Raw genomic sequence first — 144,179 nt, forward strand, 5'->3', positions numbered from 1 at the left:
ATAAATTGCTTCAAATTCTACCGCTCATCCTATGGTTCTTGGTCACGAATCACTATAGATTATTTAACATAACGGACAAAGTCTCTTCAAAAACTGACCACTTGACATACTCTGCAGAGGGAAGTAAAATGAGCCAACTCTACGGACGGCACGTGTCAATACTGATCACGTTTACAAATGCATTTCCCCTGTGATCCAGCAATCTCATCTGACAGAGTCACACTGAAGCTGTCTGCTCGCCGGGCAGCAGCCCCACCTCCACCCCAAGGTGCAGGTCTGCAGCGGGGCGCGGGTGCTGGGGCCGAATTCTTTCACCTCAGAGTCTGGAAAACTGGCAGCGAAGAGCCTCGAAGCAGCCCCTGCAGTCTCCTGAGGAAACCCGGCTGCTTCCCGCCTCAGGCAGGCAGCCACGTGCCCGCGGGGAAGCCGGTCCCGCGCACCGTTGCCAGCGATCGCCCGCAGTTGGCTGTGCTGTTTTTGCATATTACGGCTTTCCTGTACTAAGACATGAAAAATTTCTTTAAAAACGACAAAATGAGGTGAGTAGGGGCCTCTGTAAGTTCCATTTAAGATTTTCCGAACTCAGCGTGCTTCACAGACACGCTACTGAGGCTTCAAATGAAAAGTACGATGTGCTTTAAGTCCCCAGGGCTCGCCACAAGAAATGAAGGAAAGTACCTCGCTGGTAGGTAGCTACAGGTCCCATATATCGCGGAGCACATTCAGTGGAAAACCCTATAACGAATCACATCAGATGACAAAATGAGAAGCAGCATGATGTAGGGCCAGAAGAATGGGGCTGAGTCTTAGGTCTTGGGAAGGGAGAGTTGACTCCCTACTAAACAGAAAACGCAGACGCCGCGGGCACCGCAGTCGCACTCCCGGAGACACGTGGCTTTCCCGCGCGCCCACCTTGGGGGCGGGGAAGAACCCGGATGGAACCGCCTATGCAGCCGGGACCCCCCACCGCCTTGGAATGGCAGCGCGGGGCGGAGTTGCCCTGCTCTTCGTGATCTGATTGGTTTGTCTCCGCGGTCTCCTCCTCACGATTAGACACTCCCGGTGCCAGTCACAGAGCGTTGCTGGCCTCTGAGGTTGCTGCAGAAGGAGAAGGCGTAGACGTCTGACTGGAGCCGCGGCGTCTTACCTTTCAGCGGTGTGGTCCTGCGCTCCGAACCTGTCGCGGGCTTCTGGGCTGCGGGGCCTGGAAGGAGGCGTGTCGAGGCAGCTCGAGAGCGACCCGGGGGCGCCTCGGCGTTCCCCTTGTCATCCCACTCTGCGCCATGTCGTGGATGTACAGGAGGTGAAGGGGGCGAAGGGGGTGGGGCTCCGGGGCTAACGGCCTCGAGGCGTCCCCGGACGAACCTGACCTTCCCCGCGTTCCCTCCGCGTTCCCCGTGCGATCTGTGCAGCTCGTATTCGTTCGGCCGGTCGCTCCTGTGGCCGCCGGAGAAATCAATGCGTTGTCTTGGGTGGCGAGTCGAGGCTGCTCAGTCAGTTCCGAGCCAGAGCCTTGGGAAATCTCTGTCACGGACTGTGGGGGCTCTGGGGCTCAAAGCTTCTGGGGCCGTGCTTTATTCAACAAAACATCCATTAGATGCCCACTGTGCGCTCGGCATTGTGCTCGGAATAGAGCGCCCAGTAAGACAGCCCCTGTCCCCAGTTAGCTGTTTACGCGTATTTAGAGGAACTGAGAGAGAGACGCGCGACTTGCAAGAAAAACGCAGGGCAAATAGCGACTGTCTGTTCTTAAGAGAATGGAAACTTCCTAGAATCCCCCAACAGACTTCCCCTCACTTTTCCTTGTCCAAATTGGTTTTCTTATCCATTCGTGAAACAGTTACCTATAAGGGTGTTGGAGTTACCTTGAAACCAACGAGGGGGATGGGTAAGGGAGGCTTGAGGTCAGTTTCCCATGATGGCATGGTTTGGATACCTGAATAAAATAAGTATGCTGTTCGAAGGGAATTAAAGTAAGGGATGCTGGATGTATTATCTGAAAAGATATAAACATCTTCATGTATAATAATAGTAGTAGTGTTTTTTTTTTTTGAGACAGTCTCACACTGTTGCCCGGGCTAGAGTGAGTGCCGTCGAGTGAGCCTAGCTCACAGCAACCTCAAACTCCTGGGCTCAAGCGATCCTCCTGCCTCAGCCTCCAGAGTAGCTGGGACTACAGGCATGTGCCACCATGTCTGGCTAACTTTTCCTATATATTTTTAGTTGACCAATTAATTTCTTTCTATTTTTAGCAGAGACAGGTCTCGCTCTTGCTTAGGCTGGTTTCGAACTCCTGATCTTGAGCGATACTCCCGCCTCGGCCTCCCAGAGTGCTAGGATTACAGGCGTGAGTAACCAGCATCCGGCTGATAGTTTTATTTTTTGAAGTCTCTTCTAGCTTAATCCCCATTGAAATTTTGGCACATAATTGTAGTTATAGACGTTATACACATTTTAATTTATATAAATGATTTTCACCAAGAAAAAATTATGAACCTTTATTGGGTTTTTCATTTTGAATAACATGTGGGGATAGAAGAGCTAGTATTGAATATTCCTAGAAGCCTTCCCCACTCACACGATATCTTGTTTTAACCAGAGTAACTATTAATCTGTTTACAGTGATTTCTGTGTAAGATTTTATTTTCTGAAATAAAGTGTAAGAAAACTCCTGGCTTATAAATACTGGTATTCTCTTTAGAAATGCTTGGTTAAATATTGTATTTTTTTCTGTCTTTTTTTTTTTTTTTTCATTAGGGAGCCTTTTTGGAAGTACTTGCAGACTGTTCAGTATGCAGCCCATGCAAATTTTCCACGCCACTCATATCCAACTTTTTTCCCACACTTTGAATTCCAAGATATTATTCCTCCAGATGACTTCCTAACTAGTGATGAAGAGCTAGATTCAGTTTTATTTGGAACTTTGAGATGTCGTGTGGTTGGACTGCGCTATTACACAGGAGTAGTGAGTATAACAGTAGATAGATACTAAGTTAAGTTATATTTGTGATATTAATGTAGAAAATAAGAATTAGAAGGTGATATGTACAGTTAATATTTATTTTACTTTAAGTAATTAAAATATATGTAGACAAGAGATAACAAATACCTGAACTACTTTAATATTCTTTTACATTTATTTCATGTTTACAATATGCAAAGCACTTTTGCCTGCACTGTCATTTGCTCCCTACGATAACTCTGAGGTAGGTAGGGCATCTATTCTCTTTCTGTAACTAAGGAACTGAAGGTCTGGAATATTATAAGATTTGCCCAATATGCATGGACACTATATGGTAAATTTTGGAGATGACTTCCAAGTCTACTGCTTTCTGTACTTCTGCCCCTCAGCACATTTTTCACTTTAATATTTTTAATTTAGGAAAATCCTACTAGGTAAGGGAATTGTCTATTTTTAAACTTTTTTTTTTTTTTTTGGTAATAACATTCTCCACCTTTTCTTCCTGTATCTATCGTTGTGTATCTCTCTGTTCTCTGCATTGTGTGTATGGTCACGAAAGAGAGACAGTTTGAGAATATATGTAACTTTCTCTGGTTAATAGTTGTCTTTGTCATAGTCATCTAATGTGCCTCTGTGTTATTTAGAAAAACCTCTAATTTTATTTAATTTATTAAGAAGAATTTCAAACATGCACAATAAACTTCTATATATTCATGGTCCAGATTAAACAGTTAACAAATTTTTCTACATTTGCTTCATCCTTTCTTTTTTCTTGCTGACTAAAGTAAATCCCAAATTTATTATTTTATATTCATGTGATTCAGTATGTATCTATAAAAACATACAGACATTACCTTACATGTCATTTTCATACTTAAAATTAATAATAATTCCTTATAGCATTTAATAACTAATCCATAATTGGATTTTCTTGATTTTTTTAAAAACATTCCTTTACAGTTGATTTTTTGAAATCAGGATCAAAATAAAGTTCATGCCTTATTTTAGTTATTATGGGATATAAAGCCCTTCCCCTCAACACCTTGTTTTATGTTATTGGTTTGTTGTAAAAATCGGGTCTGTTGTTTTTCGAAGTATGTGAATTTGTTAGTTCTTCCATGCCCCCATATTTTTCTTATGTTGAAGCTTGTCAAATCATTTTTTTAATTGTCTGAAGCATACTCAGTAGGAGATTCCTTGGGAAAGAGTTCCATGTTCTGGATTTGTCTAGTCTTTCTCCCATATTTTCTTTATGTTGAAGCATCTCACATTGTTTTGTGATTGTCTAAAATGTGTTATCTAAGTGGGAGATTCCTTATAAAGAAACAATGTATCCTAAGTTTTTGTATGTTCATAATTATAGCATTTTATACTTGATGGGCAGTTTGGCTGAATATAAAATTCTTGTCTCAAATTTTCTCTCCATAGCTTAATGTTTCATAAAATGTTGGTAGAATTCTCATCCCAATATGATTTTCTCTCCCACTTAAGTGAATTGGAATTATTTTTGCCAGATAACTAAAGCCCAATAGTTTCACCATGGTATATCTTAAGTATTGACCATTCTGTAAATTTGTTTTCTTCTAATTCAGACAATTTTCTGGAATTATAGTTTTAAATGTTTGCTTTGTTCCAAAGCTTGTTTTTTTCTTCATAGGCTCCATTTTATCTTCCTCTATATTAGATCTCCTCTGTCTATATGTCTGTTAACTTCTTTTGTAATCCTTTTGATCATATTTTTTACACCATTGATTTTTCTTACCATATTTTTCACAGAGTCTGTTAACTCTTGTGTCTCTTTCTACTTTAGTCTTTAATTTTGAAATGGTTTTTCTTTTTTATTCTGTTTTTTTAATAGATTCCTTAAATCTGCCAGTTCTTATTTTGTATCTATCTGTTCTCTAGGTCTCATATCTGTTTTTGAGCTTTTCTATTTCAGATTTGTGCAATTTTTAAAAAAATTAACATTGTTTTCTAAATTATTTTATGCCACTATGAAATATTAGCTCATGGGAGTTACTGATCTTAGAACAATCTCTATGACATTGGTAAACTAATAAAAATGTGTGCTGATTAGAAGTAATTATCACTTATATTTTTATTTTTCAAAATGTATATTTTATGAGTAATATTCGTTATTTTCAAATAGCTAAAAAGCATTAAATCTTCCTTAAGTCTACCATCCAGAACCATAACTTATTTATCTTCTATACTTTTTTCTGTGAACATATGCATGTAAATCAGAATCATATTATATATCAATAAAAATGAGATAATATTATGCCTATTATGATCACCTTTTTTTATTTTAGCAAAACATTAGGAATATCTTTTCATGTCAGTACAAATCTATGTCATACTTAACAATTTCCTTATTGGTAGACATTTTGGAGTTGATCACTGTTATGAAAAAATACTGTAACAAAAATTGAGATATTATCTTTACATACTTTTCTTATTTTAACTTTTTTCAACTTTATTGAGATCTGGATAAAATGCATATATTTTAAGTGTATGATCTCTAGAGTTTTGACAAAGATATATATCTGATAACCACCCCAATCAAGATACAGATTGTATCCATCACCCTGAAAGTTCTCTTGTATCTTACTATAATCAATTCTCTCTGCTCCTGCCCTGGGCAACCCCCAATGTGATTTCTATCAATTATAGATAAGTTTTGCCTGTTCTAGAACTATATATACGTTGAATCACACAGTAATTTTCGTACAGTAATTTTCATTCTGGCTTCTTTCACTCAGCGTAATTCTGGTACTACTTTGGTCAATTTTGGTTGTTTATATATTTTTAAAACATCCAGTTTATTTAGACTGTCATATTTATTCCCAAAGGTTTGTACATATTAATCCTTTATACTTAAAAATTTTAAACTATGTTTATGGTTATGTTATTGTTTTCATTCTTTGTGTTAATATATTTGTGTCTGTTCTTATATTCTTTTTATTAATTAGGCTTGATAGAGATTTATCTGTCTTATTTCTTTTCAAACAACCTTTCTTGGATTTTTTTATGATTATTTTTCTTCACTTAGTAGTTTTGCTTTTACTCTCTATTCTCAAATTCATTAATGTTCTTTTTTTTGGATTCATGATTTTGAGCACTTAATTTTAATTGTTTAATAATGAAATCTTTTAAATATTCTTATAAGTACTGCATATACTTATATATACTAAGATTTGTTATATAGTAGCATTGCTCATTTTTACTGTGGTTTTTCTTTAAAGTGTGTTTTCAGTAAGGTTATAGTTAAATTTTTTATTTCTTGACCTATCAGATTTTACTCCATCAAAGACTTTATTTTATAATAAGGTGGCTTATTTTTTTTTATTCTAAAATACAGTCGTGCTCAGGTGGGACAAAGATAGTATACATAACCTAAACATTTATACCCCCGTAATATGCCGAAATAAAAAAAAATTTAGGCCGGGCGCGGTGGCTCACGCCTGTAATCCTAGCTCTCTGGGAGGCCGAGGCGGGCGGATTGCTCGAGGTCAGGAGTTCAAAACCAGCCTGAGCAAGAGCGAGACCCCGTCTCTACTATAAATAGAAAGAAATTAATTGGCCAACTGATATGTATATAAAAAAAATTAGCCGGGCATGGTGGCGCATGCCTGTAGTCCCAGCTACTCGGGAGGCTGAGGCAGAAGGATCGCTCGAGCCCAGGAGTGTGAGGTTGCTGTGAGCTAGGCTGACGCCACGGCACTCACTCTAGCCTGGGCAACAAAGCGAGACTCTGTCTCAAAAAAAAAAAAAAAAAAAAAAAATTTAAAAATAAAATAAAATAGTCATATGTCACTTAATGATGGGGATACTTTCTGAGAAATGGCTCATTAGGCAATTTCTTCGTTCTGTGAACATCATAGAGTATACTTGAATATACTTACACAAATCTAGATGATGGTATAGCTTAACTACACACCTAGGCTCTATGGTATGGCATGTTGCTCCTAGTCTACAAACCTATACAGCATGGTACTGTACTGAATACTGTAGGCAATTATAACTGTGATAAGTATCTGTGTATCTAAGCATATCTGAACATAAGATATGCTTGTGTATCTAAGCATATCTAAAACTAACAATGCTGTATAAAAGATAAAAAATGATACACCTGTATAGGGCCGCTCCATTATAGTCTTAGGAGACCACCGATATATATGCGTTCTGTCATTATCAAAATGTTATACAGGGCATGACTATATTGTTATGATTAACTGTAATTCTGTCTTTTTGATATTGTTGTATTGAGCTTTTGTTTTTTATATATTTTGTCTTGTTGCTTGGACCATGTTTTTGTTTTTTTTTGTTAGCCTTCATTATTTTGGGCCATGTATATATTCTATTTAAAATTCCAGTAATTAGCTATCATTTGTAATAAATGACAGTCATCTAATTTTAATTAATGGTACTTTATTGTAATAAATGACAATTATGTAATTATCTTATTTGAGATGAAATGTTTAAAAATTGTTAGTTTTTGCTCTGTTTTTTTTTTGTTGTTGTTATATATTTCTAGGATTTACATAACCTCGTTTAAAAAGATCATGCTGAAGGCAGTGGCCAAGGGGTGGTGGGCTGGCAGAGAACAGAGCTTTGCCACATGAAATATCTCCAAAGGGCTAGAGAGGAATATCTGTTTGATATTCTAATTGGTTCAGGTTGTAGTCTCTTGAGTCAGTAGATAGATGTTATGAGAGGTTTGAAGCAACTTTCCTATATCTTTTCAGAAAATTTAAAAAATTGAGATAATGCATATATCATAAAATCCACCATTTTAAAGCATACAGTTGAATCATTTTTAGAATATTCAGTGCAACCTTCCCTACTATCTAGTTTGAGAAACTTTTCATCATTCCAGAAAGAAACCTCCTACCTGTTGGTAGTCACTCCTTGTTATCCACTCTCCTGAGTCTCTGGCCACCACTAATCAGTCTGTTTTCTATTTGTATGGATTTGCCTGTTCTTCACATTTTATGTAAATGGAATCATACAATATGTAGCCTTTGGATCTGGCCTTCAATACTGTCTTTTTGTGTGTGAAATGGGTATTTTCTGGTGCACCAGTTTAATTTCCTTGTTTCTTTTACTATATATTTTGAGTTATTTTTATATGATTGTCTTAGGGACTGCAATTAACATCTTAATTTATAAGAATCTAGTTTGAATAAGTGCCAACTTAATTTCAGTAGTTGGTCAAAACTTTGCTCCTAGATCACTCCATCCTACAACTTTTCTTTGTGCTATTATATAAATTATGTCTTTATATATGTTGTATGCCCATTAACACAGATTTATAATTACAATTTTATCCAGTTGTCTTTTAAATCAGGTAGGAGAAAAAAATTACAAACAAAAATACATTTATACTGTTTCTTATATTTACTTATATATTATCATTACCTGTGCTCTTAATTTCTTCATGTGGATTCAGGCTGTTGTCTAGTGTCCTTTGATTTCAGTCTGAAGAACTTCCTTTAGTATTTCCTATAGGTTGGGTCTGCTAGTGATGGATTTTTTCAGTTTTGGTTTCTCTGGAAATGTCTTAATTTCTCTTTCATTTTTGAAGGGTAGTTTGGTCATATATAAAATTCTTAGTTTTTTCTTCTGGTACTTGGAAAAGTTATCTTACTGCCTTCTGGCCTCCGTGGTTTCTGATGAGAAATCAGATGTTATTTTTACTGAGGATCTCTTATATGTGATGAGTTGCTCCTTTCTTGGTGCTTTCAAGATTCTTTTGATGGTTTGATTACGATGTTTCCAGGTGTGGATCTCTTTGAGTTCATCTTGGAATTTGTTAAGCTTCTTCTTTATGTAGAAAAAAATGTTTTTTGTCAAATTTGGGAAGTTTTTGGTCATAATTTCTTTAAGTATTTTTCTGCCCCTTCTGGTACGTGTGTGTGTGTGTGTGTGTGTGTGTGTGTTGGTATGCTTGATGTTACAAGTCTCTGAGACTTTATGTTTTTTCATTTCTTTCTTTCTATCCTTAACTTTGCTAATTTTTTCTTCTGCCTGCTTAGATCTGCTCTTAAGCCACTCTAGTGAATTTTTTACTTTAGTTTTTATACTTTTTGGCTGTAGACTTTGGTGAGACTTTGTTGTTATGTTTTTAGACATGCATTCTCATGTCTAAAGAAATACTTTGCTTTAGATATTGGAACATATTTAAAATAGCTGGCTTAAATTCTTTTTCTCATATATCTGACATCTGTACTTTCTTAGGGACTGTTGATATTGATTGCTTTTTTTCTTGTTTATTGACCATACTTTCTCATTTCTTTTCATGCTTTGTACCTTTTTCTTGAAAAGTGGACATTTTAAATAATGTGGCAACTGGAAATCAGATTCTCCTTTCTTCCCAGGGTTGTTGTGGCTGATTTAGGTGATTAGTGTTTGTTTCTTGGTGACTTTTCTGAATTAATTGTATAAAATCTGTTCTGTATTGTATGGTCACTGAAGTCTGTACTTGGTTAGCTTAGTGGTCAGCTAATGATTGTACTGGAACAAATAAATCTCCCAGTCTTTGCGGAGACTCTCTGTGTGCTGGGGCATTCCTTCAGCACTCTAAGGCAGTTGACTGCTTTTAACTTTCATGTTCTACTAGCTAAATGCTACAAGTTTAGCCAGAAATGAGAGCTTAGGACCTTCTTAAGTCTTTCCTGAGAATGTGTACAGCCCTGGTCATGCATACAGCACTGTGTTTGCTTATGGTCTTCTAGATTTACAGAATTATATTGGAGCTTTGCAAAGACCTTAATGACATCTTATTCCTCAGCTTTTCCTAATATCCTTTTTGTTTTTCTGATGTTTGCTCCAAATGTTATTCATTGTCTTATGCAGCCATGAAATTAAAATACTTGCCAGTAAAATTGTTTTTGACAAACATCTGTCCAAGCGAGAAGTATTTTGTACTAGATGAGCTCAGAGGTAAATATAGCCAGTCTTTTAAATGGGGTCTTCTAGGAAACCTCCAGACAGGTCAGCTAATGACAGCTCTTTGGGAATTAATTTTTGAAAGAGCTAGAACTCCGTTCTGTTCTTTCTGGTGACTGCCAGGCTGTATCTAGAATCCCAGCAGGCTATTATTTTTAAAGGTTACTATGTAGCTGGAGAGCTGGGGATGGGACTAGGGTACTAATATTCATCTATCTTTCTTTCTTTTCTTTCTCTGGTCTCACTCTGTTACCAGAGCTAGAGTGCAGTGGTGTCTTCATAGATCATTGCAACCTCAAACTTCTGGGCTCAGGCAATCTTCCTGGTTCAGCCACTGGAGTAGTTGGGACTATAGGTCTGCATCACCATTCCTGGCTAATTTTTCTGTTTTTTTGTAGAGATGGAAGTTTCACTATGTTGCTCAGGTTGGTTTCGAACTCTGGCCTCAAGCAGTCCTCCTGCCTTGGGCTTCCAAAGTTCTAGGATTACTGGCATAAGCCACCATGCCTGATCTCAGCCATTTTTTCTTGAATAAACAGTCTACAAATTTCTGCAAGCCTTGTTTAGTTCCTAGAATTCTAAAAAAGTTGATAATGACTATTTTTGCTAGGTTTTTTACTGCTTTTACTGAGGAGAGAATTTTTGAAAGTTCTTACTCTTCCATCTTTGATTATGTTGCCCTCATATAGAATGGCATGAGTTGAAGGCTGGACATACTTTTTATTATTCCAGTTCCATCATGGGTTATAAATGCCTCCTCCACTCCCATTTTTTAATATTCTGGAAAATTCAGGATCAGGAACCAGCCTGCCTCGAGTCAGTTCCTAGCTTTGCTACCTATTAGCTTTGTGACCTTGGGCAAGTTACTTAACTTCTCTGTGCTTTAGTTTCTTCATTTGTAAAATGGGAATGATGGTAGTGTCTCCCAATAGGGTTATGAGATTTAGAAAGTCAGTCTATGTTAGAAAGTCAGTCTATGTAATGTACTTAGACCCATGCTTAGCACATAGTAAGCACTCAATAAAGGTTAGCTATTTTTCAAAAGTTATAATGTTGAAAATTTTAGATACTATGAATTTGCTAATTTAGATTTGTACTTTTTACATTTCAAGGATTTGTTAACTTCCTAGTGAATACAGATTAGAAAAGTAATATTAAAAATCATTGTAAACTATATATTTCTATAGTTTGATTCCAAGAAATTTTATTATTGTTATATGCAGTGTTTACCAGTAACATTAAAAAATGAATGGAAATTCCAGAAAAAATATGGTAAGGTTGTTGTCTGTTAATTATTTAAAATGTTATTATGTGTTTATCATTTTATTAGGTTAATAATAATGAAATGGTTGCATTACAACGAGAGCCTAATAACTCCTATGATAAAAATGCAATTAAAGTAAACAATGTGAATGGAAATCAAGTTGGCTATTTAAAGAAAGATCATGCAGCTGCTTTGGCCTATATCATGGACAATAAGTTGGCACAAATTGAAGGGTAATGTACTTTCATAGTTTAATATTGTGAATTATAGTCATCTTTGAATTTGTTAGGCCTTCTTGTTAATGCCTATAGAGGTGTTCTGACAACTTTTATCACTTTACCTTTGATGTGTGTTCAATTTAAACATTTTGATTTTCCTCTAATCTGCCTCCACTACCTCAGCCATCAAACAGTTATCCTCTCATTTTCCTATTGAATTGTTACTTTGGAGAATAATAGACTTTGATTCATTTGTTAGGAAGTACACTCCATCTATCTAAGCCTTTTGATACCTAGTTTTAGGAGTTAGGTAGTCTGTGATGAGATGTATGTGAGTTTTATTTTGCCTCCACAGTGTTTTAGAAATTTTTTCCTTCATTTCCAATATTGAAATATCTAGATGTTCTATATTTTACACATATTGTTTCCCTAAATATAAAATTTATTTACTAAGATTTTTCTCTTAACAAATGGAAGATCTGACAATGGTGGACCCTCATTTCCATATGACATCAGTTGAATGAAACTGAGTAGTAGCTGTCTCCATAGGTAGGGCATATGCTCTCCCAGTTCTACCACCTCTTCCTTTCTTTTTTCAAACTCAGGTCTCCTCTCAGTTACCTTTTTCTCTTTTAGGAATTTGTATTTGTGATCTCCATTTAAGTTTTTGAAATGTTTGGGATCTTCATATCCTAATCCCAATGTTTATAATATTCATATCCTAATCCTAGGTGAGTTTGGAATATAAAATAAATGCTCAGTATTGTCTCACTGTGTTTTCTCCTTTTTCAATTCAAGTTTTTCAGATATTGAGAATAAACTTTTAGTGAATCCTGGATTAGAAATAGTTCTTGTAAGTTATTCCCCATCCTCCCAGCAAATGAATTATTATCCTCAGTGATTCTTGTTAGCCAAAGCTCTACCCTCTCAATGTAACTTACTTTTTTTTTCTTATCTTACAATCTTGTTTACAGGCTCTCCTTGTAATTTAAAATTGCTTTATTCCATCTCAGTTTCTTTTGGCATTCTGCTCCTAAAAATGACCCTTTTCTTCTGATTGTTGATAATTCTTATTCCTTATCCTTTTTCTTTCCTTTAAGTCTGCCCAACCAGTTGCTTCTTATTTTACTTCCATGCAAAATTTGAATGGTACCTGTAGAATATTTAACAGAATTTTAATGGGGGTAAAAAATAACACTTCTAATTTCCCATTTTTTTCCTCTCCTAAATATAATAGGGTAGTTCCTTTTGGTGCAAACAATGCTTTTACCATGCCTCTGCATATGACTTTTTGGGGAAAAGAAGAAAATAGAAAAGCGGTTTTAGATCATTTGAAGAAACATGGATTGAAATTGGGTTCTGCACCAAAAAGTAAGTTTAGGGTTTAACTTAAAATAATTTTGATATTATAAGATGCAGGGATTGTAAAACATTTCATCTCTGTTTGAATTTGTTTGGCCACATGAATTTGTACTGAAGACTCCCAAGTTATAACATTTCTTCTAGAGTCTTTTTGAGGAAATGTCTGATTTTTCCTTTTGCCTTTATTTTGAAATAACTATAAATTTACACATACAAAAGTATAAAGGGAGATCACATATACCCTCTCCTAATTTTCCCTAGGGATAACACCAGGAAATCCCTGATTTTAGACATTATTTTTGATAAATTTTAGACAAAAAGTTAATGAGTAAGGATTATTTATTTGGGAAGAGTTTAGAATTCTACATTCTAAAATGTAAAATTATTTTAATAATGTGTTTTTTTGAAATATTTTAGGATTTAGTTTTTAAGAAAACTTAAAATGTATTATAAACTTTTTAATGCAGTGCATTATATAAATTTTAAAAGCTACTTATTAAAAGATAAACCTATTTCACTTGATGATTTTATTCTTTCCATTTTGTAAATTATAACTTTAGGATACAGTTTGGAAAGTGGTTGGGGCTCTGGAAGAGCTGGACCAAGCTATAGTATGCCAGGACATGCGGCAGTACAGATGACAACTGAACAGGTGTACTTCTCTTTTATTTTGTAATCTAAAAGTGAATTTTAAATGTTGAAAGTTTGTGTTTAAAAGAATAGAGTAAATATGTATGTATGTGCTGGTATTAGTGATCTTATATTAAGTTGTAATGAAACATGTTGTAGAATAAATATTTGTAAACATTTATGTCAAAAGCAGTGGTAAGAAATCTATACATTAAAAAAATTTATACATACATAAAAACACATTACTGTATTTGCATGATATATCTTTGTATTTGAAATTTTTAAAATGTTTAAGTTGTAATTTAAAAAAAATTTAAGGAGTACTGTGGCATGTACCTGTAGTCTGGTTACTCAGGCAGCTGAGGTGAGAATAGTTCTAGGCCAGCATGGGCAATATAGCAAGACCCCATCACTAAAATTAAGTAAATTAATTTTTAAAAAATCGAAGCTTAAAACTTATTGTTGCTCCTTTCAGTAAGTTTGCAAATGCCTTGCTAAAAGTTAACTCCAAATCTTTGGAATTATTGTAGTTTTTACTTTGTCATATTTGTAATCTAGGAGCCTTTTAATGCTGAGTTACTTTGAAAAAATGTATATAAAATAAATTAACGAAGATCAATTTAAAAATAACATCAAAACTTTTTTTTTTGATGTCTGTCTATAACCACCGGTGCTAGTTCTTTTATCTACTAATTGTAATTATCATATTTCTTCTGCTTATTGTTAGAAGGACTCGAGCCTGTGTCTGGTGGGTAAACCCCAGGTTAACACTCCTAATTTTTTAGATGTAATTGCTTTCTTCTGGGCTGCTGCTATGTATTCCAGTGTTAATTTACAAAATTGTCTATAATACATATATAGAGATACAGATTTGGACTAGCTCAACTTAAGTAGCCAACTAGATTAGTATAATAATGAAATCATCCTAATATTTTATAGCACATAGCAAGTTCCTTATTGCAGTAATAATAAATGAAATCTCATTGACTTGAAAAAGAGTGAAATACACCTGTAGGACTGACAAAATAGTTTGAATACAACTAATAGAATCACAGAATTTTAATGGCAGAAGGAACCTTAGACATAATCTAAATTTAGTTCATCCCTTTCATTTTACAGGAATAAGATACAGGGCCATAAAGGTTAAGTGTCTTGCTCAAACTTACGTATAGGCTTATTTGTAACAGAACTGTGACTAAAACCCAGGACTTAAAACTCTTTTTTCTGTATTCTTTCAAATATAATACAGTTACCTCTTAAATCTAAAGCATCTACTTTCAATGAGCAGGGTAGTGTCTCAGAGAGTTAATGTATTTCATGTGCCTTTTGGCTTTTGACTCTTTTAGTTAACTGAATGATTTGAAATCTCTGAAGTAGGTACAATTATTATTTTAATTGGTTTGTTTCATGTTTCTTATTGCTGTTTATTGTAGCTTAAAACAGAATTTGACAAATTGTTTGAAGATTTAAAAGAAGATGATAAAACTCATGAAATGGAACCAGCTGAGGTATTGAGCCAATATTTTCTATTTAAAACTATTCAAAATTTTAAAATACGCTAATAATCTATACTTGTTTTTTAAGCACAAAATCAACCTTTTCATATTCTGCATGTGAAAAAGGAAAGGGCTTACTGTATTTCTCTTTGTGACATTTTATTTATAGGCTATTGAAACACCATTGCTTCCACATCAAAAACAAGCTCTAGCTTGGATGGTTTCACGAGAAAACAGTAAAGAACTTCCACCATTCTGGGAACAGCGAAATGACTTATATTATAATACAATAACAAATTTTTCTGAGAAGGACCGACCAGAAAATGTCCATGGAGGGATTTTAGCTGATGATATGGGTTTGGTAATTATTTTTTTCTTTAATAAAATCTTATTTTGTGATTATGATTTTGTAGAGAGTAATTTGAAGTAGAAAGAGATAGGAATATGTTGGTGCCAGTTTGGGATTAGATTTTACTTTCACTGTAGAACACAGTTTTTCCTATAGTTTTCACTTAAAATAATGTTAAACGTTTTGTTTGGTTAAAATGCAATTAAAATAATTAGGAAGCAGTAATGTGAAAAATGTGTTTCTCCATTTTCTTTGCTTTTTGAAATTTAGGGTAAACTGTCTTTCATGGGTTTTCTTTTAAACAGTAAAGATAAAACAGTGTTATGTGGAGTTGTATTCTATCTCAAGTATTATGGTGTACAGAGTATGAAATAGATATTTATGATTTCTTACACTGGTAGATTTTATATTTTTTGGTCTCAGTAACCTTGTTTCCTCTTAAAAATTGTTGAAGATCGGCTGGGCATGGTGGCTCACACCTGTAATCCTACTCTGGGAGGCTGAGGCAGGAGGATCGCTTGAGGTCAGGAATTCGAGGCCAACTGGAGCAAGAGCAAGACCCTTTCTCTACTAAAAATAGAAAAAATTAGCCAAGCCTGGCATGTGCCTGGCCTGTAGTCCTACCTACTCAGGAAGTTGAGGTAGGAGGATCGCTTGAGCCCGGGAGTTTGAGGTTGCAGTGAGTTAGGATGACACCACGGCACTCAACAAGAGCAAGACTCTGTCTCAAAATACAAAAGAAAAATTATTAAAGATGAAGAGCTTTTGTTTTTGTAGGCTGCTTCTATTAATATTTATAGTATTAGGCATTGTTAATTTAAAACAGTTGACAGACTCATTACTTGTTAACGTAAGTAGGATATTTTTAAATGAAAAGTAACTATTCCAAAACAATAGCAATTGGTGAGAAGACTGGCATTGTTTTACTTTTTGCAGATTCTTTTCTTGTTTGGCTGAATAGATGACAGCTGAATTCTTCTGTTTTTTTAATTCAACCTATTGTGATAATGTTGTTTTAATTAAAGTATGTGAAGAAAATTTGTCCTCACGTAGATATGTAGTTGTAAAGTGAGGAGTATTTTAATAGCCTTTCAGATAATTATAGATTTCTTTTTTGATACTATACCAAAATTCAAGTATTTGTCTATTAAAAGATATTGGTTATAATATGGAACTTGAAATCATATCAGTGAATTTTTTATACTGTTTCATTAAAATCCATTTGTTTCTCTTGCCCATTGAATGAATGTTTTACCCATGCATAATTTTATGACATCAAGTATTGCTCATTTAGAAAATACTAGTTCATTGAGTTATACAGATTTGCCAAATGTTGATACATCTCATTATGCAGTATTGAAAATTTACATCAATTGATGTTATTAGGTCATTAAATATGAAATGTCCGATTGTGAATCGAACGTGCAGTTTATCATATCTCAGAAAAGAAGCAGTACAATTAATCAAAGTGTGTGCCTAAACTATCTACATGGTTTTGCCATCTTAATAGTAACTCGTTTATGTCAGCAGTGAAGAAACCTGGAGAGCAAGTGGTGATGAAATCATGAAAGGCGTTTTCCACAGCTTGTTGAGAATTAATATTTATTCTTGCAAGAAGTGGTCCAAAGCCTGGAAGAAGTGGTACTCAGTTGGTGCAAGGTCTGGTAATATGAATATGGTGGATGACAGAGAGTTTGCAAGTCCAGCTTCTGTAGTTTGAGTTGCATTGTTTGTGAGACGTGTGGTCGAGTATTGTCTTACAAGAGGATTGGCCCTTCTCTGTTGACCAGTCTTGGCTGCTTTATCACAAGCATCCTCATCATTTCATCCAGTTGATTACAGTAGACATCCATTGTAGTAGATTGACCAGGTATCTTGAAGCTGTAGTGGATAATACCAGCACTGGATGACCAGACACCATTAGCTTTTTTTGATGAGTATTCAGTTTTGGACTGTATTTCAGCATTTCATCTTTATCCATCCTTTGTGCTGAACACTTGGCAATTGTCAGAATCCATTTTTCATCACATGTAACAATGTAGTGTAGAAATGGTTCACCTTTATGTCATGAAAGTAAAGAAAGGCAAGGTTCGAGACAATTTCTTTTCTGACACTCATTTAATACATGGGGAACCCATCTATTCAGCTTCTTTACCTTGCCAATTTGTTTCAAATCATCCAATGTTATTGGAATATTAACATCAAACTCTGCTTCTAATTCATGCATAGGTTGAGATGGATTCGCTTCCACTATAGCTTTTAGCTCATCATTATCCACCTTGGTGTCAGGTTGCCCACGTGGCTCATTTTCAAGATTAAAATCACTACAATGGAATTTCTCAAACCATCTATGTGTTCATTAGCCACATCCTTCCCAAATACTTTGTTGGTATTCTGAACTGTCTGCACTGCAATATTTCCATGATGGAACTCATTCAAAAATAACACAAATTTTTGACCTATCCATGGTTTCACAAAACGTGCTCTAAAAAAAATTTGAAAGATAATTACAAGCCAAAAAATGCATTTGCAAGACTGAGGATGTCCCTTTACAATAAAAATAAAACAAGAAATGTCAAAGTGAAACGTCAGAGATATTGACTGTCAAACTTAGCACTTCAGGAAATCGGACATTTCATACTTAATAACCTATTATCACTGATCTTATTAGAAAAGCATTTACATTTTGAGAATCTGCTATATTCATACTATCAGATACAGTTTTTTTTGTACTCTAATTTCTGATCGAAAACTCAGATTTTATCATCGACAACAAATAGTCTCAGTTGTTTCCCTTGAAGATGATGGCCTCCCTTTGTTCATTTTGGATAAAATGTGTTCCAGGCACCCAATTGCGAATGGCAGTTGTCAGTCATTCTTTCAAATAAAAAGCCTAAAAAAAAGTGGCTAGTTAAACTTGCAACTTATCCTTAAGTTATTTTTCTCTAGACAAACCCCCATATTTTGCTATACAACAGAAGTATTTTATGTATACTTCCCATTTTGTTACACAGAATATTAAAAAGATGTCTACTTAAGAGGTGAGATTTAATAAAGTTAATGTGTACTGCTTTTTTAATTTTAATTTTTTTTTATTGTTGTTGTTTACTGTATGTGGTGATTAGGAACATCATGGCCACTAATATATTAGTAGCATAGAGCCAACTCCTTTGTTTTATGCTAAGGTACCAGCACTTTTTCCACCATTTGTTTTTATAGCATTAGTGCAGATGTCAACACAAATACTATCTTATTTAGCAGTAGTATAAAAATCATTCTGCCTCACGATTTCCTTGGAATACCCCCAGAGGCCTGTGGACCACACTTTGAAAACTACCGTTTTATACTGCTTTATAATTGCCAGAGATTTATTTTTGTATTTTTTTTTTTTAGCGTATTATGGGGGTACAAGTGTTAAGGTTACTTATATTGCTCATGCCCCCTCCCCCCTCGAGTAAGAGCTTCAAGCATGTCCATCTCCCAAACATTGCACATCTTACTCATTGTGGTTGTATATACCCCTCTCCTCCTCCCCCCTCCCACCCTCCCGACACCTGATAAATGTTACTCCTATATGTCCACTTAGGTATTGATCCGTTAATACCAATTTGCTGGTGAGAGTACCTGTGGTGCTTGTTTTTCCATTCTTGAGATACTTCACTTAGTAGAATGGGTTCCAGCTGTATCCAGGAATATATGTATTGTTAAATATAAATTAAACTGGATAAAATGTTGAAAATTTACAGTTCTATTTAAGAACAATGCATAAGAAATACCATGTCCTTTATGCTTTATTGATAAGTTATGGCTTTTATGTCTTGGTATTATCTTTAAATCATATTTAATGATTATCTCTTCATATACATACTGGAATTACTAATCATTTTGCATTAGTTCTGAACTTCATGGTAAATAAGTAGTTGTGAATAATTTCATGATAAAATTAATAGTTCAGGGTTACATGTAAAATTTTAGAACAGCAGTCACTCAGTAAAATGACATTTTATATAAGACATGCTTGTAGTATTTTATAGTGTAAATCATTTGATAATTCTTCATGTGGGTAAAGGCAGTTCCTAACTAAATGAAATGATTTTTAATTAACATGTATGTTACTTAGTATAATCAGTGCACTTGTGGCCCTGAATATTGATATTTGATTACTTGACTTTAAAATTGGTTTTAGAATATTTTCTGGTTTTTGAAGCTGGGTTTCAGAATCTGACCATTTGTCTTTTAAAAACATTTTGAAGGGTAAAACTCTCACGGCCATTGCAGTAATTCTTACCAACTTCCATGATGGCAAACCTCTTCCTATTGAAAGACTAAAAAAGAATCTACTGAAGAAGGTAAAGTATTAGTAAGTGTATTTCCTGTTAAGTTTCTGGTTTACTGTGAAACCTTTACATTTTATCATTTAAAAAATTACCAAAAAATGGATAACATCTACTATTTTCAGAGATGTAATGAATGACGTGTCTTGAGTGTTGCTGCTAAGGGTGAAAGTTGCTATCACCTTCTTGAGGGTGATATCCAGAGCCTTAAAAGTGTTCATAATCTTTGACCTAGTCAATAATGCCATTTTTAAGAAACTATAGGCATTACCAGAAATCCATTTTTTCCAAAGATAAAAGTATAAGTTTTTTTCCACCATCATTTTAAAGGGGGACAATTTGAAACATCTTTCTATAAGGGCACAGTTAAATTATGATATGGCCATAAAATTTAGTATTATACAATCACAAAACCTTATTTTTGATGAATAATCACTTTCATGATTTTATATTTTTTATTTTTATTTTTTAGAGATAGGGTCTTGCTCTGTTGCCCAGGTTAGGGTGCAGCGATGTCATCATAGCTCACAGCAACCTCAAACTCCTGGGCTCAGGACATCCTCCTGTGTCAGCCTCCCAAGTAGCTGGGGCTACAGGAGCATGACACCATGACTAGCTAATTTTTCTATTTTTTGTAGAGACAGGGTTGTCCTGTGTTGTTCAGGCTGGTCTTGAACTCCTGGCTTCAAATGATCCTCTCATCTTGGCCTCAAAGTGCTAGGATTACAGGGTGAGCCACCATGCCTGGACCTCCTGATATTTTTTAGTAAAAAAATAATGCCAAGACTCTGTATAACAGAGTTTGAGTTCTCATTTTATAAATATATAATTTATTTTTGTGTGTCTTAAGTATATTCACACATATTATGTGTACTAAAATGTTAATATTGATAATTTTTGTCCTAGTGATGAGAATATGGGTAATTTTTCTTGATATTTAATGTATGTATATTTATGTATCTACCCATGTATGTTCAATTTCTAAGAATTAAAAATTAGTTTAATGAGAAAAATAAATATTACTGGAAAGGAACAATCATTTTTGTTTTTACTGAAAATTCAAAGAACTTAAATAGGAAATAGCAAAAAGATGTGTGCAAAATCTCTCTTTTTTTGAACTCTTTTGGACTATTATCCTCAGTTTTTAGTTTTCAGAGAGGCTGCACATCAGTTTCCTGCCACCTGCTATTGAGATTTGATTTTATTAATGTCTGCAATTAGTTGCATTTTCTTCTTTATTTTTTTGAGAGTTAAACCTCTTGGAGTCTAAGATTGAGTTCCCTCGCCTGAAGTCTAATGCTTTATGTCTCATTCTTCTTACATTTGGTTATTAAAACTGAAGTTCTAGGTTACCAGAATTGATAGAAGCACATGAGACTACTTACAGCTTTAGTCTCAATTATTATATCAATTAAGAAATTATCAGTTACCAGTAAAGATTTTTCTTATTTTTCCCCAATATCAGCTACACATTTGAGGTGTTGTAGGAAGGTTTTAGAATATTTAGTTTGCTACATTAATTGAAATGGAAGCTGAAGATGTGATTTCCAGCCAAGAATTTATTGCAAAAAACCTGTCACTGTTTCAAATAGATTTAGATACTTCAAATTTAACATGGTGAAGCATCATTGATTTAAATCCCTTTAGATTGGAGCAGAGTATGATTTCATCTAGGTTGGACTTTGTAAAAAGTTTATCTTTGAACTTTATGTAAAAAAAAAAAAGCTTCCTGAGCAAAATCATTTAATATAAGGAATAATTTAAAGAGCGTCCTTTATATGTGGATAAACTTTTAGATTATGTTTTGCATACAGTTTAAACAGTTACATGAATTATTGAAGACTTGATAGAACATTTGGTGAAAGCATTTTTGATATATATTTCTTGGAGTGAATGCTTTGAATATTACCTAAAATAACTCTTCGAGTTACATATCTCTAAAAATGTTACATTTTAGATAATTTATTTAATAATAAAGAAATACCAACTATACCAGTAGAAAGGGATGGATCTTCTTTTCAGCCACATTTTTAATAAAAGTCTAACAGGATTTTATAAAGTGTTTAAAATTTGACTTCTATAGAATTTTTTTTACTCATGTATACATTTATGAATTTGAAACAAAGATGTTACACAAGAAGAGAAAAAGGGAAAGGGCTGGCAGGAAAATTCTCCATAGGGTGGGAGAGGATGGGCACTCTGGGACCTGTACTATTTTATCAATCTTTCCTGAAAATTCCAGAGAAGAAAAGGATGGCACTGGAAGCCTCATTAAAGATTTTTTACTGAATATGGAACACTGGTTTGAAAAGCTTAAAGTCTGAGAATTCTTCATTATGAAGTAAATCCCATTTTAAGAATTAGAACTCACAGTAACTAATATGTCATTTATAAATCGAGGTTTGCTTTTTGTATTCCTTTTGAAAAGGCTAAGGCTGACTCACTTTCTTTTTTGAAATACCTGTGAAAACATTTTTAATCAGTTTGTATATTTTCCTCTTTACTTATTCACCCCCCCCCCAGTTGCTGGAGAACTGTGTAGTAATTTAAGTAGTCTTTATTATGCAAAGTAAAGCAATATAAAATAGGATGCATTTTAAATTTATTTAAAACTAATAGCAGTATTTAAGAAACATGCCTTTTCATCTAGGAATGTAATTCTAATGACAAATCTGTGAAACTTGGAGGAAGCATTACCAGTGAAAAGGCAGACGGACTAAGCAAAGGTAAACCTTAATTTTGAATAGGACCCAATATTTGATGTATATTTTTCTAGCCTAGTGATGTAATTCCAGTTTTGGCTTTGTACTGTACAAAAATTTAGGATGTCTCTTTTTTAAAGATCTCATCAGTACTGGTAGGAAAGTTTTCATCAAGGAAATGATTGAATTGGTGGTAGTACATCAGTTAGAGAAGCTGGGGAAGTGTTTTTGGTTATGAAAATAATCTCATGAAAGAGTAGTTAAAAAAAAGTAGAGTATGTTTTATTCTGGGACTTCAGTGTATTTTATAATGTTATAATGTAATGTGTGTGTATAATAGCAAATAAAGCTAGAAAGATAGGTTAGACTAAAATTCTTAAGTCAGAGGAGAAATGGAAAGATCTATGGATTTTGCAATTAAATGACCTTCACAAAATTAATTTCTGAAAATTAGGTTAGAGTAGAGCAAGACTGAAAATATTTTAAGAATAGTAGGTGAAAAATTAGAAATAACAACAATATGCTATTATTCATTGTAAGTTTGGTGTAGGAGAGAAATAGAAAAATGGTTGTAGAAGGAGCCAGAGTTGAGGGTGGGTGGTTTTTTTGGTTTGGGTTTTGGTTGTAAGAAAAAGAAATTCATGACATTTTGGATACAATGGAGAGAGTAATTAGTGGGCCTGAGAAAGGAAATGGGATCAAGAGAATAGGTAGATGAGTTAGAAGGAAATGAGTAAGGTTGAGGGAAGATATAGACAAACGAGGAGATAAAAAGATAGGAAAATTAGGATTTTATAGAAAGTGGTATCTGATTTTTTTTATAAAGTGAACTAGGTCTTCTGGGAGTAAAAGGAGTTAGAATCTAGGCAAAGGATCCAATACTGTTTGGATCTTTCTAGAGAGTGGATGGGCTGAACAGTGTTAAGTAAAAGAGTTGCTAAGTGACATAAGGTGATAGAAGATATGAAAGTGTAAATTTATATTAGCACCTGTTTGTAGTTCTGTTTATTTTTTTCCCAGCAGCTCTTAGCTGCCTTGGTACAGCAGGAAATTCAACCAGGGTAGAGACTGGCAGGATGACTATAAGGGAAAGACTGGGTCATAAAAAATTGAAAATACTTTCTCATGAGAAAATACTAGATTAGGAAAAAAGTAAAGAGGGTAGCTGGCTGGTTCACTAAGAGAACAGGGGACTTGAAAATAATGAAGATGTTAAGAAAACTGAAAATCATTAATTAGAAAACCAAGGGTTTAAGAGAGATATTGCTAGTTTAAGAAAATTTACTAATTCTCTGTACATTTGTCTTTTTCTTTAAAATGGAAGGATCTAGTGAAGAACCCAGTATTTCACATGTCAAGAAGAAGAATAAGTATCCCATGTCAGAATTGTCTAGCTCCCGCCCCAAAAGGTAAACTCTGTTATGGTTTGATTATATGAAATATGTTTATTTAAAGTTTTCTCAGTTTTCTTACATATAGGAGAGAAAAATGATCATTGTATCTCACTTACATAGTTCTTTCAAACACATTCTTTTACTTGAAACTGCCAAAATCACTATGATTTAGGGAGTTTACATTTTACTAAAGGTGAAGAATATTGATAATATTAATATATAAGGTAATATTGATTTATAAAAGAAATGAATTGGTAATTTTTAATAATCACTCATATTTCTACCACTTTTTTCCTATATCTTTCATCTAGGACTAAGATCTAGTGTCTGAGATTTTTGTTTTTGTTGAGACTTTAGAAGTTTTCTTTATGGATTTAAGGGGATGAAAACTGAAGAATATTTTTTTATTGGATGGCTTGACAAAAGCATTCTTTGCTCATTTCAGTTTTTTCTCACTTCACTTGTAGTGGAAATAATTCATGAAAAAGTTATTTATGGAGAGTATCATATTAATATAGACTAGATGGAAAATTTGAACAAAACATATAATTTTCCTCTGATCTTATCTTGAATCTGTTAATGTTACAAACTTCATTTACTCTCTGAAGTAGGTCTAACTACTGGGATTTTGTTGTATTATCTACTGTCCGTATCTACAGAAGTGATCCTAGATCTGAGTCTCTGCCAGCTATTTCACCAACAAAGATCTTAAAACTGTGGCTTTGATAATTGTTTTAGCATTAATACTAATTCGAACTGAGCACAAAATCAGCACTTATCAGTTTCCCTCTTATCTAAATCTCAAATCTTACAATCCGAACTGACCATAAACCTGAGTAACAGCACACTATTCCTTTAACCAGATCAGATTAAAAGACATGAAAATAATAATTAGGAGGACATGAGAAAAACTTAATAACAACAACCAACAGACATATTATAGCTAATACAGATATGGTTACTGTGTAATAGGCACTGGGGCTTTGCATGTACTTTTATTCCCATTTTCCAAATGAGGAAATGGAGACATTAAAGCATTATTAGGTGACTTACTTAAAATCACATAGCAAATTAGTGGTGGAATGGGAATTTGAATCTAGGCAGTCTGACTCTGGAGTCCATTGTTCTTAGCTACTTAACCACTGTGTTATACTGTTTCTACACAAAATTTATGAAATTTTCCATTGTGAAAGAATTATATTTTTGCCTTCTGGCTGCTTATTTCATTATACTAGATGTATTTTCTTTGATAAGAGCCCATTCTTTTTTGTTTTAGTTTTATATAAATCTTTTAATTGAACTACCAAATATTGAACTCAGTATTGAAATTGTTACTTTTTTAGAATGACTTAATTTTTTTTTATTTTTAGAGATGAGGTCTCCCTTTATTACCCTGACTGGAATGCAGTGGCACAATTATAATTCACAGTAGAGTAGGACTCCTAGGCTCAAGTGATCCCCTCCTCCCTCAATCTCCCGAGTAGCTGGGACTATAAATGTGTGCCACCATACCTGGCTAATTTTTTTATTTTTTTAGACAAGGTCTTGCTATGTTGCCCAGGCTGGTATCAAACTCTTGGGTTTAAGCAATCCTCCCACCTCAGCCTCTTGAGTTGCTAGAATTATAGGTGTGAGCTACCATGCCCAGTTCTAAAATGACTTAATTTTGAAATTTATTTTAATAATAGTGGTCTGCATTTTGTATAATAAATGCATCTATATGATAATGAAAGCAGAATACTTTTAGTAAATTTGACTTTCATTTGTCAAATAAAATCTTTCCCTTGGAAATTTTTCAAAAAAATAAATGGACAAGGCAAAATTTTATGTTGCCTTTATTACACATATGTTTTTATATCTTTTCTTTTGGGTTGGTAAAAAATTTCTTTGTGCATACTTAATTTTAGAAGAAAAACTGCTGTCCAGTACATTGAAAGTAGTGATTCAGAGGAAATTGAAACAAAGGAATTGCCACAGAAAATGAAAGGTAATGTGTAATAGATTTGATTTGATAATGTGCCCTATATTCTGGTCTCCTATTGTGCCATTTTTATGTTTACTTTTGGTTTTATTTTTAGGCAAACTGAAAAATGTACAATCAGAGACTAAAAGCAGGGTAAAAGGTACGTATATACTATATAAATACCCATAATCTACACTTAAAGATTATTAAAGTAAAACCCCATTGCTTTGTATCTAACTAGCTTGACATGTTTTAGTGATAGGTCTTATTTTGACTGATGTTTACATTTGAGCTTTTCATGGAACTTACTTACCATATGTGTTGAATTAATTAAATAAATAAGGAAAATTGAATGAATAGTTTCAAATTAAAATCTAAGAGATAATATTTAAATCAACCTTAAAATAATTTTAATTTTTAAACTTTCTACCACTTATAAAGTAATTTTAGTAAAACTTTATATGTATACATATGAATAGTAATGACAAAATTAGGTAGAAAGTGCCTTCTTGGTAATACTGTCAATTATTAATTCACATTATTGTATAAATGTAAAAATAATCAGTATTTTTTCCATTTATCTTTAAAACATACTTTGTTTTCCTCTAATTCAGATTATATTGTATTCCTAATTAGTTGATAAATTGTATTACATTTGCAAAATAACTGATTACCACGTGTCTGATCTGAAAATGATGATTCCTCATCATTCAGAATCAGACATCTATTTCATTGAAAAAAATTCTCCTTCTACCTGAGAGCTGAATCACTTTGCATATGGCTGCTCCTACTTCAACTTCTCCAGGTCTTACCATGAACAGCTGCATCACTTTTTCTGAGCTAGAGAGAGATGCTTAGTGTCAGAGGTAGCAATTTTGGTTCTCACATATTTATTTTTATTTAATAATATAAGCTCTTAAGAATGAGAGTGTGAAAGTGATATTCTATTTCCTACTCTCAGAAAGTACCAGTACCTAAGCACAGGAGATAATTAATTTTAAAATATTTTAATGATTCTATGGTTTTTGTTCAGCAGGATCTTCTAAAGTTCAAGAAGATGGGATGCTTGCGTGTGCACTTACATCATCTACCCCTACAACAAAAAGGAAAATGTTGAAAAAGGGTTAGTAAATATGCTATTTTTCTAGCTTTTTCTTCGCTTGTTTTTTCTATTTCTCAATGAAAAAATTTAAATTACAAAAATTATAAAACAACACTATAAGAAGTTTAGAAATAGAGAAAATAAAGAAAAATACATAATCCCATTAAAAAAAAAAGCAAAAGTACATTGTGATGTGTTTTCCTTCTGGTACCTTTTCCTATTGTATTTGTTTTAGTTAAGCCAAAGTGTGGTTATAGGGGACTGGTCCTTACTTTTCTAAATAGCAGAGGTTATTTCTTCCAGTAAAGGCACAAAGCAATTTATGGCTACTTATAAGGCTTAATTTAATCCAGATTAATTTGAATTAAATATATAATTTTTTATGTGATTATAATTTGCTTTGCATTTAAGAATATTAGTGATTTTTGTTATAATTTTATATTTTATAATTTATAGGAAAATAACACTGCTCAAGAGGCTAAATATTTGAGATGGAAAGACACTAGACTAAAGTTAAGGGGATCTGGTACAAGTTCTGTCTCTGCACCTTGATCTGTATTTTACATATTTTGGGGATGCAGCAGGCAAAGTATTTTCATAGAGCTTATAATCTAATGATGAGGGAAACATACGATAAACAAGTAAACACATAATTTTAAGTAATAAGTGATATGAAGAAAATAAAGGAGTATAACAAAGTAAAAATTGACTTGAGGGGTCTGTTTAAGAAGATGATATTTGAGCTAATATATAATCATAAGAAAGAACCAACTTTTGATGTAGTAATAAGATAATTAGGAATAGAAAATATAGGCATTTCAGATGGATTACTCTTGACCCTAATTTTAGAAATTTAAAGAAATTTGGAGCTTTCAGTTGAGATAGAATTAAATTTATACATAGAGGCCACTTTCTGTTATAGACACATGGCAGTAATACAAGAGAGAACATTAAAATTAAATGTCAAGCTGTATGTTATTTTGTTTTTAACCAAACTAAAGATATCTCTGAAAGAGAAGCAAAACAGAAACAAAAATCCATGAGTGGAGACAGAAGCCATAGTCCTACTGAGCTTTGTAGTGGATAGTGATCTCTTTAGTAAGACACAAAAAGTCATAAGGAAAAGATTGGGTAAATTCTACTACATTTTAAATTTCCATGCATCAAAAAGCACCATAAACAAAGTGAAAAATGATAAGGCTGAAGAAGAAATGTATGATAAGTGTAACTGAGAAAGAATTAAAATCTAGACTATATAAGAACTGCTTACAAATCAATTAGGAAACGACAACTGAATAGGAGAATAGTCAAAGGATAGAAAAGATATGTAGACTCATTAATTATTGGAGAAATGCAAGTTAAAGGAATAGTGAGATACCATTGCACCCATCATATTTTCAAACATTTGAAAATCTCACAATGCCAATGATAGGCAAGGTTGTGCAGCAACAGGATCTTTCATACATGGTGGATGGGAGTGTTAGTTACCAAGGAGAGCAACTAGGCAAAAATATGATACAGCTGAAGAGAAACGACCTAGAATTCTATAGAGATATATATATAGAGAGAGGGGACATGAAAAAATGGTTTTCATTGCAGCATTATTTTAGTAAAATATTATATGTAATGTAAATACTGTCCAATAGAGGAATGGAAAATAAATTGTAGTCTACTTATGCAATATAATGCCATGTATCAGTCAAAATAATTACACTAGAGCTACAAATATTAATAAAGATAAATCTTAAATATAGTTGTCCCCCTTTATCAGTGCTTTCACTCTCTGCAGTTTCAGTTTGAAAATATTACATACATTAAGATAGTTTGAGAGGCCAGGTGTGTTGGCTCATGCCTGTAATCCTAGCACTCTGGGAGGCTGAGGCAGGCGGATTGTTTGAGCTCAGGAGTTCGAGACCAGCCTGAGCAAGAGCGAGACCCCGTCTCTACTAAAAATAGAAATTAATTGGCCAACTAAAAATATATAGAAAAAATTAGCCAGGCATGGTGGTGCATACCTGTAGTCCCAGCTACTTGGGAGGCTGCTTGAGCCCAGGAGTTTGAGGTTGCTGTGAGCGAGGCTGACGCCATGGCACTCTAGCCAGTGCAACAGAATGAGACTCTGTCTCAAAAAAAAAAAAAAAAATAGTTTGAGAGAGACCACATTCACAGAACTTTGATTATAGTACAGTTGTTCCTTGGTATATTCAGGGGATTAGATCCAGGACATTCCCCATGTCCCCCTTAATTACCCTGAGTATACTAAAATCTGTGATATGAAAAGTTGCCTGTCTGTATTCATGGGTCTTGCATCCCGTTAATACTATGTTTTTGATCCATATTTGTTTGACAAAGATCTATGTGTAAGTGGACCAGCATAGTTCATACTGGTGTATTCAGAGTTCATCTGTATATTGTTATAATTGTTTTATTATTAGTTTTAGTTAATCTCTTACTGAGCCTAATTTAGAAGTTCAACTTTATCGTAGGTATATATAGGATAAAACATAGTATATATAGGGTTTGGTACTATCTATGGTTTCGGGCATCCAATGGGGGTCTTGGAACATATCCTCAGTGAATATGAGGGAGGACTACTGTATATAGCATTGAGAGACAAGGCAAGTTGTGGAATGATATATAGATATAATATGATATCTATGTGTGTATGATATGTATAGGTTAAAATTGCCTAAATATTTATTTTGTACGTGAGTACAGTAGACATAGTAAATATATAAAAACATACAGAAGAAGGATACAGAGCTTCGATATACAAAAATATTCTCCTTAAAAAATAAAAAAATTCTGAAGCAAATATAGAAAAATGGTGATTTGGGTGGTTAGTACATAGATGTTCGTTGTAGTGGTCTCCCGGGTTTTTTTTTATTTGATATGTTTATTATAAATTAAGTTTGTGCAATATTATAAATAACAGATATGTCTCTAGAAAAGTTGTAGCTGATTGTTTCACTAATATTTTTTCTTATAATTTTAGTTAACACTCTCCCCTTTATCACTTCTGCTCTGGGTTGATGAGGGAAGTAGCATTAGCTGTAAACATTTCAGGCTATACAAAAAAACCATCAGCTATTATGAGGGGAGTACACATGGCTTCTAGTTACATTTACGTCTTTGTTGAATTCCCCAAAAGATAGAAATGTTTTTATTTTATAGAATTTCTTATGCAACCAAAATAAAAAAGAATTCTGAACTTATGGAATTAGCTAGTTAAGTAATATTTGCTAAGGAACAGAATCCTCTTCAGGTTACAGCCCTAAGGTCTACACTCTGCTGGAGTTTTTGACTATGCCCATTTAACATGGTTTGGCGAAATCTGAGGAAATTAGTTGTCTATGGAATGAATAAACTGTCAGATTGAGAGAAAAAAAAAACACATAAGCATAAGATTCTTCTCCATTGCTAAAATTAGCCTCCATGTTAAACAACAATTAAACATTTTATTATAAATTTGTGTGCCACTCTATTGAACAAACTGAAAGGTGGTACTGTGTGAACATCTTTAGAAAGAAACCATTATGCTTAGGTGGTGAGAACAGTTTAAAATAAGAATTTCTAAGCTTTTAGCAACTATTTGTTGAAAGACTACTCTGTTCAATGCACTTTCCCTAAGTATTTGCTTGGCTTGCTCTTATACTTCATTTACGTTGCTGATCAATCATCACTTCAGAGAGCAACTCTCTCAGTGCCCCTTCTTCCCAAACGTACTTCCCCATTCTGTGATTTCTATACTCATCACACTTCACTACCTAACATTGCCTTTGTATGTATATATGTGTGGCCTGCCTCCCCCATTAGAATGTAGGCTACGTAAATGTAGGGACTTTTTGTTTTATTCACTGCTGTATCCCAGCACCTATGACAGTGTTTGGTATACAGTGTGAGCTCAATAAATTGTTGAATAATAGGTGTGTACTATATCTTTATAATTTTCTAAAACTTGCACTGAGAGCTATCAGGTAACCACATACTGGGGATATAAGTATTGTAATATATATATATATATATATATATATATATATATATTTTAGTAATTTTAGAGAGACTTTTGAGTAGAATATGGTATTAGTAATATTTTAGTGGCTGGTTTATATTTTTGTTAAAATCAGGGAAACATGCATCTCTGGGCTAGCCTTTATTTATAATTGAACTGAAATTTTAGCACTCCAGCTAGATATTCTAATGTAATTCTTCTTAGGTCTTTTAAGGCAATGTTAAATAGCATTTAAATGTTATTCACATTAGTTTCAGACCTCTGCTAGCTAGTGAGATTCCCCCCCCCTTCTATTACTCTAGCAATACTGGACCCTTTTCAGAAGGTGGGGCACAGAACATTCTGCTTGCAATCTAGAATCAAGTTCTGTCAACCCCACCAAACAACTATTTCAAAGCAAGGAGTTGTTCTGACACATTTTTTGTGTCTCAGGCAGAAATGAAAAGTGGTAGTAATATCTAGACATAATTGTTTTATGGACATTTATCATCTCACACATCTTGTTAGGGTTAGGAGTCTGGGAGTAGCTTAGCTAGATAGTTATGGCTGGTGGTCTCTCATGAGTTTGTAGTCAAATTGTCCTTCAAAGCTGCATCTGAACATTCAACTTAGGGAGGATCCATTTCCAAGTTCACTCACATAGTTGTAAACAGACCTTGCTCCTTGTTGGCTGTTACCTGTAGTCCTCAGGTTCTCACCATGTGTATCCTTCCATAGGCTGTCTGAGTGCCCTCACAACATGGCAGCTGGCTCCCCCCAGAGTGAGTGATCAGAGAGAGAGAGAGAAAAAGAGGGAGAGAGTACATGAACACACATCCAATAGGGAAGCTTCATCTTTTATCACCTAATCTCAGAGATGGCATACCATCATTTCTGCCATATCCTATTGGTCATGCAGACACAATACTGGTAGAGTATGGGAGGGGATTACATAGGTTGTGAATACTAGGGAGTAGAGTTCATTGGGGGCCATCTTGGAGCCTGGCTACCACATTGAGTATAATACTAAGTAAGAAAATTGCATAAAACAAATTATTCATCTCAGTGAGTGACTGTGAATGTCAAGAGATAGTATAGACTTCTTCCTGATGTCCCTTCCCTCTCACAATCCTCTGGCTCTTCCCATAGGTAATTCCTATCTGGATTTTTACTTACAGTAACAAGGTAAAATTGAACCCCTGTTATTTTATTGTGGTTAGAAACAACTCTATCTACTTCTTTTTTTTTTTTTTTTTGAGACAGTCTCACTATTTTGCCTGGGCTAGAGGGCCGTGGCATCAGCCTAGCTCACAGCAACGTCAAATTCCTGGTCTCAAGCAATCCTTCTGCCTCAGCCTCCCGAGTAGCTAAGACTACAAGCATGTACCACCATGCCTGGCTAATTTTTTGTATATATTTTTAGTTGGCCAATTAATTTCTTTCCATTTTTAGTAGAGATGGGGTCTTGCTCTTGCTCAGGTTGGTCACGAACTCTATCTACTTCATTTTAATTCTTCCTAATTTCTCTCTTCATGGAGGCACATTATTGTCATCCTTTTATTGACATGTATATTTTAGAGAAAAGCAGCTAAAGGCTGTGTCACTGATTGATTTCTTTTAGGAGCATCTGCAGCAGAAGGTTCAAAGAAGACTGATGCTGAACGGAGACCAAGAACAACACTGATCATCTGTCCACTCTCTGTATTAAGCAACTGGATTGTAAGTCTTTACAGCCCTTTAAAAATGCAATATAATTCATATTTTTCTTATATAAAGTATTCTGTTAAAGAGTCACTCATTGGGAGAAATATGCTTGGTCATCATTTTATACTTAAGTTCAAATAATTATTAGGTGAGTTAGGTTATAATTGCTGAATTGAAGTAATTTTTCTTTGAAGATTTATGATAGAGTATAGAAACATCAATTGCTATGTGAGATTTGGTTTATATTTCTGCCTTTGCCATTTTTTCCCCCAAAGTGGGAAAGGTATATAGTTTAAGACTCTACCTTATTTACAAACTGGTAGAACTCCCTTTTCTAAAACTTCCACTAACAATAGCTTATTTTTATAACAGTATATAAAATTTAGTGAACTCTTATGTACTTGGTTTGTCCTTAAACTCTTTTCATAGATTTTTCTCATTTAATCCTCACAACTATTATTCTGTTTTTCCAGGCAACCAAGTTGAAACACAGGTTAAGTATTAATAACTTGCTTAATTCATCCAACTAATAAATGATAGAGCTTGGGTATGGTCTCCAACATTTCGACTGTAGGGCCTGTGCTTTAAAGGCTACCCACCAGAAAATTTTGTCTTTTTTTCTCCCCAGATTACTTTTCTGTTGTAAAACATTAACATTGGAATGGAACCTCTTTCTGTGTTATACGTAAGGAGCAGCCTAGTTCTGTTTCCTTTCTAATTCAAGCTTTAAGCTTCATGTTAGGAAATAATGACTCTTTTGGAAGCACTGTGAACATAAGGACCACTGGATGTGAACTTTCATTCTTGCCACCTCTGAGGTTATCTGTATCTCTCCTGGCCGTTCCTTCTTTTATCTCAGAGGAGGAAGAGGTCCTTCTCTTTGTAAAACCGGTACCTTAGTCTGTACATTGGATTCCATCTTTTCCTGCCTTTGCTTTTTATCTGTTCTTTTTCCTCCTGACCTGGTTGTTCAGTCTCTTCCCTTTGGCTCTTTCATGGTACATATTCAGATTTTTTTTCATTTTAAAATACTTGCTCCTTCAAATGACTACTATGTTAGGGAAAGGAAAAAAAAAAAAAGAAAATGTTATTTAAATTAAGAAGAAAAAAAACAAAAAGCAGAAAAAATAAAATACTTGCTCTTGCTATGCACCTTTAAGTACTGCTATTCTGCTTTCCTTCACTGTTTTACCTCTCAGGGGTTAATTTCTATTTTGTCCTTTTATTTACTAACTCCTTAATTCATTGTAATCTGGCTTTTCCCACCAATTCTCTGAATTGCTTTGGAAAAGTTTACTCATGATAGTCTGTCAAATTCAGGCCTCTTCTTGATTTTTATATACCTTTTTTTTTTTGACTTTGTATATTTCTTATGTATTGACTTTATGTATTTCTTCTTGGCTTTTTCTAGCCTTGCCTTCTATGATGTGACTTATTTTTTTAATATAAATTTTTGGTTTATTTTATAAAAAGAAATTACACCTTCTGATTAGTGTATAATTTTTCCTTTTAAGACCAGAATGAGTTTTAGTGGTCTCTTGCTCTTTTTTCTATTTCCAACAAAACTGTGCTCTTTTTATGTGTGGTTTGTTGTGGGAAGGGCAATACATGGATACTTGAATGTCAGTTTCAGGGTCAGGTTTAGAAGTATTCATGGAGATGTAAGCAATAGAGTTGTGATTCTTTAAGGGCTCTGGGTATGGGCGGGTGTATTTTTAAAATGGGTAATCAGTATTTCATATAATTTTACATTTTGAAAACAAAATAAAAGTTGTTTAGGTAATGTAAACTTCAGAAAGGAAACCTTGGCAAAATCTTGCCTACTGAAATTATGCAAAAACTGTGAATTGAAAGGAACGAGGGATTGTTGGGCATATAGGGGTTCATGATCGAAAATTAGAATTTCACAATCTATCAATAAATTACTCTCTTCTTAGCTCCCAAGTAAGTGACCTAGCATTCTAAAGAGCAGTGAGAACTAACTCATCTTCCCTTTTTTGTCTATAAATAAGGAAAAGAATCCAGTTTAAGGAGTAAGGCCTGAGTACTACTACACCACATACTGGGGTGGATATCTAGATGTTATTTGCCTTTTCATAAAATAACACCTATCTCCTTTTCTGTTGAGAATGGAATTTTATTTCTTAATCTATTTTGAAAAACTTTAATGCCATCTCCATTTACTCATCAAGATTCAAGAATCACCAAAAATCTGCCACATATGCTTTCTTTTTCCTTTGCTGAAATATTTTTAATTATATCCCAGACATCATGTCATTTCTCCCAATAAAAGTAAAAGCCTGCTCTTTAAATATTGGTATTCTGTAACCTCTGTCCCTGACCTTCTTTGCTCATTGTATGTGTTCTTAGGAAATCTCATTCATTCCTATGGGTTTACGTGCTGTCTGCTATTAACTTCCTACACTTCTCGCCTACACCTATGGGTAATTGTTTACATTCTCCTATTGTATTTTTCCAATCAGGTATTCTGTAGTGACCAAAAATGATACATATCTAAAATACTCATTGTCTCTTTCTCACCTTTATGCCTGCTTTCCCCTTGTTTTTAAAACTTCCCTATATCTTTATCACACAATTCTTCTAGGCAGTCATTTGAAGTCTCTGGGCATCTTTGTCTTCTCCCTTTTCTTTGTATCCCATTTTTAATTAGTCCCCAAGTCCCATAAGTCCCACTTTTTTAGTATTTTTCTTTCACACCAGTCCTTTCCATTCTGTTCCTACTTGTGTGTCATTTTGGTTAAGGACTTCATCATCTCTCCCCTAAGAACTTCACGACTATGTCTCCTTGGTGTCTTCTCTCTCCAATCTAAACGTAGTATTTTTCTCTGCTCAAAATCTCTCCAGATCTGTTGTTTTCATGACTAAAAAAGAATTTCAAGGTTTTAAAACTGATCACATCCTCAAGAAGGTCAGGGATAATTTTTTGTTTTTCCTTTTTAGCTGTTATCACTCTTGTGGTTCGTGTCTGGCAAATAGGCCTACAATAAATGAATGAAAGAAAGTGGGTACAGCTTGACTCTCTGCCTACATCCTTGAAAATATTAGTAACTATTCTTTTACTGCTTAATATTGATATTATTAAGTCTACTAACAAATTAGGAGCATTAAAGAGTCTCTTAATTAAAATATTATATTTTTTTAAAAACTACAGTTTAAAGAATTTGTGTTTTTCCTCCTAAAAATGAGCTACTCATTGGTAAAGTCAAGCAAAATTTATATAATATATTATTACTATGTATGTGTCATTTTTCCTGAGAATATAATAATATTATCATTGTCATTAGTTTAGATCTCAGGAAACTTGGTTTCATGTAATTTTAGTAGTTTGATTTGTGACACCACTGCCAGCACAGTAGTACTTTTTATGTACATATTAAGCCTGACACTAATCTGCTTGTTGTTAAAAAATATTTCTAATTTTATTTTAGGACCAGTTTGGACAACATATAAAATCAGATGTTCACTTGAATTTTTATGTTTATTATGGTCCTGATCGTATTAGAGACCCAGCCTTACTCTCAAAACAGGATATTGTTTTGACTACATACAATATTTTAACTCATGACTATGGAGTAAGTATACTGATAACTTGGAGATTTTTAAAGTTGAATTTAAGAATTATGCTCCAGGTGTCTAAAGTGTTAAAAAATTCAGGCTACTCTGCCATTTTTCTTTCTAAATACTCAATAATACATAGAATATAAGTAGGAAATTTTTTAACATTTTGCAAAAAAGGGTTGCAACTTCTTTAGATACTAATTTAGGAATATTTTCATTTAGAACATTTTAAATTAAGATTTTAAATTTAGATTGTGACTAATTATATAAAGCAAATTGTAAATGAATTTTACTTTCTCTTTTAATATTCTGGAAAATTATTTTCTATCATAAGATTTGATGAATTAATTTCTCAGTTTGAAAGTAGGCCTTTTTTTGTAGCCACAATTCATAAGTTTTGTAATTCTTTTAGGAGTCTAATTGTTGTTTACCTGTCCAGGTCAGTTAAAACTTATTGAAAAGTACCTTTTTGTCAAAATTTGAGTCTTCTGGTAAGAACATTACCTTTTATATAAAAGAAGGTAATTGTGAATTGTGCTGCTATAACCATTTGAAGTGAAGTATCACAAGAAGGGGAAAAACAAATACCACATGTATTCACCATTAAATAGGTACTAAATGATCAAAAAAAAGGTAATGCTGTTGTATTCAAATCTTACAACTGACAATTTTTATATCACTGTATTTTAATCTGAAGCACAATATAGTTCAGTATATTGAACAGTGACTCAGTGGAGAGCTAGATTGCTTGGGTTTGAATGTTAGCTCTACCACTTCCTAGCTGTGGTACTTTGGGCAACATGCTTAGCACCTGGTGCTTCAATTTTCTCATATGTAAAAGGGTAACAACTTATACTGATTTTATAAGTTTTTGAGTATTCTATAATTTATGTAGTGCTTAAAGCAGTGCCTAGCGCATAGTAAGTGTTGATATCAAAAAATATGATAGTTTATAGCAAATTGTGTTAAGTACTGTTTTACTTACCTGTATTTTTTAATTCATATGAAATGTTTATTTCAGACTAAAGGTAATAGTCCATTACATAGCATAAGGTGGCTAAGAGTGATCCTGGATGAAGGACATGCCATACGAAATCCAAATGCTCAGCAGACAAAAGCTGTACTTGATTTAGAAGCAGAAAGAAGATGGGTATTAACAGGTAATCATAGTATTAAGCTTTTTAAAAAATTAATTCTCAAAAATGTATCCTTAAACAAGTTAGTGAGGTAACTTTGTAAACTTCAAGTGGTTATAAAGTATATCCCTAAATTAATCATAGAAATCATTTAATAAAATGTTTTGACTTATTATTCATAATTGCCCATGATAAAACAACATTTGAATTATAGTTAATTTATGAAACAATCACTAGACTTATTCTTCAGCCTTAGAGATTGAGTAGACACTCTGATCCTCCATTTAGAATCTTGATTTCTCTATTGCCTATCTTGGCGCCTGTTTTTCATTCACGACACTTTTACTGGAAGGTGGGGAAAACTATATAAACTTAAATTAGTTGTTTTTTTCTTTCTTGCTAGTGCTCCTGCTTTAAAAACCAAATAATAGTCAAGTATGCATCTGTAGTCCAAGCTATTTGAGAGGCTGAGGTGGGAGGATAACTTGAGAATTCTAGGCTGCAGTGCACTGTGATCATGCCTGTGAATAGCCAGTACACTCTAGCCTGGGCACCATAGCAAGACCCTATCTCTTTTAAAAAAAGATAAAAATTAAAAAAAAATACAAACCAAATAAGCAAATGTATTTGATAAGGAGAAAGTTTGATTTACTGAGTCTGTGGTCTTTTTCCTTTTTTGTATGGCACATGAGAGCTAAAAATTATAGCAGAGCTGTATTCTGAGGTATGTATGTGTTTAACAAAGGATTTGAGTCACAGCTTGATCCTGGTGTGCTTGGTACAGAGTGTCCATTTTCAACTGTTACCTTCTCTGGGCCATATGAATGTTCTTATTGGATACTCAAGTTAAAGAGTATAACATTTTCTTGTTATTTTTAGGTACTCCAATTCAGAATTCTTTAAAGGATTTGTGGTCTCTTCTTTCCTTTTTAAAACTTAAACCATTTCTTGATAGAGAATGGTGGCATAGGACAATACAGCGTCCTGTCACAATGGGAGATGAAGGAGGACTTAGGTAAGTGATATCAGACAGCTGTTTAATATTAACTGCAAATAACTGTTAGCAGCTTGAACCAATGGCCACTTTCATTACTATTTTAACTTGACTCTTGACTTTCCTCTCCAAAAAGTGTTTACGGCTTAATACCTTTGTCTCTCAGAACCTAGTAATTCTTAAAGAGGCAAAGATTTCTAATTACCAGTAAACTATCTTTCCCCTGATTTTACCCCAACTTGAAAGAAAAGGCAGAATTTTATGGCCTTTGTGTGTTGGTATTACCCCAAAAGCCACTATTAACAGATTCAAAAGTGATAGGAAAAATTTTATATTCTTTGTGAGAATCATTGCAGTCTGCATTAAATTTTCATAATTTATCTTGTGTAGGTTTATTGGGGTGACTGAACGATGTACAGTGGCTTGAACAAAAGTTTTACAAGAGAGAAAGTTTTCTATGATTGTTTCTGGTGGAAATAAAAGTGGAGAACATAAATTAAAACTCAGCTTGGTGATAGCCATTTTGTGAGGTGCTAGGCTAACATGGTTTGAGTTTTTTATCTAGAGCAGTGGTTTTTACATTGAGGATTTGGGATCCATTGGTGTGTTGTGAAATCATTATAAGGGTGATAGCCAGCGTTAAAAAAGAAAATGAAATAAAAGATAAAATAACAGAATGCATCATACATAGGAAGTATTGTTTTGTGAAATATTTGTTTCTGTTTGTGTAAGTTTGCTAGATAAAGTAAAAGTGGGTTTCTTAGTATGGCTTATAGTGAAAAAGGCTCAAAAATCACTAACCAAGTTGACAATGGTGTCCACTTGATTGCTCAGACCCCAACTGTTTAAACTCCAAGTTAAGAAATTGAATTTATATTTCGATGTTAGGAAAAACCTTTTCTTAAAATATTGATATGCCTCCTTTTCTCTGAAATTGAGAAGGAAATGTAAAGATTATGGAACTAGAAGGCATTTCTCTCTCTTGTGAATTCTTATAGCATGTTTTTATTTGGGGAGCACTCATTACAAAAATTATGTATCTTTGATTTTCATTTTATAGAAGGAGGTTCTTACTCATATCTGTATCTTACAACATTTAATATAGTGCCTTGCACTTAATATGTGCTCAGTAAGAATTTGAATATTGACTATTAGGTGATGTAGTTGACAGAGCATTTGAGAAGAAAAAGGGTTAATGATTAGAGCAAAAATGGGGAGAAGAGCTTAAGAAAATAAGGACAAAGAAGGTTAAATTTTGACAGGTATTGAATCAAGGGGAAAATTCAGTGCATATGTGGTAATCATTTTCTATTTGTGAAATGCTGCTATAACTATCAGATTGGATAAAATCCCAAATAAGAGATTTTTTTAAAAAAAACCTTTACTAAGACTCTAAAACACTACAAATTAAAACACTATTTTTTTTGTTCTTATTGGACCAACTTATAATAGAAATAAGTTATATAACTCTTTGTTTTATCCTGACTAGGCGTTTACAGTGCCTAATTAAAAATATTACACTTAGAAGAACAAAGACAAGCAAAATTAAAGGAAAACCTGTTTTGGAGTTACCAGAACGTAAAGTATTTATTCAGCACATTACGCTTTCAGATGAAGAGAGAAAGATTTATCAGTCTGTGAAAAATGAAGGCAGAGCTACTATTGGAAGGTATGGAGAAAGAAAGCCATGTTAGAAAATAATTTTTTTTCTTTTTTTCTTTGTTTCCTATTAACTGAATAACATTTTTAGATGTGTTAGCAATAAAGTCCAAAGTATATTGAAAGATAATTTGCTTCTGTGATTTACCATATTTTTACAAATTAATAGTTGAAGTGAATGAATTATTAGTATAATTCACCAGGTAAGTAATTCCTTAAGTTAGAAAAAAATTAAGTTTACATATAATAGCAAGTTCTTAATTGTTAGTTAGAAGACCTTGCTTGTTCCTGTTTCCAACACTGTGTAGAAATCTGGGAATAGGAGCTGATAAAGTAAATTTTTAAAGATTAGAGATTGGTAGAAGGTGAGACATTCTAGTCGAAGCAAGAGCAGATTTGATGTGAATGCCCATAGCAACCAGAATAAATAGAAGACAAGCAAAGGCAGAATAGGTTTGTGAGACTCTTAAAAACATAAGAACTTCAGACAAAAATCCTTGCCCTCAAGAAGTTTATATTTTAATGGGAAGAAATAGATAATTAAAAAACATAGATTAAGATTTATGGAAAAAAACAAAGGTGATATGGGGTGTACTGAAGCTGCTTTAATAGGATATTGAGGGAAGACCTCACTGGGAAGGTGATAGGTGAGCAAGATTTAAAGGAGATTGGGATTGAGGGATGTTTCAGGCAGAGGAAATAGCAAGTAAAAGCCTCCAGTTGGGAGCATGCCTGGTGAGTTTGAAGAAGAACAAAGAAGCAAGTGTGGCTGGATAATATGAGCAAGAAGGGAAATAGTCATGGTATCAGAGAGGTATTGAAGTGGGGTGGATGACGATTGTGTGAGGCAATATGGCATATTTCGAGGATTTGGGCTTTTACTTTTTATGAGCTAGTAAAAGCTCAAGGATTTTGAACCAGGAGAGTGACATAATCTAATTTACATTTTAAAAGGATCACTCTGGCTATTATGTTCAGATATAGATTGTTGGAATAAAGCCAAAGTAAGAGATGATGGTGGTTTTTACCATAGTAGTAGTGATGAAGGAGGTGAAAAATGGTTGAATTCTGTTACATTTTGAAGGTAGAGCCAACAGAACTTGCTAGTTGATACAGTATGGGATGTGAGAGAGAGGAGACAAAGAAAACATCAAGGTTTTTCACCTGAGTAACTGGGAGTATGAAATTGCCATTTACAGAGATAAGGTCTATGGGAGGAGCAGAGTTTTTTCAGTTAAGATTAGAAGCTCATATTTGCACACATTGATGATCATGAGATGCCTATGAAATTTCCAAATGGAGATGTTAAATAGTCAGTTGGATAGGAGAGTAGAGTTCATGGTACTATTCTTGGTTTGACATATAAGTTTGAAAATCACATATATGTAGATGGTAAGTAAAGCCATAAGACTGAAAGACGTCACCAAAGGAGTGAGTAAAGTGAAAGAAAAGGTCTAACAAAGAAGACAAGAGTGGCTGGTGAAGTAGGAGAAAGCCTCTACTCCATTATTTAGCACATGATAGGCACTCAAAAGAAATCTCTTAAACTGAAATGCTGAGTATCAGTAAGATGTGACCATGTCAGGGAATAATTAGTGTTAGTAAAGGTTATTCGATTTGAAAAGTTTGAAAAAAAATAACTTAATTGAAACTGTGTTCTCAGAAATGAAACATGTTTTTTGAAAGTATTCTTTTTAATAGATTATACATTTACTAACATTTATTAAGCACTTGCTAGGTGTTATGCATTGAATTCAACCATTTTTCACCTCCTTCATCACTACTACTATGGTAAAAACCACCATCATCTCTTACTTTGGCTTTATTCCAACAATCTATATCTGAACATAATAGCCAGAGTGATCCTTTTAAAATGTAAATTAGATTATGTCACTCTCCTGGTTCAAAATTAAGTCTATATAATGATTATCCACATCTTATGAGGCACAGAACAGTTAGGTGACTTGTATGTGTCACACACTTAGTGAATGACAGACAGAGCTGGAATTTAAACTCTGGCAGTTGGGTTCTAAAGCTTGTAAGCTTAACCTTTATACTATATTGCTTAGTATACTACTTGCATTCATAAATATTCAGAAATGTTTCTCGCCATGATACTATTACTAATACTAGCAGCAGATTCATATATAGCTCTTGCCATAGTTCAGGCACTATTCTAAATGTTTTGCAGGTATTAATTTTAATACAACAGTCCTATGAGGTAGGTACTTTTACTATGCTTCTGTCACAACTGAGGAAGTGCAAGACATAGGTTAAGCATGTCCAATGTTATGTAGTTAAATTGGCAGAGCCAGGTTTTGAATTGGTGAGAGTCTTGCTGTAAAAATCTGTGCTTTTAACCATTCGGCTATATTTTTTCTATTGCCTTACAATGCTTAAATATCAGATTGCCTGGTTATATAATTATTGGATCACCCATTCTTTCCTACACAATCCGTACTGCCATTGCACCCTGTATTTTGTATTGAATATTTCTTTGGAAAAGCCTGATTTTTTGTTTTTTCCTTCGGTAGTCCAGAAATTTGACCGGGACCTCTATTGACTTTTCTTGGAACACATGGTAGTACTATTTAAATCTTCGGATTCTAGGATTTTTTTTTTTCCCTTCAATTTCCTGGAAAGCTTTCTTTAAATACTGTTTTCTGTTCCATTATTTTTATTTCTTTCTGTGTATGTTAGATATCTTTCATCTGTTTTCCATAGGTATCATTTTATTTGTAATTCTTTACATTCTTCTGTTTAATTTTTATTTTCTCAGTCTCGTTTCCCCGCATCCTTTCCTATGCTTTTAGTAGTGGCTAGTCTTTTTTATGCTGGTTGTAGTGTGGCTTTCATTTCTCTGATGTTTCACTTTTCTCTTTTACACTCTTGAGCTATACCAGCTCATCCTTCATCTCTTTGTCTTGCCATATCTTTTCAAAGCTCTTTGTCTTTGCTTTAAGCTATTATTTTTTTTTTTAGGAGGAATTGTTTTATTAAGTGGTATTAAATATGGTAGTATCCTTGGTCATAATTTTTATTTGCTCTGTGGCAATATTTTTCTAAGTTTTCTTTCACTGCCATTTTTTTTCCTTACCTTGCTCTATGCTAATTATTACTTACATGAATTTGAATAACTTGAGTTCTTTCAATATTTGCTAGTCTAGGTAAACATGAAGAGAAGGATCATACCCTATCACAGACTAGCAGGAAATATCCCAATATACTTATGATTCAGGGTTACATAAGAGTTCTTTTAGATTTTATTAGTACTCATAGAACAGAGATCAAAAGGTGTAAGGGTGTTTACCATGTGTAGTGCTGTGCCCATGGTCTTTTTTTCTGAAAATAGAGTGCATCTGTGTGTTTCCTTATTCAGTTTACCTTTGTTCCTTTTTGGTGTAAACTTGGGAAGTTCAAGTCACCAGACATGCAACTTGTTTCGGTTTTTGCTCATGAGGGACATAGAGATACTGATTTTCCCATTAGGGCATACCATCTACTTTGAAGAATTGTGCTCTGGCAGATCTATTTGCAAATCTGCAGTCCTGTCTCAACATCTTCCTATTTGACTTTTACTGCAGTTGGCAGCTATTTCTTATATATTGTGCTTTATTGTGCTTTACAAATCTCTCTTGGTTTCATTAAAGATAGAGTTTGCTTTTGTGTTTATCATTCTTATTTTGGAGAGATTTCCAGAAAGAACAGAACAATGCCATTTTACTCTGCTATTTTAGAATAGGAAATTGTTATTGTTTAGATGACTTGACAATATTTGACATTTTTGTTTCTAGGTATTTTAATGAAGGGACTGTCCTTGCACACTATGCAGATGTGCTGGGTCTTTTGCTTAGATTGCGGCAGATTTGTTGTCATACTCGTCTCCTTACAAATGCAGTGCCTTCTAGTGGTCCCTTAGGTAAGCAAATAAGATTGGCTCATACTATTATTATATGTGTTACGAGATATTTAAATCAGAATGAGAAATTTTTATATGGCCTTATTAGTTTACTTTGTTATTTTATTTTGTCAAATGGACATTGTGTTTAGTATTGTACTCAGCTGGGAATTTATCCAATAATTTTTTTACCAATGATATGGAATTATAATGAAGTATTTCCAGGACTTTCAGTGATGGATACCCTTTGATGGAAGGGTATCTGCCTTTTATTCTGTGCTAGTATGTACAGATTATAATAATGCTTCTGTATGAAGTATATTATGTGAGTTGGCTACTATCTTGGCTTCTGAATTTTTCTTAAAATTTCAAATTTTAACCATGCTTTTTGCCTATGACAGAAAAAGATGAAAGATTACCCCTACTAGCAAGCAAAACTTTTACTTATATAATGCAGATTAACTTGTCATATTACAAATCTTGCTCTGAAATTAATTTTTCAGCCTTTTCTTTAGGAAATGATACACCTGAAGAACTGAGAAAGAAGTTAATAAGGAAGATGAAGTTAATTCTGAGCTCAGGTTCAGATGAAGAATGTGCAATTTGCTTTGATTCTTTAACAGTTCCTGTGATAACACATTGTGCACATGTATTTTGTAAACCCTGTATTTGCCAAGTCATTCAGAATGAGCAGGTTAGTTTTTTGCTCAGCATAGATTTAGTGTTTGATGAAGTGGTATACCTGTCTTTAGTGTAATTAAAACCTAAGTCTAAGAGTATACTGGGTTTTGTACTTGGATTTAATGTAGCTTTTATGGTTAATTATTCTAGTATTTTAATAGGTGATAGATTTCTCTTAATTAAGCACTTTAAACATAAAATTTTTTTTGAGTCACTGTTTCAGTCAGTATCTTAATTCCACTTTGTTATATCATTGCTATCCAATAAATAGATTGATAATGTGCGACATAAGGTAATTTAAAATTTTCTAGTAACCATATTTTTAAAAAGTAAAAAGAAACATGAAATTAATTTTAGTAATACATTTTTTAATCCAATGCATCTAAAATATGAAAAGTATTAATATGATGCTGTCATTTTTTTAAAGTAAGTCTTCAAAATTCATTGGTGTTGTATACTTATAGCATACCTCAGTTTGGTTTAGCCACATTTCAAGGACTTAATTGCCATATGTGTCTATTGACTATAGGGTAAGGTAGGTCTTGGTTCTTTTGTGTGGTTGAATTTTTTTGAAGTGGACTAATTCTTTAAGTAGTCCTTCAAACTGGGGCAGAATATTTTTCCCCAGTTTTAGTTAATATATAACATACATGTAGAAAAATGCACACGTCATTTTATAGCTTAGTGAATTATCATGAACCCCCATGCATATAATTATTTTCCAGGTCTCCTTGTGTCTCCTTCCCAATCCTTTATTCCCTCCCTCTTCTCAAAGGGTACCCCCCTGTACCAACTTATGACATAGTTTTTGTTTCAGAATCTTTTTAATTGAATGTTTAGTATCTAATTATTTAAGATATAATCTATTTTATTAGCAGGTTTGGTATACATGGATATAACAGATGTTGCTTTGAGTAAACCCAATAGGATTAACAAATCTGGATAGCTTTATAAGCTAATAGCTTTATAAGCCATTAAGAAGGAATTTTTTTTGAAGAATAGTTCTAAAATAATGTGTTGCATTGTATTTAGGTTCAAGAAATTGTTATTCATGGCTTTTTTCTTGCCTACAAAGATATAATTTTTAGTGTTTCAAACTCTTGGTGCTAGCCAGATAAGATCTTTTGCTCCCCACACATCTCACTTATCACATTAGAACACTGTTCTGTCTCATGTTCAACATTTACGGATTTATCTCAAATGGATGTATCTAATAAAAGGTTTAATAAAAATGTTATTTATGAGAGATATAGAATTTACCATACATTTTTTTAAGTTTTAGGCACATTTATATTTCTATTTCTCTGATAAATGTTGCTCACACTTTGTTCTTTCTAATATAGCCACATGCTAAATGCCCTTTATGCAGAAATGAAATACATAGAGACAATTTATTAGAATGTACTCCAGAAGAATTGGCATATGATGGTGAGAAAAAGTCTAATATGGAATGGACATCCAGTTCAAAGGTGAAATATACATGTACAAATATTTGAATATTTTTTATACACTTATCTATACCCTTTATCAAAATAATTCTGCTTTCATTCGTGTCATTTGAATATTACATTCTGTTGGTGACTACTGACTTTTAAATTTATTTTTAGTGATGAATTTGGGAATGAAAAGAATGGGTTCAGATTATTATAGTATTCTTTCAGTCCTAATTTGTTTTTAATTAGTAGTCTTTTGCTTTAGCATTTTAGAGAAATAATATAACAGGACCATTCTCTTTTTAACAAAAAATTTTGGACTTATTTTAAATAAACCAATTGAAAATGGAATCTAATGGTATCTTTTTTTTTCAGATTAATGCTCTAATGCATGCATTGATTGACTTAAGAAAAAAGAATCCCAACACAAAAAGTTTAGTTGTTTCTCAATTTACAACATTCCTGTCTTTAATAGAAACACCACTTAAGTAAGTTCAACAGTATTTTTCACTTTTAGTATATAGATTTTATATGTGTATGGATTTGGATAGCAAGAAAAGTCACTGTTTGTTTTACCAGTTTTAGTCTTTTTATTTATCTAAAATATTCATAGTCACAATAGAGAATATTTCCTGGCAGCATAGGATTTTAAAGATGAAGTACTGAATTTATTAGGAAAAAATTGACTGCAGTGCCTGGCTATATTAATAGGTGCTCCATAAACATTTGATAAATGAATGAAAGAATTGATTAAAGATATTTGTAATTAAATTCTCTTTATAATATTGTATTGTCTCTTTTCTTCTCCCCCTTTAGAGCCTCTGGATTTGTGTTTACTCGTTTAGATGGTTCCATGGCCCAAAAGGAAAGAGTTGAATCAATTCAGTGTTTCCAAAACACTGAAGTAGGATCTCCAACTATAATGCTTCTGTCCTTAAAAGCAGGTGGAGTTGGTTTGAATCTTTCTGCAGCTTCTCGAGTGTTTTTAATGGATCCAGTAAGTAGTTTTGTAGACTTTGCAAAATGTTATTACCTCCTTCAAAAAAATAAAACACAAAAACTGTTTGGTAAATACTTCATAGTTAAAATTAATTGTGAAAATTCTTAGGCATATTTAGAAATAGATAATAATAACAGTAAATGTGGATTGAGAGCTTTCTCTTAAGTGCTTTACATATGTCAACTGAAATCCTCACAATATCCCTATGAGGTAGATACCATTATTACTCGTTTTAGACAACTGAAGCATAAGAAAGTAAACAATTTGCCCAACATCATACAACTAGGAGTAGAATGGAAACTAAAATTCACTCCGAACTTTATTCACTAAGCTATGTGTGACGTAGAGCTATATCCACATGAGAGTACATTTTTCTAAATGCAGAAAGAAGCTGTTTGGGCTGGAAGGACTAATTCAGTTGCTAATTTGCATGGGTACTATGTGGGCTAGAGGCAACCCTGTGCTATTTATTTCTGTGCATTCACAGATTTAAGATTTTTGGTTTTAGCTTGTTGCCTGAAACTCAAGATTCATAACATGTAGAAATTTTACTGAGACATAAATGTTAGTTATTTTGGTAAGGCTGCCTTAACATGTATCTGCTTACTAAGGCTTTTTTTCCCCATCCCTCAACTGAGGGTAACCTCAGTACAATTGCAAGAATCATATTTAGGCATTTATGAGTAAATGTCATGGATGGCAGTTGTTGGGGTTCTTTTTTTTTTTTTGCCTTAGTACTATGGGTGAAGTTTTAAATTTTTGTTAGAATTTTAGTATTTTTATGGTTATTGTAAAAAAATTCATTGTAACTATAGTGATAATCCCAGAAGCTGGTTTTCAAATCAAATTCCCCAACTTTCTTTCTCATATAATCTTAGTATTGGATAAGGAAGAGGTTGTTAGTATCAAAATAGAATAATTAGTATTGTAAAGTTGATCAGAGACTAAACTCTTCAGTTATAGTTTTAAAAAATTTATGAATGTTTTAGCAGTTTTATATTAAGTTGATTGGTTTTCATCGAACATGTCAAGTTTCCACATGTTGTTTCTAACTAAAAGTCAGGTCCCAGAAAAATAATAAGATTTGATAAAAAAAAAAAAAACTCTGCTCATGAAAATCTTTTACCTTTTCATGAAGCACTGTATGAGAGTTAAGGTGATATTGTGATGTCCATTATGAGCTTCTCATGAAGCTAATTGCTTCCTTAATTACTACATGTCAGAATAGGAGCTATCAGTTTTATCTTATGAGATAAATTAGATATCTGGTAGTCATACTAGATGTATTATATATTGCCAGCTTGTCATTAGGTTTCTGGATAAAAAATATAGGCAACAGAAAAACATTATACATGGTCTCTTGGTATAATGATTCAAAAATATGTCTAATTGTAAAATACAGAATATTCACAAAATATAATAGCTGTCAGTTTTAGCAAATCATAAGCTAAGCATATCCTTAAATCTAACCTCCATACTAAAAAAGAACCCAAAACTCAAATTACAGCAAGTTAATAGCAAAACCTTCCTTATCAACTAGATCCCAAGGGAACTTAAAAAAGAAAGAATAACAGCATAAGTTGTACTATAACCTACATATGCCTCTATGAGTTTGTTTTATTTTCAGCTGGTACTTTGTTAGGTAAATGTTCCTTGTACCCAAAATACCATTTTCAGCTTCAGGAATCATCTCTTTCATTTAAAACGTAATGATCCTTATTCCAACAATTTATGATTTTATTTAAAAGCCACTTATTATCTTTCTAAAGAAGTCTATATCTTTGTGGTTATTCTTTCCTTTTCATTGCTTCATCATTTTATTCTTCAGCTTAAGACAGTTCCCATGATAATGTCTATGTTAATTAGCTAATGTTACTTTTTTAGCTCAGTTTTGAAGTCAAACTGATTTCAAACATAGATACAGAAAACTGCATCAACACAAATAAGGTTTTGGACTAGAGGAAAAAGTAAACCTTTTCCTCTGTTAAGCACAGATAAATTCACTTTATAATGGAAGAAAAAGCAGAAATTGTTTGTAATCAACAGGTACTTATATTGGGTTGGGTGCTAACACACATCAGACCCTGTTTTAGGTACTAGAAGTGCAGTGGAAGTGCAATGATGGGGGAGAATGTCTGTTTATCAGTGTCGTGAGTGGATTTTTCCATAGGTATATTGACAATGTCAGTATCTGAATTCAGTCACAAAATGTTTAGTCAGAAAAGGATGAATGAATAATACTGAAATGAAAGGACTCCAGTGCAGAACACTCACAGATCAGAGGAGTAACAAAGCAACTTATGTTCTTGTTAGGCCTGGAATCCCGCTGCTGAAGATCAGTGCTTTGACAGATGCCATAGACTTGGCCAGAAGCAAGAAGTTATCATAACAAAAGTGAGTTTTTAAACCATCTATATTAAGATTAGGTTGATGTGGCTTCCCAAATTATACAAGTAATGCATGAATACATTATTGTAATGATTGAAGTAGAATTATGCAGAACAAAATATAAAAGTCACCCTTTTTCTCCTCAATCAGTAGTTTAATACATGCTGTTTCAGGGCCCTTTCAGTTATAAACATTCATATTTATGTCTGCATCTCTCCTTAAAAGCATATCTTTTAAAGATAATTGGGATATTTTGTTATTATTCTGCAACATATTTTTTTTCTTTAAAAACATGCATCGGAAACTACCTTATAAGTACATTTAGATCAACACTTTTTTTATTGTGATAGAATATACATAACAAATTTACTGGTTTAGCAGTTTCTAAGTGTACAGTTCATTTGCGTTAAGTACATTCACCACCATCACCACCACCCATCTTCAAAACTTTTCCATCACCTCAAACTAAAACTCTACCCATTAAGCAATAACTCTCTCCCCCCAGCACCTGGCAACCACCATTCTCTTTCTTTGAATTTGACTACTCTAGAAACCTATAGAGATACATCATAATTTACTTACTCAGTCCAATGTTTTGCTAATAAAAAGAGTACAATAATGAGCATTATTGTACATACATCTTTTTGCATACATACAAATATTTCTTCAGGATAGGTTAAGAAAACTAGAATTCTGGATTTACAATTTTATTAGATATCTGTCAAGTTGCTTTCAAAATAGGCTTTATAATGTATGAGAATGATGTCAATCCATGCCTATGTGGTCAAAAAAGTACCATTCTAATTTGCATTTACCTAAGATCTTGAGCATATTTCACATGTCTGCTGCTCATTAATATTTTTTTCTGTGAATTCTTATATATTGTTTGCCTAGTTTTCATAGTTACGGTTTTATAAAATAAAGGACCCCTTATACAGTCTGATTTTAAATTTTTTGTTTATGCATATTGGAAATAGTTTATCCCAGGCTCTTCCTTGTCTTTCCCCTTTAGTTTGTTGTCATGAAAAAGTTTTAATATTTTTGTGATTTAAAACATGTCAGCCTTTTTTATAGCTTCTAGTTTTTAAGGTTTTAGGACAGAAGGCTTTATCTTCAAATTTTTTAAACTATTCTTCTGTATTTACTTCTGATTCTTTTGGAAGATTTTATTTTTTGTGTTCCGATTTATGACATTGGTCTAAGTTTATTCTTTTTTCAAATGAAGAAGCATTTATTACATTTTTTTGAAAAGTCCTTTTTTCCTACTAATAAGAAATGTCACTTTTATCATAACCTAATTCATATATATTACATGGGTCTTTCTCTAGACTATTCTGTTCTTTGATCTCTTTTCCTATTCTCAGAATAATATTACTCTTATGTAATAACTGTGGTTTTCTAAAGTTTGTTTTGATATCTGAGAAGATAAAGAATCCTCATTACCCTTCTTTTTAAAAATTATATTGGATATTATTACTCTTAAACTTTGAATTTAGGTTATCAAATTCTAGTTAAGAAACCTTGTTTGAGATATATTGAATTTATGATTACTTTGAAAAAATTGTCTTTGTTTATAAATAAGGAATGTTTCCATACAGGAACATAAGATAGTATCTCTCTCCATTTATTTGTATCTTTTATATATTTCAACCAAGTTTTATAATATAACTTCTTTAAAGTACAGTAACTAGAATTTCTTATACAGTGTTGAATAGTAGTATTGATAATCATTCTTGACTTGTTCCTATGTTTGGTAGAAATACTTTTATTGGTGTATATTAACTTTGTTGTTCTTGGTAAGTTTTTAGTAGACATCCTCAATAAGATTGAGACATTATTCCTAAAGAGGACTTTTTAATCAAGATTTTTATCAGGAATAATGAGATTACATTTTTTTCCCTGTTATTGTTATGAATTACGCTGGATAAAGACTCATTCTTGTATTTCTGGGAATTTATCATTTGGTTTTTTTGATATAATGCTAAAAGTAATTTTACCAGAGTTGCCTAGATGTTTTGACTTTTTGTACTGTTCTTATCTGGTGATCTGTAACTTTGTCCTTACAGCTATATTCTTTATATAAGAGAATCATGTTGGGTGATAAAGGAAAGCAATGCTCAGCTCTAGTTATAATATTATGTTCTCAATATTCTCACTATATATTGAGAAAAAGAGAGGATCTAAACAGTTTCTAATTATTGTACATGCTTAAAGCAATGTAATATAATAATATATGAGTATAATAATATACAAGAGTAATAATAATATATAATTATAATAATATATAAGATAATAAGATATATAAGATAATCTTATATTCTTATATAATAATAATCTTATATAATAATCTTATATATCTTATTATCTTATATAATATTAATTATTATTAATAATTAATAATAATATATAAGAGTACAAATTCCTTTATGGTAGACCAACATTCTCATGTCTCAATTTCATTTTTTCTTTATTTTAATGGGCATTGTTGTTATCATATTTATCCTTCCTGCTCCTTAATAATAGTTCATTTAGTCGTCTTAGTATGGTTTTTTTAACATTAAATATTTTAAATATTGTTCCCTAAAATATACTTAACCAATTTAACTTTTTTCTTTTTAAAGTTCATTGTGAAGGACTCCGTGGAAGAAAATATGATGAAAATACAAAACAGAAAGAGAGAACTTGCAGCAGGAGCCTTTGGAACTAAAAAAACAAATGCTAATGAGATGAAACAAGCTAAAATTAATGAAATCAGAACTTTAATTGATTTATAATTTGTGGGACAGTAAGGTCAGTTTGATCAAATACATATGTTTTAAATATGATAAAAGTACAGAGTTTTAGAAATGAGAAAGAATATGTCTTCTGAAAGGGGCATATTGTTTTATATTAGCAAAGAGGTATTACTGACACATAATCTTTTATATATGAACCTATTTTTAATGATACTTCCAATAGCAATAAGTTCCATTATATACTATGGCTTAAAATAATTTTTTGAGAAAAAAAGTTACTTTGTTATTTAACTTTTCATAGTATCTATGCTGAGTATTTTCATATGTCTTCTAAGTACTCAGCTTTTTCATATTTCAGATAAGGACTTTTAACCAAATAGTTATTTTCTATGTTGGACACATTTATTCAATACAGCCTCTGATTTGTGATGCAGTGGATTCACAGTTCTTGTAAACAATATACATATAAATAAGAGATCGATTTTATTGGACTTTCAAAAACCATATTTACATTCCAGAACCAAACCTTAAATGAGAGACCAAAGTCCAGATTCTCAAGTTACTTTCAGTTTTTTTTTCAAACAGCTACATTGAGATATAATTCACATAAGTGACTTGCAATTTTATGTTTATAAAAAAATTAGAGATTATGTTAAAGCACTATTTTCTCCATTTTTTTAGTCAAGTGGTACTACCATTCATTGTTTAAATGTAATTTGATGTGTTTAGGGTGTAAATATAGTCTGGGGGTGGGTGAGAGGAATCCAATTCTAGCCAATTTGAATATTTAAATTATGGAATTGCTAAATAAATTCTATAAATAATTTTTATTTATGTAGTTTTTTTGGAAATAACTTTATACATTTTTATAATTCAGAAGACTACTATATGTGAGAGGCGTCATAATCTGGATGGAAGTTGGGCTGGATGACATCCAAAGTCGTTTCCACTCTTAAAGACAACTTAATCTTGAATGTAAAAGTTTCTTTGTTAATGTGTGTTTAGATTCAGAATTTGATTTTGGAACTTCAGTAACTCATCCTTACATCTATCTGTAGGATAAGTTATCTTTTTCATCTTTTTCTTTTTTGTTAATAAGAAGACTCACAGTAGTTGCCACAGAATTCTGGATGACTTTTTGAGTCATATTGAAAATGAATAAGCTAGAAATGCATCAGTCAGGTTAGGTAGTCAGTGGTTTTATTTCATGAAGAAAAACTTTGTTTTTTAATCCAAAGAAAGATTAGTTATTGTAATAAGAGAAGCTTCATGTTTGATGATACAGATTTAAGAATACCTTAGATAAATCTTGACTGAAAGATGAGATTGGAGGTAACTGCTGTTACAGGGCACACATCTAACGTATGTGCTAAATCTCTTACCAGCTAAGTCCTCCCCTCCCTGTGATTAATCCCTTGCTCAAAGGGGACAGTGGATTAGTCAGAATCTTTCCAGTCCCTTTTCTCAGCAGTAGCAGAGGGATGATATTCATTAAGACCAAGACCTTTCTGTAGGGATAAGAGTGGAATAATTTGGGGTTGGTCTGCTAGCATTAGGAGCAATAGAAAAGTTCTTTACTTGTAGTCCAGCTTACAGACACAGAAAAAATCAGATTGATCAGAATATGGGTTCTTCATATACCAGTACTCTAGTGAGATTAAGTTATAAACAGTTTTTTGGCAAAAAACACCACAATCTACTCTTCTGCTTACAGAGGCAAAGCCTTACAAACTTACTATAGAAGACGAAGGAAGACACTTTGCTTCTTTATCCAGACATTTACAGAGTTGTGTTTTTAAACACATTCATAAGTTTGCCAAGTCATTTAAAAAATAGCTTTGTTTTGTACAGTTTTATTAGATATTGTTAAATAAAAAATTTAATTTTTCTTAAGAAAATGTATAAACCACTGGAATGAAAACTTTACATTATGCTATACTGTTAACTACTAGTAATGCTGTTTTATTAGTACATAGAATAATAGCTTTAGAAATATATTGATGACATTGTATTCCCACTTGTGATTCAAACTGAATTTTGTGGTTCAAACTGGATTTTGTTTTAAAATGAATAAAAATTTCAAAAGTTTATTAGCCTTCTCAGTGCCATAATTTAAATGACTACTTTCTTGTTAAAGAAAATAAATCTTTCATTAAATCTCATTTCTGTGAAGGTGTTTATACTACATAATTTTTATTGACAGTACATAAAACTATAACTGAGAATAATTTATTCATATCCCACCTTTATTTTGTTCACTTTAACTGGTTGAATTTCTTGTTCAAGAAATCAGTGTTTATTTAAAATTCTTGTTCTAAAAACATTGGTTCCAATTAATTTCCTCATCTGCAGAAAACAAAAAGTGTTGTGATAACACCTATCTACAGATAGCAATCTGGATCACTGTATATTACGCCCTTAAAATTACAGTTCTAGGATTAACTATTTTCAGTCAAGAAAATAATCCTATATATTAATAGTTTGCTAATCAGTGAGTACCAATGAAACTATCCACAGGTAGCAGTATGGGGGGTGTCAGAGACGTTGGTATATTTTTTCCTTCTTTATAGTACTTGCCAAAGTTCTATTCATTAGCATTTGGATAAGATTCTTTAAAAACATGAGGACAGATTTGATGTTTGGCTCATGGCAACAGAAATAAGGGTTTAACCTTAAGTTTTTAATGTATTAACTTTAAAATATTTTTAAAAGGCATAATACAACAGGAAAATACAGATGTAAGGAGAATTAAAACATTTACTTTATGCATAAATTATAGACCATGATCAAACATGGAGCTAATCCCCAAAGGAACAGATCTGACCTTTATGTGGGCAAGTTTGTCTTATAACTAAAGATTATTATACCCACCACTGTTCACAAGGGGATAAAAATAAGTATATATTGATCACCTCCACAAATGTATGCCTTATAATTTATTACTATTTTTTTAATACATCTTACTAAGTAATCCTTACTATTTTGGGCTCTCTGGAAAAGATTTTTCAGTATAATTAATGCAGCTTTGAATAGAAAAGTTAATTAACTAAGGCATACCCTTGAAAGATCAGGAAAAGAAAAGAATCTGTTAGCTCATTTTAGTGACTATAGAGTCACAGAACTTGACACCTTTATGTACCTTATATGCTTTTGGTAAACTGGTCATCATTTCTGATTCTAAAAGTTAGTAGCCTTCACTAAGTATTTATTTAAAACTTAAAAATTATGTAAGCTTTACCTTTTATGCTACTGCCTGAAAAATAGGCAACAAAAGATAGTAAATGCAGAAAATTAACAGTGTATATTGCATGGCAACAAAAATTAAGGTAGTGTTATTTACCTGTAGACTAGGTTTCTGTGCCTCTCAACCAAGGACTCAAGCCCAGAAGGCTTCCAACTAGCTAAAATTATCAAGACGTCTTTGTACCATAGTACCTGACACATAGACACACTTAAATAAATCTTTGGTACATGCTTCATTGCACTTGAAGATCATAGCAACTCATTCTCCACCAGTCCAAATAATGATTTTTTCAAATCATTTATCATTTAATGTTTTGTAATTTTAGGTAAATCTTCACTTTGTTTAGCTCCTGTGGTAGTCAACCTCCAAGATGACTCCAAACCATTCTTGCCTCCAGGTATCCATACCCCTGTGTGTTCATTTACACCAGTATGAATAGGAATGACCTATGTAAATAAGATATCACAGAAATGAAGGAGGGTGACCTCAAATGCTAGGTCACAATTGCTATGTAGCTTCTGCCCAATTAAACCTTTAAAGTTCCTTTCTGTTGTAGTCTACTCTCTTGTTTTCTTCAATAGAATCATTTCTGACTACTCATTTTAGTTTTAAAAGGTCATTTTAGATCCTACCCATCTCTAGCTTCCCTTGCCTTGCAACCTAGAATCATCTGTAAATTTAATAAATAAATGCTTTACAACTCCATTCTATCATTTTAAAATAACAGATAAAAAACACTAGAAGGCATTAGGTCTAGTACTGATTCTGACCGACCTAAAAGATTACTGAGTATGTTCAGAGACTGACAATGCACCTATGATGATGTTTAGGTTACAATATTCTAATTATCTGAATACCCATTTAAAATGGGGATGCAATGTGGGTGACAGACTAGATAAATTGATCCCATTTTTTTCCAATCTATAAGATCCATCACCATCCCTGGAGAACATTAGATTTAAATCTCTTAGATACCAATTTTTAAAGTATGTATCCTAACAACAAGCATTATACTGGTTTTTAAAACTATGACAAATGCTAAAAGTTATGAAAAATTCTCTAAGGGTGTGTGAGGGAATCCTTAATTTAATTAAACAACCGAGATATAGCAATATGTCTTTATTTTTCTTACAGAGTGCCACTGCAGGTAACCATCAGAGAACACATTGCTATTTTTGAATATACAGAACTGAACAAAAGCATTTTAGCATGCTGCCTTACTGTACATAGAAAACTGGTGAACATCTTCAGACACTAAGACTAGGAAATAAAATGAGTTAACGCCATTTGTTGATATGTTTATGAATCATTCAGCAGTATTACTGTAGGCTGCCTTTACCTGAAAGCAGAATTACAATCACTCTGGCAGCCACTAGGCAATTCTACAATGCAGGTCTAATGAAAGGTACAACAAGCAAGGGACAGAGGCCATGTCCTGTTCTGAAGGGAGAGACTGATTTAGAGCCTGATTCTGCACATTATAAGAGTTGACAGAGCCATCGTTAACAACTTAATGATGAGTTCCTTACAATGCATGCTGACAATCAGCATAGGTGAGAATTTTTGAAACAGCTAAATAAATCTAGGGTAAGAAAGCAGAATACTGTCCATATAACAGAACTGCTACTTTATAACTTTTGCCCAGTTCTCTTACCTGTTGTCCTGCAAAAACCCCTCATCTGATGAGTTTTAGTGAAAGCTTCTAGCAACTGTAACAGACTTTTCTCAACCCAGCTCTAGATACTAAGTATCAGAAATAAGTGCCTGTGAAGTGGATGTGTCCAGGGGAAAATGGCAGTGTTTCTACTGGAGGTAAGTGTCAAGTTTCCTCTTGATGTTGTCAAAGGAATCAGCTCCCATATAATCAGCCTGGCCTTGTTCCCACCGTTCCTTCCGTTCTTCTGAGGATACAAAAGGCTGAGCTGGGATCTCCCTGAGGGACAGGTGTGATATGGCTCCTGAGACATCTTCCTAGAAAGGAGAACATAATCAGAGACTGCTTGAGAGCTGAAGATCAGACCATTTTAAAGAATGCAATAAATCGAAGACAGAAAAGCCAGGATGAATTATCATGCAAAGTTGCAAAAACTGAAAAGTAGTACGTGAAACAAACAAAAAAAGACAAAAATTATAAGGGTCATATGGTTTTTTTCCTAACAAAATGAAGACTTCTTGACTCAGTGAAAACATTGGGAGAACAAAGTAATTGGGGTCAATGTTTAAGTTCTGCATACCTTTCTACAGAAGCCACAAGAGAAAGCCAGTGTATAGACCAAGTCTGAAAGCTGCAAACAGTTCATTAGAAAGCGTAAGATGCATGGACAGGGGAACACAAGTCTGACAATAAATTCTCAATCTGTGTGGGCTCAGAAAGGTTGAGAACTTAAACACAATGATACCTCAGAGGCTATGATTCAGAAAGAACCTAACCAGAGAGCCGCAACACATACACAAGTTATCATTATAAGAAGGAAAGCTAAATGGTCTATGTACCAAACTGTTCTGCCTGTTCAAGCTTTCATTTGGATTACCAAGTAGCATCTGTTCTTGTAGCTTCTGTTAATGTAATTTGCTTAATGTTGAACAACTGTTTCAATTTCCATCTTCACCTTTCCTTGAGTCATAATTCTCAGCATTGGTATTGCAGAAGGAACAGTGTAGATGTTCAGCAAGCACAGCAAACATTACATTTGATTCTTACTGTGTATAGATAGGCAGTCAACTTCAGAGGTACCATAAAAGAATACTAATGCTATCCTTCATAAAGCTCTAAAATGAGAAGATACTGGAAATCTTAGCAGAGAAAAAGGAAGGTGAATGAATACAAACGAGTATTGCTTTTAGTAAAGAAAATGGTAGAGAAATTTTTTGATTACCTATTTTTGTTGAGATATATGCATCTACATATAGTATAAGTATACTATATATATTAATAAACATACTGGAACTCCAAGGTGCTTGGGTATAGGATTGTATTAATAGTATAGCAGAGGCAACATAAGGAAGTCCTTCCATTGGATTAGTCCTGTCATTGCCTTCTGCTTGCCACAGGAAAGATATAGGGAGGCACTTACAGAGTCCTCTGCTTACAAAATGGGGGGCTGTGAATTTACAATGAACATCCAAATATATTGGATCCTAACTTAAAAATAGTTCAGTATTTAAAGTGTAACTCTCCCTTCCCCTGCCATAAAAAGTGCTATTCTTAATTCTGGGCTGTAGAGGAATACCTTAACTAACATCCATCTCAAATTTCTCTCAGACCTGGATTTGAGTCCTAGTTCTGCTACTTAGCTAGTCTATTAAATAACTAAGATAAGTTATATAGCTTTCTTAAGCCTCAGTTAATTTATTTATAAAAAGGGGATATTAATAATACTAGTACTTAACTTGATAGGGTGGTTATAAGGGTTAAATAAGACTAGGTAACTTTTATTAAGCACTTACTAAGTGCCAGGCACCATTCTGAGTACTGTACAAGTATTATCTCATGATCCATGTAAGGCATTTAGAGTAAGAATGCATGCTGTTAGTTTCTTATCCCTTTCTCCTTTCTATAATATATTTTGGTAAAAATGCTAATAAGTGAAATGGCTAAAATCTATGCCATAACCTCTTACAATATTATAATCTCTTTTAGCCAAATGATTAACTGATTACCTAATTATAACTCACCCATTCAGTTTTACTCTTTATATCTTATTATGTAACATAAAAGTTTAATTCCTCACCCTCTTCCAATTCTTCCATAAGAACAAAACTCAGAGGACCTTTAAAGTCAGAAAAGATGCTAAAGAGGGTTGTTATTATAAATGTTAACATGTTTTCTTCCTCCTACAAATAAATTTCTTTTTCAAGATCCTACATACTGTAGGATCCTGTACTCCTAATTTATAGGAGTACAAACATAAGAAATCAAAATAATCCTATAAAAGTATTTATTTTATGTTCATATTGTTATTATTTTCACTGATAACATTCATCTAAGCAGGTGGCAAATATAAAATATATCTAAATGCTTGCAGGTTCTAGAACATTAAATGAAATAATCTTTATTTTTATACACTATTACTTTTAGGAATAATCTCAGAATCTTTTTCATATGACAATGGGCTACGAATTATGTAGTTACAATACATGGGCATATATACAAAACTCTAAAAACTTTTCTAATGTTCTTAGCTCTAAAGAAATTTGCTACACTATTTTTGCTACTTCTTTGCTGTAATATTCGCTCTAAGATGATCATTGTTTTCTTTCCAGAAAGTTTTATTTATCTCTTTGCTTAAAATACTGCTAAATATTCCCCAATCTCTATTGATATAACAAGTTTTTCATAAGGCAGTATTAAATTATTAGAAAGAAAAAAACAGAACCTACCACATTTAGGTATGAGCAGGTGTCTTTGACAAGGCCAAATTGTTGAAGCAGAGGTAAAATATTGGTGGTGAAGATGTCCCACCACAGGTTGAGAAATTCTGGATGAGTCATGGTGGGATCATGGGACTCACTTCTGACACTTTTTGTTTTGGGATCATATGTATAATTCCATGGTTTGACTCGTCCCAGGAAATGCACAACTTTGGCATTTGCACCAAACCTGCCAAGTGAGCACAAGTTGAAACCGTTAGTGGATTTTGAGCACTGACACAAAGATCAGCCGCACTTTGTTCTGTAGCCTTAACAGTGCACTTTCCATCCTGCAGTAGCGGCTAGAAAAGAAACTGAGTTCACTGTGAAATTGTGACACAAATACTTGTAAAATCATTCAATTATGTGTTAAATACATATAAAAATGCAAAAGTAGTACTGGTTCAGCACAACATGGAAGGACCAATCTATTGTGGATAGGAAAGGCACAACAACTTAGAAAACATTTGCACTACCTAGTAAAGTTGAAAATGCTTACATTCTATTACACAACACAGCAGCTCAGGTCATAGGCGTATATCCTAAAGAAACTCTTGCACACATGCAACAGGAGACAGTATCAAAATGTTAACCGCAGCAGTGTTTGAAACAGTCATAAACTGGAAACAACTCAAATGAGGTACTGGTTATATTCTATTTCTTAACTTCGGTGGTAGGTATTTTGAAACAGTGTACTTTTTTCTGTATATACACTATATTTCACAATAAATAGTATCTTAAAAAGAGGGTTAAGTGTGGTCCTGTTCTGGCTGAGAGGAAATCTATATATATAAAAATAGAAAATAATAAAGGTGAAAATAACAAGAATCCAAAGGAAACTAAGAACAGCGAGTGCTCAGGAATTCAGAGGCAGGGAAGGCACTAAATGCCAGCTTCAGAGGGGCAGAGGTGCTGAAATAATGGGATGTGACTTCGAGCTTGTACAGCAGATGGGATCTGGATAGCTGGTGATAATACAGGGAATTCCAGGCAGGGGGATAGCAGGCTTAAGGTGAGCACCTATGTGCTTGATCAAGCATTCTCCAACTAGAACCGGAGATGAAACTTTGAGTAGGGAAAGAAATGGTCAAATGGGACAGATCCTTGGGTATTGGGATCAAGTGTTAAGATTTCAGTAGATTTATCCTATAGGCAGCCAAAGGGGCATGATGTACAGATCAAAATAATACAAATTCTATTTATGTATTTTTTCCTATCTCCTAAAGTTTATTTAAAAAAAAAGTTAGTTACCTGTTAAATAGCTATCATTATTTAAGAGTTTATTATGTTTGGGGCTCACATTCTTATTTTTTTCTTTTTTTATTTGTTTTATTTCATCATATTATGGGGGTACAAATATTGTTAAGGTTACATATATTGCCCTTGTTCCCCCCTCCCCCCCCCCCCAGTCAGAGCTTCTAACGCGCCCATCCTCCGGGTGGTGCATCACACTCATTACATAAGTATACATCCATCTCCTCCTCTCCCCTCCCACCCGCCAGACACCTGCTAAATGTTTCTTTTCTTTTTTTTTTTTTTTGACATTTTGGTTACATTTTATATCTTTGCCTCTCCTTATGAAGGGTTAGAGGTATGCCTTTTCCCTTCACAATGCTCACCACATCCCTAAGATGTGGGTCTACTTGCCCCCCCAATCCCTGGTGAATACTACCACCATTTGAGCACCATAGTTTAATCAGTCAGTACCAATTTGATGGTGATAGGGCTCACATTCTTTTAAGATATGATTGGGAATAATATTTCTACAAGGTAGACTTTACTAATGTATTTACATTAGTGTTAATTGAGGCTCAGGAAGATTAAGTGAGATGCCCAGGAGTGCACACCTATTAAGTGGCAAAAATGGGATTTGCCAGTTTTCCCTGTAAGGCCTGAGCTCTTATCATCCTATGGTGCTAACACTCCAACCGTGCAAGACAACTACAACCTACTTTTAAAATTCCTTCCTCTTAAGGGTGATTATTCCATGGTGTGTTTCTTCTGAAAATGAAGAGAAAATTTGATAACCCTAAGCTTACTCTTTATTTTATACACATAGTATTTTTCACACTCCCTCCCTCCCTATCTCTCTCTCTCTCTCTCTCTCTCTCAGTTTAATCCTTTAAAAGAACAGAAATCATAATCCCAAATTTGTACACAGACAGGGGTATCAATTAAATAAGTGTTACACATAAGGCGCGTGCTCAGTACATGGCTACAAGAGGCTTTTGTCCAAACAGGGAGATGGATCATCTACATTAAAATAAGTAATAGCACAAGCAAGGCAACAAGTCAGGGCTATCAGGGCAGTGCTGACATAAGGCTACAGGAACTCCAAAGCAATGACTGCAGGTGGGATTCTCAGAGGAGGATTTGTGCAGAAAGTGGGGGCCAGGACAATGGCTGGGAAAGATGGGCAAGATTCAGATAACTGGCTTCAACACATGTTCTAATGGTGATGGGGGCACCCATCCCAAAGATCTGACACTTGGGTGGGGCTGGGCAGGCACTCCCTCATCCTAGCCATACAAACCCTTAAGACTAAAACCAAAATACAGCACACAGGAATGAGCAGGTGTTTCTTCCATCTTCTCAGACATTCACCTGTCCTGACTCAACTTCCCTGCCTGGAGCCATAGCACTTGTTTGCTCCTCTTGCATTAACTGACCACTAAGTCTTAACCCATGACTTGCCTAACATAAATGTTATACACAGTCTTAATATGGTAGTAATACTAATTAAAATAAATTAAAACATGAATATAATATAAACTCTATTCCTTTCCAACCTTTCCTGACAGTTCACAAATGATTAAACAGTAGTAATAGCAATAGCTCACATATATTTAGTATTCACATGTGCAAATGCACTGGTTAGTTTTGCATGGTTTACTCAGTTAATCTACAAAATGACAATGTAAGGAAACTGAGGCATGCAGTAAAATCACTTGTCAAGCATCTCCTGGCTGGCGAAGGTCAAGGATGGAACTCTTCCCAGGCAGTGTGTTTCCAGAGCCAAGTCTCCTAACCATGACTAGACTGTTATAAGACACTCCCAGAATTATAAGGGCATTGTCTGAGAGTGACATTTGTTAATCCATGGATTAACTCCCACATATGAACAGTTAATCTGAAAGTGGAAAAGGTATGCCTAAGCCTTGAGAATGAGCCAAGTATAGTTAAGGACTGAGCAACAGAAAGTAACCAACAGGAAAGAAGCAAGCAACTTAGCACTAAAGACTGAAAAGACTGTTCTTAGAAGGATGCAGTTTGCACAAAGATTAGAGAAAAAAGGAAGAATAAGAATCAGGAATGAGTGTGCTTCTTAGGAGCAGCAGGTAACCCACAAGGGGACTGTACTGGACAGGGTCTAAGGGCCTCCCCAGCTCCTGTGAACTGGGGCTTCAGAGGAAGGGCATGATGGTCCAATCCACCTGCACACAGAGACTGCCCCATCCTATGCTGTACGCAGCAATGTCTACCTCAGCCTCTGGCTCTTGCCTCACGTGGCTCAGGTCTTCTCCACACTGGTTCAGATGCCTCTGCAACCTTCCTGGATACCGGCTTCATCTGGTTCGCTTCCTCCCCACTCCGGCCATGGTCTTCCTCTTGAATGTCAATAGGGGCACCATTTGGAAACAATCCACAGCCTGCATTTCGCTTTGGCTCAAGCCTTGGGCTCCACCTTCATGAATCCATATTTGTTAGTGTCTCTTTAAAGCTAAATCATTGTTATTCTCTGTGGCCAGGGGAAGGATCCTCCTTCTTCACAACTACCTATTCTACCCTAACAAGGTGAAAAACTGGATATTACTTTCATAGATAAGTCTTAGTGTTACAAAATTCCTTGATAAGCTTTTTGAGGTGGAAACTGAGATCTTTAGGGGCTCTAAATGTGGGTGAAACTGCCTCTCCTGCCCTAAGACAAGGAATTCTCTGACTGCCTGCAAGACAGCAGGAGGTTGAGTGACAAAAGGGGTGAGCAGGACTGTGAAAGGTGGCACAGCACAGGGGGATGTAGTCTCCCAACAACCACCCAAATTTCTGCAACAAAACTAAACAAATCACAAAATGTAGGATGTGAGTAGGCCTCTTAAAAGATTAATTAGGGCCAGATTATTGAGGGGCAGACCAGAAACAGATTCAGGAGTGTGAAGGCAGAGAAAAGCACGAGAAAGGAGGTAAGAAAGATGCTGGGCATGCGGAAATCATACAAATCATACAGTGGCTTCAGACATTACAGGTTCAGGCTATGGTCAGCCCTACTGCTGTACAATAAGGAAAGGGAACTTTTCTGGATGGTTTAGGTATAGAGATTACTTTACTCTAACTGCTACACACCTAACATTTATGGAAATGGATAGTGGCAGGGAGTGGGAGGAGGAAAACAAGTTTTAGAACAAGTGCTCTTTATGAGAAGAGCAGGCCTGGGTGAGTCACTGAATACGGAAGGCCTGGGCTGGCCACGGGCCCTTTGAGAATGGGAGGAGGGCAGAGGAGTGAGAAGCAAGGCAGTTGCTAAGTGGGAAAAATGGGGTGGAGAAAGGAAGGCGGAGGGAAGTGAAGACAGACTTTGCAGTTTTGTATAAGACAGTCACAAGTATCTTCCTGGAAATCAGCTAGGGCAGCCTTTTGCTCCATATAAGGGGCACTGTCTAGACCCAATACTGGCCACTTTTCATCAAGGTTTAGGAGTCCCTTTAACTACACAATTATGTCCTCACTGTACAACAAAACAGTGTTTATTTACACAGCAAAAGAGCCTAAAGGGCTTGCTCTATTGGCTTTCATGATAAGACACATTGTACACAAAAAAGATGAACAACAGGTCTCAAACACTAGTCTGTTTTTTTATATCTAGAGTTTAAATTAATCTAGATATGAATTTCCAGTAAATTATTTTTATGTCTCAATCTTGTTCCCTAAGGAATGTTTTTCCTTATAATAATTTTCTATCATCTTAACCAATTTGCCCTTCAGTCATTTATGAAAATCCAAAATGACCACATCAAAATGACATAAGTAAAAGCAAAGGTCAGGAGTCAAAGGGGAAGCTACTTCTTGCTTAAAAGAGTATTTTAGCCTAAATGCAAATTGGGGAAAAGAGTAACACAGGATATTTTTCTAGTGTTATATCTCACCCACCAAAGGCAACAATCAGGTGTCAGTCAGAATTTATATTGCATGGCTAAAAGTAAAATAGTTAACCAATAAATAAGAAGGGAAACCATCTGGGGGATGGTCATGATGGAGACTCAGACTTTTGGGGGGAGGGGGGGAAATGGGCATTTATTGAAACCTTAAAATCTGTACCCCCATAATATACCAAAATAAAAAAAATAATTAAAAAAAAATAAGAAGGGAAATATTGATGTCTTAAGATAAAGTTCAACTAACCTCGACTAAGAACAAAGATAACCAGATGATTCACTGACTCACTCCCTGATTATACACCAAATTATAATACCAGCCAGGAATAATAATAATAAAGTTGGGTACATATCACAATTGTCTCTAAATTACTGACAGCCATTCATTCTGACCTAGTAATGGGGATTTGTCTTAGCTTTCATACATCTCTTAAAATAAGTGTTCTAATTTTAACTTGATAGAATCTCAAAAGAGTCATCCAGATCACAAGACATAGTTTGAACCCAAGCCAGCAATAATCCTGCTTATGTTAGCCGTTAAAATTATCCCTGTGACCTGGTGTTACCAAAAGATCAGATAGAATTTTCATGACTAGTTTAGTAGTTGATAAACATAGCGGGTACATGTGGATGAGACTACAGAACTGTTTAGAACGGAAAAGGAACTAATCTATGACAGTACACACAGGAGCAATTTTAGTTTTCACTAAGCTCTTTATGTGCAGTGTTCAATTAGATACCAAGAAAGAGAAAGACAGCACTGTTTGAGTGACAGTGATCTGGGAAATGTGGCAGCAGTGCCAAGCATCCTCTTGTCCACTTCAGTGCCTCGTGCTCTCTGTTACACTGCCACTCACTCATGCAGCTTCTCAGACTCACATATGTGGGTACAGCCACGCATGAGCCCTTCCCCCACAACCAATTAACCACCTTTCCTCTCTCACCTACTCAGGATCTAAGCTAAGTCACAAACCCAAGTGCCCAAGGGGTGGGACTGATCATGCAGAGGAGGAGTGGATCTGCGGGGGTGGGGACTGTGGGCCACAAGAGAGCACATGCCTCACTGCCAGCAGACAGCTGTTACCCACCAGCAAACAACTGTGGCCCCAGGAACCCACCCAATATATCCTTGCCTTGCAAACTATCCTGGCAATCAGAACAATGTCAATACTCAAAAACGGACTTTAGTAACATAGGCTAGAACCTAGTCAACTACACTACCTACCAGGTTGGCCTCTCTTCACAAACCAGGCCAGGGAAAGACTCACAAAGCCAGGCTACTAGGGAGACTCTCCTGGAGGTAACATGTCTCTCTTAGTTTCTACTGGCTGATTGCTCATTCACTCATTCATTCAACCAACCAACACACACACACACACACACACACACACACCCCACCTGCCAGCATCTGTGTCCACACACTCTGCCTTCCTTCATGTTTCTAAGGAGGAGCTGTCCTGGCACAACCTCTCCACTTGTGCACTGGTCCCATCCCCTTTCACCTACTCAGGGACATCAGTCCAGCATTTCCCTTCAGTTTTCTGCATTGTTAAGGTTGCTCACTCCAACCCTCACATCATTCCCATGCTGTGGGAATATAAAAACATGCTGCAACATCTCCCATCTTTACAAAACAATCACCACCACCCTCTCTTAACACTACATCCCCATCCAGCTGCCACCCTGTTTTCTCTCCCCTTTAAAGCAGATGCCTAGAAAAACTGTCCACGTTCACTACCTTCAATTCTCCTCCTCCATTCTCTTGGACCCGCTTCAATCAGGCTTTCTCCCCATCACTCCACCAGCTGTCCCCTTGCCAAAATCACCAGTGACCTCCACATTGCACATCCAGTGCCAATTCTCATTGTCCTTGTATCAGACCTACCACAGCATCTGACACAGATGGATCACTCCTTCCTCCTTGAAACATTTTCTTTGCTTCTGCAACACTACACTTCCCTGGGTTTCCTCTTACCTTGCTGTCCTCAGTCTCTTATCCCTGTTTCCTCCTTATCTTCCTGCCTTGAAGGTCAATCTTTAGGACACTTTCCTATTGATGATCATTTCCTTGGTTACATCATCTTATCTCAGGACAATAAATATCATTTATATGCTGACAACTGTCATAGTCATATCTCACCCAGACCTCTCAAACTCCTAACTTTTACCTATTCCACACTTTCACTAGGATGTTGACATGCACCTTACACTTCATACATCCCAAAACAAATACATTCCACACGTCTCCGACCAATCCCTACTGCCACAAACCTGCTTCACCCACAGTATTTCCTATCTCAGGAAATGGTGACTCTATCATTCTAGCTGCTTAGGCCACCAACCTGCAATAGTCATATTCGACAAAGTGAGACTGACCAGATGGCCATGCTGAGAAATGGGGCACCTGGGGTCCAGCAGGCATCATTAACACCCAGAAAGGAGGAGCAAAACATCAGTGCAAGCACCGCCTGATTCCTCGACACTCAAACCATGATGAATGTGCCATGCACGGTACAGGAAACTGCACCCCTAAGCAGCTAGGACCGCACACTCCCTCATTCATCTCCGGGGTCTTGAGTGCTGCATGTGTGGTGCATTATGCATGCTCCTGCTCTGCCGATTGAACGAACAGTGAACCAACAAAATAACTGGGGGGGGGGGGAGTGATCCAAACTCTTTCTGGGTCAGCCTAAGGGTTTTGGGTGAAGATGGAGGAGTGTGAAAAGAAATGAAAACAGAAAGGCTATGGTTTCAACAACAATAGTTATGAGGAAAGTTGGAGCCAGGGGGTCTCAGAGATTGAAAAAAAAAAAAACAATCAAATTAGAAACAGTTTAGGACGCCAAAGGTTCAATTTCTTTGGGGAAAATGTTGATTTTAAGTAGGTTTGATAAAGTCTTAGTGAATGAATCAGATTCTTAAAAAAGAAATGGATATGAATATCCTCAAAAGAGCTCAAAGCAGTACAATAAATGGAAAAAAAAATGTCAACTCTCACTAGGCCAGGTCTCAGGTCATATTTGTACTCAAGTAAAAGGGTAAAATAAAATATTTAAATGGAAATTATTTTGTAAATTAGGCTTTGTACTGAATCAATGTGACCAATTAATTTGTGTAGTGGTCTGAAACAATGCCAGAGAATTCTGTATCTTTGCTTTAGGCCTGTTCTTCATAGCATAATATGACCCAAAGAGCTTTTGGTCAGTGGATATAATAGAAAGCAGAAATGGAACTAAATAACTGATTTTAAAAAGACTAATGAGATTTTTTTCTAGCACTAGGCACAAACCAAATTCTATGCTACATGGATGAAACAGGCCCTCCAGTTGGAGAAAAGTTAACAAAAACTAACATTCATTAAAAGCCTACTATATCTCAAACATTATGCTAGGTACTTTCAAAAATATTATTTCATTAAGAAATATATTTATAACTTACTTTCCAATGTGAATACCATGTTTCCCCGAAAATAAGACAGGGTCTTATTTTTTTTCCTCAAGAAGACACCCTAGGCACTCTGGGAGGCCTAGGGGGGCGGATCACTCAAGGTCAGGAGTTCAAAACCAACCTGAGCAAGAGTGACACCCCATCTGTACTAAAAATAGAAAGAAATTAATTGGCTAACTAAAAATACATATAGAAAACATTAGCTGGGCATGGTGATGCATGCCGGAAGTCCCAGCTACTTGGGAGGCTGAGGCAGAAGGATTGCTTGAGCTCAGGAGTTTAAGGTTGCTATGAGCTAGGCTGATGCCATGGCACTCTAGAGCGAGAACACAGTGAGACTCTGTCTCAAAAAAAAAAAAAAAGAAAGAAAAAAAAAGAAGACACACTACACACTAGGGCTTATTTTCAGGGGATGTGTTATTATTTTTAAGTACGGCACAACAATCTACATTTATTCAAATATAGTTAAGTCATCTTCTTCTGGAACATCATCATAACTCTCCAAACCCCGAATTCCATCCTGAATTTCTTGCAACTCTATTTCCTTTAGAACCATTGGCTGCAATCTCTCATGTCCAGCAATAGAGCTCTCGTGGGGCAGATGAGAAGGGCTGCTTGTCTTCTTTACCACTCTGTGACAAAATGCATGGGTTGTGCCGATCCGCTGCATAGCCACACCCATCACTAGGTCTTATTTTCCAGGTAGGGCTTATATTGCACAAATGCTTAGAAATCCTGCTAGGGCCTATTTTATGGGTAGGTCTTATTTTCGGGGAAACACAGTAGTACAAATTAACTTAGAAACTGCTAAATCAAGCATTTTGTTTTTCAGAAATTATGTTTGAGTCATAAAGTGGTAAAACTATTAAGTTTGCTTCTTTTATGCTTTGTTCTACCCAAAGGCTATACAGAGAAAGGCATTAGATATGTTACTTCATGGCTCTAATTCATATTAAGTTTGCTTCATATCAGGCCATCCTTTAGCTGAAATTTCATGTAATAGTAAAAGTCACTCTGTTCTAGATATCCATGACTCTAAGATTCTGAGGTGTCTAAATACTGCGTTGGTGATCTTATAGCACATGGTTGTTTGCAGCTGGTGAGACAAATCCTAGACTCCTTCTTCTGTTAAGCCCAAGTAGCTCTAAACTACTTCAGGGTATCCCATTCTACCTGTCACCACCCATACTGACCTAGGGAAGGCCAGCCAGTTGGTCCTGGAGATCACCTAGGTTATTCTGAACCCAACAATGGGGCTTCAAATTCACAGGGCTCCTTGAGGAATAGCTATGGTGGTCCGAATATTCATAATAGGCTACTTCAGTTTAAAAAGATTTGGACCACGAATTTACATTAACTTAAAATAAAAAAGAAATGTAACTACTTGTGCCTTTTCAGCCCTCCCCAAATTCAAGGGAATATAAGAAAAAATGTCCTTGGAAACGGGTCTCTGCAAGAAAAACAAAAAACGTTTTCTGGCAAAGGGAAGGGAATATGAGTTCTTTGATCTGGTTTCAGCATTCCTAAATAGGCAGCAATGGGGTGAGACAAGGCATGGCTTTGAGCAGTCTAATCACAGAAATGCACAGCTGACACCCCAAGGGTGAGCCATATCACAGCAGCATCAACTTTCGTCAGCAATGGGCAGAGGAAGTCTGGCTAATGGGTGGAATTTCTCCTGACTTGCCCAGTATATCATATACTCTATGGTTATGGCAATAAACCAAGGAGATTTCCAAAATTAATAATAAGCACTCATGCATTGAGCCAGGAGAAAGAAATCATCCTAATCATTTTGGTAATTTTGATCTCAAACTGTTTTCTGGGGAAATTCATTTAGAGGATATAAAAATAACTGGGTTCCTGAGAGAGAAGGCAAAGGTTCTAGCAAATAAGTCCATCTTGCCCTTCAAAACTTAATTCTTCTCCATCTGCTTCTTGTTCTTCTGTGTTAAAAATATCTCAAGCAATGTCTGTGCAAACCAGGCTATCCCTAAAAGATACAGTACGCTCAATGATGGTAAGGTGGAAAATCAGATGAAGTCAACCTGAACCACATGCTAACTATGCAGAATTGAGTAAAACAGCCACACTATTAAAAATTCTTTGTGGCCTAGTGTGGTGGCTCACACCTGTAATCCTAGCACTCTGGGAGGCCAAGGCAGGACGATCACCTGAGGTCAGGAGTTCAAGACCAGCCGGAACAAGAGCAAGATCCTATCTCTACTAAAAATAGTAGTCCCAACTACTCAGGAGGCTAAGGTAGGAGGATCACTTGAGCCCAAAAGTTTGAGGTTGCAGTAAGCTAGGCTGACGCCACAGCACTCTAGCCCAGGTGACAGAGCAAGACTGTGTCTAAAAAGAAAAAAAAATTCTTTCTCCTTTGAACTCTCATCTTTTTGCTGAATTTAGTCAATTAAATTATAAGCGACTGCCCTATAATAGGCAAATTTGGCTCTAGGGGGTCAAGCTATCATGGTTTGCAGGAACACTGTTCAAACTTGCAGGATTAGTTATGAAGTAATAAGAATTGAAATGAATCAGGTCCACAATGCCAAGGAAGACAGATTTGTATTTTACAAGGCCAAGGACTAAGAGGCAAAAATAATGCTTCTCTTATCCCTCCCTCGATAGTAAATCCTGTTGTTTGCTTTACTCAGAACACAGTTGCTATGTTTTAAGAGTTTGCCTGTCTCACTGTAGAAGGGGAAGAGAATTAAGAGGCTGTAAAATTTTGGAGACATATGCCAAGAGAACAGTTCGAGAGGAAAGAACACAGATGCTTGTAAGCCTTATCTGGGGAACGTTGACAGAGGCTTCCCAAGAAAGAACAGAAAAGGAAACATTTCTGCCACAGAAAGCCAGCCATGCTCATCACTGTGGTGCAAGACTTGTGGAGAGGACTTTGGACAATGAAGAAGAGGAATGAAAGACCCTTTGTTTTCCGCTCACTCGGGAATGCCCAAACGGGATGGTTTTGGAGAAAAAAGCCCAGTCAATGAAGGGCTTCGCTGCCCACGGCTGTGTCTCAGGATCAAACCTGACAGCTAGGCCCCTGTTCAAGAAATCTGAATCATCTTCTCAGTTCCACACAAATGACTCAGAGGCTAAAGAACAGCATCCAGGGCCTCATAGTGAGATAAAAATATTGCAACAGGGCTGTATTAGTTGCAAGGTATTAATCAAAGCTGCACCAGGCACTGTGCTAAACAAGCACGTTACCAAAAACAAACAACAAATGTCCACGGAGTATTTTGTGTGTATTAACTCACTTCATCCTCTTGACCACCCTATGAGGCAGGTACTATTTTCTTCTTTGTTACATATAGAGGAACTGAGGCACGGTCTTAAGTCATGTAGGAGAAACACGAGGGAGTGAGGACATATGCCCTGCCATTCTGGCTTCACAGATTACTCTCAACTCTACACTGCCTCTTAAACAAAAATGACTAATAACTTAGCATTTACTGAGCAGTATGGTAGGCCAGGTCCTCGTCTAACCACTTTACATGATGACCTCCCTTAACTCTCACAATAACCCTATGAAGACACTGAGGCAGAGAGAGGTGAGTACCTGGCCCAAGGACACTATCTGGTAAGTGGCTGCTCCGGGTTGCGTCCTGAGGTCATCCAGCGGCAGAGCCCCTACTCTTAACCACAACACCACACTGCTGCCAGCATCTTGCTTCATCCTCACAACCACCACGGAGGGCGCTTTCAACACCCTCTTTCTGCAGTTGAGGGAAACAGAAGCAGCCCAGCAGCCAGTCTGAGGCAGAAGTTGAGTCTGTGCCCAAATTCAGCCCCTTCAAGTTTTAAGTCTGCAGAGCTTACAGTCTTTGTTCTTGACCGTGACACATGGATGGTTTACCAGAGGGCCAAGCACCCCAGGAACTGCTGGGAACCTTGTCCTGTAAGGCAGCTAAAAGCCCTCGGATACTCCAAGAATAAGGCCACAGATACCACAAAGGCTTCTCCCCATTACAGCCACGTTTCTATAGCAGACAGACTTTCCTCAAAGTTCCCACCCATTATTTTTCTCAGAATGATAATGGGGCACCCCCAAAATTTTAAACCCCACTCCCCTGTCCTTATCATCCCCAACAAAAGGCAAACCCTTTGGACTTACGCTTTAAACGCTGGGAGGTAGGAGTATATAGAAATGCTGCTTAGGTTATAAATAAATGGCAGGTGTTTTTTGATATCTGTTGTTGCCCAGCTGCTAAAAAATGTGTTCAGTAAGCCCTGGTCCCCACCTGAAAGAAAAAAAAATATGAATTACAGTTATCAGATCTCTAGGACAGTACAATAATTTTATAGGAGTACATAACTAGACCTTCAAAAATAGGTGCTAATTCCATTTTAAAGTAATAAATTCCTTGCCACACCCATTAAGGACATTTTGGGCATGGTCATTTCCCTGATTTAATTAACTCATTCAACAAATATTTATCGAGCAGCAACTATGTACCAGACACTGTACTAGACATGGTAGAATCAATGGTGCACAAGAGAAACGGTCCTCATCTCCCCGAGGGTCCGGTGGGCAGGGGGAGACAGTGATACCAGTAAATCAAGAGTCAGTGAGCATCACAGATGGGGTGAGTGCAGTGAAGGAAAGTACAGGGTACCACAGTACCTGTGGAATCACTCGAGCCTCATCTGATGGGTCAAGGAAGGCTTCTGTGAGGAAACTGTTTAAACCAAGATCTGAGAGGTGCAGAGGAGACCTTGACAAACACAGGTGGAAGGAAGGAGGGTAAATGGTGTTCCACGAAGAACTAAAACAGCTTGCACTGCAGACCTGAGTGGGCATGAACACGAAGCTATGACGAAGCTATGGAAAGACAACCTGGAAGGTGGACTGCAGAGTGTGAATCAGTTGCATGGCCCAAGGTGAGCCTCAGAGAGGTTGGCAGGGACCAGACTACTTTGGGATCTGATTTTAGACTTTATCTCCAGTTAAAGGTTTTAGACTTTTTCCTAAGAGCAATGGGACAGAAAAAGCAGCAAAAAGCAAGGGAGCAAACTGGGATAATGGAACTGTTTTCTGGGGCTCCCAACTGTTGGCTCACTGGCAGAGGGGCAGAGGCCACATTGCCCCTGTGGTGTGCTCTGGTGCTGCTCACCAAGTCTCTGGGCAGGTCCCCGGTCAGTCATCACTGTGGCAAGGTCAGCCACAGTTATAAAGCAAAGTGCTTGCTCAGCCCATGTGTTCCTGAGCTTCATGTCTTTCTCAGAAAGTGAGGGCCATGTCCATTTATTCAAAAGAAATAAAAACAATGAAAATCTAAAAAGCTAAGTGTCTGATCTAAACTTTTTTTTTTTTTTTTTTTTGGAGTTACTATAGTAAGATCAGGGCTTTAAAGTCCAAATGTACCTTACACATCCCTCTGTGTATCCCATCCTTTCCAAATACCCTCAATGAACAATAAAAATCAAAGGCGCTCACTGAATGAATGTCTATGGAGCAACCTCTCTGTACATAGCAGCCCTGACAGGTCCCACATTCCTCAAGGGACAAAAAGCTCAACAGAAAGTCAGAGTTCCCCCTTTGTAAGTTCTACAGGACAACAGCGATGGCAGAAGGATATATTTCACTGCTACAAAAATGTAATGGACTGTTTATGTCCCCCCAAATTCATACATTGAAATCCTAACCCCCAAAGGTAACCCTATCTAGAAGTGGGGTCTTTGGAAGGTGATTAGTGCCCTTATAAAAGAGGCCCAAGAGAGGTCCCTCACCTCTTCTGCCACATGAAGTTTTATAGCAAAAAGACAGATGTCTATGGACAAGGACGTGGGTTCTCTCCAGACACCAAATCTGGTGGCACCTTAATCTCGGACTTTCCAGCTGCCAAAACTGTGACAAATAAATTTCTGTTATTTATAAGCCATCCAGTCTATGGTATTTTGTTACCACAGCCTGAACAGACTAAGACAATAAATAGATATGAAAACGAAAGACAATTTTAGCTATATAAGCAAAGTAATATATCCCAAGGCACAAAATATTAAAGCCCAAACACCATGCCATTCATCAGAGGCTTATTGTGCATTCTACAGAGATGCCCTGACTGTGGGACTAGATGCTGGCAGCTGAACTACAGAGGCCTGAAGTCTTACTAATTTCCTTTTACACATGATCAAAATAAAGGCTGAGGAACTGTTCATGGCAGTTTTAGTCATACTAAAGCAAAACCAGAAACAGCTCATAGATCCAAGAGACCTATGAATGTGGTGCATCCATATAATGGAATATCACTCAGCAATAAAAAAATGAACAAACTACTGATACACACAACAACCTGGATGAATCTCAAAGTAATTATGCTGAGTGAAAAATTCCAGTCCACTCCCACAAAGTTACCTACTGGGTGATTCCATTTATATAACATCCATCAAATGATAAAATGATAGAGACAGAAAACAAATTTATGGTTGCCAGGGGTTAGGGAAGAGAGAAGAGAGGCAGCCATGGGGGTAAAAGAGTATCATAAGGGATCCTTGTGATGGAGTCGTTCTGAATCTTGACTATGGTGATGGTCACACCAATAGACACATATGACAAAACTGCATACACACACACACACACACACACACAAATGAATACATGTAAAACTGGTAAAATCTGAATGAGTTGGTGCTTGTGTTAATGTCAGTTTTCTGGTTATGGAGGTATTTTAGTTACGTAAGATATCATCATCACTGGGGAAAACTGGGTGAAGGATATTTAGGATTTCTCTGTATTATTTCTCACAACTACATGTAAATCTACAATTCCCTCAAAATAAAGTTTTTTTTCTAAAAGTCTGAGGACTAATGTGATTAAAATGCAAAATACAATCAGGAACTGTTAGTATTTAGATTCTAAATTCCATGAGAACAGAGATTATGAGTCTGTTTGCTTACCATTATAAGTCTACCATGTAGCAGAATGCCTTACACATGGGCAAATTATTTGTGGAATGAATGCAAAAACCCTGAAAATATTCTGTAACAGCAGAAAAGTTTAAAAAACTTACATATTCTACCATACAGGAATGGTTAGTACATAGTGATACTAACCACTCAGAGAAATATTTTCAGCTATTAAAAATAATGCCTATAAAGCCCACCAATCCGTTGTATGATATATAAAGATATACAGCTACATACATTATGACTATAACTAAGAACATAAACATTAATAAACATTTATATTGGAAGACAATAAATGAAATAGTAATTACATTAAGGGATTGGTGTAATACATGTTCCTTTCCCCTACTTTTCCCTATTATTTTTGTAATTTAAAAATATTAATATGACAGGGGGCAAGAATAAGAATTATGCTAAGATTTTCTTTCTAAAGATTCTTAATAATTTATTTTTACTGTGAAATGTGATACTATCAAAAGAAAAATATACATGTAGGTTATAAAGCATATAAATAAAACTCTATCTACTATTTAATTTTAAAACCTAAGTCTTAATAAGACTTCTTTAACATAAGCAATTCTACTTAAAATGACTACTGGCCACACGTAACACAGTGAAGAAATCTAATTCCACAGAGGCCTGAATAGTAGTTGTAAAGCAGAACTTCCAAATCCAAACTGCGTAAGCCTGGGAAACAGGAGTCAGAGCTGCTGATCCCTCAGAGCCCCTGGCTGGTTGCCTCTGGCTACCAAAGGCCGTTTCTGTTTACTCTTGGGTACCCTACCAACATCATCTATCCATTAGCTGCATGCCACAGGAAGGCTGAGATGCACTGAGGGTACAGGAAACAAACAAGGAGGAGAAAAGGCAAAAACAAGAACTGGTGAATCAATGGAATGGTGCCCATTAAATTGGCAAATCCTTGCCTCCAGAGGGGACGACACAGATCATGAAGGTTCCCTAGCCACTGACCTCATCATGTGACTACTAAAAGTCACCTTTTAGCTCAAAATTGTGGATTAAAAATAGAATTAAAGGCCACCTAGAAGTCTGTGGCTTCTCAAATAATTTTTAAATTCAACAGTCTAGATATCCTAACCACCATTTCTCAAATGCACAGTTCCACATTTCAAGGCCAAATATTTTAACTTCAACAGAAAAATCTATGTATAGTAGTATCAATAGCTTCTCTTTAGAAATCTTTAAATGAGAGCACAATTCAGAGCAGAATGCAAATTTAAGCATGCCCATGTTACAAAACGTACAAGGATGCCATGAAGACTGAATTTCCACTACAAAAGCTCTAGGACTTTTGTCCAGTATATTCTAGTCAGACTTCCAGAGGCAGCTTTATTTAATCTGACAGGTTAAGACGCTGTTAATCTCACTCATCTCATAACCAACAAACATGATTAGCAGGCATCGCCAGCAGCTGTGATCCAGCAGGCCAGGGCGTGGCAACACAGGTGAGAGATAGGGAGAAAGGGAAAGGAACAAGGGGCACATGGCATTTGCCTGCAAACAAAAGCAAATATCTGATTCTGTATCATTCTTCCAACAGGCTGCCCAAATGCTAGTACATGATCACCTTACGACTATGTACTTAGTATATTCTTGGTCTTGTCAGCAGGGTAACCATGGACACACCATAGTATTTATCAGAACCTGGGTCTATTAGCTTCCTAAGACAGAAATGGAGTTGAGTGCTGTCTTTTAAATTTGTGCCTTTGTTCAGTGCTTGTGTGGTTTGTGTGTTCTTCCATAGTTTGTTGGCAGCTTGCTTGTCTACTGTGGGTAAGTGAGTTAATTCTGGTTTAAACATGAACCCTAGTATCCCAGCCACAGGAATGCTCCCCCTAGACTCATGCTATTCAAACTTTGGTCCAGGTTCTAGCAGCATGGGCATCACCTGGGAGTTTGACAGAAATGCAGAATGTTGGGCCACACCCCAGAGCTACACAATCAGAATCAATATTTTAATCCAAGGTGATTTATTTGCATAGTAAGATTTGAGAAGCACTGGTCTATAGTCTTTTGGAGAATGACTCCTTTTTTAATCAGAGGATGTAATTCTTAAAAATGTCTAAAATTATAAAAATTTGATACAGGCATAATAAATATGAATAAAATAGGTTCCAGCTCTCTAATGGTTCCCAATCCAAAAAGATGGTGGATAGACAGATATCTAGCAAAGAATTTAAAGTAAAATATGTTTTATATTATAATCGAGCTATAGACAAGTACTGAAATGAACACGTGACTCACTCTATAAAACTGACTTCCTATAATACATTTGGCAGATGTCATCATTACTGCCTATAGTGAACATGCCAAGGATTACTAAATTACAGCTTATGAATGGCCCAGCTCTTAGGGATATTTTTATGAGGTTTACTGAGGATCAGTGGATTAAACCCAGGTGGCTTATAGAAATCCAGGCACTTGGAGCTTGGGTCCCAGCATAACTGCATCAGCCCATCTAAGTCAAGAACAACTGATTTATTTTACCACTTCATGTAATAGCTTTTGTTTTTCACTCTTTTTTAAAAAAGATTCTTAATAACCAAGTCATTAAACTATTACATAAATGCAAGGAAACATTTATTGTTGGCTTAAATTTCACTTTCTCAGGCTAAGGTAGGTCCCTCCTGGTCTAGACTCTCTTAGCACTCTGAACTTATCAGAATATGATTAACCGTAACTGTAATTAGTTACTAAATGTCTGTAAAGTCTCATAGAATACAAGCTTTATAGAGGCAGGGATAAAATTTTTATTATTTACCAGTCTATTTTTGGCCCTTAAACTTAGCATCTTGCCCAGATTAGAAATTAAAATGATTTTTCAAATACTGAAGGAACCTTCCAGACTTTATAATACAATGTGAGACTATCAACTGTGCTGCTGATTAAAATGACAAAGTATTTCCAAGTACTGTGGATCAGAGGGGAGGAAAAGTACCTATAGAGAGAGAAGAGCCTCCATTATTTCTCCAGTAAAATGAGAAATACACCAGTTGCTCTGTCTACTCAGAGAAATAAATTTTAAGTACTTAATAATTAATCTATAATAAAGCCAGGGTAATAGGTATCTTCTTCCTGTATCATTCTCAGGACATATTCTGAAGAATGCTTTGTGGGATAATCCGGAAAGAACGAACGAAAGAAAAAAAAACAAACCGACGTATAGACATCCCAGCCACAGAGTTTAAGAAAGACACTGGACAAGCTGTTGTACTGAACTATAACAATGGTGGAGTCCCAGTACTGCTAGATAGCAGGCCCTCTATAAACATTTGTTAAATGAATGAATGCCTACCTCACAGGACTGTTGAGAAATAAGTGAAAAAGTAAAATGACTAGCATAAGAGCCTGTACACACATTAGCACACTAGTCCTCCTCCTCCTTCTCTAGTTCTCACAGGGTTCATGATCTCTGCTGGTTACAAAGCTAGAAAAAAACAGATGGCTAAGTTAAAAAAAAATACTCATGAGTACAATGAGATAAAAATAGCTCTTAAGAAAAAAAACTTCAGTGTGCTCATTTATTTTGCCATTACATGTTATGGCTTTTGCTTTTCAGCTTATTTAAGATCCTTATTACCTAAACTATCAAATGATATCAATGCAAGATAACAATCATTTTTCAAAGCAACTAATAATCTAAGGGCAGCAAGCAGACTAGTGTTTGGGAGCAACTGGGGAAAGCCAACACGGGAACATAACTATCCAGGCAGAACCTATCAAGTCAAGGAACCAAGTGAAGCACACCTAAATCTCTGGGCTCATTTGGTTTGGAGGAGACAAGTACCATCTTGAAATACTTCAGAACTTCATTCCTTTTTTGGGCAGGACCAGTATGAAGCCTAATTAACTACAAAGATTAAGGAAGGTGACATGGGGTCAATTTTATACTTTAATAGAATTTAGCACCAAATCTTTTCTGTTAAAAATATTTTTACAACATTGTACTCTGTTTAAGGGTCTCAATGACCACTTAGAGTGTAGAACACACGTATACTGCCCCCACAGCAGATTCTGCTTAAAGTAAAAGCATATCTAATAATCTGCCACCAATTTATTCTCTATTTTTTCCTTCTTTTTGAAAATTCGACTACAGACCAAAATTTCTAATACACCAATCAAAAGATTAGGTCATCTAGGTTACAGTAATTAAAATGAGTATAAAGATTAAAAAAAAAAAGACACTCCAAATTGAAAAATATGAATTCCCCTGACTTAGGTTTTTTGAAACACATACATATGAAATTAATAGACAGCAATTTTCAAGCACTAAACTGTTATCTTCAACTGTACAAGCACCCTTTAGATACTTTAGTCCAAGTGGAAAAGAAAATAAACCTCAACTTGCATTCAGATTGATTTTTTCAAATTAAGAGTCAAGTGTATCAGCTTCATTTCACATAAGTATATGGTGGAGGCAAAATTGCTCATTAGTACCTACAATATCATGGCCTCTCTCTTCCCCTCTTAACTGCCAACAAGCCCTGGAGTTAACCTTATGTTAACATCTTATACAATGCTAGTGTATAACTATTTCACAACAGCTATTGTTCAATTTTTCAGGAAACATGTAACTTCAGTGATGAAGTAAGTATCAAGACAGTTTGAAGATATAAACAATAGTATAGGAACTTAGATTCTTCACTACGGAAAATTAGATGCCAGCCATGAATTAAGTATATAGTCACTAGATCTCATACTAGTATCCTAATACTCTAGATATTTGGGAAGAAAGAGAAGTCAAGGTACCTAGCATGGTTTGCCATATTAGGATCATTTTCTTGGCCAGAAACACAGGGAGTGGGGTGGGGAGGCGGTATGGGAGATGTGATTAGAGGGCTGGTGATTAGGAGAATGACAGCCACATTCTTTCACACCAGAAGGGCTGTGAAAGCAGCTGCAAATGCTCAGCCATCAGCGGCTGTCGGTGGACAGCAGGCCCCACTAGTTTCTGTTGAATATAAGGCAAGAGATTAAGCGGGACTTGTAAGATACTCAGACTGAGATACAGTCATCTGCAAAACTGGTCTTCCATAATCCAAAAATCTTGGGGCAAAACTGAGAGGAGTTGGGGGGAGGAGGAGGGAGAGCCTGTGGTTATTAGAAAAATGTAAGTAAGAGTGGAAGAAATGCCTGAAAATGTTCAACTTGATGCCTATGGCATGACACATAAACAAAATTTTTAAAATATAATTCTTAATATGATTTTATTAAGCTATGAAAACTTGAGGCAAAGCAAGGTTAGTGCCGTCAGACCGTTCATAAAGAAATACTTTATTAATATCAGGCATAAATCCAACAAGTCTTTAGGTCACATGAGTTCACACACTGATTCAAGTGGACAGTAAGCCTCTCCAGGGAGGAGGAGGAGCAGGCTCCCAAGGTATGGCGTGAGCTTTCTCTGCTGAGTAAAGCTTAGTAACACATACTTCAAGTGAAAACAGTCTTTCATTTGAGAGCTGCTAGTTTACTCTTCTGTTGAATTTAAACATATGGACAACTAATTATAACTTCTCAGCTACATATTTGACTACTTTTCAACTCTTTCAACTAAGCATTTCTAGTAACAGAAAATGCAATCCTTTGCCACCAATGAGGCAGTAAATGGAATACCTCCAGAGGATGGCCACCTTCTGGAACCTGCTGCTGAATAACAAAATGTGCTAGCAGGCACAGAGGGAATCTCCCTATGGTTTAATATTCTGGCTGAACATGCAGAAAGTGCTTTCTAGTAGAGCATTTTACATACATTCAGGCTTCTTAACAAATTCATCAACTCCTCTAGTGCCTCCAGATTCTAGAACATGATAGATGGTTCAGGTTAGTTTCTCTCAGTTAACTAATTTGTTTTATATTCTAAAATTGTGACCTGGATAGTTTACCATGGCACACTACTGTTCGGCATTCAAACTCTTTATCTCTCAACAACATTTGATATTCTTCTAGGTTACAAATCAGATTCTATGCATGATTAAAATCATGCAGATTTTAGGCATTTGGCAGGCCATAAGATCCACTTTAGAATGTGATTCACTTACTGAAGTTGAGAATAGTTACACTGAATTTCTGCCAGGATTCTATTGAACTTCCTTCAAATTGCAAGAGAGGAGGTAAAGAAAGCTACGCTCTGATGGCAAGGTTAAGACAAACAGTGGACTTCTGCCAAAAATACTCTCATCTTCCTTTTACACAAAAGTAACTGTTTCAGTATAAGCAGTAGGAATAAGGAATACATGTTTTGAACTTGAATGACAAGACACCTTTCATTCCCAATATGAAAGGAAAAATAGCAGAAGCTAAAAACATGTCAGTAAAGTGGGGAAGTTTCATTTAGCCTTGACTACAGTGAACATTTAACACATTATTACTTTCTTACTTTAAGGTTCCTTGAAACAAGATTGTACTTCTAGTCAGATGCTGCCGTCCACTATGGTTCAGATATTTCTGCTCTGTTTTGGAGCGTGTTATGCCTCAGCAGACTTTCTTAACCTCGGCACTATTAACGTATGGGCTGGACATTTCTTTGTTGTGAGGGTCTCTTCTGTGCACTGTAGGCCGTTCAGCAGCATCCCTGGCTTCTACTCACCAAATGCCATTTGCACCCTTCTCCCTCAGTTGTGACAACCAAAAATGTCTCCAGACGTTGCCAAATGCCCCTTGGAGGTCAAAATCATCCTTGTTTGAGCAAACTACTAGCTTAGACTATAAACTAGCTAAACAGTAAAATAAAATGAAGACTTGAACTTCCTTATTCTTGTCAATGATATTTCACATAGCTGCAATTTCCAAAACTTCACCTAAATGACTAAACAGAATTCAATTTCTGTGAATAGTAACAACAAAAAACCAATCTCAGTTTTTTGTAAAATTTTATATGTTTTAACTTAAATAATCTAACAAATTTTTAGATTTAATGATTTAAAAGTTTAAATTTAAGATTTTGATTTTTAATTTTATAACTAATCAAAATGAATCCACGTATGTGCACCCTGGGTTGAATTTTACGTCAAACAAGAAAGACTATTCCTTATTTATTTATTTATTGTTTTATTTAATTTTAATTTTATTTTATTTTAGAGAAAGACTATTTCTGCTAGTTCCAAAAGATCTACTCACTGCAATCTCAGATCTGCTCTTGGAGAGGGAAGAGGAGGAAAGAAGCACCTGGTGTGAGTGTCTGCTCCAGAGCTCAGGCCTCTGGCGCATCCCCTTGTTCCTTCCTGGGCTGTGTTACAATGTCAAGTATCTGATAATGAGCCACTGCTGGGAGGCTTCTTAGAGCATGTCCTTCTTCCTCTCTCTACTGGGTCTTTTATTTAAAAGAACTATCAATGGTAATTTTAAAAGAACTGCTTTTACATATTAACTATTGGTTTTGTCTTTTTTTTTTAAATGGCTTATTATTTATTATTTCAGAGACCAGTCTGCAATGAAAGCATACCTACAAATTCATTGATTAAAATTCTTCAAAGGATGTGAGGTCCTATATCACAGGTAGTCAGAACCTTTATAAATATATATAGCTACAGACATACTTATGCACGATACAAAATGGATTCTAACTTTGTCAATGTTCTACTCCTTGGCCTTACAGATATCACTCTGACACACAATATTACAGAAAATGAGAGTTTGGAAGCAAAGACTATTCATATAAACTTTCCAGCTTCTTTTTTAAGGCCTCCCAAGAGACTGAGATCCAAATTATCAGAATTATTCCTCAAGTTTCCATGGAAACAGTGCTGGATCCTCTTGTTATCAATGGCTGTCAGTCAAATCCTCCTGAGCTTAAGATTAATCAGGTTTAAACATGTTAAAGTTTTTTATTCAAACAGTGTTTTGAATTTTTTAATAATCATGGTACATTTATCACAATCTAATCTAGAAACAGGGAGGCTATTTAAAGAGAACCCTGTAAAATTGCCTGTCTTAGGTTAATCTTATGCATCTATAGAGAAAAAGCATGTACACACACAAACACACAACAGTATTTCCCAAAAGAGTGCAACTTAAAATGCTTGCTACATCTCATGTATCTTCCAGGCACAAGAAACCTCCGCAATTATATCCCTGAGGAGAACAGAATAGCCCCTGTAAGTTACTAATAGCTTACCAGATGTGAAGATGGCAGATACATACCATCAAAACTACCTTGCTCGGAAGCAAGGTGTAAGAGCTGATTATATGTTTCAACTGAAGGCTGATATACAAAGACTCCGGAATTGAAGCAGTCAGGCCACCCTGGGTCTGGTGCTGCTGACAATTCTTCTCTTTCAAAAAGATCATCAATATTTGCTAGGACCTGATTCAAAGGGGGAGAAAAAACATTACAGGAATGTTCTGCTGCAACAGACCCTTCTTAAGTTCTCCCCATGTCATCCAACACAAAAGATGATGACAGCTGTAAGACAGCCTGGACCTATCTCCTTCATCACCTGACACTTTTTATGACAGTGGCTTTATCTGAACGTTACTGGCAAGCCTTGACAGCATTCCTCAAATGCCTATAAGGTCTCCATTACTACATGCATCTTCTCAGCTCTCAAAGCCACACTCACCAGAGTATCTGCATCCATGAACACACATTTTGAATACTGTGTAAGTGACCAGCAGTGGAGCTTCGTCAGCGTGACGCCCAACTCAGGCCTCTTCATTAAGGTTAGATGAGCAGAATCACCACTGTCCAAGACATCTACCATTATGACTTCGTCAAAAACTGTCTCTAAAACTTTTCTGTCAAAATAAAATCCAGAAAACAGCACTTAGAACTTTTCAGAACAAGTGACCTATCTAATATAAAACTGCTGCCTTATAATCCTCTCCATCAATTACCAGGACAGTCCGTTGCTTTGGTATAGTATACCCCCTTAAATCTGCCCCAGTTTTACTTCAGGACAAATTGTATTTATTTGCATGTGCAGTTAACTCTACCAAAGTATTAAGAACTAATTATGGAGAGAATGAGATTCTTGTCTTAAAATATTATTATAGAAGAAGTTGTCTATTTTTTTTTATTGTATCACTGAATATCTGGCAGGTTGTAGAAACAGTATATAAAAATGGGACATTTGGTAAAAGTACATCTTTGCAACAGCCTATGTATTTGACAATGATGTTTTATTAGAATTTATTCTATTGCATATTTTTATAAATTATGCTGAGTAAATGCATATAATATCTGCAATGAACCTTATAACTAATAACTTTTGCTAAAGCAATTGACTAAGAATTTCCTGAAGCACTGTGTCCCAAAAGAAATTAAAGGGCTCAGTTATTAGGTCACCATTTTTTAGAATCCAATATAACTAGCATTTATTAAGTGCTTAGCACTCGATTTGGGTATAATGAGAGACTCACTTTGGCTTATGAGATACATTTCTCCATGCTTCAGATTAACTAAAACTTTATTTTAGAAAGTTCTTGAGGTGAGTTAGTAGGGTAGACTTGGATAAGATACTTAACTCAGCACAAGGGAAAACATAGTATAAAAACATCATCATTGAACGTTTATAACAACGTCAGACATGCAGAACAAAACTGGTATTGTATTCTGTCTCCAAAGTTGTACAAAAATATGTTCTAGTTCACACGGTAAATTTGATCTTTTTAGAGAAGAAATGGTTAGGGGCATCATTGACCAAAGTAAATTGGTGGTGGTGGTGGTGGTAGGGAATCCAAGACTAGATCTGGTTTCTTTCATACATCCTCACCGATAGACTACGAATTAGGACATACATATAAAGAGACAGTTGTTTTGGCATCTTCTTAAATTACCATTTAGGAACAAGGTTGTTAGTGAAAGACATGCATATATGTATATATAATGTCTACTTTTCAGAGACATTTGGCCTGTGCCTACATTTTCTTAAAAGTCATAAGAAGGGCATTTTCCATTTCTAAGAGGGCTAAGAGACCAAAACAAACAAACAAACCCCACATCATAAAGCTGCTAGTATGCCCAGATATTTTCAAAATTAAGAACTAGGTAGTTTATTCAGATATTTCAAACTTTAAGTCCAACAAATCAAAGGGAACAAGTCCAATCAACAAGCAGCTTGTGCTCCTTAGTGTGCTTCCCCCTAGCAAAACCTCCAGTTCAGAAAGCCCTTTGGTAAAGATGCTAGTGTACTGTATTATAAATAAACATCTTTAGGTTACAAAAGGGTCAACTAGCAATGGAGAAAAATGGCTACTTTTCTTTCAAAGTCCTGGTCTGAAACAGGAAACAATGTAGCCCCTGCAGCACTTTGGGAAAGGAGTGCAAGTGAATTGTGACTACATAAAGGTGCATTTAAGCAGGGAAAGCCTGGACTGAGACACTCACTCAGATCACCCAGAAAGGCCTGGGTGAAGGGAGAGTCCTCTTTCTTCCACTCCTTGTCGGAATCAGAAAGTGTGTTGGCCAGAAACACGGCCTCCCAGAAGGGAGCCTAGTTGGAATATCTCCCAAAATCTAGGAAGAGGTTTCAGACCCAGGAATCCTTCACTCAGCAACTCTCATCTTTCTCTACTCAGTGCTCAACTCCTGAAAAGGGTATGGCCTCAGTGTCCCCTGATGCCAGAAACAGGGGAGAAGGACTTCAGCGCCTTGCAGACGTGTGGGCGGCAGCGAGGGCCTCACCTCATGGAGTCTGAGACCTGCGGGGTGGTGAGCACGGCCAGCCTCCTGGTGGTCCTGTGCTGTTTCAGAGATGAGCCCAGGACCAAGGCACCTTTGGCGTAGGCATCGTTTGTGGTCAGTGTCACAAAGGCCTGATCTTGATACAAAGAAAAAAAAAAAAACAACACCACACTCATTACATCATCTTACCTGGAAAAAAGCCTTTTCCCCAGGACCCTTTTCAAACAGTAATTTGGCAAAATCAGCTCCTCTGAGATCAACCTGCTCTATTAATAAAGCAGCAGCCTCGTTGGAGGGAAAACCCAAATACCTGCTTCAAGAAAGTTTCAAGACCCTAGCAGGAAATGTCTGGCAACCTCAAGAGGCTGACTGAGCTATAAAAATTATTTATGTTTGGACATGCTAAATTCTCAAACTAAACAATAGCTTAACACCCACAGGGTGAAATTCAGGCAATTAACTGGTAGTAATGAAGAGATCAAGAAGTGCATTTCCTAGTTCTTCTACCAGGTACTGTAGACAGTTTTTTCAGGCAAGCACAAATCCAACTGTCAATCTCAAATGAGGCAGTCTGAGAGCAGAGGCCATATTCTTCATTCTGGAGCTTATGTTTATGCCATGCCTCAGGCTTTTTATACTTACTGTTTCCTCAACCTGGAGCAAAAGCTCCCTTGCCCCAACACTCCTGAAGAGTCACTTTGAGTCTGCTCAAATATCAACTTCCCAGAGAGGACTTCCCTCCTTGACACTTCTTTCTAAATAGTGCCAATCACTGTTAAATGGATTTAGAGACCATGTGAGAAGCTCTAACAAACCTGTGCCTCTTCTTCTTTGAAGAGGCCAGCTTTACCCCCTACCCTGTCCTCTGGATGCCCTCCCCAAACAGACAGAGACACACATACCCCGATCTCCAATTATCACTTAGTTGGCAGAAGAAAAGGCAAACGTGGATTATTCTTCCTTACTGAACAATCCCCACCCTCCCAAGACCACCAGCTAAGGCTTTAAGATTTCTCCTCCTTCCCATCAACTATCCTGTGGAACACTCCATCTCCAAGAAGATTTAACGTTAGCAAGTTGGTAATTTGCTATCCAAATGTATAAGACACTTAGGACCAGGCTCTGGCAGGGGTCATTTGGGGGCACAGTTGCCCAACCAGGGAGTTAGGACACTTTGTTATGAAGTCATTCTCTTTCTATCTTGGGTACCCTCATTCTCCCTTGCCCATTTTCCAATGTGGAGGTAGTGGAAATTCTACTGAGAAGTGAGAGGAAGTTGTGGGTTGCTGAGTGGGCCAGCACATCCCTCAGCTGCTGACCTGAGAGCCATCTTCACACATTTTGCTGGGCTCTCTTCCAGGGCAGGCAAACTACTCAATTATAGAAGGACAATTCTCCACCCTTGGAGGGCCACGGATTTCCCAGTCAGTCACACTCTAAGAAAGCTCTGAACAGTGACACCTGTCCTTCAACATGCCCATCAACCTCTACCTGTACTTGTTTCTATTGTCTTCCACCCATAATAAGATGGTAACATTTGCAAAGTTAATCAGCACCAAAGGTACTTAACTTGGGCAAAATGACTCAAAAGCAGTCCAGAATCCAGGAGGTAATGGAGAAAAGTTTAATAAGGTGGGTAGGATTCAAGGATTTCAGGAAGCACGGATATGGATAATTTCCAAGATTAAATAAGTGTCAGAACAAATGCTTAGGACACAGGTTAGAATACCAGATCTAGCAAACATTACCAGTGATCAAGAATGACCAATGACAGCTGGGCAGCAGTCTAATTTTTCTAAAGACGGCTGAACTCAGGGTTACACCTGCCATCTTTCTGGCGGTTCAGTGGCTGTAATAACGCCCGCTATTAGCCTCAACGACGCGGAAGGATCAGTTACCTCGGAGCTTCCCAGTCCTCCTGGCAGATTGGCGGAGCGGCCCGGACGCCCAGAGGCCTTGCAACAAGTGGGGCTGAGGCCGGCGCCCTCCCGGGGCCCCTACCCGAGGACTCTAGCCCGGCTCCCAGTTTCCGCAACTCGGCCCCAAAGGCCTAAAAATAGCCTGAGCGTGACGGCCAGGGCCCGGGCGGGCGGTGGAGGAGCCGGGCCGGGGCCGCCCCTTCCCGGGGTGCCCGCCTGCGGGAGGCCGGGGTGGCTCCCCGCGATCCCGCTGCGCCCGGGGACTGTCGCCCAGCGCCCCCAGGGGAACCCGGCTCCCCGCCCCCACTCGGCCCGGCGCAGCTGCTCCGCCCGCCCGCCCTTCACGGTGAGAGCAGGAGGAAGGGCGGCGAGGAGACGGAAGCAGGAGCGCGAGCCCAGGCGCAGGGCCCGGGCTCTGCCTGGCTGCGCGTCGCTCTGGGCCCCGGGGGCGGCGGGGCAGCAGCTGACGCAGAGAGCAGCACGCTCGGCTGCGGCCGGCCGGCAACTTTGCGGCGGTCCCCGTCCGGCCGGGAACTCCCCCCGCCTGAGGGGCCCGGGAGGAGAGGGGACGCGGCCGGGCTGCGAGGGCGCGCGGGGAGAGGAGCCGGGGGTCCCGGGGGCGGCGGGCCGCGCGGGGCGTACCTGTCATGGTGCTGCGGGGGCGCGAGCGGCCGTGACAGCCGCAGGTTGGTGGCTCGGAGGAGCTGGGCGCCGGGAGGGGAGCGCAGCCCGGGAGGAGGCGCGGCAGGAGCGGGGCCTCCGGCCGGGGCGCTCTTATAGCGGCCGTCACGTGGCAGCGCACGCTCCCGTCCGCTGTCCGCATCCTCCCTGCAGCGCGGCCGGCGGGGCGCGGTGGCCCGCGGGGCTGCTGGACCCGAGGACCCTCCTTCCTCCGGGGCTGGGCCTGGCTCGAGCTCCCCGGCGCCCCTGGTCTTGGTCCCACGGGACACCTGCTTTCGCCGTCCCCCCTGAGCCTGGGAGTTGAAAGGGGACTTGGGGCAGAGTGTAGCATCAAACTCCCAAAGAAGCCAAGGACTAGGGAATCTTAAAAAACAAACGAACAAACCTCAGATCACTATAGTTATAATACTTCTTCTGAACTGCTTGAATGAAACATAAAGTTTAATTCCACTTTTTCCACCTAAAATTTTGTATCAGCCTCTGGAATCATTCCTCAGTGTACTCAGTTTTGTGGCCTTGACTTAAGGCTAGAATGAATATCCAGAAAGTATCATGTAAATTCATGGAGACATCTGTATCAATTAGGTATTTAAGTGCTTCATTTAATGCTTGGACTAGCTCACAGCTCATTGAGATAGGTGTTATATATTCCCTTTACGGATGAGGAAACCGAGGCATGCAAAAGTTAAATTATTTTTCTGTGGTCGTATTAGTGGAGAAGGTAGGATTTCAACCTTAGTGGTTTGGCTACAGAATCAACCTTCCCACCCAAAAAGGCTTGGTGCCTCTGGCACACAGCTGTTCCAAAAGGTTAGTAAATTATGGTAACTGTGGTTAGGTAATATAGTTGTTTTGGTTAATCTGTTTCACAAATCTTGAAATGGGTCAATTTGTCTTTCTTCTGGGAAGCTGAGAAATAGCTCTCTGATGTGATCACACTCCTCACTGCTCCCCAGCCCCAGCCCAAACATGGCAGAAGCCTCAGGTAGTGCAGTTCTCTCCAAGAAATAGTTGCTCAGTAAATGCTGAATGAATATTGCAAAGCTATTTAGAAACCAATCAAGAAGTTGACAGCATCAGTTCAAAAATGAAATAGGTGCTTAAGAATAAGTGATTTATTTGCTGTCTTCAACCAATTATATCACCGTTTCCTCATGTGTGGGCCAGGATCTCCCACATCAGAATCACACTTGTTAAAATGTGAATTTCTGGGCTTAAACCCAGACCTCCTGAATCAGAATCTTAAGAATAAAGCCCAAGAATCAGCATTTTATGCATCACCCTCTGGGACCCTTTTTTGAATCCTTCCTAGTCTTTCCACCCCTACCATGGCCTAGAGACCACAGATCTCTAGGGGGGAGGACCTCCCAGTTATTTGGCATTATGTACATCCTTTGCAGGAAGCAGAAATGTGGGGGTAAAGGGACAATGGATGGGTTTCCATTTATTCAAACTCTGTAAGCTTAGAAGAGTTGGAGCTGTTTATGGAATCATACATAAGTGGGGAGAAGGCAAACAGAGCTTCCCAGTCTGAATTGCTCTTTTCCAGACAAAGAGGTAGACCTGGAAGAGTGAGGTTTTCATCTTTCACCCAGGAACCCTCCTGCCATCATTGACCCTTAACCACTGCTGCTGGCAGCCCAGGTATCTCAGGCTGGACTTCCCCTGGGAAATGTGATGCTGGGGCTGAAAGGGCAAAGCCAGGAGGAAGGACTGGGGATAACTGGAAAAATGGAAAAGCTTCTCTTAGGAAAAAGCTGCTCTTTACTCCACCTCCTCTGGCTGTATAATTTAAAGGGGTCACTACAGCCTTTGTTCCTGGATGTTTTATTTACAGTTTTTACCACTTTAAATCAAATAGGGACATTTTGAGCTTGCTACAACTGCACTTAGGCATTGTCTTAATCGAGATTTCTAGTGGTGATCCACTGCCTAATTTTCCTGAGGCTGCTCTGCATTGAGCATCAGTCTAGTGAGAGCAAGGCCTCTCACACTTTAATGTGCACACAAATTGTTTGAGGATCTTATTAAAATTCAAATTTTAACTCAGTAGTTTTGAGTGGGTCTCCCAGGTGATACCCAGGCTGTGGACCAACTTCGAATAGTGAGATGTTTGAACATTTTGGAATATAAGGCACTGGAGGTAGTGGATAAACATGTTATAGTGAGGCAAATGTTTAAAACTTTTTAGCTTGCTAATTTTTGTGTGTATTAAACTTGAACTAGTAAAATTACTGAATCCTAAAAGAAAGATTTAAGTTGAAAATATAAGTTGTACAATACATAAATGTGTATGACTATTAACCATTTAACTCTGTGATAAATTCATATATTCAGCGTGGTTGGTCCAAAACTCATTTTTGTTTGGCTTTGGCATGCATTATGTAATTTTTTGGCAGGATACTTACCTTCCTAATTATGTTTTGTTTAAGATGGTGCTGAAATCAGTTTGCATTCTCTTGAGCACACACACTAATTGATGGTGGGGGCAACTGACCTGGAAATATGTTCCAGAGCAGAGGGCAGCCTGCTGGCCTGAGATTCACATAGTTCCCAAGGGCAGTCTATAAAACAGATATGCCATGTCTCGCCTGACAGAGGAACTAACTAGTTAACTAACTACTTAAAATTTTTCCCTTGATTGAAAACACAAAATCTGTACCTGGAATTGTCAGTGATCACAGTCTTGTCTAATTTCAATCAAAGGTTAGTTTCAAGAAATAATATCCTTGCTGGCCCAAAGTATTAGGTTATTAAATATGAAATGTCCGATTTCCAATCAAATGTTTATTATATCTCAAACAAGAAGCAGCACAATTAATCAAGGTATGTGCCTAAACAATTGACACAGTTTTGCCATCTTAACAGTAGCTTGCTTATGCCAGCAACGAAGAAAGCTGGAGAGCTAGTGATGATGAAATCATGAAAGGTGTTTTCCACAGCATCTTTTTTTTTTTTTTTTTCCACAGCATCTTTCCTTGCAAGAAGTGGTCCAGGCTGGACATGGTGACCAAGGCACTCTAGCCAGGTGACAGAGTGAGACTCTGTCTCAAAAGAAAAGAAAAAGAAAAAGAAAAAGAAGTGCTCCAAAACCTGGAAGAAGTGGTAGTCAGTTGGTGCAAGGTCTGGTGCATATAGTGGATGACAAAGAGTTTCCAAGTCCAGCTTCTGTAGTTTGAGCAGCATTGTTTTTGGTGACATATTGTCTTGCAAGAGGCTCGGCCTCTCTCTATTGACCAATCTCAGCTGCTTAATCCAAGCATCGTTATCATTTTGTCCAGTTGGTTGCAGTAGACAACTGCTGTAATCGATTGACCAGGTTTCATGAAGCTGTAGTGCATAATACCAGCACTGGACCAGCAAACAGAAAACTGACCCCATTAGCTTTTTTTGATGAATATTTGGTTTTGGACTGTGTTTTGGCCTTCATCTTTATCCACCCTTTGTGCTGAACACTTGCAATTGTCAAAAAGAATCCATTTTTCATCACACATAAAAAAATGGTGTAGAAATGGCTCGCGTTTATGTCATGACATCAAAAAAGGCAAGCTTCGGGATGATTTCTTTTTTAATGCTCATTTAATTCATGTGGAGTATCCATCTATCCAGCTTCTTTACCTTGCCAGTTTGTTTTAAATGGTCCAGTATTGTTGGAATAGTAATGTCAAACCTTGCTGCTAATTTGTGCATAGGTTGAGATGGATTTGCTTTCACTACAGCTTTCAGCTCATCATTATCCACCTTGCTCTCAGGTCACCCGTATGGCTCATTTTCAAGATTAAAATCACCAGAATGGAACTTTTCAAACCATCGATGTACTGTGCATTCATTAGCCACATCCTTCCCAAACACTTTGTTGATATTTCAAGATGTCTGCATTACATTGGTTCCATGATGGAACTCATAATTCAAAAATATCATGAATTTTTTTACTTATCCATGGTTTCACAAAAATTGCTCTAAAAAAATTGAAAGATAATCACAAGCCAAAACTAAGCGTTTGAAAGAATGAGAATGTACCTTCACAATAAAAAAGAAAAGAAAAAAAAAAACCAAGAAATGTCAAAGTGAAATATCAGAGATATCAACTGTCAAACTTGGTACTTAAGGAAATCGGACATTCCATACTTAATAACATAATAGCCCTTCTTCCCTCAAGAGCCAAACTCCCAAACTCAAAAAAGTTGCAGTGGCCTGGTGATCACTTAGGTTGTCTTTAGAAAAAAAATCCTTATTGAGATAGAATTTACATTCCATTAACTCAGTCATTTAACTGAATTAAATTTAAAGTATAAAACTAAAAGGTTTTTTTTAATATATGTGTATATTCACAGATTTGTACAACTATTGCCATAATGTAAGTTTAGAACATTTTCATCACCCCAAAAAGAATCGTGTATCCATTAGTAGTTACTCATCATTCTATTCTTCTTCCCCTCAGTCCTAGGCAATTACTAATTTACTTTCTTTTTCTATACATTTGTCTATTGAGATTGTCCCCTATGTGGCTTTGTGTGACTGGCTTTTTTCACTTGGCATAATGTGTTCAAGGCTCTTCCATGTTGTGGCATGTATCAGTATTTCATTCCTTCTTATTGCCAAATAATATTTCATTATGGGTATACCAAATTTTGTTTATCCATTCATTGTGGATAAATATGTTGATGGACATTTGGGTAGTTTCCACCCTTTGGCTGCTATCAGTAATGCTGCTGTGAACGTTTGTGTTCATGTGTTTGCATGGACATATGTTTTTCTTTCTCCTGGATATATGCCATGAGTAGAATTGCTAGATCACATGGTAATTCTATATTGAATATTTCAGGAACAGCCAGATTGTTTTCCAAAATGTCTGCATAATTTTTCATTCCCTCCAGTGATCTATGAGGGTTCCAGTTTCTTCATTTCTTAGCCTATACTTGTTATTATCTTTTTGATTACAGCAATCCTAATGGGTTTGAAATGCTAGCTCATTGTGATTTTTATGTGCATTTATTTCCCTACTGTCTTGTGCATCAATGATATTGAGCATCTTTTCATGTCCTTTTGGGCATTTGTACATCTTCTTTGGAGAAATGTCTATTCAGACTCTTTGCTCATTTTTTAATTGAGTTGTCTTCTTATTATTGAGTTTCAAAAGTTCTTTATCTATTCTAGATAAAAGTCTTTTATCAGATATATAATTTGCAAATATATTCTCTCATTCTGTGGGTTGACTTTTCACGTTCTTAATGGTATTGTTTGCAGCACAAAAGTTTTAAATTTTGATATAGTCCAATTTATCTATTTTTCTGTTGCTGCTTGTGCTTTTGGTGTCATATCTAAGAAACCATTGCCTAACTGAAAGTCATGAAGATTTATCCCTATGTTTTCTTCTGAGTTTGACCTCTTAAATTTATATCTATAGTCTATTTTAAGTTAATTTTTGTTAAATTTTTATATGGTGTGAAATAGGGCTCCCCCTTTCTTCTTTTGCATGTGAATATTGAGTGGTCCCAGAACCATTTATTGGAAAGACTGTTCTTTCCCTGTTGAATTTTTTTGGCACATTTATCTAAAATCAGTTGACCATAAATGTGATTAAATTCTATTTCTAGACTCAATTATATTTCATTCATTTATATGTCTATTTTAATGCTACTTCCACATTGTCTTGATTTCTGTAGCTTTGTAGTAAGTTTGAAATTGTGAAATATGAGTCCTTCAATTTTGTTTTTTATTCAAGATTATTTTTTCTACTCTGAATCCCTTGCATTTTGATATGAATTTTAGGGTCAGTTTATTAATTTCTGCAATAAAGCAAGTTGGGCTTTTGATAGCAACTGCATTGAATGTGTAGATCAGTTTGGGGGGTACTGCCACATTAACTTAAGCCTTCTGATCCCTGAACGTACTGAGATATTCTTTAAATTCTTTCAACATGCTTCATAGTACATTGCCTTTTAAAACATATGACAAAACCCAAACCAATTGGGTCTGTTAGCTGCATAAACCCCACAGGCATGGCAGCTGATTTTCACTTCTGCCAGATACTCAAAATTTATACTATTGACTAAAATCTGATTATCATGGAGCTTTATACATGAAGTAACATTGCCTTGGCCTTTTATCATTAGTAATAGCTAACACTTAACCTGATGCTAAGCTTCTTATACATATTAACACATTTAACCTTTCCAATAATCTAATTCTCTAATTCCCTACTTTAGAGTTGAGGTTGAGAGGTTGCCCAACATTCTACAGCTGGAAATTATACACCCTGAATTTGAGTTTGGCAGTCTGCCTCCCCAGTCTGTATACTTAGACCACTGTTTGGTAATGTATATAGATTGTGCACCGCTCAAAAGCTACAAAAGGGTATGTATACAATGAGAAGTAAGTCTCCCTTGTCACTTTTGTCTCCTAGTCATCACCATTTTCTCCTCCCTAGAGTGGCATTACATTCTTGGCTTTTCTCTCTCTCTCTCTCTCTCTCTCTCTCTCTCTCTCTCTCTCTCTCTCTCTCTGTGTGTGTGTGTGGCTTTAAGCATGCCACAGAAAACTCACTGTTGTAGCTTTTCCAGTACACTATTGAAGATACTCACTATGCCTTGCAATTTACTCTTTTGGAGGATCCATGGGAAAATTTTCACACTGGCCTTGGTATCAGAAAGAATGTTATATTTCCTTAATACTTAGACTTTTCTTTATTTTATAGACATTTAGAATCTTATATCAATACATGCTTTTCCCCTTTTGGGGGCTACTTAGAAACTTAGCACAAAATTTGCAGCCACTTGTAGTAGTTATTTAGGCCCTCTACACTGCATTTATCTTTGCTTTAATGTTTCCTCATTATTACCATTGCCTGACTTATTTATAAAGTTGCTTGAGGTCTTTTGGAAGTGGGGAAGGAGTGAGGAATTAATTAGTAAATAATTAAATGATAAGAGGGTTTCTAGTGGGAGTAGAACAGGGAAGATGAAATTTCAGCTCAATTTGGGTGACTCTGGAGGTTTTGTAGTGATTTGTCAGTAAAATGAAGATTTTACAAATTAGAGAGGCATGGTTATTGATCCAGACATGGGAATAACCTTCTGTAATTAGTTCAAAATCCTAAAAGACACAGTGATTGCTTGATATTTTAATCTTTTATTATGTATTCTACCATAACATAATAACTGTATGACAGTAGTTGAAAAATAAGGACAAGGTTGTCTAGGGTCTCTCTACCTCCAAACACTTCAAATATACCTCACCTTTCAAACTTTAGTTACCATAATTGTGGTCTTTAGTTGGTGGGTTAAATCATTTAAATTAGCTAGTTATAAGACTAAAAATCAAGAGAATCTCTTTGGAAGTTACTTTCATCTTTAAAATCAGCTTTATTGAAGTAAAATTCATAAATAATAAAATTCACTTTTTTAAAGTATACAATTCAATGAGCTGTGATTGCTATAAACCCTTGCCATGGGTATGACATAGCTGACGAACATAGCTTTGATTTCTGTCCATATAGATTTGTCTTTTCTAGAATTTCATACAAATGCAGTCAGAGAGTATGTACGCTTTACGTGCCTGACTTCTTTTACTTAGCATAATGCTTTTGGATTTATTCTTGTTGTTGAATGTATCAATAGTTTGTCCCTTTTTATTGCTGAATAAAATTCTTTTGCATGCATATATCACAGTATTTTTATCCACTCACCAGCAGATGGACATTTGAGTTGCTTCTGCCTTTGGGTTTTATGGTTAAAGCTGCCATGTGTATTCAAGTACAAGTGGTGGGATTGCTAGGTTGCAGAGTAAAATATATCTCACTTTATAAGAATGGCAGTTAACTTTCAAAGTACATTGCCAAATTTGGATGGGATCATTGGAAGTTATTATGATTGGAAGTTATTAAGATTTTGTTTTTATACAAAATCATCTCGTGGCCTAAGATGATCTGATATCCGTTCACAGAACATTGAAGAAGAAGAGGATGTAAGTCTCCGAGTGTATTACTGAAGAATTGCTTTCCTTTACTATGCCAATGCCATCTGCTTCTGCTTGTGTCCAGCACGTGTACTCTTAGGGCCTCATTTGAGAAGGATTAGAAAAGACGACCCCAGGCTTCAATACAATCCAAACTCTTAGTGATTCTGTTGCCTGAAGAGCAGAAAACATGAAGAAGGAGAACATTATTGTCACCAAACCTCAAACTCACAATATATAATATGATGAAAAGTACTCCCGTTTGGATTTTCTCATTTGATCCTTAAAACAACCTGTCAAGTAATCCTGCTGGATACATGGTATTTTCACAAAGCCATTGGAACGCTAGCAACACTTTTATCCTGCCTTAAGATAAATCATTCAACTATGAGTTAATATATATATTTTAACTCATAGCTGAATGATATCAGGCATAGTAAAGAATAGGTGTTACATATATGATCTCATTTAATTTTTCCAACAGTCCTGTGCAGGAGATATTATTAGCTCCATTTCGTACATAAATATGATGAAACTGAGAGGTTAAGAAACTGTTTACTTTCAATATGAATATGCCTTTCAGGAGCCCATAAATAGACTCTGTGTCCAGAGGTATTTTTGTCAGACATAAATATATATAGTTTTGCTTGAAATGATTACTGAAGATTTTTAAAAACAAGCTTCTTAATAAAGCAACATGTTTTCAGAAGATACATTGATTGAGGCATCACTATTTTGTGCATAGGGCAATTATAGTAACATATAATTCTTGGAACCATGAATACCTAATGCTGTTGTGGTCGTTCATAAATTGAAGAAGTGTTTATGTAGAAGTGGAAATTTACTCAGGGCTTGTTCTTAAACTTTTTAAGGGGTATTTTACAATTTTTTTCAAATATGTATTTTAAGCATTTTTTAAAAGGTGAGAACAAGTGCCTTTTATTATTATACATAAATCAATATGATCCATGAGCTGTAAAATATTTCCTCATGTTTGTTTCATATTACATAGTTCTTAAATATATGCTTCTGATTGCTTTCACTTTTACTTCTGATGAACGTTCAAGGTCTTTATTTTTGGATTTTCTTTTGATAATAAAATAAATGTTCAGTTCCCAAAACATTTTAGGTTTCTTTCTGTTAAATGATTGAGGTAATTGCTTATTTGGATTTAAACAGCTTAAAAAATTTACTGAAGTGTCCAGTATATTAACCTTCATCGGCAAACATTTAGGAATCATAGTCTGCTAATATTAATATCTACATTGTAGAAACATCACAATCAATAGTTTAAGAACTTGTGGGAAGACTGATTTCTATATAAAATAGACTGACCTTGAGAGGAAGATTTTTTTCTGCCAGTTTGCATCAGGAAAACCCCATCTGCAGCTCAAAATCTTCCTTGCAGACCACACAGCTAAAAGCTGTCACCAGAATTTGATATTATACCATTATATTGCCAAACAGGGTGTCGCAGCCAAAACAGTTTGGCCACTGTTAGGAGGCACCTAGCTTCTGGTCTGGCCAAAAGCTTAGGAGGAGTGAGGATATCTAACTTCATTGGGCCTATCATAAAGTCAGCATGTGAACTCTTTGGCAAGTTATGTTGGTGTCAGCCGAGGGCAGCCCTTTCTAGAAGCCAGTGTGTTCGACCACAGAGAGGTGATGCAGAGCTGTCCAGCCATAGGCCCTGAAATGGTACACATTTAAAATTCTGGTGTTAGGCTACAGTCAGATTCACCAGAAAAGTATGAGACCACTGTATGTGAAATCCACAGGGGATGTCTGTAAGAAAGATACTAAACAACTTAAGTAAATGTGGACACACCCCTTTTATAAAAGATATTACTTCTGGCAAGTTGTCTGACAGACTGCCTGGACAAATTAGTTTTGAAAGAAATAGCATTTGTCTGGAAAAGATGTCTGGCTGCTTTTTGAGGTCAGGAGAAAAATGCTTCGGAGGGCCAGAGGCCCCGCAGCTAGTAGTTCCCAAGGACTCTGCTCAGCTGGCAAGGACGGCTGCGTGTGCGCTGGCTGTTTCTGACACACCCATGACACGGGCAGCACGATATGTTCCCTGCCTGCAGAAACTTCGGGATTGGAGGCTTAAAAGTGAATGCCCTTAAATGGCAGATTAAATAACCAGGACTGATGGCTGACTTTTAAGGTGAAGTTTTAAATAAAGAAAAATATGGAAGGAAGAGGTTAACACAGGATTAACCTGTATTAATTATTTAACTAATTAATTATCCTTTTAGGATTTGATTTTTCTTCTTTGGAGAGTTTATGAGATTTTCTTTATACATTTATTGGTTTCAAGAAGATGGAAAATTGGATCCAAACTTTCAGGGTTAGAATCAATAAACTATTGTGTGATTGTGTCAGTTTAAAAAACTATGAAGAATCATTTGGGGTAGTATTTCAACATGGAAATACTTTTTAGCTGACTGTATAAAAAGGATAGAACGGGCAATTTTTCATATACTTTTAAATTGTTTTATTTGATTCCTGAATAGGTAATATTTTTAATAGTTCAAGAATAAGTATAAAAATCTTTCCCCAACCCCTGTACTACTTTCAAGTAACTGTTTCATGCATGTATAAGAAAATGAATATATATAATCCCTTTCTCCTTCATTTTTGTGCAAATCACACACCCTATACATCTTGTTCTGTGGTATCTTGCTTTTTTTTTTAATTAATAAATTTAATTTTTTTTAGAGCAGTCTTAGGTTCACAGGACAACTGAACAGAGAGTACAGAGAGTTCCCGTTGAGATCCCGGGTCCCCACTTACTTGTGGCCTCCCCTACTGTCAGCATCCAGCAGCAGCCTGGTACTTTTCATCAATCAATGAGTCTACATGGACACAGCGTTACCACCCGAAGTCCATAGTTCACGTGAGGTTTCACTCTTGATATTGTACTTTACGTGGATTTGGACAGATGCATAATTAATGACATATATATGTCATTACAATATCATTCAGAGTAGTTTCACTGCTCAAAAAATTGTGTGTGCTCTATTCATCACTCCTTCCCCTGTAATCCCTGGCAACTGAACCCATAGCCTTTCAGGATTGGATTTTTCTTCTTTGGAGCTTTTAAAAGGATTTATTTTTATTTTTATTGGTTAGAAAAAAGATGGAAAAATGAGACCACTCATCTTTTTACTGTCTCTATAGTTTTAACTTTTCTAGAAAGTCATATAGTTGTAATCATACATATGGGGCTTTTTCAGTGACACAAGCCACTGCACCCAGCCCATTTTTAAAATTGAGTTGTTTTCTTATTGTTGAGTGGGAAGAGTTCTTTAAATACTTTTGATACCGTCCTGTATTAGATCTTTTTTTGCAAATATATCCTAGTCTATGGTTTGTCTTTTCATTCTCTTGACGGTATATTTTTCAGAGAAAAATATTTTAATGATGTCCAGTTTATCGACTCTTCCTTTCATGGATTGTACCTTTGAGGGTGTACCTAAAAAGTCAATCCCAAACTTAAGGTCATCTAGATTTTCTCCTATATTATCTTCTAGGACAGTGGTCCCCAGTCTTTTTGGCACCAGGGACCATTTTCATGAAAGACAATTTTTCCACACATGGGGGTGGGAAGAGGGGAGATGATTTCAGGATGATTCAAGCAATCTTCCCTCCTTGGCTTCCCAAAGTCAAAATGATGCTTTTAAAAGTAAGTTTCCATTCTCAGCTTTTATGATGCATTGAATATTACTTTATTAAGAAACCAGAAAACCTAGGCTGCAAACTCTCCACGTAAAGCAATCTGCTTTAACATAGAAGGCACAGCCCAAACACTTGGCAATCACACATTTGTTGAGTATCCAATGTCCTGAACCTTTTTCCCTTGGAAGAGCAAAGCAGCTGTGGTCTACCACCTTGAGTATTTTGGCCAACAGCCTAGCATCTTGGGAATTTATCCAGCATGCTTTTCAGAGGTATTTCGACCCTTCTAGAAAAAAGCAAAGTCACTAAAGGAAACTAGGAACATTAAAGATTTATGCCTCTTGTGTAATTTGGCTGCAAGGAACAAAGCTAATTTCTGCTCAGCACTCAATGTAAGATGAACTGAAAAATGCAAAGAAACACATTTAAAGATAATTAATAAATACATATAATATTTTTTTGTCAAATTGCTCACATCACATACTTTACAAGCAGCTTAAAAACATTTTGTACACTAGGAAGATGAAAGCATTTGATATTTGTTTCTTGGAGGGGGAGGGATAAAGAGAGTCTTGGATTCTTGAAGTCCCAGAAGATGGTTCTGCATATATTGCACATAGTTACCAACTGCTCAAAATCAGCAAGGCCTCATTTGGGACTCCAGACATGTCAAGAATCAGTATGTGGCTGATTGAAGCGAATGGCTTAGAAACACAGGGCAATAAGAGGTCAGAGATTGCTGGGAATTTTTGTTCAAGTATTCTTTTTTTTTTTTACTTTTCAATTTTAAGAGCAAGACTTCACTAACTTAGCATACTTAAAGGCAGAAATTTTCTACAAAGGATGAAATTAGCTTAGGTCATATCAAGCAGTTTATTATGTCAATTTGTTTTCTTTAAAAAAGTTTTCCCTCTCTCAACTCTTTCCTAATTAGCTTTCTGAACTCTGTAACTCCATACTGCATGTTTTCCCCTTCAAATTCTATTATTTCCTATCTTCAACAGGTCTGAAGTAATATATATCTCATTTTACTTTTCTTCTTTCTTTGAGGGCATACACCTTATGACACACCACCTGATGTTTTTCAAGAAAGATGAGTTCTGGATCTAAAAATGATGCCAGATATAGTTAAGCACACAATTTTGATCATAACCCATGATTTGGAAGTGGTATCAGTGAGGCTAGGCATGAACCCAGTTACTCTGGGGATTTGCATGTGGCTGATCTGGAGCCTGATGAGGTCATAGATAGAAGCTGATGCTCTGGTAAACTGTGAACAAGCCGGGCCCTGCCCGGATTCATGCAAGTCAAATAATTGTTGGGCCCACTATATTTGGTCAGCCATGGAGAACACCCAAGGACATCCCACCTGTTAAGCATAAGGCAGAAACAGTCAATCTCCTCTGTCAGTTAAAAAATGAGGGGGAGGGAGGGAAGGAGAGAGAGAGATTAAAAATGCTACCAAAGAAGAAGTGTTTCTTTTCTCACCGAGATTACAAGACCTCAGGTTTAATTCCATAATGACAGGGAGGAGAAAGTTCGAATGGCTAGATCCGGCGCCCGGCATTACAAGCGGAGCTTGAGCATATGCAAACAGCGAGCCGACTGCAGCTCTGAGGTGATGGCGAAGCATAGACTCTGGGGCGAGAAATAAGCTTGTGCTGAGAAACCATCTGGGAAAACTCTTAGACTAATTTGAATTGAACCAAGCTGAGACCTTAAGCATTTCTTTCCGATGAGATCCAAGCTGAACAATGACACAATCTGAAGGCTGATGTTCAGTTGTGGAGATACCCATGTGTCCTCGCCTAACAGCTGTCACGGTAAGTCCATGCTGCTCCTGAAAGCTCGATAATTAACTGCTGTTTGCTTTGAAGTCCATGGAAAGCTGCTTCCTACTGTGGTACATTTACAACTTCTACAACCGCCACGTCAAATGTTCAGAGCCTCGACCGCATCAGTCCCACTAACTCCTTTAGATGTTCGGTTTTCTCAAAGGTATTCAAATCCCTGAAGCTGCCATTTGAGGTCTTTCAAGACAGGTGTTTAAAAAATGACTTCTTTTTTAATCATTAGATTATTAAATAAGTTTGCCAAAAACGTGGCTATAAGTCCATGTTTTTGTAGTTTGTATAAATTGAGGGGGGCTGTTTGTAGCTTTTTTTAATTGAAGGGGGCTTTTTTCAAAGGGATCAAATTTAGGAAGAGTGAATATATAATTATTTATCTATAAATTGTCCAGATAGTGGCATCACACTAAAAAACATAAAGAAGAATATGTTAATTTATTTTTTCTAAAGCTTAATAAAGAGGCCAATTTTACTTACTTCTACTCCAGAAATTTTAAAATAGGTTTGGAGAAAATATATTTATAAAAAAGGTTCAGACTTAAGATTCAGAACCTTAAGCTTATGGTTATAAACTTAAACTAATATATATGTGTATGTTGAACGTAATAGGCAATAAAGCACAACTGAATGAACAATTTGATTTTTTGTGTGTTCCTTATCCCTCCCTGTGGCAGTGTGACAGATCTCTGTAAAGGGCTTTGGTTTCTAGATTCTAACATTCAAGACAAAGTGAATACAATTTTACTTTGAGACTGCTGTAAAGTAAAAAGAATTAACATGATATTTTAAAAAATAATGTTTTACAGAATAATTTTGAAATGGATTACACAATTTTGAATGGGCTCTTTATGAAGTTATGTTAGTTAATTCTATATATTAATACATTACACTATAGTAAGAGGAATGCTTGAGTCAAGGAATGTAGTAAGCCAATTTTTTCATGCTGAGATTATTTGGTAGGGTTACTAAAGGGTAATTGCCAGTTTGGGTTTATCTTTGTAGTAAAAATCAAATGTGGACTGTATTGAGATAAATTCAGGACTTAACCTGTTCTACGGAAATCATTTGCACTTAGTGAAGCTTCGTAGTTATTTTTCTTTTAAATTTATGTTGTTTTGCCTTTAGGGAGTTGATAGAAAGACATTGTGAGTGTTTTGTGGATAAAGTTAAAATTGTTTCATTAAATGTTAATGGACTTAATAGTCCACTTAAAAGGAGCCAATATATTAGCCTGTATTAAGCATTCAGTGCTGACATGGCTTATGGTCAGGAATTGCATTTGGGCCCATAGAGCCAAACGTCATATATGAGCATAGGTTAGGAGTGGGTTTTGTTCTTTTGCTAGAAGGAAATAACCATTCTGTTTATAAATTACTCCAACTTTTAACAAAGCAGCTATTTCAGATGCAACCAATTGGTTTATTTTGGCCCAAAGAAAGATTCAGATGTCTATTTGAATATTAGGAACACAGCATGGCTCACTGGACTCACTAACAGAACAGAATTTGAGTTACATAAAATTCCATAATATGCCTCTTCTTTAGCACTTCTGCTATAAAATGGGCTATCAATGCTATTGGGAAGAATTAGTGATTTCACAGTATTTTGCAAATGCACAAGGGATTTTTGCTGATTTTTTTTTGGGGGGGGAGGAACTGTTACACTATAGTAAATATGTGTCTTGAAAAATGCATTTGTTCTTGGCTGATGTAAGAGATTTAAAGTTGTGCCATTTCCTCTGATTAGATGAGATAAGTATTTTTTGCAATTTTGAGCAGTTAAAAGTACATTATGTAGAAAGAGCAAGGAAAATAGGTTCTGCTTAGCCAGCAAGTCCACATGGCCTCCCTTATTCTTGTCTTCAGGAATCACCAAATCATGGGCTTTGGATACATCTTCATCAGGTCTTTTGAAATCAAACAACACTCATTTTAATACACTCTTTTAAACATTTGGGAACAGAAATACTTTATGCTTCATTATACATCAATAATATGTAGTTATGAACCATATGGACTATATGACGGCTAAGAACATGATACAGGAAGGAGGGCCTCCATTTCCTCCTTGTACTTTATAAAATGAGAAATTTAACAATGAGATCAGCAAGGGTATGACATAAAAGCTTAAAGAAATTTCATTTATTCAATGAGTACTTTTGACCACCAACTATTTTCTTTTTTCACCAAAAGAAATTTAAAGTCTGCACAAAAGTCTATAACTATCTTTTGCTGCAACAATTCTAGCATTAGAGATATGGATTTTAACCAAAGGACTCAATATAAACGACATAATGAAAATGATGACAGAGATGTCTGGGGCAGGCATAGAGAAAAACATGAGTCTAATCAACATGTCCTCTAGGAAACAACTGAATTCTCTTGGCCTTACTGTCCTTAGCAAATGAGAGTGAGCTGAGAGGTTCCTCCTCGCTCTAATATTCTATGGATCATAACAGAGATTACTGTTGATAATTACTCCAGTACAACAGGAAAGATTGACACTAGTCTGGACCCTCCCAGTGGCATGAAGTTTTCTAAAATTCTGTCTCATTTTCAGCTGTTTTGAGTATATGTGATCTCATTCTATAGTGTTTGAGTGCTTTGAAAGCTGCTGGGCATTTTATCGATGAATGTAAAGCATATTTATTGAAAGATCACTTCGCTTTAGAATCCATGGGTAAGTTTTATAGCTCAAGTCTCCATTTTGAATGTCTTTTATAGATCAATGAGGGAAATCTGGAAGCTGATAGAAGGAATGTAAGATGTAATTAAAAATTACAGACATCCACCTATCTCTTGAGTTTTGTACAGTTAGGATACCTTTAGGAAATCATGATAAAATAATTGCCTCATGACCTCAGAATGTTTGGCTCTTTAAGAGTACTTACGTGGTCATAATCTTACCAATATCCAGAATCACAAAGTCAGTCAGTTGTGAGGACACTACAGAACATTTATTTCTTCCTATTTCCAGGTACTGTTCTAGGCTTCTTACATGTATTAACTCATTTAATCCTCACAGCAATCCTCAGGTAGGTACTATTATTATTCCTGCTTCAGGAACAAGGAAATCAAGCCACAGAGAAGGTAAATAAAGTCATTTAAAGTATAAATGGCAGAACTTGGATTTGAACTTATGCAGTCTGACTTCAGCCTGTGCTTATGTCCATGGTGTTGTAGCTACCCCTCAACATGTCAACTGATTTGCTATATTTACAGTGGCACACACCAGCAGCTACTAATGAGAGTTTTCACCTAATGTTGAAGCCAAGCATTGCTGAGCTGGAGGTAGGGCCGACACAGTAAGCCAAGGCCTAAGGCCAATGATATTTTTAGGGGTCCAAGAAAATAATTTAACATCTTTTAAAGCCAGAATAAAGAAATGAATATAATCTAGCTTGAAGTCATATTTGTCTTTATATGAGCACAGCCATAAAATATCTTTTATATATATTTACAGAGGAAGGAACATATGAAGGCAAAAATGCCTAGGCCCCTGAAAGTCATAATGTGGGCCTGCTTGGAGGGCAGAGCAGAAATAGATGTGGCATGGACAGAGCTGCTGTTTGGAGGTTTATCCAGAGGCTCACTGTGTGGTCCCTTTCTCCACTCTGTATGTTGGTGCCCAGGCAAGTGCTGTAGTCTCACCCTTGGCAAAGCTGCTCAACTCACCATCAGACCTTTGGTTTCCCCAGAAGCATCTCCCCTGCACCCACCTTTCTGCCTTTGCCTCCAGGTGGGTGCTGCCTCTTTCTCTCTTCTTTCATGTGCTGGCTGCACTGAGCAAGGGTGCAAACATGTTTCACTACTGGCCTATAGGTGAGTTTTTTTTTGTTTGTTTTGTACAGCATCTTAACAAATCAGTTAGTTGCCATCATTAAAAATAGGGAAAGATTTTGCATAAACATCTGGATTTCTGGCTTTTCTTAAATAGTCAGAAGGCTTAGTAGCATTGGACCCATGTTGCATGGCTTCATTTGGCTGGAGTGGGGTTGGGCTGTTTGCCCAGTCTCCTCCTAATGCTGCCTAATCCTGTAAACACTGGAATATCAATCTTTGCACTAAGATATAAATGACAGCTTAATATCCTTCCTCCAGATATTCTTGCAGGTTCACAGAGAAGGAAGCAATCTGTAGAGATTACACTCTAATAATGGCATTCTAGGCTTCAGCCAGTGGGAGGACCTGGAGGATATCAGGGGTTCTGTGTATCGTATCAGGTAAGGCTAGTCCTGAGCCTCCACATGGATGATAAGCAGGGCAGTCTGGCTGTCCAGAGATAAAAGCAGGTGGGAAGTGAAGCAGGAGACTCACCCCCTTTCCTTCAAGTGCTTCATGCTGCTGAAAGCAGGTGAGACATGAATCGAATACAGAATTCATGCATCCATTATTTTTAACTTTATTACAATTATTATTTTGCAAGGTAGGACTTTAAAGAAGCTGGCAGGTGCTAACTTCAAAGAACCCACATAAAATACTGTCCATACAGTTCAGTTCTGTCGGTAACTCTGCCATTGGGCATCCAAAGCTGAAAATAAATTTTACATTGGCCTCTTGTTGAAAACCTTTTTACTTAAGAATGAGATTTTACATTTTCTCCATAACAATGCAGGCTTTATAAACTTTGCCTGTGTTTTTATTGGCATCCATGTGAATTTTCTGTGTGGGTGGGCAAAATATTGCTATTGCACAGCTTTTAACAGTGGTTTGGAAGATTGAAGAAATGTTTCTTCTTGTTCTCAGTTTTATAAGGCTCTGCAGATCTTTTAGCATTATCTATTAGAAGCCCACATAGGTGCACGCATCTTTCACATTTGGTTCTACCATGTTGACATTGTTTCCCTAGAGAGCTTGTAGTTACATAGGAGATGAACAAAATAAGATTTTTGTGACCATGCTTCTGATCTTAACATGTTTCCCCTTCACAGGAAGATGACCTTCCCCTCAATAGCCCTTTTTTGCCTATGGAAAAGGGAGGGCCTCATACACAAAATATGATAATTTTATTTCAATTTTTCTTACCCAAGTCAATGCCTGACAACCCGGAGTTCTTTCTTTGTTAATGTTTATCAGCCACATGTTATATAAATTATGGCATACACATGTATGGCACTCAAATAATGCACAGGGTGTGTAAGATATAGTTAGTTCCTGGTCTCAATTAATTTAGTCTAATTGGTGAGCCAGGACTAACTACAGAAGGAAGCAATGGGTCTGACACACTGCTATATATTAAGCACTAAAGTGGATTTATACAAGACTCAGTGCTCCAGCTGTTCAAGGAAGGGGACAGTCTCTTTCGGACTGGCCACTAGGAGTAGGATAATGTGGGTCTTAGGCAGGGCTTGGAGGCTTGAGAGTGATTAGAGAGAGCATGGCATAGTGGGGGAGGCCACTGGAGTTGGGAAGGTGGGAATGGAGTTACAGGACAATGAATTTTGAGGCAGATTGAGGCAGGGGTGGGCTTCTGCTTTACCCTATAGTTAACACTTTTTATGCAAGGGAGGATGAGATGTGATGAAAGCAATGCTCTAGAAAGATTAATCTGGATGCTCAAAGTAAAGTGATTGGAGCAACTGAAGATGCAAGAGGCTGGAAGGCGCATTAGGAGGCTCTTGAATAATCCAGATATAAAGTGAGTGGAGCCTGAATTAAATTGAGAGGAGGAGGAGAAGCAAAGAAGGGATAATTTTAGAGAATCATCCTTGAAAAAAGACAACCGAATGTAATTGAATGAACGAGAGGATGGGAGGAGTAAAAGATACTGTCACTTACTGTAGTTTCCAACCTGGAGGGGAATAGGACTGAGAATGTGCCCTGCCTCACATCCTACCTTGCTCACTTTTCTCCAGCTACACAGATCTCCTACTTTGAGGCCTTTGCACTCGCCAATTCCTACTTCTGAAATCCACCCCCCCCCCAGACATCTACCTGGCTTACTTCTTCACTTACGATACCAACCTGGCCCTCTCCACCCATTTATGTTACTTTTGCGAACATTGGGATTTTCAACTGATACACCATATATTAAAATATTACTCTCCCCAAAAGTTCTTGCAGGTTCACAGAGATGGAGAGCTTAAGCTACAGACATTGTTAAAATGTACCCTCATTAGAGAAGACTTCTCTCACCACTTTAGCCCTCCTTTTCCTCTTACTCTGCTTGATTCTTTTAATAGCATGCTTCCTCAATGGAGAATATATTCCTCCATATATCATATATTCAATCATTTGTTTAGATTATTTCTGTTTTTTTTTCTTACCAGAATGTAAGTGTGTATGGACTTGACTTTGTCTCTTTTTTTACAGCTATATTCTCAGCACCTAATACAATACACGGCACATAGTAGGTTCTCAATAGATATATGTTAATTAAATGAATGAAACAGGCAAGTTCAAAAAGGAGACTAATTTGGGGAGTGGAGGAGGAGGAAGAGAAAACAACAAGTTAGTTTTAAACGTGGATCATCCTAGAGAAAAACAGCCTTTTAGATAGTGAATGGTGAGAGGTCAAGGTGAGGGGTGCAGCTTTGTGCTTTTCATCCATCTACCTTCTTTGGAAGCATCAGAGCAGCCCCTTGTGAAATAGATCCCCCCCCCCACCTGCTGGTGGTTATCTCAGTGTTTTCCACTTTACTTTAGGAATCCATTGCTTTTCCTGTGTGCCTCATTGTTTTCCTGAGACAGAGGGAGAACAGCCTTGGGATAGGGGGATTATCAGGAAGCCGTTGTGTCTCTGAGTGGACAACCTAGAAACTACATTTTCTTTCTTAAGCCATCCATCATATAAATATTCAGTGCTTTCTAGAAATTCCAGATATAATTATTGTGATGATCTACTACAAACTTTTTGAAATATATTTGACATATCCTGTAATAATTCAAATGAGAACAAAAACAAAAACAAAGCACACCTGTAGCTCATTTGTTTCCACTGTTTCAATTGCTCTAATCCCACTTTTGCCAGGCGCCTATTAGGATCACCTGCCAAACTGACTTATGATTTAATGAAGTAGCTCATATACATTCATTTGGTTTTCCAAAATAACCTCTTTAAGAAAACACATTTCTCCTTTTCAAATGCAGTTCAGCCTTTTCTTGATATAAACCCCTTTCTAACATCGCTACCGACTGTATTGAAATGAATGAATACATTATAAAGTACTTTATCTTTATTGCTGCCTGAAGTGATCTGTAGAGAATATAATTGCCAGCTGTGTATCCTAGGCACATAATTCCATTTCTGGGTTCTTATGGAGCCATCAGTCCCATGGATGGTTCTTTGCTTTACAAACCAGCTATGAAATTCCAAATCTGCCTAAATGGCAAGTGCCATTGCTGGGTCAGGCCACCCCAGCCTGAATCCAGCAAATGTTACCTGAAGCCGGGGCTGCTCTTAGAGTCTGCTCAAAAACCATGTCATCCTTGAGGTTACAGCTTCTGGCCAAAGAGTCCCCTCTAGGATGACACTGACCTATGTTTTCTTGGACTACCCATAAGCATTCCTAACAGGTGCTAACCCTAATTTTAATTCTCTAGTCATATTTGGGGGTGGGGGGCAGGGGCGAGCCACCATGCAGAAGGGAGGTAGTGAATTTCATACTGTTCTGGCCTTTGTGTGGAGGGTAGGGGTTTACCCAGTTTCCTCAAATATCATTAAATATCACATAGTCTACCAAGTAGAGATTAGGTAGGGTAGGGTGGGAAGAGAGAAGAAGGTGGTAAAGAAAATTCTTTTACCGGTGTGCAAATATCCCCTGGGCTCACACTTTGCCATGCGTTCCTGTGGAATCCCAGAATTTTAGAGGTAACCCTGTCCCGATCACTATTTTACAGATGAGGGATGAGCATTCACGTTTACTGAAGCCTCTGATGGCTTAGTACAGTTCAGAGCTTTTCTGTTTACTCTCTCGGTTGGCTGATGAGGAAACTGATGGTACTTCTGTCCTAGCACACAAATAATACAATAACCCTGAAGGGAAAAGAGTTTTGATTACAGAGGAGAAGGCAAGAGGAGGAGTAACTCTGGGGCAGGGCAGAGGGTGGTATGTGTGAATGGGTTTGGTGGAAGGAGGAAGAGGAGACCAGGTGGTAGGAGAGTGATGTAGAGGGAAGCTGCCCAGGCTGCACTGAGCACACTTTGGCACCTCAGTGGAAGGTACTGGAAGTGCAGTGTCAGAGCCAATTCCTGGGCTGCCTTTGCCACAGTATTCCAGGTTGCTGACATATGCTTTCGAGGTAAGTTTGTCTGATTAGAATCTGGAGAGGTTGTGTTTGAGAAGGCTACATGAGGTGAAAATGTTCTTTTTCTTATTATTTTAATGGTAGCAATGGTTACCACTTGTCAAAAGCTTAATATGTGATAAAAAAAAAACTGTCATGTGTATGATGTATCATATGAATTTTTACAAAAAACTTGAAGGTTGGTGTTCTTATCCTTATTTTAGAGATGGATAAAGTTTCTTGGCCAGGTTCTCACAGAAAATGGCAGATTTGGAATTTGGACTCAGGTTTGTCTGGCTCCAAAACTTATGTGACAGAATACCAAATAAGTAATTTAATCTCTACTTGTAAGGCAGGGATTCCATTATCCCTCAAACCCTCTTTTTATACCAAAATTCAATCCAGTTCAGAGCATAACATCACTAGAGGAAATAATGTCAATAAGAAAAATTACCCTTTTAGCTATTTTCAAATTCATGGTCTCAATTAAGCCTTCTTCACCTCTGTCAACTTTTTAAATTCCTGGGGTACTTTTCCTGATTCCAGATGTTCAGTAACACTTTATGACCTATATAATTAAATGAGATATGCTCATGCCTTTTATATATAGTTCCATTAAGTAAAAAAAAGTAAAACATAATGCTTCTCTTTGATTTAATGTTGTCAATCATTCTTGTTCTTATAAATTAATAACTATAATAGCAATATCAAAACATGATACCAAGGACCTTTAAAAGTCCAACAAGAAGAAAAATATAATTAGGCACCATCAAATGGGTATGAGGTGGAGTATGAGGGTAGAGAAATAAATCTTAGGAAGTGGTAGAAAGGGGAGGACAGAGGAGATCAAGATCGAGCAAATGCCACAAACTAACTCGGTGGGGCAGATTTTACCTCCGTGAAGAGGGGGTGATAGGGCACGTGTTTATATGAAACCCACTGGCTCAGTGGAATCGCTCCAAATTAATTTCCATGAGTCCTGTGACAATGGGCTTTTTTCTTTTTTTTAAGAGACAGGGTCTAGCTCTGTTGCTAAGGCTGGAATGCAGCAATATCAAACTCTCAGGCTCAATCAATCCTCCCACCTCTGCCTTACGTGTAGCTGGGACTATATAGGTGCACGCCACCATGCCTAGCTAATTTCTAAATTTTTTTTGTAGAGACAGAGTGTTGCTATGTTGCCCAGGCTGGTCTTGAATCCGTGGCTTCAAGCAATCTGCTGCCTTGGCCTCCCAAAGTACTGGGATTACAGATGTGAGTCACCATGCTAGGCCCGACAACCGGGAAAGAGGAATAAGGCCATGTCACTTTGGTTGGAAACCCTAGACAAGAGTGAGGCTGTGAGGAGACAGAGTAATAGGCTAGTTTCTGGGTCTGAATAGCCTTCTCTGTGGGGGTACTTGGCCATATTGGCAGAGATGTCCCGGAATAGGAGGGCTCTGGGGACTGAGAAAGGAGAGTACAAAGGAAATATCTGAGACTTTATTTCCTTGTGCTTTCTTGGAGGCCAGGTTGGGTAGAGTTCCAGAGACAAAAGGTCATCCTTGCTCTTCCTTCCACTTAGAAAATTAAGAAAATGCATGTCACTATAGAGGCCCTTGGGGAATGCCCAGCTGTCCTGTGAGGGCAGCTCTCCTCTGCCCTAGAGGACTGTGCTTCTGCACGTCTTGAGGAACAGGTTGTTTGTTTGTTTGTTTGTTTATTTGTACCTTCCATACCCCTCCTCAATTACTGGAGAAAACTCACTTTCTTGGTACATAACTGGAAAGTGTTTAGTGAGGAAAATGTGGCTGTTTATAGTTCTCGGACTTTGAACATGTTAAGAAAGTAACTTATGTTTCAGTTGCATCCTGAATGAAGTAGCGCTCATAGGTAAATACAGAAACATTACTTTCTCCATTGAGAAATATCACATCACCATCTTTTTATGTAGATGAAAGTCTTCTACCAGATGGCTCATTCTTTCATCGTTAACAACCCCTTCTATCAGAAGGGAGATAATGAATGCCAAAAAAGGACTTTTTCCACTGTAAAGGTCCATTCAAATACAAAAGTCGTTATAAATACCTATGTTAGAGAAAGAAACATCCAAATCCTCCTGCTGCATTTGGAGTCTGTTTTCTGTTTGTTCTGTTCTCGGTAGGGAGAACGGCTCATTACTGTCCTAGGCAGGATCCTTTTATATACTTGAAAACCACTGATAGCTAACCCTGTAACCTTCTCTCCTCCAAGAATTTATTATCTTGGTTCCTTTAACCTCTCCCAGTCTTTATTTTTCAGACTTCTAATCACTTCTGGGGCTTGCTTCTCAACGGAGCCCAGCTTCTCTCTCCTGCATTAACTGCAGACCTCAGAGCTAGACCCAGCCGGGTTTGTGTGGCCGCGCAGGGGAGATGGGAATGGGGAGGTGGACAGTGACGGCAGTGGCTTGTTAGTGGTGGGCAAGAGGGGAGGAGCAGGCAGTCTCTGTATAACAGTTAGAAGTCAAGATTTTCTTTTCCACTTCATCATTTTTATGAGTTTCTCAAACAAAGGGGCATCCATCAGTGGACCATTTCCTCAGGAAGCACTTAACAAGACTTTGCCACGGGCCCAGCCCTTTCACTGGAATCCAAAAACTGCCAATTCTCGGTGCCCAAGTCAATGCTGCCTGTGGACAGAGTTTGTTTTGCTCACATAGTTAAAAACAATAAGTTCTAATTAGTTAGTGACATTTCAAAATGAAAGATTTGATCTGAGCATCCGTCAGATTTCCAGCTTCTTGCAGACTATGAAAGTTTGGGGATATCAGGCCTGGGACGTCGTGCTGGAGCTGAGCAGCAGCTCCCCCTTGTGGATGGGCACGGCCCTGCGGGGCCCTAGAGTCCGACCGTGCCCATTGTTATGGCCTGAATTGTCCCCACCCCACCATCCATATTTTGAAGTCCTAACACCCAACGTGACTGTATTTGAAGATAGGGCCTATAAGGAGGCAATTACGGTTAAATGAGGCCATAGGGTGGAGCCCTAACCTCATAGAACTGGTGTCCTTGTAAGAGGAAGAGACACCAGAGATCTCTCTCTCTGCCTGTGCATAGCAGAAAAGCCTGTGAGGAGCAGGGAGAAGGCAGCAACAATCTGGGAAGGGAGGCCTCACCAGAAACCCACCCTGAAGGCACCTTGAACTTGGACTTCCATCCACCAGAACTGTGAGAACATAAATTTCTGTTTAGACCACCCAGCCTGTGGCATTCTGTGATGGCAGCCCAAGCACACTAAGACACCTGTGTGTCTCATTTACTTTGTGCCTACCTTCTGTGGGTATTTGAGTTTGAGACTCTTGCTCTGTGTGCTTGGATGTTAAGAGAGTGAACATGCAGTTCCTCTACTTTGTCCACTGGCAGAGAATGTGAAACAGAGCAATAATTAGCAACAGAGGGCACCATATAAGAGATGTACAAACCAATAGTGAAGGACAGAACTGTCAACGGCTGGGATGGGAGGAGAACACTCCTTCATTGTGAGCAGAAAGCATGTCAGATGGATTTTCAGAGATGAGGAAGATTTAAACAAATGGTAATAGAATGGAAGGCAGGAACACAGGCAGGCAGGTATGAAAAGTGAATGGTGTGTTACCAGGTCTGGCTGGAGTTCATGGCAGGTTGCAGGTAGGGATGTGTGATAGGCAATACGGCCAGAAAGGGAAGAGAGGGGAAGAGCACACTGAAGGCCACACTGTAGGATTTGGTTTAATTCTGGAGTGAATGAGGAATAGCAGAGGGGCTCTAAGAAGGAACCGACTGAATGCAAGGTATGTTTTAATTAGTTAAACAAATGTTTATTGAGAACATAATCTGATGTGGCAGGTGCTGCAGATACAATTGTGGACAAGATAGAAGTCTCTGCTCTTGTGGAATTGACAGAAATAAATGAACATATATATAACATAATGTCATGCAGTGACAAGTGCTATGAAGGAAAATAGAGCAGTGGAAGGGGATAGAGTATAATACCACAGACGCTACTGTAGATGTGCATGGTCAGGGAAGGAATGATATTGGGCATAACCTTGAATGAAAGTGAGAGAGCAAACCATGTGGGTGTCAGGGAGAATATATATATCTGGGCAGCAGGAACAGCAAAGTGCAAAGGCCATAAGGCAGGGCACAATTGTGTTCAAGGATCAACAGAGAGGAGTTGGAGTAAGCGATAGGAAGAATTGTGGTTAGGGAGGTTGAAGCAGTCAGGGATCAGATCTTTTTTTAAGAAGGAAACTCCAATGTAGTATGAAGGACTGGTCAAGAACCAGGCCTGGAGCAGGGATACCAGTAGGACACTGAGGAATGATGAGGGCCGGGGCCAGGGCAGAGCAATGGAATTGCAATTGCATACACAGGCTAGGAGAAGGGCACATTCTGGATCAGTATGCAGATGAATTCCCCAAACAGAGCCAGCCTTGGGGCAGACGGAGCTTTGGGGAGACTATGAGATGGAATACCTACCGCCCGATTGCTGCAACGATTGTGTGCAGTGGCAGCCCTCAGAGGAGGAGCACATCTCCCGAAGTTCAGACCATCAACCTGTAAGAAGAGTGAAGACAGGGGCAGGATTTATCTGCTTCCACAGCTCAGAAGCCCAGCAGTTCCTATGGGGCATCAGGGAGAACTCAAGTGTTTTTCCTGCAAAAAGTACAACACTGTCATTTAATATTACAAGCCTCTGACAAATAAATGTTCGTCCCCAAACCTTCTGGTTTGGTCTAGCCCTAGAATGAAATGACTTGTTTCAGCAAGTTGAAAGGTAATGCAGAGGGAGCGGTTCTTGCAGGCCAGAATGTGAGTTAGCTTGGTATAGTTTTTCTTTGGCATTTTATTTTTAAGCTTTAGTGAGGAGGAGGTGAAGAGTCCTTCAAGAACCATATAAAGCTCTGCCTTCAGAGTTTGATGGTCAGGGAGCATGGTCATTGCTTTTGGCATTCTTCTATACTAATTTTTCACCCTTGATATTTTTTCTTTTCCTTATTGCTTGGCTGGGAGAGTTATGAGCTCCTTAGGAAAGAATGCTGTGCTTTCTCTGTTGACCCTGCTGAGGGGCAAACATTAAAAAAAAAGATGTCAGCTGTAAGTCCCTGTGGTCAGGGTGCCCTCTTCTGGTACACCTTATTTGTCTTCAGCTGCCAGCTCCTGACAATGAAATGCTACATTTTTAAGCTTACTTATCTTTTTGATCAAGTAAACTGGCAAAGGACAAAAGCAAAAAGTATTGTTGAGGATAAATTAATTTCACCTAGAACCTTCTACTGTTGTGATAATCCTTACTTGGCCTTAGTCTCTAAGTCTTCTGACCCAGCCTTTCTTTGAGATTTACACTTAGTCTTTTATTAATCCAGAAAAAAGGTAACAATGGCAGCATTTCAGAGTTTGGAAAGGGTGTTGCTATGGTTCATCTGGTCGCTTTTCTGTTTCTGTCTCTATGCTATTTATCAAGTGCTTACTTAATTTATTGAATACTTGAACATTCTCCTAGGTCCTTCAGGATCCTAAATTAATAAGATACAGTCCTTGCCTTCTCTGAGCTTAGAATGTAGTGGAAAGAATAGATGGGTTGCAGAAAATGTTAACACCAGGTGACAAATATTAATAACTGAGATCTGGATAATTATGGGGTGGCCATAGGAGGACACGAATGAATTTCTTTGGTTATTCAAGTCCAAAGGTGAAAACAAAAACAAAACCAAAAATGAATGCCTCTCCAATCCGAATTATTCTTCCTGATGGTCACATCTCTCTATGTACTAGACCTCAAGATTCTATGAGGAGAGAATCATCATGGGCTTATGATATTTCTGTTACTAAACCCACAAAGTGATTTTTAGATCTGAAAGGGATATATCGATTTTCTCTCAACTTTTTTTCTCTTAATTTTAGATCTAAAAGGGATATCTCAGTTTTATCTTAATTTTTTCTTCTATGTCAAGACAAAAATTTTCTTTTGTGACTTGAACATTTTAGAGACTCTAATGTCTCTAACTTCAACTAGTTAAAATTGCTTTTAATTGCAGAATAACAATGTATAATGAAAAGATTATATTTGGGTTTTGATAGAAATCATAACTTTGATAGAAACAATTTTCTTCCATATAAAGAGAGAGTTGTATTTAACGAGGCCACCCAAAATCATTCTTTGCAAGGAGGAGGCTTGTCCTGCTCCCAGTCTCTTGTCACTTTTCTCCATTGGCCCTTAACCCATCAACTTGCCCGCATGAAGCTCTGAATGTTACTCAGTATCCCAATAACCTTTAACCTTTTATTATTTTTTTATTTTGAAAAAATCATTAATGCAGTTTCCTGGTTTTTCTTCTATACTCTGAACCGCTTGCATTAGAAAAGCTTTCTTAAAATTGGGAGAAGGAGATGAGTGGCAGAGAGAGAGAGAGAGAGAGAGACAGAAAGAATGCATTGGTTAGCTATAGCACTCTCCTGTATCCATCTCTTGGCTATAAATTCAGATAAAACATGTTGGTGATATTTCAGCAGATACTTCTTCTCACCAGATGTATATGGTGTTGCTTATTATTTTATTTAAAATATTTATTTTAGCCACTTAGGATTACATTGGCATCTCTATAAATTTGACTGTCTTTTTTATTTCTATTTCCAATGTTGTTTTTAACTCCTAATTGTGCATTAAAGAAAATGCTTCTAACTCAAGGGGGGAGGGCATGGGCAATATAAGTAACCTTAAACACTTGTACCCCCATAATATGCTAAAATAAAAAAATAGAAGATATAATAAAAAAATAAAAAAAGAAAAAGAAAATGCTTCTATTCTTTAAAGGGAAACTGATAATCTTTTCTCTTCCTCACAGGATAGCTATCTCTAGGTTCTCAGCTTTGGTTCACTTTACCTTTATAGCTCATATTACACCTTGGTCCAAAAATATCTTCTAGACTCAGGAATTCCTAGGGTGGCCTTGAAGAAGTATCCACAAAGTCCTTAGATTATGAGGAACACTGACTTAGACACTGCCTTTCTGATTTGAACTAAAAACCTCAAGTGGACCTGGAGGAACACAGAGGTTCAATGTTGCTTTGAGCCTGCTCAGTTCTGAGACAGTCGTAGTGACGAACTATGGCTGGAAGCCCAAGGGCTGTACATATCCACAGATGGTGGGCAATGGAGCCTTGCAATTCTATTTCCATTTTTGGTAGGAGCAGGGTTGTTAAATCAAGGATACAAGTTCAATATTCAAAATAGCAATAAGGAGCAAACAGGTGAGGGAAGCAGCAGGATTGAGGAAACCTGGGTGAAGGCTCTGGAGTTCCATTGGCTCTGTCATTCACGGGTTATGTGTTCTAGAGTAAGCCACGTATATGCTCTGGGACTCAGTTTCCCTGTCTTTAACGTGATGAGGAATGTGCTTTTTGGAGGTGCCTCAGGGAGAATGGGGAAGGGGCTACTCACCTCTGTTTCAACTTAAGCAGCTCAAGTTTTAATTCTATTTTATGTATTTGACTTCATCATAAGATCTTGTTTGAAGAACAAAACAAAACACAACAAAAGAAACTGTTGAAAATCATTAGACTAGATGATTTCTAAACTTCCTCCTGGCCCTAGAACTCTGGGAGACAGAACAGTGGTACTCGTTGCTTTCCTGTGCAGTATCCACGATGATCCCCTCTGATTCTCCTGCAGCCATTTTGTGACTGTCTTGATAAAGTCTGATGTTGCCAGAGGCCACCACGGAGAACTTAGGCATCCAGCCAGTCCAAAGGCAGTCAAGCAGAGGTGGGTCTTTAATTTCAGAATGAAACCTCACCTGTGGCTACTCTGTTTCACAGGGTTTTCAGTTACATGAGTCAATGAATTCCTTTGGTTTTTTTTTCTTTTTTTTTCTTTTTTTTGCTTAAGCCATTTAGAGTTGAGTTTTCTGTCACTTGCAACCAAAAGATATCTAGTGGAATCAAATGGTGCCTAGAAGACAATCAACAAATATTTATTGAGATGTCATGTGGAACAAAATAGAGTATTAAGTGCTTGAGATAAAAATCAAGGCATTGTTTCTAAAACTTGCCTTTATGTCGTCCTTTGTATATGGAAATGACAGTCCTGATTTACCAGCAATAGGACATGCCCTTTGATTTGTTTACTTAACTAGTGATGAAAACTCTCACCTCCTGAAGCCATTAAACTTACAGTCTTGGTCTCACAAATGTGTTTGGACCATCTGAACTCATGTGGAGGTAGGTAAATCTACCAAATATGAAATGAATAAAAACATAATAGCAAAATTACAAAGTACAATGAAGAAAACAGGGCTAAATTCACTTTCCTGTCCTGCTTGGTGAGAATGTGCATTGTGACAACTTTTCAAGGGCAATGCAACGGTGTTACCAAAAGTCTTCACATTATGATCTCACTTTGATTTAGCAATCCCACCTCTAGAAATTTATCCTAAGAACATAACTATGAACATACATAAAATTGTAGACACAGAGGTATTCATTACAGCACTGACTATGAAAGCACACACACATACACTATTATGGGCTGAACTGTGTCCCCCCCCTAAATTTTTATGTTGAAGTTCTAACCAGAAGTACCACAGAATGTGACTGTATGTGGAGATAAAGCCTCTAAAGAAGAACTTAAAATGAGGTCATAGGGCAGGGCCTTTATCTAGTATGACAAGTGTCCTTATAGAAGAGGCAATGAGGACATAGACATACAGAGGGAAGGCCATGTGAAGACACCAGATGAAGACAGCTATCTACAAATCAAGGATAGAGGCCCCAAGATGGAATCTACTCTGGCAGCACCTTGATCTTGAACTTCTGACCTCTAGAATTGTGAGAAAATAAATTTCTGCCTTTTAAGTCATGCAGTGTGTGGTACTTTGTTATGGTGACCCTAGCAAACTAATATACGCACACATACATGCATGCATACACAAAGGAAAACATTCTAAATGTTGGGTACTAGGGGATTAATTAAACATGTTTAGATGTTTTAGCTTACCTGCACAATAGAACCCCATTCACATATTTAATGTGATATAGATGAATACTGCAGGGAAAGCTGTTGATGATATATCATTATGTAAAGTAGATTATCAAATAGCACATATAGTATAATTCTGTATTTGTAAAAAATACGTATATATGTAATGGATATTAATTTGGCCTAAGAGATGATACATTCCTTTATTTGTTTAGGAAAGTAAAAAATTAGTGCTGCTGGCAGGCAGATCATGAAGTTGCCATAACGATGTTCACTGAACATAAACAATGTCAGACAAGGCTACTTGGTGACCACGTTTGGAACAAGATCAAGATGCAGCCACTCTATAACCACAAATATGACTAAATATCCTCTTCTCATGACATATGTGACTGTTGTTTTCTTTCTTTTTAAACTAATGACAACTCTCACTCACTTTAGTTATTTTCCTTGCTAAGATGAAAATTCAGTAGTTCATCACCAAATTGTCCTTTCTTTTTGACAGAATCTAATCCAGATTTGATCTCTGCTTCCCTAATTTCTCCTTAAAATTATCTATAAAAAGCCCAAATCCTATAAGAAGACCTGCCAACTCTCTTTTACTGGAGATGCTCCAGAGGTATGTTTCTAGTGGTTTTGGTCAATGGGCTTTAACAATTCTAAATTAGATCAGTTTGGCCCTTCCCACCCACCAGCACTGACTGGAAATTCCATCTTAGTTGAGTTTTAGGAGGCTCTCTTGATTCAAGAAGCTGTTGAGGATTTTAGGAGTTTACACGGTGCTCACTGTCTGTTCTAAGAGGGTAGCTTCCTTCCTTCTGTACCAAGCTGGGCACAGGAATCTTTTGTTGCAGGAAAAGGCCAGAGGTCTTGGGTTCAGTCCCCCTTCCCAAGGCCAGGTCACCACTTGAGGGTTGTCTGGGAGTGGGACCTGGATCTTTGCCATATCTTGAACACACGGGCACTGGTCTCCTCCCTAGTATAACTTCTGTCCTCCTGGTTCAGGCCTCTGCTCCAGCACTAGGCTCCTGCTGGGGGGATGGAATGTTAGCCTTCTGGCGCCTCCTGTCTTCTGTTTTTAGCTCTGCAACTAAAATGTATTAAGCTGCAGAGGTTAGGAAGCTCAGACTTAGAACATAAAATTGGCTTGCGAAGGAGGGAGGAAAAAGTGTCTCTCTTTTTTTACATCAGTGAGTTCAGCATACATCAATCTCTAAATATTATTAATAACCTGATTCACATTCTAGAAAGGGTTTTAATATATATCCTGAGGTTTAAAAGTGGTTGTCTATGGTAGTATTATCGACTTTTACTTAAAATGTTTAGTTATATTACTTTTTACTTTCTAACTTTTCTTACATTGAATATTTGCTTTCAAAATAAGAAAAAATGTAATTTATTTTTAACTACTAAAAGGGAAAAACAGAGAATAAGAAGAAAGGAAGAATAAAAGAAAGAAAACAAGTCCTTCCACAGTGGAAGTACAGAGATGTTGGTAAATGAGTTTAGGACAGACCTGGAGACTGGCTTTCTCTGGAATTCTGGAGTAAAGGCATTTTTTTTTTTTTTGGGCTCTGATCTGTACCTGTGAGAGTGTGTTAACAAGTTGGAGGCTTTTTCATCCTTTATGAATTAAGGCTAGCTAGCCTCATGGAAGTAGTAGGGAAAAATGGAAGTTCCTAACTGGTGAGAAATGTCTTCTGAAAGGGAAATGAGATGATGGTTTTTACCCCAACTTATATTAGAATTACTGGGTACCCAGGCCCTATCCCCAGTAATTTATTTGATTACTGAGTAAAGCAATAAGGGGATGGGTAAAGAATAGAGCCCTCAATTTTTGTACTGAGGAATCCTCAACACAAATTTCCCTATTCACAGTTTTCCTCAGAGCCATTTTGCTGGAAAGGTGAGATCAGAGATTATTTCTTTCAGTCGCTATTTTCTCAAATATTATAGGTGTACCCTACATTGATATAAAAACTGTGTTTATTACTACAGGGAAGAGCATTTAAAGACAGTTTTTAATGGTATACTTTATTGCATTGTATATTGGAAAAAACACAACATACATCAAAGTCATGATTTAATGGCAGTGATACAGTTTTTTAAAATAAACTTATCTATGCAAAAATACAAGTCAATTGATATACACATATTAGGTAAATTATGTAGGTATGGCACATGGATATGGCAAAAATTAAGATAATATGCATGACTTTAGTCTGGGAAACACTGGCAGAAGTTGCTTTATCAAACTTTTCTGAAAGAGGTGATGTTTGAGCTGCAGTTCAGAGCAGTGCTTCCAAACACTGGACTGAAAAGTATGTGGGGCTGGCTGAGAGCTTGTGGAAAACAGAGGCTCTAGGTCTCTGCCTAGACATCTGGGATGGGGCCCAGGAATGTGTCCTTTTGTGAAACTTACCCCTTACCCGGTGATTCTGGCGTAGCCAGGTTTGAGAACCCCGAAGAAAGGAGCGACAACCGCCTTGGGTGGCAAAGTCCAGTAGATCTTGGTAATTAAACTTGTTTTAAATTTATGCTGCCTGTGAAGTCTATTAACTGTTGTCGACTGTCATCAGCATGGCTTTGCAAACTTTTAATTTTTAAACTGTGCCTCTGGGTCTCAGCACTGGGTGCATGTGTGTAAATTAAAATGCACACAAGTGAGCACACTCTATCCCAGCCAAAAACACATTTTAATTTGATTTAACCAATTAAACAAACAGGAGTGAATTATGCCATTAGGCTCGACAGGGCTGCCAGAGCAAACCAACAGCATGATGCAGACCAGGCACGGGAGTCATAAAGTGCACGTTTCTAGTGGAACGGAGACGCTCGAATGGGAGCCGTTTCATGGCAAATTGATGTTTACTCAGTGAGTTTCAGAGGAGTCATTGTGAGGCAGCTGGAAGGGAGCCCCTCGGTGGGAGGTGGGAACACTCTTGGATGGAAACCCTGGGTTGGGGCCTCAAAAATCCTGTAAGAAGGTGATTTAGAGGAGTGTGGGTGAGAAGAAGGTGAGAAACCAGAGAGCTGCAATCATGCCAGGCAGGGATGAAACATTAATAAGAAGCTGCTAGCACCAGAGAGCCACAGCAACCTTACTGAGGGGTAAAATCCTTCTGAATAACAGCAAATGATTGTTCCTGGAGAGGGGACTGGGAGTGGGGGTGGGGAGTGGGGGTGAGGGAGCAAAATGCTATCCCAGAGGGCATTTGGGAAGCAGAATGAATTCTTTATGAAAATCAAAAAGGGTAAACATACATCTATGTAGTTATAGCAAGCCAGTATTTTGAATTTCCTGGGGCAGTCCTTGGTTCGATGACTGTTTTGTGGTCCGACTAGGTGTCAGGCGCTATTCCCTGCCCGGTATAAGGTGGGATATGTGAGTTGCCGCAGTTCAGGGATGCTGGGCAGGAGCGGGTTCCGGGACCCCACAAGGCCAGGCTGCTCAGCAGGGTCCACAGTGGTACTGGCCACTGTTTTTCACCTGCTTCCAACCCACAGTCCTACCCACAGATTCCTACTCAAATTCTAATTGTTCTCTCTCCCTCTGATGGAAAATTTTCACAATGCGAAAGAAGCTTGGGGCAAAGCTTTGTCTCACTTCGTTAACTGTTTCTTGTCTTTATCAGTGTCTTCAAACATACACATGTTGTCTGGCTTGTTTTAAGTCTGATTCCAGTCTGTAAGTTCCCTTTTGTTGTTGCTTCTATATTTAATTGAAGTCCTAGGATTTTGGGTGCAACTTTCAAAGACATTGGTTTTTCTGACGCCTAGGTTGCATGCTGAATAATTTGATAAACTACATTTGATTTTTTGACAGAAAATAAGAGTTTAGCAAAGCATTTCCACTAGGTGTCGCTCTTGATCTAATGAAACCTGGATAGCCGCGTTTATAAATAGGAGCACATCTATAAAACAGGTGTTACCTTGGTTACATAAACATGAATAACAAAACGTCCCCACCTGTGTGCTCTTAAGTCCTTTCCCGGTGATCTCTGTCATAAAAGGCGACCGTAGATCAGTTCTCTGGAGGACTAATTCCTGTCACAGAGCCACTTTTGTAGTGAGACCCTTCAGCTGCGCAGGCAGGCCGGCCGGAGTGGAAGCCTCGATTCACGGATTGCTTCCCGTGACCCAGGCCCTTGCCCCTTCGGAGGTGACGTTTGGCTTTCCCGTGATTAGAGCTGGCGTTTCCAAAACGCCCCCTTGCTGCGTCCTGCTTCCTCAAGTGCTGTTCCCTGGTTTTTCCAGGCAGCGCTGTTTGCGGCCTCCGCCGGTCCGCGCCGGTGACGGGGAGCCCCTCCTCCCCAGCGAGGGAGCGGGGACAGGGGGCGTCCAGGGAGCGCGCGTCCCGGGGAGGCCGCCTTGCCACCCGCGCCTTGCCACCCGCCACTGCCCACCTCTCTGGGCAGTGCACGCAAAATCGCGGCTAGCGATTTCGTGTTTCAGAATGTGGAATTATTTAGATTGGCCACAAGTACTGGCCAGATTATGTTTGTTTCCCTTTGCGTGCCTTGAGAGATAAAAAACGGATGTACAGTTTCTGAGTTAAGGAAGCAACTGATTTGATGACTCTGATTCAGAAAGATTGTTGGTGGTTCTAATTAAAAATAGATTTTATTAGTATTTAAATTTTTTTCTTTCTCTAAAATATACAGAGTTCATTCGGAGAAGAAATAGGGCACTAATAATGAATATTTATACAGCACTTGCAAGTTCAAGAGGTTGCCTCAAATCCATTACCCCTGTTACCTTCAGCACAACCCCGGGGCATGGGTATTATTACTATCATGCCACTGACTGGGCCTAGAGCTGTACTGTCTCCTGCCTGTCAAGCGGGAATTTTTAGTCCAGATCTTACTGCTCCAAAAGCTATAATATCCAGTAAACCAATGGCTCTTAATCAGGGTGTGCATCAGAATCTCTTGGTGAGATTTTCAACATGCATACTGCCAGACCTATCGTGGACCTCCTTTTCAGAATCTCCTGGGTGATATTGGGTTCCTTCAATAAAGAAACACACTAAGTTAAAATCAAAGTAATGGTTAAAAACACAACACAACACAGCAAAACAAAACAACAACAACAAAAAACAAATCCACACGGCCTACTGTAAAAAAAAGGTAAATATTTAAGATGACAGATATCCCAATTAACTTTGCTTTGCTTATATGAATATATCAAGTTATCACATGCACCACGAAAATATGTACAGCTGTTACGTACCAATAAAAATAAAAAAAGAAACACACAGTAGGTATTACATATGTCAGCTAGTGATAAATGATTTGAGAAGAAACAATGCAGGATGAGGGGGTGGAGAGTAACAGGAGGTGCCATTTATTTATTCATTTATTTTAGATGGGAGTTGCCTTATTGCCCAGGCTGGCCTCAAATTCCTGGGCTCAAGCAATCCTCCTGCCCCAACCTCACAAGTAGCTGGGACTACAGATGCTGGCCACCATTCCTGGAGCATGAGGTGCTATTTTAGAAAGGGTTCATTGGGGAAGACCGACCTCTCTGAAAAGGAGACATTTGAACTCAGGCCCTAATGAGGGGGAGCAGTAAATATGGTGGAGATAGGTGGGAATGGACCCGGGAGAACAGCAGGTCCAAAGGCCCTGAGGCAGGAGTGTGCTTGGTGCGTAGAGGAACAGCAAGGCGGCCAGCGTGGTTGGAGTGGAGCTGATAAGGGGAGAGTCCCAGAGACAGGTCAGGGGGGCAGCCTGAGCCAGATGTTAGGCCTTCACCTGCTGTTGCATAACCTTTAAAACAGGTGCAGGCACTTGTTCTCAATCCCCTAATGCTCCCCCCCCTTTTTTGCCAAATAAAAAAGGGAAAAACAGGGAAAATAAGAGCACAGCTGAAATACAGCCCTGATGAGCTGCCACCATTGCAATCACCATGAAGCTACAGTTCAGGGCTGTTAGGGAGACCAAGAAGAGTGAAAATGGTTAGTGGTGAATGAGTAGCTGCTAATTTGATAATCACCATGAATTCGAGTGAAACAGATTTGTTCGCCTCACTGTCTACAATTTACTTTTATTTGTGATTGAATTGTAATTTCCATTTAAAATCATTATAAGGAAACAATACGTTCCCATCACGCTCACTTAAGTACCATCCTGGAGTTTTTAGCTTTCCTTTAACATTAAATCTGGTCATGCTGTCTTTCATTCCTACCATCAGGGCCTTTCCTTAAGTGGATGCTGTTCTTTTTCTTATTGTGTTTATAACATGGGGACAAAACACACATGCCTGGAAAAATGATGATCATGTTTTATTTCTAAGATAACTGTGGATTGGTTACATTTGAAATTTTCTCTCAAGAGAGTTAAATATTTTTCATAATTTTTTTGGGAAAAATCCATTCCATATAGATGTAATTTAAAAAATTATTAAATCAGGGATAGAGTGCCATATCCACAAAACTTAAATCCAGTATTATAGTGGATCTTAAGCAATTAAACAACTCACCATGATGAAATAATACAGTTTCATTAGTTTAGTTTATTTTCTAGATTAATTATTTTAACTACAATATGGGAATGCTATGATTGCTATGATTTCTCGCTTGTTTAGTTGGTTGGAAGAGTCAGATGAAAGAGGGCCCTAGAAGGGAGATGCAGGTAACTTTGCCTGTAATGGCACATTCATGGAGTCCACACAATGAGTAGTTGAAACACACAGGTAAGTAATGACCTCAGAAAACAGGTAGCCTCTCAGAGTTTGAGCATACTGTTATAAGAAGCAGGTGGTGAACAGGATGCAAAATGTGGTCCTATATTTGTTGAAACAAAATCGTATGTTTACATATGTATTAAGTAATGTCTAGAATGATACACTTGCAATATTGCCAGTGGTATTCCTTTAATTGAGGGTGGTTTAATTTTTATTTTGTCCCTTATCTATACTTCCTAAGATGGACACATGCTTATGTAATAAAGAAAAACTTGTAAAATGAAGTTTATGTGCTTTTATGGTGTAGAAAAAGCATCAATAAAAGTTATTTTTAAAAAATGACATTTTTGTTGTTTAGTGTAAAGATCATACCCTGGCTTCCTCCCAGCCTCATTTTAAAAATATCCCACAAATGAATCATTGGCTCGTGCCTATTTTACTTTAACACAAACTTTTCTTTCCATAATAGAAAACCTAGGCTCAATTCTTCTGTAATTTGTCATGTTTTTATCATATCACTACAACCACAGAGGTAGGAATGATTTTTCTATGAGAATTAACTGTCTCCTGGGGTTTGATCTCAGGGCCTGGATTGTGGACCACACTGTCTGCTATTTTTTTTCCAGTAGAGGGCAGCAGATGACAGAATGACAAGTCATTAAGGTTAACTTCCTGTGATGGCAGCTTTCTGGGAGACAAGTGAGAAATGGTTGAGGCAGTGTTGGCTGGGTGTCACAGTGACTCAGTCATTCAGAAAGCCATATGGTTTATTTGTATTTGTGCAAATTAACAACAGAATGTTTCCCTTTTCTTTGGACTATGGGGATGCAGAAGATTAACTTCTGCCCCATTGTTAGCAGTTTCTGAAGATGCCAATGACACAAATGTAAACACTTAGGAATAAAACTTGCACCAAATAAGGGTTCTTTCATAAGACTTGTAATCTATACACTATATATCACATGAGGTTCCAGTAAACTAAATGTGAAGCAGGGGCTGATGTAAAGTTGAGATATAAAACATAGGTAAACCATTCTTGTCCTCAAGTTACATGAAATACAAAAGCCAGATAAAATGGTACAAATTGCATATACAATTAAGGAGATGTAAAGGAGTAGTGACTAGTAAAGAAAATACTAGGGAAATAAACTTGACTTTAAGAAAGGATTTGTAGGAAATAATGCCTATAGATTAGTGTAGAGACCTGAAAAGATTAAAAACCAGTGCCCACTGAATCCAGGCTGCAGAAGTATTCTATCCGATCAGCAAAATGCTTTACCTTAAAAAAAAAATAGGAGATTCTGTGGATGGGGCATGTGATTTCTGGTTTGCTACACCCCACACCACTCTCTATCATTGGACACTGGAACTTTAAACATGCCTCTTACCTTCCTAGCTTCTGAGGACGTTTGCAATTGCAGCCCCCAGCTTAGAGGAACAAGGGAAGAGGTGCAGGGGGGAGGAGGCAAGAGCTGTGGCTTGAGTATCTGGCCAGAGCTGGGAGCAGGCAAGTCACCCGTGTGTGGGGTTTATATAGACTGGGTTGACTTTGGCCAAGGGGCCATGTTGGAAAGTAGGGAACAAGGAATTGAGGGGCAGTGGTGGTGGTGGTCATTTAAAGAACAGTTTAAATCTAGTACTGCCACTGGGAGTGCTGTGAGAGCTCCAGGATGAGAGAACCAAGAAGACCTAGAAGCAGATGGAAGAATTGACAGGGAAAAAATGCTGGAGAATCTGTTTCCATTCATTCTAATATCTTCTTTCTCTTTAGGCTTTGAGTACTAGAATTGCTCTGCTGAAAAGAAACAGTGAGTACTGGAGTCAAACATGCTGACCATGTGTGGGCGCTTCCTCTCACTGTCACCCCAGAACTCCCCACTTACCTGTGTGTCCCAGAAAAACTGGGATCTTGAGAAAACCAGCTCCCTGCTTCAAGGACAGGATTTTCTTTTTGCACAATGTTGTGAGCACCGTGAGGTGTCGGTGTGCTGCCCTCAAGTCACTGCTGGTGCAGGTGCTGGCACTGACTCAGTGGCTTACTGGTGGCACAGTCATTTAATCCACTGTACCTTAGTTTTGTCATCATAATTTAAAGGATTGCACAAGGCAGCCTCAGAAAATCCCTCCAGCATTAGCTTCCTATGATTCAGGCTCAGAAAAGAAAGGCCAAGACCTGGCTGTTGTAAACAAACCAAGCTGCCAACCAAGCACGTGTGCTCTTGAGAGGAATATCGGTCACATTTCATCATGTGACGAGGCCGTGGAGAAGCATGAACGTGGACAAAGAGTGGAGTCTAATATTATTAGACACAGGCTCCAAATCTACTTCCACCTTTTCCTAACCGAGTGACCATGGAACTTCTCTGAACCTCAGTTTCATTTGCAAAATGGTGACATTGGGACGTGTCTGGCAGGACCCTTTGGAAAATTAGATGAGACTGTTTCTGTGTCTGGCACATCTTCATTCCTGTCCTCATTCTCACTGTGTGTGGAGGTCACTTCTGTGAATATCCCAAAGTCCTGTTTGGGAGAGGGACTCTAAGTGAGAGGGACAGAAATCTCAAGGACATGGTGTCAAGATTTCATCTATATGAGAAGAACCACGGACAGCATCTGTGCTGACGGTTCTTTGATTAACTCAATTAAAACTGTAAACAGCTAATCTGCTGTTTTCAGGCAGTTTTGATTGCCACAGCATTTTGCTGTTGCTCTGTCATCAAAAGCATCAAATGAAGAATTGTGTTTAGGATCCAGAGACTGCTTCTGGAGGAAGTGGGGAAAGCGCTGACTGCTTACGGCGGTGATTTGGTGGGGGCTGAAGAAGAAAGACCCTCAGACCAAGAAATAGTCCTACCTACCTGCCTCTGAGGCCTGCAGATCTTCACTGGAACCTGGTTGCTTTGACATAAAATCTTTCGTCCTCCCTGGAGTCATTTTGCCATCTCCCGCAGAAGCCATGTCTTTCAGCACACCTGAGGGATACGACACACTTCTCTCCTTAAGGGAGGCCTGGTATTGAGCAGTTGTCTGCAGGGAAGGAAGAAGGTTGAGCGGGAGGAGGGATGGCTCTGAGCGACTGAAGCCCCCAGCAGGTGCCTCCATGACATCACAACTTCCTCTGGTAAACCTTTGCCAGGATCTAAACCAATGATAAAGTAATCTAATCAATAACTAGGTAGAAAACCCATCTTGTTAGGCTTCATCTCATCCTTAGATAAACATCCTTTTTTTGAATAGTACTTTGGATGATTTGTTTATAAGGCAAGATGTCACTAAATGTGATTTCATGGTTTCATAAGATAACAAAAATTTCTTTGATTTTTTTTTTCCCCTTGACATGAGGCCCAGGAACTACTCATTAACCTCTACAATTCTTGATGGCCTGTTTAAAACACAGCAACTGATTCCTAAGGACAGAGGCGGCTTGGCTGTGGGAGGTGAGAATAAGTCTTGGGATAATGTGGGATGGAGTCAGGAGCTGGGTGGAGACTCAGAAGGGAAAGGAACCACAGTTGGTTTTTAGCTGGAAGTGAGAGAAGGAGCACTGAGATTCCTGCTGGGACTTGTCATGGGAACTGGTGGCCATGCTGGGACCAGGGTGAGGCAAGTGAGGCACTGGGGTGCTGAATTCAAGAAGGCGCTCACTGGCAGGTTTGTGGGGTACATTGGCGCTGCAGAGCGAGTGGCTCCTTCAATTTTGCCTCATAGGTGCTTAGCCTGCGGCCCTGGGAGTAAAGTAACATGGAGAAAAACACATCTAGTTTTTCCAAGACAGTTTCAAACTTACCTCCTGTTTTGGTTACCCAGAGGTTCTGATAAAAATCTAAACAGCCCAACTTTGGGAAAGAAAGTCTTATAGGACGTATTCTACAGTAAAAACAGAGATCACCGCTTGCCAAGATGTAAACATTTGTCACTTAAGGTAAAAAAGAAAAAAAAAATCTTTCTCCAAATTAGAGTCTGTTTATATTTCAGGTTTATGGATGGAGAACTAAGATTTTCCCCTCCCCTTTCCTTTCTTTTTTCCCCTCCACCTTTCTTCTTTTTTCTTTCAACTCTCTCCTTCTGTTCTATCTCCTCTCCTTCTTGCTCTGTTTGATGCTACTGAAGCGACTGCCCTTCTTTTTTTTTCTTCCTCCTTCCTTTGCTTCCGTTGCTTATAACAGATTTGGAGGGAAAAAAAAGAATCAAATATCTGTTTCACAGCCATTTCATAAACAATACCGGCTCTTTTCTTTTGGTACCACTAGGCAATGAAAAGCACTGTAGGAGGACATTTGTGACAGTATAGTGATGAATTCATGACGACTCGGCAGTGTCGACTTGAAACAGGTCCACTGTGTTTCTCTGCATTAAGCCAAGACCAAACCAGAATGAATGCCTATGGGTGCGCAGCTGGATACAAGAAACAAAGAGGTTTTCTATTTTGTGATGAAAGGAAAATAATTTGAGGGAAAAAAACGCTCTACTCAAACTAGAAGTTTAGTTTGTGTTTGTTTCAGGGAAACTACTTCAAGCCCTGTCATATATTTCTGTGGACCTCAATTGTTGCGGATATGTTTTCAAAGCCTTTCAGGTTTTGTTAAACCTCTCCAGAAGTTAATTTCAAAATGCAGTTATCAATACGGTGTTTCCAACATTAGATCGTATTCAACATTCTTTACTTTTAAACACTTGAACTTTTTGAATTAAAAGTTTTGTTTTTCAAAACTGCATTTTGAAGTGGTTATATCTCATATGAAATGAATTTTTGAAGATTTATTTTAAAAGCTGATAGAGATTAAAATTTTCCAGCTTACCACAATAGGAGGAAAGATTAACATGACTTATACCATTCTCCTCTTTTTTGTTTAAAACATTTCACAATGGAGAATATGTAACCTATTGCATAAAGATAGGAAAACAAACCTTCAGAGGCTTATGTGCGTGGTTGTGCAGAATGTACACTGCACAATACTGGGAGCCCGGTTCACATCAGAGCCATTGTACCTTTGTATAGTCATTGCAATAATTTTCTGGTAAATGGCTTGGAAGTGTCTTGGGGAAGGGGCCTTCCCTCCCACTCCACCCTCTAATTTGCAAAAAGGTGTCATCTGGGAAAGCAGCTGCCTGATAATGAGTTAATATTTAAGTTTCATTTTTGCTCCTTTGCTCATGGGTCTCTAGCTGAATTGAAATGATTATTCTGCATTGGTTGTACCCTGTTGTGCTTAGGATCTTTCTCCCAACTTGTGGATCAATCCAAAATCAACAACAAAGAAACAAATCAAAAAACAAAAGATGGAGGTATTTACATTCTCCAATTCTCCTGCTTTCCATTTGCTTTGTCCGGAGCTTAAACTACTTCTTACTGCGTTCCTTTTCTCAGGCGTTTCTTTATGCCAGATGCTGCTCCAAGCACTTGAGGCATGCTAACTCATTAAGTCCTGTGTTGTTAACTGTTTGTTAAGAATGAAGAAACTGAGGCTCAGAGAGAGGACTGGTCCACACAGCTGGTCAGTGGCAAAATCAGGATCCAAACCCAGGCCTTGTGGCACTGAAATTCCTAATTTGGGTCCCTTCCTTTAGCCCCGATCCCCTCTGATCCCAATTTTCTCCCATTCTCTACTGATCCACAGCTGAGGTCTCAGCTTGCCTTCTGGTGGGCCCCACCCACCTTGTGACATATGAGGACAACAGGGGCAATTGCTGTTTGTGAGTATGTGACTCCTGGGCCTTGGCATGCTGCTAGGGGTTCCTACTTTCCTTCCCTGTTCACTTTCTCTGACTTTCAGCCTCACTTTGTCAGGCTCCTCCATTTCAAGGGATTTATCTTCACATCCACATAGATGGAATATCTTTCTTTATATTTACTTATTCTCTGACTTGTTCCAGAAAGAGGTGAAAAGAGGGTCTCAAATATATGCATATATAAATTCAAAATAATGAGATAAATAAAATTTAAAAACTAAATGGATGAAGAGAGCAGGGAGGATGGGATATGAGTTTGAAGAGGTCAGATGCAATCAAGAATAACTTTGGTCCACAATGCACGTGCCCAGCACCTTTGACGGGTCTGGGTGGGTGGGTTAGGGCAGGGCCACGTGGAGGAAGAAAGCAGGCAAAAGAACGTAATGCAGGATACAGCTCTTGGCTGGATTGACCCTGGGATAGATTTTGAAATATTTAATGCAGCATTTTCCAAACTATGTTCTAAGTATTACCTTTTCCATGGTATTTAATAGGAAATAAAACAGCAGTGGGGTGATAGCAGAGGTTTGTGGTTCATTAAGTTCGGGAAACACATTTCCCAAACTGAGAGATTCTAAAAACCATACTCATGTGCATTGTAAATCTCTGGGAAGGAGATAGAGTTACTTAGATAGAGAAACTTAGAGGGCCACTCTGTACTCTGAACAGACTTTGGGGAAAAAAAATACAGGTGGATAAGAAATACTTGTCTAAAGAAATTATTCTAAAATAAAAGATCAGTAATTTTAGGTATATAAAGATTAAAATGTATACATGGGAAAAGATATCACAGAAAAAGTCAAGGGGAAAGGACAAACTGAGAAAGGTGATAGATAGAACAAAAAGCTGATTTTCTTATTATAATATATAAAACGTTCTTACACATCAATTTTTAAGATCCCCAACCCACTAGAAAAGTGGACAAAGGACACGAACAGGTAAAAACAAATACAAATAGTTTAAAAACGTGAAAAATATTTATCCTCACTCACAAAGGGAAAAATACCAATTAGGCTAAAAAATGAGGAGCTGCTTTTTTACCTGCCGGTATGGCAAAGCCTCAGGAGTTGGATAGGGTGCTGTATCGGCCAGGGTATGGGTGACAGGAAGCCTTCCCTGTTGATGGGAGGGTAAATTGGTGCAATCTCTTTGGAGGTCAGTTGGGTGATCTCTATCACACACATTCAAAACACAGTATAGCTACACTCCGACTGCATTTTGCACATCCTCTACTGCATCCAGGCCCAGACCTCCACATCTCTCACCTGGATTGCTGCATTGGTCTGCTCTCCTGTCTCCCTGCTTCCACCCTTGCCCCACAAGTCTATTCTCAACGAATAGAGAAAGTGTTTTAAAACAAAAGTTAGATCACGTTACATGCCTTGCTCAAATCCCTCCACTGGCTTCCCATCTTACTGAGAGCAAAAGCCAAAATTCCCACAATGGGCCACAAGGCCCTTTGTAACCTGCCTCCAGCACCAATTTGATTTTATCTCTGTGTCTGTTCTTCTTGTTCTCTCGGCTCCAGCCATATGAGCCATATGGGCCTCCTTGTTTTTTCTTGACTATGTCAGTGATCCTTTTGCATTGGATGTTCCCTCTGCCTGGAACAGTCTTCCTTAGTTATCTGTTGGGCCACGTCCCGCACCTCCTTCAGGTCTTTGTGGAAATGTTGCCTTCTCAATGAGACCGTCCCTGGCAACTCAATTTGAAACTGTGACCCCTGATTCCATTCCCTCTTACTCTTCTCCTTTATGGCTGTAGCTATTTTCATTTTCTAACATGCTATGGGACCAGTTTATTGTGTTTTTGTCATAGGCTCCACAAGGGCAGAAATTTATTTTTTTGTTGTGTTCATTGATTTATCTCTGAATAGTGCCTGAAAAGCTGTCAAATATTTATCTATAAATATATTTCTCAATATTTATTGAATTTATTAAATGGTATTTGACACAGAAATTCCAATTCTAGGAATTTATTCGATGATACATGTGTGTACAAAGCAACATGAACACTGACAGGCATTGAATATGGTTAATTGTAGCAAAAGACCGAGCAGTTATCCCAAGAAATTGAGAATTACCTGAAGGTACAATTTAATCTAAGGAATTGGATAAAGTTTCAGACTAGATGGAACTAAAAGTTGATTTGTGTTCCATTACCTAGAAGGCAGGGTCTGATATTGAAGACCAGATCAATGACAGTCAAACCAAGTTATATTTTTTTCCTGAGTAAAAAACTGTAATTGTATACACCTATGTGAATTTGGACTTTCCCTATTGCTCCCGAATTGGTGAATAAGGTTCAAAGTTGAGAACAAACAGGTGTTCAGTCCCCATGTGCTAAAGGAGCTGCCAAAAATTAAGGTCAGATATCTCCCTTTAGGTTTGTCAAGAGGTGCTGAACTGGTGTTGTCAGCCCAACCAACCATCACCTCTGCTGCCACCTGCTTATATAAAAAGATTAGGGAATAAGTCCAATGATCTAGCTTCTGTCTTCCAAGATACAGTGAAGGGGCTCCAGAAGACTTGCTCATAGGGCTGGGATCTCTCGTAAGAAGGGGAGGCCTCGGCTGGCATTTCCTTGCCTGGCTGGGAGCATTTCCATCTGGAGGTTCACTGTGGTATTACAGTTGGACTGGAGTTTACTTTGGGAGAGCTTGGGAGGTGCTCCTGGGATTAGAAGCAATCTGAACCTAAGGACTACTTTTTATCAGGAGATTTCTGTGAGCAGGAGGCCTTCAGGGGTCATCCACTGCAGAGAGGTAAGAAGGGATGGGGGGTAGTTTGTGTGGTAACAGGAATGGAGCAGCTCCATCTGCAGTTTCCTATGTCCTTTGGAAAAATGGAAGATGAATTTATAGGGTTCTGGATCTACATCTAAAAGGGTAAGAGGGAGAAAGTTTAGAATACAGGCCATGAGACTGTCCAGGCATCCTCTGGTCCAAGTGAGTGTAGAGGAGTTGGGGAATGTATCACTTTGCGAGGGTTGCCGTAACAAACTACCACAGTGTGGGTGGCTTAAACAACAGAAATTTGTCTTCTCACAGTTATGGAGCTAGAAATCCAAGACCAAGCTGTCAGCAGGGTTGGTTTCTTCTGAGGCATGTCTCCTTGGCTTGTCAGTGGCCACCTTTTTGCTATGTCCTTACATGGTCTTTCCTGTGTACTCAGCCTTCATGTCTCTTAGAATGTCCAAATTTCAAATTTCAGCTTTTTTTTTTTTTTTTTTTTTTTGAGACAAGGTCTTGCTCTGTTGCCTAGACTACAGTGCAGTGACATAATCATAGCTCACTGCAACTTCAAACTCCTGGGCTCAAGTGATCTTCCTGCCTTAGCCTCCCAAACAGCTGGGACTACATTTGTGTATCACCATGCCCAGCTAATTTAGTTTTTTGTATAGATGGGGTCTTGTTATGTTGCTCAGGCTGGTCTCTAATTTTTGTCTTCAAGTGATCCTCCTACCTCAGCCTCTCAAAGTGCTGGGATTACAGGCAAGAGCCACTGCGTCCAGCCCCAAATTTCATCTTGTAAAATGACACCAGTCAGATTGAATTGAGGCCCATCCTAATAGCTTCATTTTGATGTAATCACCTCCTTTCACCTCCTTAAAAGTTTTATCACCAACTACAGACACATTCTGAGATACTGGAGTTCAGGACTTCAATATATGAATTTTAGGAGGACATAATTCAGCCCATGACAGGTCCTAGTCATTTAGTGAGGCTGAGGGTAGATACAGCTGCTACTTTATGAGGTCCCTCTCAACAATAGAGGAAGCTGTGGTGAAACTGAGCACCATTCCAAGAAAATCATCCCGTTACAGGGAGACCAGTGGCAGGTGGAACTAGACCGAGCCAGAACAAGACTAGAGGAACCTCCCAAACACCCACAGGTTATCAATGATATAAGAGTGTCTCTGCTTCTCCTATTCATCCTACTTGCAGCTCTCAGTCTGAAATTCTTGATCCAGAAAAGGAACCAGACTTTCTCCATCTTCACCTGAGATGAGCTTCTTCTTAACCCTAATTCTGGTGAGGAAATCCTAGGTCTTCACTGGGAAAATGAGAGGAGATAAAATTTAAAGTGAATATTATTAGGTGGAAGTTTTAAATATTTAAAACCTTTAAAAATTAAGGTGAAAGTAAAATTAAGGCACTGAAAGTGCCAAGGAAGTTTTGGTATTTGCCTAAGAAGTTATATAGGAGGAGAAAGGGGATCTTTCAGAGCTCAAATGAATGTAGTGATTGAAAAGATAAAGCTATGTCAATTTAAACTCTACCGAGTTGATACTTCTCAATAAATTGGATATCTGTCTTTCTATATAAAGAGAGGAACATGTCTTGGAGAACAACATGGGTTGTTTTAAAAAATTGTCTTTGGGGAAGGTGGAGTTAAGGATGAGGATTTGTGTGGGAAGGAAATATAATTTTCACTCTAAACCTTTTCAAACTTTAAAAAAATTACTATGTGGATATATTACTTAAAAAAATCATGTAATGTAAAACTAATTAAAACAGTATGACACTAGTGGAGAAGACTAAGTTAAGAGGTAGCCCTGAATGAATCATATCAATGCCATATATGTTACCAGTGGGAAAAATAATTGTTGTAGGGTGAAGGGGGGAAATCTATAATGGAAAGATGGTAGGGTTTCCTGGGCTTGAGGAGGAAGCCTGTCCTATGAATTTCGAGGAAGATGTGTAGAAGGAGTGGGAGAGACTTGGACCAGAGCTGGAATGTAAGAAACCATTGTGAGCTGCTGATGCTGTTGCTTGAAGGGAGATAAACGTGGTGACAGATGTCTGCAAAGTTCTTGGCAGGGAATGGGGTTCCATTTGGTACGATGCATTTCAAGGTTAAGCTCTTCTGTGTCATGTAGATGTGGCATGTTTTTGGCTCAGTGCTGAATCATGGGGTTTGGGATTTATATAATTGTGGAAGGCACTAAGTCAAGAGGCAATGCACAATGGTTTGGCCAGTGACATTTGATAGAATTTCTCACACATATGTTTAAGCAATAGAAATCACCCCCAAAATACCAGGAAAGGATTCCAACAAAACAGGAAGAAAAGAGAGAGGTCATTAAAATCCTATACATGTGTTAAGTTTGTACGTGTGTCATTTATTTCCGCATACATGATGAATTCTACTCCTGGGTGTGTTGAGTAAATAAAAATTACAAAATCATCACAGAAGAATTCTCTGTGTACAGATAGTGACTTGAGAAGAGAGGACTGTAACCCTATCATCTTCCTGGAACTGAATTAGACTTGGAAGAAAGGCTTTCTGATGAAATGAGGTGCAAAGTAGGAGAGCAGATTGGATGCAATGAAAGTGGCCAATCCATGCTAATGCCTGCCACAGTTCATTTCCTTGATACTCAGAAAGATAAAAGGGGGACAATTATAGAATGATAATATAAATAGGCAAAAATTCAGTATCTGCCTTGTTTTAGGAGGAGTTTTTGCTGTTGAGGACTACACTCCAAAGAGTCTACTGGATCTAAAAAAATGTCACTGTTGGCTTTATCTTGTTACTTGTTATTCATCTGAACCACTGGATCTGAGGTCAGGTCAGTGGTGCTGCGTTGGGGACATCTCTGCAAGAAAGGACTCACACATCAGCCCCTCTTAGCTCATACACACTGTATTTCCGTTAGACTTTAAAATGGAAGGTTTTTTGTTTGTTGGTTTAAAGCCTGGGTGGTGTGAGATGTCAAGAAGCTATTTTCTAACATTAAACTTAACATTTCAGCTTTTCAATGAGACTTGTGGTTCAGGGAAGTATTTGCTTTTGGAGAATCATCTGCGAAAAGGTTAGAGCACCCACTGCAGGGAGCTGGGGAAGAGGCTGCTGAGAAAGAGGGAAGAAACAAGGTCTGCAGCCTGCCCCTATGTGATTTAGGTTCATTGGACTATTCTGAAGACAAGCATCCTGCTGAGCATTTTAGAAACAATAGAAAACAGTAGAGGTTAGATATAGTAGATACAGGTTATCTTTTGCTTACTCACCCATCCTTTATCTCATTTGGGGGAATCTTTCTCATCTATTGTCAATCAAAGTGCTTTGACTAAGGCTAACTCTCCTGGGAGTAGATTTGAGTTGTGAATAAACTCTCCCTCATTACCTATGATGCTTCAGGCTACAGGGAGAGACACAGGGCTCAATTAGAGCCAGCCAAAGTGGATTCCTGGTCCTGGGTAGGGCTGACCAAGAAGGAAAGGTGCCTCTCTCTCTTCTGAGAGATTTGAATGAAGAAGGATGTTGTAGACCTCTGCCACCCTGAGGGCAGCACTGGGGAGTGTGTCTAGAATGTATTAATAGCATTACAGAGGAGAAATTGAGAGAACTGGGTTACTATGAAAGTTTTTGAAACCCCTACTTCAGCTGTGTCTGAAACAAAGACTACAAGTTGATAATTTCAGTAATGTGAATTAATATACACCACCTCTCCAAACCTTTATTTTGCTCAGCCATTTTGAGTGAGGACTTCTGTTATAGAAGAATTCCTACTTGCTACTGTAAAGGCGATTACAACTAAAGTTTGAGATGTAGGAAGAAAGTAAAAGAAAAAAAAAATTGTAAACATGATAATTCTCAACAAAGAAAAAAGCTTGGGGCTAAAATTATAGATAAAATAGGTGATTTAAAATAAATATATAAAACATAAAATCTTAAAAATATAAGAAAATTCTTTCAATGGCAGAGAATTGAAGAAAATTTACATTATTTTCACTTGGATCAGAAAAATAAAAATCAGTTCTTATGAGTAGAGTGCAATATCAAAGTGCTAACTATGCTACCTCAGAGGAATGTAAGTAACTTACCTCTTTTTCTCTGTTAAAGAAGGCTTTACTTCTACTGCAACACAGTAGATCGACAATTTGGAAGATTATGACTTCTTCATAGGTTGCTCATCTTTGGGATTCAAAAAAGCAAAGTCACAACAATGATTCCCAACTCAGCAGCTCCATATACCCTACCAAGGTAGGGTAGGAACTTCAAGGTGAAGGAATAATGTTCTTTTGATAGCTTTAGCTACTTGTTTAATAACATAAACCATTGTTTTAAAAATTTCTTGTTATGCATTAATTCTTAGCATTCTTTATATTGAACATTTTAAAAAGATAACTGTATAGAAGAAAATTTGTTTTTCCTGTCAACATTAAAAAGTCTTTTAAAGTTAGCATATTTAAGATCCTTTGGTCCAGGCCTTCAACCTAGGGGGAATAGAATTCAAAATAATACTTGTAGGATAATTAAGGACCAAATGAGCTTTGTTCTTCATTTCCTGAGTAAACATGGGACTGTATCTAATTTTAGGTTTCTTATTAACATTTACAAAAAACAAAAGCAAATTTGTTCACATAGTGATAGTCAATTTCAGAAATAAACCAATGATTTTTGGTAATATTATTACTATTGAGCCATCACAAGAGAGAACCACACAAATGACATATACAAAACTCAAAAATATATTTTAATTTTAGAATTTGAAGATCTTAGTATGAAGAGTAAACAAAATAACTAGAAACAATCATTTAAAAAATTAATAGTGTGTTCAGATATTTTATGTTGTGGATACAAACCTTTTATATATTCAGAACTTATTTTTATTTTTAATTTCCACCATAGAAAATGCAGTGTTAATGAAAAGTCATTGATAAAGCCATTTTTAGTGCCAATTTTGATGATTCTTCTCATGGCTGAATATTTTGCAAAACAGCTTTTTGATATATATTTTTTATAGGAATTAAGATAATAATATCATTCCCTTTTGATTATTTTTCCTTATCATTAATTTTTCTTGACAATCTTTATATTATTAATATTTTTTGCAAAATTTTGAAGGTACTTAAAGGAAAACAAACAAAAAAGGAACAATTACAATAATCTATTATTTGACCACATCTTTTATGCCAATTCTATCTTTTAGATGATTTCCTTTTATAATTTTATCCATGAATTTTGATACAGTAAAAAACAGGAGTGTGTCCAGTGGAAGGCGCTGAGGGCATGCATTCATGGCTTTTAGGAAAATTAGTTGAAGCAATTGTAGTTGCTTGGACTCAAAAAAGAAAAAAATATTTTTTGGGTATGGGTAGGGATGTAATAGCTACCCCAAAATATTTGAAGAATTTTCTTTTGGAACTTATTATTAATGTTTATAGCTCTAGAAGACAAGACTAGGACTAGCTATTTGTTATAGAGTATCAAAATTTAGTTTAATAATAAGAATAGAGTCTAATAATTGTAGCTCCTCAAAAGTGGAAAATGCTGTCTTTAAAAAGATAAGGATCAGATAATCTCTATCATACACAACTTCTTTTACAAAATAGGCAAAGAGGAAAAGCTATCAATACGTATGAGGATATTAAATCTTTGATACAAAACTAGCCCAAAATCAATGGGGAAGGAGACTACATTTAAGGCTCCAGGAGCAGAAGACACATCTCAGTGGAGGGCTATCTTTAAAGACTAACTACTGTAATACCATTCATCATAAAACAAAGAGTGGTGCCTAGGAATAATCTAATAAATGTGCAAGACTTTTTAAAAGAGGAGAATTAAAAAACATAATAAAAGGATATGAGAAAATATCTAAGTCAGTGAAGAGACATACAAAAATTTGTGGATGGGAAGATGATCTTATAAAATATAAATTCTGTATTTGTCAGGGTTCTCCAGAGAAATAGAACCAATAGAATATATAAAGATATATAAGAGGAAAGTTATTAGGGGACCTGGCTCTATTTTTTGATTGGCATGCTGTCTTCATGCTGGAGGAACAGAACAACCATCAGTGTAATTCAGTCTGAGTACAAAGGCCTAAGAATTGAGGGGCTGATGGTGTATGACCCAGTCTGAGTCTAAAAGACAAAACCAGGAGCATTGATGTTTGAGGGCTGGAGAAGATGGATGTCTCAACTCAAACAGAGAAAGTGTCCTCTGCCTTTTTGTTCTATTTACATCCTCAATGGATTGTATGATGCCCACGCACATTGGGGAGCAACACCAGTTTTATCTGCTTTACTCAGCTCAACAATTCAAATGAGGATCTCTTCCGGTAACACTCTCACCCAGATATAATGGAAAAAAGCACACCCAAATACAATGTTTTTTTCCAGCTATCTGGGCACCCCTTAGTTCAATCAAGTGGCCTAACAAAATTAGCAATCACGGAAGCCCATGCTATGAATCATTTTGCAAATTAATTTTTCATTTGACACTATGTTTTCTACATTTATTCATGACTTGACACTTATGACTTTTGGTCTTCAAAATTGCATGAGGCAATTTCTATAATAAATTTCTCTATCTATCTATCTATCTATTTATCTACTATCTATTTCTTGTTGGTTCTGTTCCTTTGGAGAATGCTAGCAGATGCAGCTCATATGTAGGTAAATCTTTTAATACACTTCACACTGTTATATATTACTTTGAGACAATTATACATGTAGTAAAAGCATAAAATATGAACAGAACAATAGGTGCCATATTCAGAGCAGAGTTATAAGGAAGGGTGAAGGGCTTGTGGTTACAAATGGGGGTTTAAAATATATCTATAATTATTTTATTACTTATATCTGGTAAGCATGGGATAGAGGTGGAGGAGGACAGAACAGAACTTGTTAAAAGCAGTTTCGAAAGCAGCACTGCAGGAGTAGAGGAATGGCTGCTCTATTTTTTGATTGGCAATGTCTTTGCATTTCTGAGCCAGAGCAGACAGTGGGGAGGAACAAAGCATCTTTCTACCTTCTTTTCAGCCATCAGGTTTGCTGCAACCCAGTGCCAACACATTCATGGGTCACCAGTTGTATTTCTCAATCCAGTTCTAAGGGCTTTGCAAATAGTGGCCATTTCTTCTAGATTTTCGCAATTAATTAACAGTTCTAGTCTTTACTATTATAAGTTTTTATCTCTTGGGGGATCTCTTTTAGTATCTGTATTAGCTAGGGTAGGCTAGATTATACTATAGTAATAAATAAATACCCAAATCACAGTGACTTAATCCAGTGAAGATTTCTTCTTAGTTCCCGCCAAGTTCAACACACACATTCCTAGTTGGAAGGCTTTCCTGTGTGTTTTCTTCCTTGCAGTAAATTCACTACGTTGTACAGCTCTGCCACCTTCTTAGCCAGGGTGATAAAGAAGAAAAATAGTGGCAGATTCTAAAGGATGCTAATGACCTGTTTTTGTACTTGTCATATATAGTCATGTATTTCATTTTTGGCTAATATCATCAGTCAGAACTGGGTTACATGGTTCCACCTAAATGCAAGGGGATATAGGAAATGTAGACTTTCCTTGTGCCTGAGAGGAAAATAAAACAATTTGGTGAATGCATTTTATTGAGAATATAAGACACTGAGACAAATTAAAAACCATTATATTTTATATTTTATCTTTTGCTTTTTATTATTTACTTAGTTATTAGCAATCATATAACAAGCACCTGCAAACTTACCACTCAAATGAAAACAAATGAAAAGGACAATATCCTACATCTAACTAAGTTCTTCCCTTCCATTATTCCCTGACTTCCTCTACACAAGAAGACCATCTTCTTAAAACTGGAATTGATCATTCTATTGCTTTCCTTCTTTTTTAAAAATTAATCTTTTATTTTGAAATAACTCTAGATTCACATACATTTGTAAGAAATAACTAACTAAGAGAGGTCTCATATACCTTTTACCCAGATTCTCCCAATAGCACATCTTAAAAGTCTACAGTATAATATCACAACCAGGATATTAACAATGACATATTCAAGACAGAACATTTCCATAACCCAAGGATTAGTTATGTTGCCCTTTTATAGCCATACCAACTTTTTCCTGGCTCTCAACCTCTCCAATCCAGTGTGAGAGACAACCACTGGATTGTTCTCCATTTCTGTAATTTTGTCATTTCCAGAATGCTACATAAATGAAATAAAACAGAACAAAACCTTTGGTATTTTTTTTTCCCACTCAGCATAGTTCTCTGACAATGCATCCCAATTTTTGCATGTACCAATAGTCTGTTTCTTTTTATTGCTGAGTTTTCATGGTATGGAGGTACCACAATTTGTTTAATCATTTGCCCATTGAGTGACATCTGGATTGTTTTTAGTTTGGGGCTATTATAAATAAAGCTGCTATAAGTATTCATGTACAGATTTCTTTTTGGTGAATATAAGTTTTCATTTCTCTAGTATAAATATCAAGGACTAGAACTGGTGAATCATATAGTTTTAAAAAATTGTGGGCCGGGCGCGGTGGCTCACGCCTGTAATCCTAGCACTCTGGGAGGCCGAGGCGGGCGGATTGCTCAAGGTCAGGAGTTCAAAACCAGCCTGAGCAAGAGCGAGACACCGTCTCTACTATAAATAGAAAGAAATTAATTGGCCAACTGATATGTATATAAAAAATCAGCCGGGCATGGTGGCGCATGCCTGTAGTCCCAGCTACTCGGGAGGCTGAGGCAGAAGGATCGCTCGAGCCCAGGAGTGTGAGGTTGCTGTGAGCTAGGCTGACGCCACGGCACTCACTCTAGCCTGGACAACAAAGCAAGACTCTGTCTCAAAAAAAAAAAAAAAAAAAAAATTGTGCTAAGAACAACCAATATGACACCTATCCTCTTAACATATTTTAAGTGTAAAATACAGTATTGTTAACTACAGGTACACTGTTGTACAGCAGATTTTTAGAACTTAATCATCTTGCATAATGGAAATTTTATATCTGCTAAGTAACAACTCCTCATTTCCCACTTCTTCCAGCTCCTGGCAACTACCATTCTACTCTCTGCTTCTATGTGTTTGACTATTTTATATACCTCATAAAAGTTATATAATGTAGTATATTATCCTTCCATGACTGGTGTATTTCACTTAGCATAACTTCCTCACATAGGATTTCCTTCTTTTGTAAGGCTGAATAATATTTCATTGTATGGGAGGGGGAGGAGCAAGATAGCCTAACAGAACACTCCAGATCATCTCTCTGTAGAAACATAAAATTGAACAACTATCTATGTGAGAAAGCACCTTCATAAGAACCAGAAAATCAGGTGAGTGATCACAGCACCTGGTTTTAACATAATATTAGGGAAAGAAGCCTTGAAGAGGGAAGGAAAATAGTCTTGCATCACCAGTGCCACCCCTTCCCTACCCTCCATCAGGGCAGTGCAGAGAATTTGTATGCTTGGGGATGTGGAGGGTGCAGAGGTGAGAGCAAAGTATTGTGAGACTTTGCATTAGAACTCAGTGTTGCCCTGCCACAGCAGAACATGACACAGGGCAGAATTCTGCCAGCATCCATGGAGGGAGCATTTAGACCAGCCCTGGGACAGAGCCAAATCCTTAACCCAATGGGAGGAACCTGAATCTCAACTGGCTCTACCACTGGCTGACTAAAGTGGCCTGGGGCCCGGAATAAATTTGAATGGCTGTCAGGACAGAAGGACTGAAATCTTTGGGCAAGCTCTGGTGCTGCTCTGATCTTGGAGGCAGTGGACTTGGGCAGCACATGACCCAGTGGGACAACAGCTGTGGTGGCCATAGAAGAAGAATGACCAGATGCACTAAAGTAAGGCAAGCATGAAAATGAGATTTATTGAGGAGAGAAAGATAGGATTATAGAGCAAGAGCAAGATATAGGTTCACAGAGCATGATACATGTGCCATAGATGATGACTGGACCCATTGTCACAGCAAAGGGAGAGTAAAACGAAGGGCCTG

The 144,179-nt window shown here is 37.1% G+C and overlaps 2 protein-coding genes across 6 annotated transcripts; one reads left to right on the forward strand and one right to left on the reverse strand.

The window, feature by feature from the left end:
* The first annotated feature begins 1,067 nt into the window (after positions 1 to 1,067).
* Positions 1,068 to 54,087, forward strand: HLTF (helicase like transcription factor). Of its 5 annotated transcripts, XM_012782827.2 has the most exons (26): positions 1,068 to 1,303; positions 2,758 to 2,965; positions 11,244 to 11,410; positions 12,633 to 12,766; positions 13,318 to 13,409; positions 14,821 to 14,895; positions 15,053 to 15,244; positions 19,486 to 19,581; positions 22,217 to 22,292; positions 23,593 to 23,677; positions 25,570 to 25,649; positions 25,741 to 25,785; positions 26,659 to 26,748; positions 32,340 to 32,437; positions 35,872 to 36,015; positions 37,023 to 37,161; positions 38,017 to 38,152; positions 39,621 to 39,800; positions 43,585 to 43,709; positions 44,192 to 44,382; positions 45,713 to 45,838; positions 46,178 to 46,290; positions 46,619 to 46,799; positions 49,116 to 49,196; positions 51,812 to 51,980; positions 52,803 to 54,087. In XM_012782827.2, the coding sequence occupies exons 1-25, from the start codon at positions 1,284 to 1,286 to the stop codon at positions 51,962 to 51,964; spliced, it is 3,027 nt and encodes a 1,008-aa protein (XP_012638281.1). In that variant the 5' UTR covers positions 1,068 to 1,283; the 3' UTR covers positions 51,965 to 51,980; positions 52,803 to 54,087. The 5 variants fall into 5 exon arrangements, with proteins under 5 accessions (XP_012638281.1, XP_012638280.1, XP_020141433.1 ...); XM_012782826.2 differs by having other exon boundaries at positions 51,812 to 54,087; XM_020285844.2 differs by having other exon boundaries at positions 44,204 to 44,382; positions 51,812 to 54,087.
* Positions 54,088 to 56,273: 2,186 nt separating this feature from the next.
* GYG1 (glycogenin 1) lies at positions 56,274 to 88,496 on the reverse strand. Its single transcript, XM_012782831.3, has 7 exons — positions 88,301 to 88,496; positions 85,740 to 85,875; positions 83,677 to 83,851; positions 83,258 to 83,420; positions 72,306 to 72,432; positions 59,550 to 59,769; positions 56,274 to 57,140 (listed from the first exon to the last, which is right to left on the reverse strand). Exons 1-7 carry the CDS (start codon positions 88,479 to 88,481, stop codon positions 56,973 to 56,975), a joined length of 1,170 nt encoding a protein of 389 aa, XP_012638285.1. The 5' UTR covers positions 88,482 to 88,496; the 3' UTR covers positions 56,274 to 56,972.
* Between the last annotated feature and the right edge of the window lie 55,683 nt (positions 88,497 to 144,179).

This window comes from Microcebus murinus, chromosome 1 (assembly GCF_040939455.1).
Source record: "Microcebus murinus isolate Inina chromosome 1, M.murinus_Inina_mat1.0, whole genome shotgun sequence".
NCBI lineage: Eukaryota > Metazoa > Chordata > Mammalia > Primates > Cheirogaleidae > Microcebus > Microcebus murinus.

What these genes read in the sequence shown, in the direction of transcription:
- HLTF (XM_012782826.2), top strand. Translation starts at nt 1,284, where the DNA reads ATGTCGTGGATGTACAGGAG. An exon ending in TACAGATGACAACTGAACAG is followed by an intron (nt 13,410 to 14,820) that starts GTGTACTTCTCT and finishes TGTTTATTGTAG; the next exon opens with CTTAAAACAGAATTTGACAA. An exon ending in AATGGACATCCAGTTCAAAG is followed by an intron (nt 45,839 to 46,177) that starts GTGAAATATACA and finishes TTTTTTTTTCAG; the next exon opens with ATTAATGCTCTAATGCATGC.
- GYG1 (XM_012782831.3), bottom strand. Translation starts at nt 88,481, where the DNA reads ATGCGGACAGCGGACGGGAGCGTGCGCTGCCACGTGACGGCCGCTATA. An exon ending in TCATGGATGCAGATACTCTG is followed by an intron (nt 83,421 to 83,676) that starts GTGAGTGTGGCT and finishes CCTTTGAATCAG; the next exon opens with GTCCTAGCAAATATTGATGA. An exon ending in CGAGCAAGGTAGTTTTGATG is followed by an intron (nt 72,433 to 83,257) that starts GTATGTATCTGC and finishes TTTTTCTTTCAG; the next exon opens with GTGGGGACCAGGGCTTACTG.